General features: G+C 41.3%; 9 protein-coding genes across 11 annotated transcripts in view; 3 read left to right on the top strand and 6 right to left on the bottom strand.

Annotated features, from left to right (window-relative positions):
* LOC103355874 (diacylglycerol kinase zeta-like) overlaps positions 1–18,585 on the bottom strand; it is a 95,784-nt gene extending 77,199 nt beyond the window's left edge. The window contains exon 1 of the mRNA XM_008279813.1: positions 17,437–18,585. Coding sequence (XP_008278035.1) covers positions 17,437–17,765 — 329 coding nt within the window. The 5' untranslated portion in view covers positions 17,766–18,585. The remainder of the gene's footprint in view (positions 1–17,436) is intronic.
* Positions 18,586–40,007: 21,422 nt separating this feature from the next.
* On the top strand, positions 40,008–53,807 carry cryaa (crystallin, alpha A). Of its 2 annotated transcripts, XM_008279790.1 has the most exons (4): positions 40,008–40,040; positions 51,378–51,763; positions 52,004–52,126; positions 53,014–53,807. In XM_008279790.1, exons 2-4 carry the CDS (start codon positions 51,566–51,568, stop codon positions 53,221–53,223), a joined length of 531 nt encoding a protein of 176 aa, XP_008278012.1. In that variant the 5' UTR covers positions 40,008–40,040; positions 51,378–51,565; the 3' UTR covers positions 53,224–53,807. The 2 variants fall into 2 exon arrangements, with proteins under 2 accessions (XP_008278012.1, XP_008278010.1); XM_008279788.1 differs by lacking the exon at positions 40,008–40,040 and having other exon boundaries at positions 51,238–51,763.
* Positions 53,808–54,068: 261 nt separating this feature from the next.
* hsf2bp (heat shock transcription factor 2 binding protein) lies at positions 54,069–60,571 on the bottom strand. The gene is made up of 9 exons (XM_008279812.1): positions 60,551–60,571; positions 59,506–59,641; positions 58,340–58,443; positions 57,986–58,135; positions 57,729–57,873; positions 56,878–56,995; positions 56,368–56,471; positions 54,938–55,137; positions 54,069–54,356 (listed from the first exon to the last, which is right to left on the bottom strand). The coding sequence occupies exons 1-9, from the start codon at positions 60,569–60,571 to the stop codon at positions 54,327–54,329; spliced, it is 1,008 nt and encodes a 335-aa protein (XP_008278034.1). The 3' UTR covers positions 54,069–54,326.
* A 679-nt stretch (positions 60,572–61,250) lies between these two features.
* On the top strand, positions 61,251–69,940 carry LOC103355857 (ankyrin repeat domain-containing protein 10-like). 2 transcript variants are annotated; one of them, XM_008279786.1, is made up of 7 exons: positions 61,251–61,547; positions 62,803–62,955; positions 63,667–63,758; positions 64,432–64,522; positions 67,564–67,708; positions 68,223–68,300; positions 68,383–69,940. In XM_008279786.1, the coding sequence occupies exons 1-7, from the start codon at positions 61,362–61,364 to the stop codon at positions 68,778–68,780; spliced, it is 1,143 nt and encodes a 380-aa protein (XP_008278008.1). In that variant the 5' UTR covers positions 61,251–61,361; the 3' UTR covers positions 68,781–69,940. The 2 variants fall into 2 exon arrangements, with proteins under 2 accessions (XP_008278008.1, XP_008278009.1); XM_008279787.1 differs by lacking the exon at positions 64,432–64,522 and having other exon boundaries at positions 61,254–61,547; positions 67,476–67,708.
* A 445-nt stretch (positions 69,941–70,385) lies between these two features.
* On the bottom strand, positions 70,386–76,380 carry ccdc14 (coiled-coil domain containing 14). The gene is made up of 11 exons (XM_008279785.1): positions 76,232–76,380; positions 75,438–75,481; positions 75,238–75,313; positions 74,944–75,016; positions 74,627–74,728; positions 73,821–74,345; positions 73,545–73,686; positions 73,379–73,464; positions 72,351–72,494; positions 71,638–71,740; positions 70,386–71,029 (listed from the first exon to the last, which is right to left on the bottom strand). The coding sequence occupies exons 1-11, from the start codon at positions 76,253–76,255 to the stop codon at positions 70,615–70,617; spliced, it is 1,734 nt and encodes a 577-aa protein (XP_008278007.1). The 5' UTR covers positions 76,256–76,380; the 3' UTR covers positions 70,386–70,614.
* Positions 76,381–77,996: 1,616 nt separating this feature from the next.
* Positions 77,997–86,261, bottom strand: ddx4 (DEAD (Asp-Glu-Ala-Asp) box polypeptide 4). The gene is made up of 22 exons (XM_008279811.1): positions 86,244–86,261; positions 86,098–86,131; positions 85,922–85,969; positions 85,788–85,844; positions 85,496–85,516; positions 85,345–85,407; positions 84,786–84,830; positions 84,663–84,695; positions 84,515–84,574; positions 83,888–83,923; positions 83,783–83,818; positions 83,637–83,681; positions 83,392–83,534; positions 80,790–80,942; positions 80,558–80,712; positions 80,307–80,436; positions 80,037–80,203; positions 79,789–79,934; positions 79,420–79,519; positions 79,073–79,343; positions 78,167–78,274; positions 77,997–78,083 (listed from the first exon to the last, which is right to left on the bottom strand). The coding sequence occupies exons 1-22, from the start codon at positions 86,259–86,261 to the stop codon at positions 77,997–77,999; spliced, it is 1,956 nt and encodes a 651-aa protein (XP_008278033.1).
* Positions 86,262–90,155: 3,894 nt separating this feature from the next.
* Positions 90,156–104,908, top strand: LOC103355855 (ubiquitin-protein ligase E3A). Its single transcript, XM_008279784.1, has 11 exons — positions 90,156–90,450; positions 91,129–91,173; positions 91,965–92,269; positions 92,378–93,630; positions 93,723–93,867; positions 95,933–96,138; positions 96,269–96,433; positions 99,175–99,330; positions 99,420–99,493; positions 99,621–99,764; positions 100,232–104,908. Exons 1-11 carry the CDS (start codon positions 90,374–90,376, stop codon positions 100,350–100,352), a joined length of 2,691 nt encoding a protein of 896 aa, XP_008278006.1. The 5' UTR covers positions 90,156–90,373; the 3' UTR covers positions 100,353–104,908.
* Positions 104,909–106,580: 1,672 nt separating this feature from the next.
* Positions 106,581–110,639, bottom strand: LOC103355870 (cyclic nucleotide-gated channel cone photoreceptor subunit alpha-like). The gene is made up of 7 exons (XM_008279810.1): positions 110,566–110,639; positions 109,927–109,983; positions 108,842–109,012; positions 108,533–108,535; positions 108,228–108,329; positions 108,030–108,136; positions 106,581–107,938 (listed from the first exon to the last, which is right to left on the bottom strand). Exons 1-7 carry the CDS (start codon positions 110,637–110,639, stop codon positions 106,581–106,583), a joined length of 1,872 nt encoding a protein of 623 aa, XP_008278032.1.
* Positions 110,640–121,560: 10,921 nt separating this feature from the next.
* On the bottom strand, positions 121,561–131,432 carry atp1b1b (ATPase Na+/K+ transporting subunit beta 1b). The gene is made up of 6 exons (XM_008279783.1): positions 131,185–131,432; positions 127,962–128,090; positions 125,030–125,185; positions 124,428–124,612; positions 123,338–123,421; positions 121,561–123,238 (listed from the first exon to the last, which is right to left on the bottom strand). Exons 1-6 carry the CDS (start codon positions 131,273–131,275, stop codon positions 122,978–122,980), a joined length of 906 nt encoding a protein of 301 aa, XP_008278005.1. The 5' UTR covers positions 131,276–131,432; the 3' UTR covers positions 121,561–122,977.
* Between the last annotated feature and the right edge of the window lie 11,491 nt (positions 131,433–142,923).

The following is a 142,923-nucleotide window of genomic DNA, read 5'->3' as shown; positions in this document are numbered from 1 at the left end:
TTGTTGCAATTCTGTCTTGACACATTATTTAATGGGTGTAACACTAACTACATGCAGCAGCTGTGTGTGGGCTGTGACGGCTGCGCTGGCGGAGTTTGCTACTGAAGCTACTGTATTTCTAATTTCCTGCAGTATATTGGTAACACATCTGTCATATAAGCAGCACAGCTCAACACATCCAGGGAAACGTAGGAGATAGATTCAACCACAAATGCAGCGCAAAGTCTGAGCAACAACCACATCAAATTAAAGCTTCATCAGCAGGCAGGCAGGCAGAGCAGCTGTACACTGACAGAGATCTGCCATTTAACATGAGCAATGAGCAATAAATGTTAGAAAATTTCCCTCTCACCATCTCTCCTTTCTGTAGTATCTGCAGAGTGTTTCCAATAACCGACAGCATACGGTGACAGTGTAACCTTCTGTGCAGGAATGGAAAAAATAGCCCAGACAAACTCTCCCCACAGCGACCCTTAAGGAGCTCTGTATGTCTTTATTCATTGTTGAGAATAAAGCTCAACCCAATGGGTCACAGTGGGACGTTTTATCTTAACTGCTGTTAATGATCTGGATTTATATAGCACCTTTCAACCTCAGTGGTGGTACAAAGCACTTTACAATGTTTTTTATTTACACACACACTGACCACAAAGTGTCCATCTTCCACTGGGAGCAACATGGTGGTCAGAGTCTGTGGTATGTTGAGGCTGAGCCATGGTCGCCCTTATTATCACTGTAGTCAGAGAATGGCCTGGCTTTGGCCTTGACTCAGTTTAAACACTAACTATTGGTTGTTTTCCACTACAGGAACATGCAGGTCAATTTTAAGGTGGTCTGTACCTATTTATCAATTCAGACTGCAAGAAACGCCTCTGTAGAACCTGTTGTAGTATCTACTCCAGTGTAGGTACGAGCAACCCTAAAAAAAAACTGCTGCGTGGGTCTTGAAGCTGACACCGAACCACAACTATGGATGCGGTTGGCTCAGTGGACTGCTCAGCCTCAACAGCTGGCTCCCATCAGAATGTAACACCAACAGTGTTTATTGACAACTCTGATCTCTTCTGGCACCGTGGACATTTGTTGGGCATAGATGGTCTCCACCTGAACAAAGCTGGTGTGCAGGTGTTTTCAGACAACATTTACAGCATCCACTCCCCCTAATTGCACATCTACTGGGCCAGTGCCAATCGGTCCCACAGTGATCCACATTCCCGCCGTGCTAGTCCCTGTCTCAGTGGTTCAGATTGGTTCAAACCACCAACATAAATCATTAACTTCTAGAGGCTGAAGACTTGGTTTAAGGTTTTAAAGTTATGGCAAGGCATGTAGTAGGTCTCCAGGAAACAGAACGTGAACCAATAGAAACACAACAGTGTGTGTGTTAGTGTGTGTGTTTGTGTGTTACATACGACAGGAAGTTCTCCCATGTATCCAGATAAGGATCGTAATATATGCTTCCCTCTGGACCGTCCAGCGGTGAAGAACAGCTTTTATGGAGTGCACACCCAGAGGAGGCCACATCTGTTGCAGCTGCCCCAACATCAGAGCTCTGACCTTCTGAGGCCAGCTGAGCCAGACTGGGGCTGGTCATGGAAGTCTGGATTGGTTTATTTAAAGTGCCGTGAATCTGATTGGAGCTCCGTTGATTATATTGACCATAAACTCCATAAGCTGTTTCGCTGCTCCGGAACACAGAATCTGCTGGAAGGAGGTGTGAGGAGTTTCTTCTCAGACAGCGAGGAGGACGGAGTAAGGGTCGGGCTTTAATGGTCTCTGTAAGGACTCCCTGGGTTAAGTGCATCTGAGCCGAAGGTCTGAAGTCTTTAGTTTCTCCAGTGCTGTTCTCCACCTCTTCATCACTTCCTTCGTCTTCATCTGACTCAGAACAGGAGCACTGGGAGGCGTCCAGTTCCTCCTTTGCCTCTTCTTTGTCTTTCCCCCCTCTGCCCATCTGGACTACACTCGCCAGTAACATAGATGACCCGAGTAAATGAGATTCAATAGATTTTACTTTAGAAGGACGTCGATATCGCACTGCCAGCCCACGATGTGTGCAGGAGACGGTGCAGGAGGCGCGACGGGCATGGGGGCCATAATGATGAAATACCCTTCGCCCCTTGGTGATGGCTCCATCTGCCTGAGCTGCTCTTCCAGATGCTGCTTCACTGGGGTTTGCTAGTCCTTGCTCTATAATGGACTGTCGTCTCTGTCCACTGGCCACCAGCAAACCAATACTGGGGCGCCTGCGCTGGTCAGTACTAACCGGAGGTAAGCCAATGGAGGAGCGCCTGGATTGTACTAATGTTACGGAGGGCAGACCGACACTAGAGCGCCTCCTGGCTTTACTGGCCTGAACAGCAGGACCAGGCGGACGCGCTGCAGCGGCGAGCTTCTGTCTTTTTTGGCGTCGACCGAAATGACGCTGGAAGAAGTAATCCATCATGTCCTGGAGTGCAGGGAAATATCAGCGGTAGTAAAATGATATGTGGAATCTGATGAGGTGTACTCGGGAACATAGCAGTGCTGTTTCCTGGTCTTCTCTGACAGCAAGGTTAGCTGTCAGATATCACATGATTTCTCATGTCCATGCAACAGCAGATGGTTTCCCTCCACCAAAGGCCAGAATAAGACGATGCTAGTGCTGGACACCCACTAGTCCACATCATCTCTTTGTGTCCGATCTTCCTTTAGAAATGCTGAAGAGGCAAATAGGCCATTTATGTTAATTAAATCTGTGAAGGTATTTATTCACTGAAATAGTTCCTTGATCTCCAAAATAAATGCATATTTTTTTGTGAAAAGAAATTGCATAGATACATTGCTGCCATGTTTATTTAAATTAGTGGTTTCCTGATGCAGTGCTGCTTTGTTCAAAGTCACTCAAACCAACACCCAACAACCATTTCCCACAATCGTCACAGTAGGAGTAAATTATTCATCTGCTCTTCTTTCTCTCACGGTGATTCGAAACACTTGTGTGGCATCACGAGTGCACGACCAATGCATTATTGTGTATTGGTTGATGGGAATGCATTGTGTTTCTCATAGCGTAGAAAAGTACAAAAGTATCGCTGCGGGCCCCAAGGTATTTGGAGAGGCAAATTTAGCTGAGTTTGAAAGTATCCGATTATGCTGATCTAAAGGTAAACTGAGAAAACATTCAGTCAGATGACACCATGAAAACAAATCTGAAGTCCACAGACCACAGAGGTCCGTGGGATGAACTGTGTCTCTCACACTTCCATGGACTGCAGGGTTTTACTGCTCATAAAGAGATGTCAGAGGAACATCTGGCATGTCAAATCTAGTACAATTGTGCAGTAGTTTCGCATGAAACTCAACTATTGTGATCTTTGACACATGCATTTGTGTCTTTGGGTGTTGCAAAATGTCTGAACAACGCTTGAACTTGAGCGTTTGCTTTGAGGAATCAGAGAGAGTCTAAAAAAAGAAGCTATCAGTGAAAGATGCAGTGATATGCAGTCAATTCGTTGTAAATCCTCTGAACCTCAAAAAACCCAGGCAGGTTTGAAAGACATGCTATCTTTTTTTTTTTTTAAATCACTAAAACTACACTATTTATTAGAGACAGAAAGTTATAGATACATGAAGGAAAACAGAAGGAATATTCAGACTTTTAATGCTTCAACAGTAACTTCATAATTAATCATTTAAGACGTGGAGTTCCATGTGGGAAATGAATCAAATGTAAGATTAAAATCCTGGTCATCCATCAAATCGCTTTATCCTACGTGATTGATTTAAAAATTAGCCAAAAATAAACCGCTTGCAGCAACCACATTCTGTGAAAGACAATCTTCTGCGAAATTAGGAAACCATTAGCTGCTACCAAACAGTCACGTGACACAAATTCAGAAACGTATCGAGGTACAGCTGCTTAAGGTTCACGCCTGAAAATGATAAAAATAATAAATGAAGGCAGAAGTCACTGCAGGACTGGTAGATTAGACTGAATTAGCTTCAGCTTGATGGACATAATCAACTGCAAATGAGTTTTTATTAGTGAGAATGACTCATCCTGTTTATGCACATCACACATTAGGCCACAAGACTGAAACCACAAAATGTTAAGCTGTGAAATAATTAACTCGTTCTAACCCTTTATCACCATCAGGTGTCAAAGAGCTGTTTCGTTTAATGCTGCAGACAAAGTTTACACTAAAGATGACACCCAGCGCTTTAGAGAAATTGCACAGAAATGAGCCCCTGGGCTTCTGATTGCACTGCTCATCAGCCAGTTGAAAGACAATTAGTTGAAATCTATGAAAACGGAGCCCCGTGGTTACGATGAGCGAGGGGGAGGAATGAACAGATGAGGGTCCGTGTTTGTGTCTAGTTTCTGGTTTGTAGGGCTGCATTTACAAGAAACAGAATGAGTCAGGGCCACACAACACCGCCGCACAACACACAAAACTAACCGTCCTCGCGCAACACATGAGACTGTGACAACGGCAGCAGCACCGAAACGTGACGTGTGGTGTGAGCAGTCTCGTTTCTGACAAACTGACTACAGCAACTGCTTTCGGTGTTTGTTCACTAGCAGTATAATAGATAAGAAGCAGTGTTTGCAACATGTCTATGATTTCATTTGGACTAGTAGTATTATCTCACTTGTCAAAATGTTAATCATGCATTTCTTACTCATGGAAATGCCTACTGTAGATATCTGTGGGTTAATTACAACTACTCAACGTTTACCATTAACTTCTATTCAAAGTCAGCCACAGATGTCTTCAAAATGTTACCTATTGATAAGAGCAGTTCTTACAGGTGGAAATGTCGAACATAACAGAAATGCAGCTGTGATGTTGGAAATGAACAATGTAAAAAAAATTAAATTAAAAATACAAAATGTGAGATAAGTCATCACCCACTTTAAACAGACTCACCTCATTGAACACAAGTGCAATAACAAAATGAGTGAAACAGATTATCTGAGTGCAATGAAGGGATTGTAGCTTAAAGAATGTGAATTTACATTTTTAATTAAATGGCGGTACTTTGTAGAAATCTGTTTTCACTTTGACATGAAAGATCATGTCAAAAAAAAGAAGCCAAATTAGATTGATCAATGTTGAAATACAAAAAAAGGGAAAAACATTCAAGTAATAATTTTTAGAAGCACTGTGTACGTTGTATCACGTCAAAATCATTGTATACGTCTCTTAAATTATCCCTTCAACGTGTCAGAATAGCATTTTAACACGTATAAACGAAACCGTTCTGCTCCATTCTTTAAGTGTTAAAAGAGCTTGAGTGAGTTTACAAGAGCACAGCTGAAGTAACATACTAGATGCTAACTGTAAAGGTCAAGTGTGAGCAGCAGAAACCAGCAGTTTGACAGGAAATCCCACTCAGACAATCATTAACCCACCGAAACCTCTGCCGCTCACTTAATCCCACCATCAACGCCCACTGACAAGCGCTCTGCCTCGTAATGCTCACAAAGGCCAAAGGTCATCACAGCCATGAAACCACACAGCCATTATTATTATTATTATTATTAATATACAGTTGACATCTGAAGCTGCGGCCACATCGCAGTTTGATTTTCGATTCAGTTTTAAACACAGGCTTAAAACAACAATAACAGCTTCTGTCTCTGTGCTTCGCTAATAAATGCGGTTAAACTGTTGTGCCTCACTTGAGGCCACAACATTTTCCAACGCACCAGACAAGCTTTCGGTAAGATAAGATCAACAAATGAGAATAAACTTGTGCTTTCACGAGCTCAACATCTGGGTTTTATCCATTTTTTTTTTTACAGTCAATATACACTGATTTACATGCAGTCACGATGATGTGTCTCTGCCTGATTAAAAATTCAGATTAGAGTGTGTAAGTGGGTTTCTCGTGGTCACAGTAATCAAGTCCAGTATGTGGTTGTGATGCATCTTAAACCGCGTGGTAGCAGCCAAACAGAAGAAGAAATCTATGCCGGCACATTAGCAATTTAGTTACAACATCAGCTGTTTAGCTAAGAAGCAAACCGCAATCAAATAAATGCTATTAATACCACACGTTGAGAAAATAAATTACAATTAGGTCTGCACAATATTGGAAGAAGCTGGTGATGCAATGTTTAGTTTTTCTGCAATATATATTAAACAATTTTTTAAAAAAACAAAACAGGAATTTTCACCAAATGGCTTTAACTACTTTATTTTGAAAGACTTGATAATTGTAGAACGATTGGGTTGATGTAGGGAAGAAAATTTGAAAAAAGCTGATTTTACAGACACTTTTTTTGGCATTTTCACACTCCAATAATCTGTGAACTGTTTTCACTTCCCTGTCGTGCGGCATTCATGCGAATGTACAAATCTGCATCGGAATAAAAATAATCTGCCGCTGAATTCAAAGCAAAATATAAATAAAAGTGTACCCAGAGTGCCTCACTTCCTCAACATCTGCTCATCCACAGAAACTACAATTTACAGATGTTCCCTAAACGCCTCCAGTAGAAAATAGTAAAGCAGCTGCGCACAGAGAAGCTTCTAGTCTCCACTCAGTTACTGCAGTGAGACCAAATGAATATTACTTTGAAAATAGTCACACAAGATGTCAGAGACGTCCAAGCTGGAGTGACTTTCCCCACATGTTTTCTATGAGCGGAGCATTTTAAACATCATCATGGTGATTTAATTGTGGGAAGCCAAACTCCTAATATGATTAATATTCCATAAACTGTGCATAACTACAAACAAATCTTGGTTTTCAGTGTTTCTCTCCTGATTCGTGTGCACATGTGGAACCTGCATGTCAACTAACAACATGGATTAGAAACAAAGCTAAAGAAAAAAATGTTTAGAATGAAAAATGAGTTGGTTTTTTGCACCGAGAAGCAAAAAAAAGCTGTCGAGTGATGCGTTACGGTGAATTTCCTACTACTGTGCACACCCCAATGTTGATGCTGAAACAACATATCGTGCAGCTCCAGGTAAAACTGCTGAAACTGTTCACCCACTTGATTTCTGCACCGTGAAATGCCCCACTCACTACGTATCTGGGCCACATCTCTTTAAGAACCAACGTCCATATGACAAATGATCTGACCTGCACGCTGCATTATCGTCCGATGTTCCTGGACTGTTCACAGTTTGTTTACGTGTCGTTGTGTTTGGAGCAACGGCTGAGAGCTGAACAGATGATTTCTTTTGCTCTAAACAACCTTTTTATGACTGTGTGTGTGTTTGTGTGTGTTGCTGTTATGTAACAGATGCCTTCTACGATGATAATCCCAGACTATAATGGGGGGAAAGTGAGGGAGAGATGAGAGTACTCAGTAATAAAACATCCTCCATCTGATTGTGTATTTGCACAGATTAATGCTCTGAAGTGAGACAGACAAGCGCAGGGATGTTTCATTTTGCATATGCAGATAAGGAAACAAGAAATAAGAGGCTTTCTGTCAGAGAGAAGGGCTCCTTTAAAGCCACGGCAGCATGAAGAAGACTGATTTGAACCGACTGAAGGTTTCTCAGGACTCCACTGGTTTGTGCTTTGATTCAAGCTTCTTGATGAATGCAGCACATGTCAGATTAGAGCCGGTCTTATATAGAGTTTAAACTTGACAAAATGAACTCAGAGGCTCAAACTTGCAATAACAGGAGGATGAGATATGCGACAGTGTTCTTATTGACATCAAGTGGGTTCAGGTGAAACACAGATTTATGGTTTTATGTTGTATATGTGACGATATCAATACAATCCATTTTCAAAATGCATGTTAAAAAAAAGGAAAGAAATCCATTAAAGCTGTTTTAAACTTGTTTTTTTTTTTATATCTGTTGTAATGTTTTTGAATGTAGCTTTTTAAAACTACAGAAAACGTAATTTTTTAAATTTAATCTATATTAGTATTTGGAAATAGACTTCTAGATAAATAAATTTATTGTACAAAACAAACTACATGCATCAATAGATTGTTCAGTAATATGATTAATTTAAGTTAGGTTCATTTAAATTTATTGTTATAGCTGTACATCAAGAAATGTAAAACACAACTTTAGAATTTAATTTTTTTCATTCTTTGCAAATATATATTCAAAAATATAGATTTATGAACACTGTAAAAAAAAAACATCTATTATTCATTTTGTACATCTTTTGCATTTCTGTAGGCCAACATTATCTATTCAGATAGTTTGCATGGATTTACTGTAATATTTGCAAATGCAAAAATATTCCTAAATATATCTACTTTACATGCTGGTAAATGCAAATAAAAATACATGTATTTGTACAGCAAGTTGTTATCTATTGACTCATTTTTATTTAATGAATTTATTACATTAAGATATTTTATGATTTGTGAAAATTTTAAACTAATAATCTATGAATATACTTATGTAGAGCAATGTGTGCACTTTCTACAGCGATATAATATTTATTTTCAATTTTTAAAATGTTATAATATATAAAATAATTTAAATAATTTACCAAAACTACTGTATTTTGGGGGGAACTTATTATAATTCATTACCTAATTTGTGAATAAACATACTTTTAAGTGTATTTATTGTGCAACACTTACACAATACAAACATTATCAGAGCTTTCTATGAATACTTGGAAAGTTGGCAAGCGATTTTGTTCCACATATGATGGACAACTTGTAAACAGTAAATGTGGAATTAAAACCTCGACTTCTCTGTCATAATGTGTGCCGTCTGTCCACGCAGCACCATCACGATCTGTTTTCATTGTTCCAGCTAACATGAAGCACCGGGAGGGATTCCTACTTGTCAACTTCACCATTTGCGTCATTATAAACAAGTAGCAGTGGAATCTGGGACACTGAGACCTTCAAAAGACGCCAGTGCTGTCGTCCAAATGTAGAAATCAAGGCAACGTTTCTCAGCTGGACTTGGAAGAGAAGCTGGAACGTGTCAGCCTGATGCTCCTCCATCAGTCTGAAGGATACATGTCACGGAGCAGCTCTAATGTCCCGTTGAGAGCTCGACAAGAGAGGACACCAGGATGTTGAATCCAAAGAGTTTGTCCCCTTGAGAGTGTGCTCAGCAGATTTCATGCTATTCTATCTGGCTATATAAGGAAATACTGTATGTTCCATGTTGACACTGTGGCGCTGCAAAGCAGATTGAGGCCGTCCTGTGCAGAGCAAGTCCGCGCTCACATTTCAGCTCTTTCAACCGTCTTAAACGTGTCGACTAAATAATATGTGGCGATACAAGTGAGCTGAAAGTGATCGGAGGTGTGACAGAGCCGGGTCTGGGTGCCCTTCAAGGAAAGAATAAAGAGGTTTTGTGAGTGCGTGTGTGTGTGAGGTTTTCCAGAGCTCTGTGCTGTTGGGTTAAATATTTACATGAAAAATAGTGGAGCGCTATGCAAACACACACACACACACACATAAAGAGTGCTCTACAGCAATGTGGTTGTTCTCTACTGGAGTGAGACAAAGCCTGATACAGTGTCGTCTGACATGCTTTCATGTACGGCAGACATGAGTTATGTCACAAAATATCCCTCAGGTCTACTGCAGGTCATTTATTCTACGTTCCGCTGATATCTGACTGAACCTGCGTCTTCTACGTCCACTCCAAGAGCCTCCCGTGGTCCTAAACCGTCTAAAACAGGCTCACCGTGAATGATTAACACATGACGATTTATTATTACTTCAAAAACTTCCCCCAGAGCCTATTTTTACTTGTGTGTGAAGTCTACTCGACGCTCCAGCGAGTTCAGGGAAAGAAACAATTATGAGAATGTGCAGCGGGAAACACAACTAGGAAGCAATCCGCAAAGAAAGAACACTTTGTGAGTGAACAACAATGACAGGAAGAAACAGGTCGTATTATTTAAAGTAATACTTGACACTTTTTTGTCCTGATACGGCTGCTCGATGCGTCATTTCAGCATCAGCGCTGCAGGAGGTGCGATATGGGGAAAAGTAACTCAAACACAACAAGCTGCAACGTTTTTTGCTCTATGATACAAAAACGAATCTTCTCATTTTCACTGATCTCTTCGTTGGGAAAAAGAAACTCACCCGTGGGGTTGCACAGTTAACGGAATATCAATCACGACTTACAGCTGATTTTTGGGACTGTGAGAACAGCATTTCATTCTTTTGTGTATGCAAATACACAAGACATGACAATAAATACGTCTTGAATCTTCTCACAATTAAAGGATCACGATCAACTGTGAAGTTTAAAATGCTCTGCTCGTAGAACTCAGAAACTAAAATAACCTGGAAATCTGACATTTAAATGTATTATTTCTCTCTTTTCGAGGTGATTTTTGGAGCTGCAGTAACTGAGTGGAGACTGGAGGCTTCTCTGTGCACAGCTTGCATGGCTAACCTCTGTTAGCTGGCATGTGAGGCATTTAGGGGACGATTTTTTAAAAATTCAGTATTGATTTATTTTCAGATTGGCCACCTGATCTCTGGACTTGACCATGAAAACTAATAAGAAAAAAAATCCTGAGCTGTAGGAATGCAGTATTTCGTGATCTGTGATCACTTCTTTTCCAATTCAAGTCTATGGGAGCCAGGGCTTTTTGGAGCCAGCAGCTGGCGGACGCAGGTTTTTGACACTTCTGGGTTGGCTTCATTTTTCAGGGCCGGTTGCTACGTCCATCTTTTATACAGTCTATGGTAAATTACAGCTTCCATCAATAAGCAGATATTCAGCAACTTGGGTATAAATCTGTACATATTTTGAGTTCCAGTGAAGAAGAACCTTATTTTAAGTCCTCATCTGATGCAGATTTGTACATAAACAGAAATGTAGTACGATGCGGAAGTGAAAGCAGCACTGTGTTTATTTATATGTGCACTAAAATGATTGTGACTGTGAATAATTGTGATAGAAATCTAGAAGGCCGATGGCTGTATTCTGCGGTATTCTCTATTTTACGCAGTGTGTGGCTGTGACCATGTGATTTATAGTTTCATGGTCTAATCGAGACTGGCAGCTCATTTGGCATCAACTGTCTCGCAGTAACCCCATTAATCAAGATGCTCATTTTAATTTTACACGCTAACAAGTTTTCATCCAACGAGACGTACCCTCACAAAACTGTACCCAAGGCTCACAAAATGTCACGATGCTGCCAAACACACCACCTAAAGCCACACTTTGCGGCACAAAGACAGCTGCGCACAGGAAATCTCCGCGTTCTGACAAAATACAAAGATGACTTCTAGATTTTAAAAAATATAGACATCATGCACTGAGCAAAAACAGCAAAACATTTAGAGAAATTGGGTCGTTTTCCTCCTGACAACAAGTCACATGTTTAAATATCTTTTTCAGGAAATACGGTGAATAAATACGAGAAGATGTCACCAGTAACTTTAAACACGATATCCCTTCTAAAGCCTAACCAAACTTTGAACCTCCTGCTTCAAACATCTGTTCTTTCTCACATCTATTGCTACGACCTCTCTGAGAACAACATGCCGTCTGGACTGGAAAAACAACATTTCATTCATCCAGCAATGATGTTTCCTCCAAATGGCGAAAAAAATCTGTAGTATTCACAGTATAGAAGTGAACACCCCACAATAAAAAAGAAATACAACAAAAGTCAGGACAACTGAGATTCAAATCTTGTTCACCACATAGTATGTCCGCCTTTATTTTTATTTATTGACCAACTCCTCCTCAGCTTGAAAGCTCCAGGACAAATTTCTGGAGAGAAGGTATGTCATTCTTCTGCTGAATTCGGGTCAGGTGACATGCTTCGCCAGGTCACACAGTAGGTTTCACTTTCTCCTCCTGTAAAAACTCTGGTGTGATTTTGGCAGTGTGCTCTGGATGGTTCTCATGTTGGAATATTCCTGTTCTGCCAAGTGTCTGCAGACCCTGACTCATCTTGTCAGCCAGTATTAAAGTACATCCTCAGGCATTCAGGTCAACTATAAAAGCCATCTCTCCAACACCTGTTGCTCTCATGCAGCCTAATTTCATCACACTCCGAGCTTCACTGTCAGGACGATGCATCCACTGTGGTGGTCCATTTACACCAAAGCATGCTGGACCTCATCTGAGCTCAAAAACGATCTCCTGGTCTCATCTGATAAGCAATGTGCTCCCAGCATTCATCAGGGTTCTGCTCATGTTCTCAAGTGTAATCTTTCAGTTTTGAACGAAACAGCAAGCAAAGCAGTTTTTCTTGGATGCTGTCCACAGAGATTGCACAATGTCCTTCACTCCGTCTGAGCTGCCACAGAAACATTGATTTCCATTGATAACACTTGTGTCAAGTCGAAAGCGTTTGACTGTTTGTCAGAGCTGGACGGTGTCATTTTAACAGCACGACCACTGCAGCTCTAATTAGCGGAACCATGACTCATTCTGCACCTTCTGATTATGGCTACATCTGTGTTTCAGCAGTTTTTGTAGTTGGCCATAGATCTTCCTGTATTCTTTCCATCTTTGTGAAGTTTCACAATCTGATTTCTCATTTCCTCTGGCTATTCTTTTCCACGTGGAGCCATGATGCAAACATGCAGATAGACAGAGCACATAGGTCCAAACCTGAGAAAGTCGTGTTCATGCAGTTAAGGCTGATTGAAGAACAACTGTGTGCTCAGTTTGGTGACAATGATCATTTACTGTGGGTGCACTGAGCTCCTAAATAGGGCCTGTATCTTTAATACACTGTAGTCTTTCTAAAATATTAGTTTTTCATTGTTCATAAGAGGAAATTCTCTTCGGAGCTGACTCACGTTTGACATTTAAGTGATGTTGCACAGGGGTGTGTTCATTTGTTTATTGCAAAAAAACAAAAAAGTAGGTGGTTAGTTTTCAGATCTCTCCTCCTTGAAGGCCTTGGGGGAACCTAAACCTTCAACAGCCAAGTTTCAAAACTTGAGCTGGGAGGAAATCTGGGGATTTTTAATCAGACAGTGTATATTTAACTTAGTGGGATGTTGTTGGGGTTTGAGGAGCCGGTGATGTCAGATTATGTATGAATACTGCAAGACATTCCAGGGCAGAGCATGTTTACAGTGACTAACTGCTTTCTCTGGAACCTCCATCTGTGACATTTCTTCAGTATGATTCTGGTCGTCTGATTTCGACATCACGTGTGGTGTGTTTCCAGCAGGCCTGTGCTGGGTACATCTTTGATGCTCTCACTGCCACCCCCTCTCTGTGTTGCCAGTCTAAACGGGGACATGTTTTTACTCTAAACAGCGGCTTTTATGTGGGCCAAATGACTGAAATTAAACCCACACACATTTCCACAAACACACATGTACCAGCACCTGAGTAATCTTGTTCAGCATAATCCCTAGCACCCCTGTCTACAGTCATTTTCAACCGCAGAGACAGTGAACGGATGTATGAGGAGAGTGCCTTCTGAAAACAAACCGTACAACAGGATGACGAGCATAATGAGACGATGACGAACTGCAGCGCAACGAGAGAAATTCCTTCTACTGAACATTAACATTTCAGTCATCAGTGTTTACTTCTGGCTCCATCTCTTTAATCAGTCACTCATCAATAATAAAAGACCTCAGTAAGCAGCCACTTGCTTCTCTGGGAAACTGTCCAAAAAAGAAAATTACGCACACAAGCGACCTAAATTAAACATTTTTGGTTAAATTCCTGAGAAAAACTGCTGCTAGATTTTCTAGGATGTTCACCCCCTGCCGGTTGTTTTAACAGCAAGTTTTACAGCTGCTGGAATCAATGCTATTAAAAGACTGAAACAAAACAGTAAAAGAAGAAAAAAAAAACTGAGCTAAACGAAGATCAAACGTGAGGGGAGCTGCAACATCAGATGATCTGTGTGTTATTATTACATCAACTAATTTGACTATGCACACTTGATCCTTTGTTACTATGGAGGAAGTGACTGAAGCCACCTCATGAATACAGACGAAAAATGTGTGTTGTTAGTTTGCAACAATATGTCAAACAGCAACTTGTTTTTGGCTCTAATACACACATCATTTTTAAAAATGTCAGTTGTAGTTGTTAAAATACATCTTTGTCAGAGCGATAGGCTTCCAGTCTTAGTTCTGTACTGGCTAACGCACCAAAAAGTCACGGAACTTTTATATGAATGTATAATATTAACAACAATAATGACAATCAATTATCATATTATTACTAGCATCATTTTTATTGTAAAATACGTCTACTACTACCACAACGATTACTCTGATGACAACTACAGCTAAAAATAAAAATAAAAAATAACATCAATCGTACTATCACTAATATAATATTAATGATAAAAATGTAAAAATACTAATACGATCATGACGACTATGAGTTATATGATAAACTAATAATAAAACTAAAATAATAACAATATATTAAAGCAGCAGTTTGAGGGGTTTTTTTTGCTAAAACTAAAAAAAAAAAAAGGAAAAAAAAAAAAGCGGTTATTAATTTTGCTCACACTCAGCCCTGAATGAAGATTTTAAATTACCCCAAAAACTACTGGATGATTCCACACGCTAACATACATTTGTTTGAACAACTTAATTAAGAAAAAAAAAGTTGAGACAAAATGTGAGTGAGGGGACAACTAATCTGCAGCAGAGATGTCGCTTCATTTTGGCAAACAGCTTTGCATTTTGATAGAGAAAAAGTGACTTTTTTTTGCTAAGGAATCGCTCAAAGGCCTTTTGATGCCACACAGAAGCGGACAAAGTTGTTTGCAAGGACGGGTGTTTTTTTTTGTTGGCCACAGTTATTTGGATTCATATTTTTCCTTATTTGTCATGCAAGTTCCTTCATACCAGCTGATGATCCTCCTGTTAATGTTTGAGTTGACTACGAAGAAGCAGCACTGCATCAGACCCCCAGCAACACTACAGTGACTGGTCACAATCCAGCACAACTACATAAAACATCAACTTAGTTCTCATACGGTGTGAAATCAATGCTGAAGCAGTGATTCTACGAACGCTAAGTACTAACATCATTCGAAAAACAAAAGAGTAAATTAGGAGCCAACCTGTAACAAGGAGGAGAAAACTATCCATCCATGCTTCCACTCCTGTGTGTCATCTATCTATGTGCCGAGCTCAGCCTGAACCCTGGTGAACAGTGACGGCTCATAGAGAGCACAGAGGGGATCGGGACGCCGTCAGTGTGGAGGGAGGAAGAGAGAGAGAGAGAGAGCGAGTGGGTGTGGCCCAGAGCCTGAGAGAGGACTAAAATAACCGAGTGCACTTCCTTGACAAGCTGAGTGCAAATCTGTCTGATAAATGTTCACACACACAAACACACACAAACAGCCTCTGAGAGAAAGAGGAAACAGAAAAGGCTGAAGACAGATCGTGCAGTTATGACATTACAACGCGGGTTAAGTTACATCCCCTTTCGACGGCGAAAGATTAAACTATCCAAACTCGGAACACACTGAGCCCGTACAGGCCCATTATTACGGCACACAGGCTTTTTTTTTATTCTTATGCAATTTGCTTTTATCGGCTGCAACTATTTATTGAATAGTCTGCTCATTATCTTCATGATTTATCAGAGTCAACCAAAATGCATTGCTGGTTCAGATCTGTACTGCCCCTGCTCCTACCGTGCACTTTAACTTTTCATATAAATAGTTTGTATGTTACCTTACAAAAATACGTCTAAATATAAAAAGTCTACATCCAGGCCTTCAGGGCATCAACACTGAGAATCAGCGCCAACACAAATGTGTTGCAGGTTGAAATATGAACTGTCTCTAAAGCGTTTTTAAAATCCCTTATTACATCACATGCAGAGCTGCAAAAATGACTTCTCCTGGATACTACGGACATGAGAACAAAATATCACTTAAATGCAAAGTAATTCAAAATTGGATCACGTACTTCACATTTCCCTCTTCCAACCAATCAAAAACAAATACGTCAGAACAATACACTGAAAATACGGGTCCCAAAATAGAAACAGTGCAACAAAAGGTAGTACACCTGTGATCTCTGACAGACAAGCCAGAAGACCTGGGATTGTTTTTCATTCAAACCGAGTACACCTGTAATTTCCAACTGCATGGACGTGGTATCTGCACGTCTACATCACGGCTCAGCATGAAAGAACAACTGTGAGAGGAAGACAAAAGACCTAATTGTGAGACTTGAAAGATGAAATATGATTCAGAAAGCAGGTGTAGAGCGAATCATAGTACCACTAATCAGAGCTGCAGTGGTGCTACAATCTAGTCCTGAAAAACACAAGGGCAGCTGCTTTAGATGCAGCACAAGGGTTGTCAGTGGAAATCAGAGTTTGTGGAAGAGCTCAGAAAGAGTAAAGGACAGCACATATCGTCAACTTCTACGGAAGGCATCAAAGAAAAAAATCCTTGCTGATGGAGTGGAGCATGTTGGAGGTGAACTGACCAGGACGACCACAGTGAATGCATGATCCTGACAGTGAAGCACAAAGGTGGAAGTGTGATCATATGGAAATGCATGAGTGCAAATAGGAGATGACATTTATAGACGGCGGCGTGAACGTCTGTGGATATATAATCCTGGCTGACAAGATGACTCAGAGTCTGCAGAAGCTTAACAGAAGAGGAATCTTCCAGCATGATAAAAATCCGAAGCACACTGGTAACATTACACAAGAGTTTCTAAAGAAACTCTTTTTTTGAAAAAAAAAAAAAACACGACGGTGACATTTCGATTAACTCATGATCTTCTAGTGGTTTTTGAAACACTATCATTGTTTTAAACTGATCTCTTTAAAAGCTGTGAATCAGGACCTCCAGGACACTGCAGAGTTTGCGAAGTGAAACAACTCATCCTCTCGGCGCAGCGGTCAAAGTGGGAAACTGCCAACAGTGGGGTCATCGGTCATATCAAAACTCTAGCTAACAATGACACACTGCTGCAAGGACGTGCGTTTGTGACCCACACCATGATCCGTCACGTCCCACCCGCAAATACTGACAGCTCATTGGAGCCCAGCTGGAGGCATGACTGTCATCGTTATTGCTGTCGGCATGACAACTGCAGACCCCGTTGCCGTGGGAATCGTGTCCCCTATCCACATGATGACGAGTGACCCACTGGCAAGGTTACGCACACAAACACACATTTATACACAAACAATCATCAACTGAGTCACAGAGACAGCAGGAGACGACACTGCAGGATAAAAACTATTCTTTACCAAACATGTAAACTCAAGCTTCAATAGCACAGCATGGTCTGATGATGTCTGCAGTTGAATTTCAGATTTTCTAAAATTGTGCAAGGACCCTAGTGTGTTCAGTGTGTGTGTGTGTGTGTGTGTGTGTAGATAACACTTGGATGCTGTTCCAGCAGCTGTGAGCTGCCTCAGTGTGACAACACATCTGTTCATGTTCTCATATTTATTCAGGACAGAGGGAAGCGGCTCCACCTGCTGGTGAGCTGGAGATGTTACACCAGAACACAGTTTACTTTTGTCTCCACTCAGTCAGTCTTACCTCCTGAACAGCCTGAGTCCAGTGAAAGTCCTGGAGCAGCCGGTCAGCATCTCCTCTTCCTCCACACAGACAGGCGGTGAGGAGGAGGACGGAGCCAGAGAGGAGGAGGAAGGCATGGAGGAGTTAGACGAAGAGGACGCAGAGCTGAATTCTCCATTGCCTCCTTTCACATTTAGCAACCTTTCTTCTTCTTCTTCTTCTTCGTCTTCTTTGTCCGTCTCCATTCTTTTTTCTCCACCAGCACAGGCCTCCAGTCCGGCCTCATGTGCCTGATCAGTGTCTGCTCCCGGATCCATAGGAGACAATTTGTTCAGTTCTTGTGGTCTCATGCTCTGTCACATGTTGTCAGAATGAACTTCAACCCTCCAGAAATTCTGGGTGCTCCATTAAAAAAAAAAAAATAATGCAATATCACAAAAAAGTCAAGCCAATGTCCTTAATTACTTCCTACAAAACCAGCAAATGCAGTCCTCCTTCGTAGCTGTCTGACTCCTGCTGCTTCACTGCACTCAAATCATAAACAGGGAATCATGACCTGAAACCATGAAACAAAGCCTCAGTGTGTACACTGTATGCAAAGCAAAGGGCCACACCAAGGCACACAATCACAACACTGAGGGAAATTTAAAGAAGAAGCTGAGATACTAACGAGTCTGACAGCGTAATTATACTTTGAGGTCAATGTTCCAAACAGCTCGCATGCACGACACTCAAAACATGGTACAGAACAGACAGACTAAATGGATTCTGCAGGCACAGCAACAACAAATGTTTAAGGTGAGAAAGTTACAGTCTCCCAAATATGGTTGTAGTAAACGACACTCAGACTGTCATTCACTCACTAATGTTACTACAGAGAATCACTACTACACCTAAACCGCTCAAGGACTCCAAACATGGCTACCCTGCAAAAGCTACAAAGTCAATAATCCACATGCCAAAGGTCTTTTACGAGACGTACAAGGTGTGTGTGTGTGTGTGTACAGAGAGAGATTAGTGCTGAGTCCTGAGGGAGAGATAATCCTTCCCAGCATTCCTCTCCATGTCTCCACTCAGGGTTGTATCAGTGCAGCAGGATTCCTGTGGCTGTCACTCAGTTTTTTTTGTTTGCTCTTCAGCGTTACAGCCCTCTTTCCTCTTCCTCCCTCTCCTTTCCTTTTTTTCTTCTTCCTCTTGTCACTTCTTCTTAACTTTTCACTGTGTCCTCTTCCTCTTCCTTCTCCTCCTCCCTCTCCTTCCACTTCTTCTTCTTTAGTTTCTTGCTGACTTTAATTACACTCCATGTGAGGTGGTCACTGACACACACAGCAACTGAGTCACACACTGCTCCACACACACACTTTCGTAACTACACACTGATCCTCTACTACAACTACCCGCCCGGCTAAAACCAGGAAGTGGATAATGACAACAATCAGGGCCTCGCTGGTAGCTGCCCTGTCACGTGCCTGACTGAAAGTCTCTGCTGAGGAAAGAAAACAACAAGATTTGGTTGAAGAAACAAGCAAAAAAAATCACTGTCATCATGCTCAATAAGCAGCTTTTCCCCCACTCTGGCTTCTTTAAGTTGCTTTGTTGACATTACAGTATTAAAATGCATAACTCCAACCTTAAATATCCCATATGGTGTAAAATCAATTTTTACTATTGATGTCGTAAAAACTTACTAGTGTCAAATAAAAGCTGTGAGAACATGATGACTGCCATTCTGCCAGCCCTGCTACAAGCACGTAGCTACTCAGTTTTACAAGCCAAGTGTAATTTTATTCAGTTTCTACTTAAAAATTGAGGATTAAATACCCGTCTACCTAAATTTTGCATAATCCTGAACCGTCTTCTTCAAGGTGAGCCATCCCAATCCACAGCCGGCTTATTTACTTCCTAGAGCTGCTTCTGTTCTTTCTAAAACATCTCAGCCACAAGCAAAGCTCACCCAACATTCTGCAAGAGTGAACACAAGAGGATTCGTTCATACGATGGATTACTTATAGTTTTGATGGCAAAAGCTTGTTGCATGACTATTGCAGCTGTGGATGTAACGATGATGCTCAGTTCTGGTCTTACGCACTCGTTCACATCTATTTCAGCCGTCGACTACTTTGCTCCACAAGTCAGCAAAGAGGGAGTCCATTTATTAAAAACCAGGGGAGTACAGATGTGGTCAAATGAACCATCTTAGCAGTAATTTGAGCTGAAAGTTGAAAGATACATTCTCAGAACATGTGATTGTCTTTAATTTGGTGAAAGGGGCGACTGAAGACGCTTATAAACAGTAAAAATGTTGATTAAATGTGTTGTTGTTGCTTATCTTCTTGTGTCAAACACAGAACAGACAAAAAAAAAAACATCCTCACTAATCTGACCACATGACTAAAATAATTGTTAATCCATTTTCTATCTGCTACACTACTGTGGAATGATTACTGAGGTTTAGATTACTTTACTATTAGTGTAGTTGTTATAGTTATTAATATAACAAAGCCGTTTCCCTCATTTCTGTGGTTTAGATTAGTTATTAGTAACACACACACACACTCTCAACACTTGCTGCCAATGTTAAGAATTCTGTCCTTCTCTATGTACCTACTGTAAATGACCACATGATGGAGCTGCGTGATAACAGACAAGCAGACGTTCACTCACAGCTCTTCAGTTCCTGCTGATTAGTTTTCGGTTGTAAATTGCAAGGTGTAAAAAATTCAGATCACACTGAAAAAAATCTTCATCTTTAAAATAACTAACAACTATATATACTTTAAAGACTGCAGCATCAATCCAGAGCGGCAGATGGTGGCTGACATCTGTGGAACATCTGCTACAAGCTTTAATTCTAGTGAAACACACAGGTACAAACGTATTATCTAATTAGCTATAGAGTAGGAATACTCTAGGTTAAATCCATATGGCTTTTGTTTTTTTAATCATTATCTAATAACTTTTTTTAAATTATGAATTATTGTGCACACTGTACAATAGACATATAAGTAATAAAGTGGCACAGTTCCATGGTGATATCAACATTTTAACTAGTTTTATTTCTTAATTCGAGTCAGTAATGTCCATGTCATCAACAGCAAGACGCATCAAACTTTGCAGTTTTTATTCAAATCAATATTCTAAACAGAAGGGTTTGTTCATATGTCAGTCACATCCTGATTTTTTGGGGCAATTTTATTCGTAAAAATATGTCAATTTTATTTTATTTTTTTTCCTGACTGTCAACAGAATTTTAGAGTTTATGCTGTGAAACAAGATAATAACCCATTTGTATATTTACATGTAACATCTGAGAAAATTTGCAATAAAAAAAAAAGAACTGTCCTAATGGAAGTCATCAACGTTTCATGATGACATCTGTTAAATTTTTGACCTTGATCACCTCGAGTGTTTTGCCTGAACGTGAATTTTTAATTATTGATGTGTGACGTCCACTACAGTGTAGATTTGACACGCAAAATAATAGATTTGTTTGTTTGTTTGAAATCTGGTCATCATTAAATACAAATCAACCCTGAAGTCAGGCCTCACTGTGAACTGTAAGTTGCCCTCCATCCTTGTTATCCACAAAAGCCCAGTCTAAGAGTTCACTGACCTGATGTTACTACAAACAGGATGACACAATCTCTCAGCACCTTCTCAGGCCAACACACACCAGCGTTTGTCATCTGACACTAGTGTGTGTGTGTTAAGGTTTGATGAGGTTTAGGCAGAGAGCACGGTTTGAGTTAAGATTACGTTGTCAGGATTACTGCTGTCAGGGCGATGCTTCTGTATACTGGATCTGGGCCTCTAAATGAATCAGGTATTTGGAATCTTCTAAAGTGCGAAGCTGTCGGCTACAAAATGTGAAGAAATCAACAAGTGTTCTGTGTTAATGCTAGGTGTGCTATTTTTGCAGTGGATGAGCAAAACCTTGCCAACTCATACGTATGTGGAGGAACACTGCAGTGTATTTGCATGAGTTTTCAAATCAGTCCTGTGACTATTTGCATACAAATGGTTTTGTCTGAAGACTTCCGGTGAGATTTACAGAAACAGATGCGGTGAAACTCAAGAGGTGACCTTCTGATGATCTAAAAGGACTCGACTGTAAACCCGTCCTGTTAGATCTCAGTGCTGCGTTTGATAGACGTGATCACAACATTTTATGACAGTGACTGGAACATTAGATTGGGATTATCACACTCAATGTTTGTGCCGTCCATCGTATGCGTTTTCATATTTTCGGCATTTCTGTTTCCTTTAAAGCCTGTCCTGGTCTTCTTTATGCTTAGACCAGCCACAGATATTTCACTTTTATAAATTAAACAGATATTTTACGGAAAACAAAAAAACAAAAGGTCTCCTCAAACGTGATCAATGGCACGATCACAAATTCTAACTAAACACAGACTGCTTCCTCAAACACCTATGTCAGGAATTATAAAACAACATCTTTATCGGGATCATGATGTCAGCATTACTTAACCCTGTGCTGACTGTTATATAAAAATATCTGTTTTATGCAGCATCAAATATCTATATATATGGTGCACGCAGAGCAGAAAAGAAAGCGATTGTTGTTATGGTGCAATGTGATTATACAGACAGAGCATTGTATTTGTATGCATATGCACGACCACATACACACACAGCTATGCATCCATGATTTTAGTGGACATTTTATTGGCTTTAATTCATCACCTGGACTTGAACTCCACCTTATCCATCGTTACCTGTTGTCTAACTTTACCTCTAAACATATAACATCTGATAACCTCATTACATTCCTTGTTTTTGTCCATACTGTGACTGTGGACACACGGAGGTCCCCACAGCGTCACATATACCTGCACCGTGCACATAAACACACATGCGCGTGCGCACACATACACACACGCACACCTGCTCATCTCCTTTCTGTTTCACTGTTCCCTCTCATCCATCGCCCACTCAGTATTTCCATGACAAATAAAATGCCACTCGACGGCACGACACACAATTCAGTGAGATCCTTTTAACTTCCCAACACCCACAGCCGACCTATTTTCTCTGTTTCTCTCCAACGAAGGACTCTGATTACAAATTCGAACATTAATCCTAAACCTGACCCCGAAGCAAACAATTTTCCTAATGAGGCACAGATAAAGGTCCACAGCAGCTTCCCTTTAATAGTCCTACAGGGACATTTACACGTGATAACAGCAGAAATGTGTGATATTAACAACACAAGCGCTGTGGTCACTCACAACCCATTTTATCCACTTATAGGTGAATAAAGAAATAAATCCGTATAAACCAGTGAAAGACATGAGGACTGGGCTATTCTCATTAAAATCATCTAATCCAAATTTCATATGAACAAGCGATTGTGACAGTAGTACCTGTTACAGCAGCACTTGAAGGCAGCAGCAGCAGCAATACTAAGCAGAACTGCAGTATAATCTAAATATTGCCGTTCTACACAGCTTGCACATGGAGCTTTACGAACTGCTGTCAGCAAACACAGAAATCCATTTCCGTGCTTTTACTGCCTTGCTGGTATTAAGGACTGGATGGCTTCTATTTCCTTGCAACCAAACACAAACAGGACTAAAGTTCTGGACATTGATCATGTCTTCAACACTCCCCACGTTGGACCAACAAGACAAAGCAACCAGCGAGAAACTTGACAGTTGTTTTAATCAATATCTCAACTTTAATTACCACAATAATATATTAGTTCAATCCTGCTTTCTACATATTAAAAATGTTGCTGAAATAAAACCAAATTCTCCCCAAAAACACAGTCGAACTCATCATCCTCACTCCTGCCTCGAACACTGCGACTCATCATTCGCTTCGCTAAGCGATGCAGCAATCGCCCTCATTCATTACACACATTACAAACCTTTCTCTGCATCTCAGAATGTTAAACAGCTGTGATCAGAGAATCAGCCGCTGTTACATGTTCCAGAGTCGAGGCTTGAAACAAAGGAGGGCCGAGCTTTTACTGTTTTAGCCTCATTGCTCTGGAACAAGCTCCTCTTACTGTAAATGTTTAAATATCCACCGGCACAAACAGGCATTCGTATAATACTATAGAATGTGTTTTCTTTAGTTTTTTCAAAGTTTTGTTACTATTCTTTCTTTGTGAATCATCTTGTTGTTGTTGGTATACATAATTCTAAAGCTAGTGGAGCAATCCATTATCTATACACCGCTTAATCCTCACTAGGGTCGCGGGGGCCTGGAGTCTATCCCAGCTGACTCAGGGTGAAGGCTGGGGACACCCTGGACAGGTCACCAGTCTATCACAGGGCTACACTTAGAGACAGACAACCAAGCACACTCACATTCACACCTACGGACAATTTAGAATCACCAATCAACCTCAACATGTTTTTGGACTGTGTGGGAGGAAGCCGGAGAACCCGGAGAGAACCCACGCTGCACGGGGGAGAACATGGAGACTCCACGCAGAAAGATTCCGGTGCCCCCACCTGCCAGACTTTTCCATCCATGTAATTAAATTTTCAGTTCAACAGCTCACAGTCAGCCTCCTTAAACGTAGTTACTTTAAGGGTTATGATTTAATACTGGAGATGGAGCAGGTTGTTTAGTTAAAACACAGTGAACCTCAAACGGCTCCAGAGAGTCAGACTAGCACCTTCATGTCTGGGTGAAAATTGTGCAGCCCTTTGGACACGACCACGGTGTAAATTTAGCCATTTGTCATTTTAATGCTTGACCACACTCCAAACTGTCCTTGCTTATAGCTGTATTGTCACACCACGTTAACGTAACCCCGATCCTGCAGACTAAATGTTGGCTGTGATGTGCATGCAAAAGACAAAGCGAGCGGCTGATGAATCACCAGCACAGATCTGTACCATCTGTCTGCCGACTGTGTCAGCTCCATCTGTGGAGGGCTCATGTCCCCGTGTTGCTGCCAACTACATCCGTGAGTCAGGGGGAGCTTTTACAATGTAGCTGCGATATGATGTTATTCCAAATGAAATTATTACTGACACGTAACAGAGCTGCAGAAATCAATCCTGTCAATCAGCCATCATTGAGTCTGGTCCATCCTGCTGTTGGACCTAAACTTTGATTTTAACAGCAGCAGAAATAACTTTGATCATTCCATCGTACATTGTTGTTCTATTACTGGTTGATTTATTTTTGTAAAATGGCAAAGAAGCGAGATAAGACAACATAGTTTGGTTTTAAGTGATTGTCTCTGCTGTCCACTGTGTGGGACAACAGAGATCAGAGGCATTGATTAACCTACTTACTGTATCTGACCCCCCGAACTAACAGCTAATGAACTAGTCGTTCTGTCCCAGTTGACTGGAGCGGCCGTACGATGGCAGGAACAGCTATGCTTTTAATCATAATGCTGTTTATGAAAGTGACATATCTACGTAGCAGGCAGCTGTTGGTTACCGTTTATCTCCAGTGTTAGCAGAAACAGCATTTGTTGTTGTCAAAGCTGTGACAGTATAACGAAGCAATGCAGGCTTTTCTAATCAACTTACAGCCCGTACAGCCATGGAATGAAAGCAATCTGCTTCCTGGATAATACAGATAAAAAGTAGAACGCTTTAAACCATGCGTTTCATATTAGGGTGTCTACATAACAGTGGCATTCTCACTAAATCTATCCTGACACATGAATGCTATGACTCCACAACAATGTGAAATCATTCTTTACTGGCCTAATCCAGCCCAGAGGAGTTCAGTGGAGGATGCACCAGTGGTTTCGCAGTCTGTTGCCTCTGCAGAGTCAAGACTGACCAGTTTTCACTCGCCACCGTTTCCTGCTCAAAGCAGGTCATCTGTGTACAGCACAAGTCTGTTGTGTTGCTCTCAGACTGGTAGAGCTACAACAGCATGCAAATGTTTGGAACATTTCTGTTCCTGTGAGTATTTGAGGAAAAAGAAGGTGAACTGATCTCCAAAAGGCAAAAAGATGAAACATTCTTTTCAACAGTTTGGGCAGGATGAGTGTTTTGTTTCTGTTTCGTATGATTTCAGAGTGGAAAAAGGAAGAGAGCACTGTGAAAAGCGTCCAGAGAGATTTGAGCTCTCAGATAACTTCTACCAAGGTCTCGGTCCTAATTAGTTTGTCAGTGCAATGGATTGTTCCCAATCAGTTTTGGACAAGCCAGGCGATGCAAACTTCAAAGCTTCGAACTCCTTAATCCTTGTCCTAACAATCAGTATCCATGAGCTCCTCAGACCAGCTGCCTGGCACTTTAAAAATTAAAGTAATTGTCGCCCACAAAACAGGAAAAGACTATTCGAAGATAGCGAAGCATTTCCTCACAGTCAATGTAATTAGGAAATGGCACTGTGGAGGTCAAGTTGAGTTATAGAAAACTTTCCAAGAAAACTGCTCATAGGATCGCCACAAAGGCAAGTCGAATCCCCAGTTTAACTGCAAAAGAGCTTCAGGAAGATTTATTAGACTCTGGAGTTGTGGCCACTGTTGTGATGTGCAGAGACACCTGCATAAATATGACAATTTAATATCATGAAAAGAAAACGTCTACTGCATCCTCTACTGCACAGCAGCGCAAGAATCTTAGAGAACAAGAGGCTTTTTGCAGGAAGAATGAATAAAAATCTGTCAATACAGAGTGTCCTAACTTTTGCTTCCAGTCCTTCTTGTGTTTTCTGGCTTTGAAATTGCAAAAGATGGGGGAATTTTTCTTTTTTTTCTTATGTAAAATCATAGACTGTATAAAAGATGGACGTAGCAACCGGCCCTGAAAAATGAAGCCAACCCGGAAGAGTCAAAAACCTGCAATATCACTACGTCCGCCAGCTGCTGGCTCCAAAAAGCCCTGACTCCCATAGACTTGAATTTGAAAACAAGTGATCACAGATCATGAAATACTGCATTCCTACAGCTCAGGATTTTTTTATTATTAGTTTTCATGGTCAAGTCCAGAGATCAGGTGGCCAATCTGAAAATAAATCAATACTGAATTTTTTTTTAAATCGTCAAAATTTTGCGGGGCAAGGGGCGTGGCTGGCTTGATTGACAGTCGACAGCGACGATACAGACGAAGCGAGCAGAAGGCGGTAAATGTGGGCGGGCAGAGAGGGCCCGCCTCTCAATCCGTCTGACCAATCGTTGCTCCTATGGCTCCGCCCCCCTCCGACGATTTCTGCGTCACTGGCTCCAAAAATCCAAAATGTCAACCAGGAAGTAGCAAAACCCTGGCTTCATGTTCTCAGTGCAGAAACCAACGGGTGACGTCACCGTAGCTACATCCATCTTTTATACAGTCTATGTTTAAAATATTGAAGTAGTGTGTCCTCTTAACTTTGTCAACTCTTAACCCACTTGGCAACTCACATCAAGGGGTTATCAATGGAAATCAGAGCATCTGTGGCTGCTCAGACAGTGTCCATAGAGATTTGGAGCACATTGGAAGTAAGATGATTTGTTCAGCTCAGACGGGGTCGAGCATGTTTGGTGTGAACTACCACGGTGAATGCATTGACAGGGTAAAACGGTGTGATGATATGGGGCTGCACCAGAGAAAAGGTGTTGGACAGATGACATTCATATTCAGATAAGGACTGAATGTGATCAAATGTGTTTAATAGTAGAGAAGGAGGAATGATTCATACACCTTCTAAGAGCAATACGACAGCAGCAGCAGCACCATCTGTGTGAGCTATGAGAACATGACCTGCACCACACAGACACCCGTTTCAAAGAGTCACAACATGCTGGAACTGGAAATAACTCACAACTGAAAGTAGCATTTGTATTTCTCATATTTTTTCCCCACGTGGTTTATATCAATGTGGATGAATCACAGAAACACCGCTCGGTACATGCAGTGCAGTTCAGCAGCACCTCTCGAAATCTGCATCATCAAAAAATGCAGAGAGAATCTATCACTCAGCGGTTGCATTACGCTGACTTAATGCTACTGAGTGTAATCTCGTGTACGTGATACATTCAGGGAGCAGAGGATTTGCAGTGGACACGTCTTTCAATTTCCTGAACATTGTCTCCACTGTGAACACGTTTCCACAGGCAACATCTGTACCATAAATACGGCCTAATTTACAAGTAGACATCATGCTTCAGTCATTGTCATAAACCTAATGCATTCAGCTGATATGAATTAGGGCGACATCAAACCAGTATTGTATGATAAACATCCAAGACTCTCAAGTGATCTGGATGTCCAGCGTAGATGTATGTCAGTAATTTCCATTATGTTGTCTCAACACTTCAAGACTGTCCCTTTTGTCTGTGTAACATGGTGTGTGTCACACTGAATAACATTTCCACTCATTCATCTGATTACTATTCATAGAGGACTATGCAGCTCGGATGGGCAATACTAATCTTTCAAAGGGTTAACGACAGCTACCATTCATAGAAAGGGCCACAGATGTCTTAGTGTATGTCACCCAGCTGGACGGCTCTCACATGTCTTTTGGTTTATTTCTTCCAGTGAGTGGCTCCACAGACAAGAACAAAATGGTAAAGTCTTGGTTTGCACAAGCTGTAGCCATCTTCATCATCATGCTGGTAGAGCTGCATTCGGACTGACATCTACACAAAGATGACAAACAGAGTGGAGATTTCTTGTCCATCCTTTTTGCTGTTTATCTTTGCCATCTGTGCTCGCTTCCATCTGGTGTCCTGTTGGGTTACATTACGCAACTTTTTGGCTTGAGACAAGACGTCGCATTGTGCTTCTCCTCCCACTTCCTCAGCTGGACAAGCCAAGCATCGATATGTGTCACTCAGGATCCTCAATAGATCATCATAAGCTGAACCTCTGTATGCTGAAACATCCGCTGGTAAATACAGACAATAAAGAAGATTAAAGGCTGCTTCAAGAGGCTAAAACAATCATTACAACCCACGGTGTAGGACTGTAGGTCAAAAAACAAGGTCAGAAACATGGCTGAATCATTTGCATAAAGAGGTTTATTAGCTGTGGACCATGACTGTTACCAGGGTTAAGGTTAATTCGTGGTTTCTGCAAGCAGAGTTTGAAATGTGTAGGCGGTGCTATTTGTGCTACAATAAGTACACAAATGGTTGCGTTGCCACCACATCATGAAAGATTTTATAGGATACAACAGCTGGTTACAGATTGGGCGCTAGTAGCATGTAGGTGATTATTCTAGAGGTGTTAGGCGGCAGACAGGGTTTCTGGAGATTTTAGAACTTCTCAATGTGTGTGGGCGCCATCAACGGAAAAACCAAAGCACCTCCGAAGTCAAGGCAACTCTCAATGATGAATTTCAAAGATGTGGATGACAGAGAATTTCGTCGCACAGCCTCTCCTCAAAAAAAAAAAACATTTATGTGAAGCACCATTTGTCTTTTTGGCGACTCTCACAAACTGGACTTGATGCTGTCCAAGTTTAGGAGCGGCTGCGAGGGTATGCATGACGTAAATATTGTCATCTGTCCAAGTCTACCAAAGACTGCACAAACAAATTAGTCCTCGTGCTCGGCAGCAGTGTGCACGTACAAAATGTAAAGATTCAGCCAGCAGGAACAAGCAGAATTTCACAAACTAGAATAATAGAGTTACAGCAACAACAACTACACATCCATGGTGTTCCACAAGAGAGTATAATCAAGCCTTCAGACTGTAGGTCAAAACAAAAACCTACTTGAATCCTTTAAACAATGGGCTCAAAAACACAATGCCTGTGTCGGCGGTGTGAAAATACTCCAGCAAGTCCAGTTCGACTAATCGATCCACATTCACTAACTGGCACAGAACCTTTGAGTAAGAAAAAGACTGTATCTCGTTCATATTACGAGACAATCTACCAAGAATGTGGTTTTGTTTGTGCTGTGAAAAAGCAGATCCAGACTCATCTTGGATGCTGCATATTTTTTTTCTCCTCTGCACACACTGTGCTAACCCTCACTGATATAAAAGACCTGACTGTATTTTTTCATACAGCGCTGTTGTGTGTGCGAACACAGCCTAAGGTTTTTAGATAGATGACATTTCAGGCAAATAATGGTGCTGGAGAGCAGCTCCTGCCCTCACCAAAATTAAAAGAGTTCATCTTTCAGGAGAGTGAGTGTCCTAATTAAAATCAGATGATGAGACTTTTCTTTTTTTCCTTGTGTACAGAAAAAAAACATTTTGTCCTGAAGGTAGCACAAGATGCTCACAAGACACAAAACCAGTGTCACAAGCAAGTGCATGAGTTGCGCTTGGAGGAGATCAGCAGCGTCTGTTCAGAGCTGTGTTTGTCTGGTCCGTTTCATTTTCATTATAGATGCTTCATACAGTAAACACATTGAATTATGGAGAACAAACACCATTTATTCTAATTAGTATAATTACAACCAGGAAGACAGTGTTTAATGTATGATTTTTATCGGATTCTGTCATCCACAACATGAACGAAGTCTTTCCCCTCCTGTTAATTCAATGTCTTTCCAGCTGTCTGAAGCCAGCAGGTCTGTTTTTCATCAGCAGGCTCTATTGTCAGAAACTGCCACAGCCAATGTCTGCTTACAAATACCAGATGCAGAAGCAACCTTGATTATGTTTCGTGCAAACAGCACGTGTATTCTCGTCACATAAAACTGGTCGGTCGTATTCCGCACAGCTTCACAGCCTGTGCAGTAAAAATAAATAAATAAAAGCACAGGAGACTTAGAGTGGATGAGATCTAATGCCAGGATCAGACCACAGGATATTTGAGGCTTCGCGCACTGTAAAAAAAAAAAACAAAAAACTTAACTTTACAGAAAATAACTCAAATTTGACAGTAGTTTTTATCTATATTTTTTAATTTTATGGACAAATCTGTGTAAATTAACAGCCTAACAGTTATTTTAAATATTATGACAATAATGCTAAACTTCCTAGAGTCCTTTTACATCGTGTCCATGTCCCAGTGGCTTTAGCAGCAGTAGCTTCCGTGCAGGCAGAATTTATATTACCAATATAATAAACCATACCCTGCCATAATCCTGCACCCATTAAGCAACATGTTCAAATGTAACATGCATGTGTGACAGTGGATTTGGCTTAGGCGCTTGTTGATACCGACCAGTTTAAAATTGCCTCGATCGGCCTGATCCCAGTGCAGGGACTAGTATACAGAGTTCCCAAATTTCTGCTGTATTTCTCTGCTTCTGAGATAGAAATTAATGTAACATGACAATAATTTCCTGTAACTAAATATGCAGCTTTTTCCCTAAAGATTTATGCTAAATTTCTTGGTAAGTGTTCTTAGCTTTATATTTATGTATACTTTTACATTCAAACTTGAGTATAAGGATGCATTGTTTTAACACTTGTACAATTTAGGCCAAATCTATAAAATACAGCTGTTTCATTACAGAACTTTAAGGTCTATCAGTTTAATAATGGTGTTAACACTGGCTCTACATTAAAGTGAAAAAGACGTGTGCAGATGTTGTCTGCGGTCTCTAAAATCTTTCAGTTTAGCTCCTGATGTCCCATCTTTCACATCTTTTGGACCACTTAAAGGCTGATGTTGTTTGTCTCACATTTTAATACAAATATTGTCGCTATAATCAGATTTTTTACTAAAACCAAAGAGCACAGCAGGTTGGTAGATATAAAACTTCAAAAACACCAAAAAAAAAAAAAAAAGGTTACATAAAAAGCGTGTTGTTTACAGGCTTTGTAAAATGTAACTGCATTACACTGAGACAGCTAATGCACTTTGGGATTACGCAACATAGACATTTGGGGGTTTTATTTTGGAGAAAATCATAACGAGGGATGCTCCGAACCAACGCATTCCACTCAGTGGCAACAACATTAAAAGATAATTACGACTTAACTCTCCTGCTTGATCTTACTGGACCTGCAGCTACACTGACGATGGATGAGATCTGCTTCACGTGGAAGTCTGCAGTTAATTACACAAAATGTCACAGTGCTCCTTTTACAGCCAATCGAGCTTCACTTCCTCTGTTCGACAAAGGGTGTTGGGTTCCTGCTCTTTCTTTCCAAACCTTCCTGATGAATATATATCACTACACAAGATGAACCACGCGCACAGTTTTGCCGTGCCACAGATACAGCTGAACCTTATATAACTCGTCTGAGTCAGGAGGACTGACAGCCGTGCCAGCCGGCCCCTCCCCCACCCACCGCGCGCGCGCACACACACACACACACACACATCTGGATTACTGACTATTCTAAATTATGTTGAGATTATGCCTGGTGCTGCCAGTGACATAAGAAGCCAGCTGATGAATAGCTTCCCTGCGTCTCCGACCTCCAGCACACTGATGGGAGACTCTCATCCTCGTCTAAAACATCACACCTGAAATCAGACACCAGAGGCGACATCTGAAAGTACGAACGAAGCATCCGAAGCTGCGGCAGGAGAAAATCCGTGCACGTTATGTAATGTGATATTCCGCCAGGCGTTCATTAAATCGTCATGATTTGGTTTGGTAGCAGAGCACAGACACACTTTCCAGGTATTAAATGTGGGTCCTTATTGATCGTGCAGCAGAATCTGGCTGCAGAAGTTACTGAGCAAGGAAGTGCTCCGACCTCACGATTTTGTTTTTCAACTTTCTGTCAGCACCGAAAGTGAGAAGTAGCTGGGTTTTTTTTGGCAGAACTGTTTTTGCAGAATCGCATCTTGTTCCCATACAGATGATTCAGCCACATAGAGGCAGGTAGTTCTGACCAACCACAGAGTGTTAGCAGTGATTTTGTAGCAGTGAAGTGATTATGTATAATTGTCACTGAAAAGTATAGAGCAGGGGTCTCGAACTCCGGTCCTCGAGGGCCGCAATCCTGCAAGTTTTAGATGTTTCCTTCTTCCAACACACCTGATTCAAATGATCAGCTCATCATCAAGCTCTGCAGAAGCCTGATAACGATCCTGATCATTTGAATCAGGTGTGTTGGAAGAGGGGAAACATCTAAAACTTGCAGGATTGCAGCCCTCGAGGACCGGAGTTCGAGACCCCTGGTATAGAGTAAGAAAGAAAAAGTCTGTCTAAATATTTCATTACCACATCACAGCAAAAACCTAAAACAAACCTGAATTTGAACAATTAAGAAAACATTTTGACAGCAGAGGATGTGAAGAGGAAAACAGCAGCACCACAGAGTGTTCTTAGGTTTTCAAATCCAGCAACCAGAACTGGAGGAGCTGTTCATTAAGATCACGGTCACATCTCTCCAGGTCTCACTGCTGCTTAGAAAAGGTTAACTCCTCGCAGAGATAAGTGCAGCAGTACTTTAATGCACATGCTATCCGCCCACTTTCACTCTTTCTGCAGAAACTCAGTTGATAATTACATCCTGATCTGCACACTGTGAAGGGGAGTTACCAATGCGAGTTCTGCATTTGCACATTGAGATGTTTGCCACACTGGTAAGTTACCTCAACAAGCTCTGATGTTGTAAAAGGTTCAATAAATCACATGTCTGTTAGATTCAGATGTATTCTCTCCCTGAGTAGCTTTAAACCATCTTCTGCAGATGGTTTTTGTTGGTGTCTGTGGGATTCCATCACAGAATAATTCCATATTTTGCTTTGTGCATCTGTCTTATCCACAAGCTGTGGACAGTCAGCCTCGGCACTCGCATGTGCAGCCATGTCTCGGGGCTATAAAAGTTCCCGGAGAGAAAATAGTGGTTGGCACGCCCACTGTGCCTGCACTGAGTAGAAGCAGAAATACACACTGTTTGACATTAATCATCACAAGAGCTGCTGTTACCAAAACACTGCTTATGAAACAGGACAGTATTACAATACCTTTCTAGTATAATGCCGTGGATCATTAGTCCTGAACAGAACAAAGATACTTTTATAAACGAGTCGTCGTCGTGACAATCTTGTGAGCTTCTTCAACAATTAAATATAAAAGCATAACTGAAGCAACGTCCCTATAAAAGCAATCACTGGCTAATTCTATAAACTCTCCTGTCGACGCTGGGTTCAACGGGTTAATGTTGGGGGGAGATTCCTATCCGACCAAGTTTTGCGTTCCCTTGCAGTAAGCACATTTTTGCCGTTTTCTTACACACTGCATCACGTTGTTCTCGAGGATTTCCCCGTTCTTTGCTGCATTCGTTTCACCCTCTACCTGTACAAGTCTTCTGGCGCCTGCTGCCGAGAAGCATCCCCACATCATGATGCTGCCACCTCCATGCTTCACTACGGGGTCGATGGGTTTGTGATAATGTTTGGTGTTTTATTTTTAAGACATTGAACAGAACCACCTAAAGGTCACAGAGGGGAATTCCTATCTGGCCAAGCTTTTCATTTCCCCGATCCATTCGCTGTACTGTGTTTAACACTAACTACACGTAGGGGTTGTTTCTGAACAGTGGTTGTGCTGAATGTTGTATTGAAGTATTCTCAACTCGTGTGGTGGAACACATCTGTCATATCTGATAGAAGCACAGTGGGTTCATGTCCCATGTGGCTTAACAATGCTTTCCTGCCTGTTAATAGGAGCAGCACAGTGACATTTCAATAGCACCAACAACGGCAAATGCAGGTGTAGCCTGAAAAGTAACCACAGCCAGGCAGAGCAGCTGCATGTGGTGCCTGCTCTGTCGCTTGAATAGAAGAATGAGCATTGAATGCATCACGCTTCTCCCAAAACACAAATAAAACCCCTACGACTAGGAAAAAAGAGACGATTTCAGAAACTGAAAATTGAAGATTTCCTCCAAAGATATAATGAAAAAGGTGAGTTGAAAATTCTTGCAGTGTATGTTCTGCTTTCTCATCAAAAATTACAAAATGTTGTTTCAAAAATATACATGTTCGGTGTAAATATTCTCCGTTGCAAGCCTTTGCAAAGGACATAATCCCTACATGATGGACTGCTGTGTCTGAAAATAAAACGGTATGTGGTTTTGTGCAGTTATCTTTTTTTGGACATGCACTCAGCATATTGCATCGTGTTTGCATTTAATATGTTGAAATAAATCGGTCGTGTTTCCTTCTTTTTGTTGCAGTATTTTGCACTTGGCTTCGTTCCGTGCTGTATTGTGTTTACTGAGCCCACACGACTGACACGGCCTCTATTTCATGTTCCAGCTTTTTCCTGGCCTGCGACCGTGTCTGCCTCTGTTTCTCCAACATTAAGTTGATTCTCACTGTCCCTACTTCACCTGTCACCCGCCGAGCTGGGGAAGATTGATTAAAGCTGCTCGCGAGGAGGGAGCGTTGCAGCTGCATCTGCGTGTGGGTGTACGTGGGCGTCTGCATGTGAACAAAGACAGAAATCGGTAGTGCTGACAGTAAATGGTTTTTTTTGTCGGTAAGGTGGAAAGAGTGAAAGAATTCAATAGTGTAACCTACTGAAATGAGAGCAACTGAGTTGGCCAGAAAGTCATTAGCCGTTGATTTATTGATTTATTTGATTAGTTAACCAGAACTGATTGCAGTTTACAACAGAGGTGAGTGCACCCCTGTGCAATCACTCTGACAGATACTACAATTTGATTTGCAAAACGTATTTTTAAAGTCCTGCTTTGGGTCAATATTCACTGTTTGATAGATTTAAAACATGATGAAGTCTTACCACGAGACACTATCCAAAGGGAGGACTGTCACACAAGTAAGACCACATTTTAAACCCTGACGTAGACATTTCACACAATGTGTTTACTAAATTGCAGTCTTTGTAATTTGCTAATTAAACAGTTTGAAATCACAGTCTCAATTTAAAATAGATGAACTGCCCTAATAAGAACTATATTAACACTAACTAAAAGGGAATCATATCATTATACCTTAGTCTCCATAACTTTTAAAGTGCAATAATATAAACTACAGTGCGCAAAGTCTTCACCCCTCTTTTCAACATTCAATCATACTCAATATATTTTTTCATTTTCTTACGAGAATTTAACAAAATAAGACTCTTTCGTGTCAAGTGGAAACACATTTCCACATGTCAATTAGTTAAAAATATAAACTGTAAAATTACGTATCCACCACCTTCACATCAGTGTCTACTAGATGCACCTTTGGCCACAGTTACTGCATTGATCCTGTGGGATCCTGTTGGTCTCGATTAGCCGGCAATTTTACCCAATTCTTCTTCGCAAAACTGCTCGAGCTCTGCCAGTTTACACGGGGATGTGAGTAAACAGCCCTTTTCAAGTCCTGCCACAAATCTCAATTGGATTAAGTTCTGGGCAGTGACTCAGCCCCTCCAGAACATTCACCTTGTTGTCTTGAACCATTTCTGTGTAGCTCTGGCTGGATGCCTTGGGTCACTGTGTCGCTGGGAAACAAATTGTCTCCCAAGGCGCAGCTTTCTTACATTAACTTGTCCTTCAGGACTTCCCTATTCTTTGCTACATTCAATTAACCCTTTTACCGTTACAAGGCCTGTTTCTGAGCAGCATGATGTTGCCACCACCATGCTTCACAGTGGAGATAATGAGACAATGTGCTGTGTTTGGTGATTTATTTCTGTCTTTATTCTATTTTTGTATGTTTTGCCTTGGTTTTTATGATGATTCATTTTTATCTAGCTGCTGTAATGTGTGAGTTTCCCCGTTAAGAGATCAATAAAGTTTATATTTATCTTTATCTCTGTATCATTGACTTTAGGAAACTCTTGTTTGTTGTTTTCATGGTCAAAGGACACTAAACCAGGAATCAGTGGGCGACTGGAGAAAGACGACATCCCTGCATTAACCTCCACCTTCTCCATTTTCTGTTTAGCAATATTAACAACACTCTACACTATGAAAAAATAAATAAATTATTTTAAAAAATGTGAAAACCTGTCAGCAAGGGTGACAGAAATATAGCACATGTAAAAAATAAAATAAAGATAAAATAAAAAATCTGGCACTTTTGTTGTAACAAAAATAAGTTCAAAAATGGTACATTACATAACTGTAAAAATAAATAAATAAATAAACAAAAACACAAATGTACCACAAACACAAAATGTTACATAACAATTCCAAGGTAATTGTTTTATTTTTTTAATGTAAAAATATCTAAAATAGTAACTACCTTTAAATGATCACCAAAATGGGGGGATAGTGAGCTAAATAAAAAACAAAAATACCACAAATATAATTTTATGATTAATTTAACATAATGATAACCATCTACTACAGGAATGTTTGTAAAGTTAGCATAAAATACCTGTAAAGAAAATTATGCAAGAAATAGATTTGTAAAAAAAAAAAAAAAAAAAGGAAAGAATTTTGTAAAGATGCTTTTTTACAGGTTTAGAATATTTTTGTGATTCATTGAAAAGTTAAAATGCCATATAGAGAACAAGTGGGCATAACTCTTCAATCAGTTTTTTTTTTTTTACCACATTAGAACAGTGGAATACGGGACAGCATCACTTGGCGTCCAACACTCAGATATTAGAAAGTAATTCCACAATAAAAGTGAACCACATGAGCTGAAAACAACAAGGACAACTTCACCAACTCCCAGCGTTTGACGTTTCTGCACTGATGTGCTCAGACGTTTCCTCTGGGTGTCAGTGATGATGGCTGCGGTCAGAGGAGCAACACACTAATGAATATTCAACCAAAGGGGCCGCTGAAGCAACGGTGTTAAGTTACTCCCTAAATAATTAAGTCTGCGTATTCAACGTTATCTGTGTATTCATCTGCGTGGGCTTGTGAGAACAATAAATGATCCAGGTACAGAGGGGAGCTGTGGGAGGGCAGCTGCTGAGGAAGAGGTCTGTTCATGAGCAGGAACTACAATCAGATTAGAGACACGCCAACAGTTTCTACGGCAACAGACCGGCCGATATTTCATTCAGTGAGAAACCAACTGCCCCACTGTTCGTATTGACAATGCAGTGGGTTGTAACGTACAAGTGTCCTGAGGCGAAATCTATTTTAGAATACATCCTTCATGCCACACAAACTGACTTCCCTTCCCAGAAGCAGAATGAACTGTTCAGGTTAGACGGAACTATCTGGCAGGAATCCACCGGCGAGGCACGAGAGCACTTCAGGTTCTCGTTCACTATGGAAATGTCTACGTTACCTGCTGCTAATGAAGGGGAATCCCTGAGCGGAAGCAAACTGACATAACAGCCAGAATCCTTTCAGACACCATCATCGGTGACTTGGCAACGGTTCATTAACGATAGACGCTATATACACACAATCACAGTTTATGTGACGCCAACCCTGAACACAGAAAGGAAACTAATCAGTCAAGTGGCTGCTGTTTGTTTAAGGAGAAATCAGTACGCTCTAAAGTATGTCTCTATACTGTCATAATTTAACAGAACTTTAAAAAAATGTCATATCAGCTTATTTTTTTCTAGTTTACTTAATGTAAATAAATGGTTTCTGCTATTTTTTTGTTAACTGATGTGTCCTTATAACTTCAGGTATTGTGACATAAAGTAATGAGTTCAATAAATGACTGTAAGCTGCAAGTTCTCAACCCATTAAATTAAGTTTATAAGGAAAAAAGGTTCCCAGGATGCATTGTTTAAAGGTTAAAACTCTGACTTTAAGATGTTTAATTAAATTAGGGTTCCCAAACTTAGTTTAACTAAGGGTTAAATGAAGTCTGTCTTTAACCACTGTCTGTGTGAGTAGTTGATTCAACGTAATATTTTAAGTTTATTGAACTTGCTTTGTGAAATTCAGTCAGTTTAACTCAGCTACTTTTGTATTTTCACAGTTTGGGTTTACAGATGTGTGGCCCTACAACGAATCCTGCTGGTCAAATGCTGTGTGTAATCTGAGTAACAATAAGGACAGACTGTAATGGTGTACCTATTGACTACATGGACGTGTATGTATTTTCAACAAAAACTGAGCAACTGTGGAGGCAGATTCGTGTCAAATCCAAGGACAAAGACGTCACAGAGCAAATCATATCACCACATCAGTGAGATGGGCTGATCAGGCCGACACATGGACCAAATCAAAGTTGGACAATAAACTGAGAAGCTATCGCAAATACAAGCGATACCTCATTTCAGACCTTTGAGCTCCATTTTAGAGAACAGCTATTTTGGTAAATATGCTTTCTGAAGATGTGAGTCCAGGACAAATACAGTAGCTTTAGTCAGTGTATAACCTAGCTTAGCACAAACACTGTCAGCAAAGAGAAGCTGTAGATCAATAATACGTATATATACATAAAAAAAACACCTCCTCCAACACCTCCACAACTGTCTGAATTCCATGTCAGATCTGGAGCCTGGAAGATCTGTCTTGACCTTCTGAAACGGCATGAAATCCTCCCACTAGCCTTGGAGCTTACATCATGGCAGTCAGTGGATCCTTCATGCACCATTCAGGTACCACGACTTGATATAAGCGTAAAAGTCTGGCTTTGTGACAACACAAGCGGTTGTTCATGAATTTGTTTTTGGATGCTTAGACAAGAAGCTGAATGAGCACCAACCGTAGATTCAATATGCATCCCCACTGGTTTGTGGACTTCTGTTGAGAAGCCTTGAGTTTAGAACTTGGCTGTTGCCACCTTGGTCTTTTGAAACAAGACATAACAAGCAAGCAGTGGATCTGACTGAGAACTTGAGGATACTACGCACAGGGATACGGTAACAACCTTTCAGTGACAAGGTAGCTCTAAAATACAGTCTGCTTTAAAGAATATTTTACTCCATAATTAGCAAAATGAACATCATGCTGCATTGAAGGAGACTTTAAACTAGCATTTGAGGCCATAAACCCAATAAAAATATGTTTACTGAGGTAACAAGTCAAGTAAGAATTAGTCATTTTCTCATCAACTTCAATACAATCCCACTACCTAGGAGTCGCCCCCTGCTGGCTGGTAGACAGAATGCAGGTTTAAGGCCCTTTGGCTGGGCTTCACTTTCCACATCCGTCTTCTAAATCCATCTTTTACAGACTACAGCATCAATGCAGACCACATCAGGTATCTGTGAACATCTACTCAGGTGGTTTAAGTTTAATTAAACCATGTTTACTGACATTTTTCGAGCCAGTTTGTAAACCAGGCTATTAAACTGGTCTCATTTAATCAAAGCCAACACTACTGCACATCCACTGGCCTCTTTGTAACAATAGGCCAATGAAAGCAAACACAATTTTTGATAGAAATGTAATTTTCTTTAGAGTTTCAGCCTCTCTTGTTGTCAACAAACCAATCTGTTGGCCACCACAACAACGGGCCTCAGATTCCTGACGATGAAAAGCTTTTCAGTTGCTCAACAGCATTTATACCGAGTGCACTGAGGACAACGCAATTTATTCATTATCCATTTGAAACTAATTAGAGTTGTGCAATCAGTGAAACTGTAAAACGGGGTGTGTGCCAGTCTGAAGTCTGTAATGTTGTGCACATGTTCTTGCTGAATATTTCATAAATACCAGTTTCTGTGGGTTTTGTGCATATTTGTTCTACATCTGGTCCCAGAAGACAATGAACGCACCACGAAAGAACCAAAACCAAGCCAGAAACTGTTTCTGAGCATCGACGGCAGCGTCAGTCTCCCTCACAGAGAACCACCTGTTATTCCGTCACTGATGGGTCACATGAGGAAACTCACATTTCATATGTGAGACTGGTATTTGAGCTCAGATCATTTTGTTTCACAAACAGGCTGCAACAGTGATTTCTTGATTGTGCGGACTCTTTAGGATGCGCTACAGGTTCGTTTGAATAATCTTCTTTAGTCAACTCCAACACAGCAGGACAGTGTGACCTTAACCTTTGCAGCACGTGTTCTTCCATCACATCTGTCCCTCTGTAAACAAGGGCAGGTAGGAACCAAAACCTCTCCCAGCAAAGCGGGTTGTAAATGTGGGCTGTAAAAGCTACTTTAATGTTAACTGTCTAAATAGACACAGAAAATATTACTCTGCTGCAACTGACAATGGAATAAGTAATGATATGATAAACGCAACTGTGCAAAGCTGAAAAATAATTCTGCACAACTTAATGAGAAGCATAGACAAATATTTTTAAAAACACTAATGTTTCCATAAAATTATAGTTGCCTGTATGTTTCTGTATTTCTACAGTGTTCCAATTATAATTTAATTGATTTATTCATTGATTACTGTAAAATATGAGGTTTACTGTTTAATACTGTAGACTTTCCAATAACATACAGTATTTATATTGTGTAGCCACATTAATCAACATAAATTGCACCTGTCAGTTCCTGTAAATTACATTTTCTTCTTTTAGAATCCATAAACTGTGACTTGCAAACATATACCATAAATAAATATGTGTCCTTAATCTGTAGGGTCCAGAATTGAGAATTGTGTTTAACATTGCCAATTGTACATAGCACTAAAACACCTAAAATAATTAATGTTAATAAGTTCCTTTTTTTTTTTTGATCTGGAACATTTATTCAAAAACAGCATGAGTATAAAGTTAACAATAACATTCGTAGCTGTCAAGTCACAAGTGCTTTGTGAACTGTGAATTCACACTGTCAGTTTGTACAGTTGCCTGCAATGGTCACTGTTGTTTCTGGCTCCAAAAAAGCATCAGATGTGACAGTTTTTGATGATATTGTCACACAACCTGTGAAGAATTTGGCTTAATTTTTACATTACTTTGTTCCAGTGCAAAACAAAAACCCCTCATGTTGACATCAAACTTTTGCTTCTTGTAGTCAGGAGGTCTCATATTAATGTGAAAAGGCCCCTTTAAAGCTTATCTCCTCTCATATGACCCAGAGGGACATCAACAGCAGCTTCAGTGTTTCAGGTAAAACAGGTTGACAGGAAGTGGGCCGCATTCCACTTTTCTTTTGCTGATCTCATTTGTATGCAGCGCTTTCCTACCTGTAGGACACCTGCTTCCTTAAGGTCAGCTGGAGAAACTCTGCCTCCATCTGGGACACTGACAGCTGACCTTCCTTCTCCTCCTAAAATAAAGACAATAACGCACATATGAAGAAAGTTGACTGAGCAGATGCTGGCTACAACTCCCGGAGGTGACATACTGTAGCTGTTATTCTAAGACTGGGAGTTTCACACACCTGACAGCCGCCGGGTTCCAGCGCGCTCTTGGCGCTCTGCTCTTCGGCGAACACATCCTCCTCCTCGGCCACGTCCTCCAGCGCAGGCCGCTCCGCTGCCGGAGGAGCTTTCATCATCCCTGCGGTGTCTCTGTCCCCCCTCTGTTTCTCTGCTCAACGCTGCTGGAATATAGAAATCAGTCGAGCCTCTGCGTCCCTGGAAGAAGTTGCAGCTTTATTTAAACGCAGCTCCCGTCTGTGCCATGATCCGCGTTGAAGAGCCGGCGAACGCGCGGAGTTGGATCGGCCTGTCGGGACGGCGGCGACGGAGATCAGAGAGGTGCAGAGTGTGTGTCCATGAGATCTGAACGCGGTAATGAAAAGTTGTGGGCGGAAGGTGTTGCAATCAGCTGTGAGCTCCCTCCTCCTGCTGCTGCTGCTGCTCTTAACGCAGCTACATACCAAATTACTAAATTCCCATCCTATTGGACTGAAGGTCGCCGTCCTGCGCGCTGACCCCGCCCCCCTCCGAGGAAACAACACAAACTGACGGCGTCGCTCTCCAATAAGCCGCCATGCACACTCGGGATTAGCCTGGCTTTGTGGTTGACACCTCGTTTACTATCATGGACAATAAGTTCATGTGTTGGATGAAGGCTGCTGTTAATCCTTCCTCCAAATGCAAAAGAGCTGCAGAGCATAGGACTGCAATATATCTACATATCTATATATAGCTGTGCACAACTTGGCATTCACAGTTTCTCTTCACTTATTTAAACCTGAGAGCTTTATTTATGACTTTTCTATTTGAATCTCAGAGTCACATCTCTTCTTTTTGCAGATGCCACCGGTGCATGTCACTACCTTTGCGTCTTCTCAATTAATTTTAAACTAATCGATGTAAAGTGAAGCCACATCCAGCAGCTGCACGGCTTATTTCGTGCCTCAGATGTTTTCAGAAACACAATTTGGTGAGCTATTTCCATCTGAGCTGTCATGCTGGTGCGAAATCCAAAAATGAGTGAAGCGTCCATCCAATCAGGTGCAGGTGTAGTTTGTAATGGTTTCCTGTTGGAACACACCTGTCACTCATCTACCTGGTTCAACCCCATCAGTGTCCAATGCTGGGAGCCCCTCACATCCAAAAACATCCCTACGATGAGGCTGTGGTACTCAAAAATGTAGACTTGCTGGGTTGGTTTGAGCTGCTGCCCTGAGCAAAGGAGTTCAAGCATCTTGTTAACAAGTGACAGAAAAACGGAGCGTGAGATGGATGCATTGTACCAGACTGTCAAAGTGAAGAGGGTCAGAAGACAGAGCTCTTGATTTACCTGCTGATCTGTGTTCGACCGCTCAACTAATCAGTCAAAGTGCAAGAAAAACAGATGGTGCAGATGCTATTGAAAATTAGTATTTAAAGTATAAATACAGTATAAGAATAAAAGCATGCAGGATATGTGCACAGTTGAGTCATAGCAGCCAACAGTCCAGCTTGTGAGCTACTGACCTTGACCAAGGTGTTGTGATGCCTGATGGCCAAAACCCACTGGAGGGACACACATCTCATCTGGCCTGGAAACACCTTGGAACCTCCTAGAAGGAAATAACATTACTATAAAGAGGGAATGTGTGCTATGACATGCGCACCCTGATGCCACAACAACTCAAACCCAAAAAACGAATAGATGGATGGAAATCTTTCACAACTCCGTAGCCTAAAAGCAATTCTCACTGCTGGTTAACGGGCCTATCAAAAATAATAGGAGTTACATAAGTAAAAAATTTGTTGTGGGCTCAAATGCAGATAAGAGTGGGTAGCATTCAAACCCTGTTTTATTGCAAGATTTGCAAAGGAGGAAGAGAGAGAGAGAGCGCTGGGAGCCAGGGGCTGGGACGAGGGATCCAGTGAGCGGTGCAGGGATGTGGGAGTTCAGAGTACTGGATGGCGTGTTGCAGAGGGACGGCTGAGCTGAATAAGCTTGGCAGGTGGTGGGAGGACTTGAGCAGAGCTGAATATGCTCCCTCGTGGATGCAGACAGCTGCAGACGCCATGGACGTGTAGTTGTTGGTAATATGCTACTTTTCTGGTCCACGTGAGGAGGGTTTTGCTTCGTATATGCTCAGTGGGTCGTATCTACACATGCACACTAGTGCATGTGTAGATACTGGAGGTTTTGATTGGACTATGCCCAGGGGTCTGCACAGAGACTTGGGTAGATGACAAAATTTCCCATGGGGTAGTCTTGGGAAGAATAAGATAGGTTTACTGGGATGCTGAGGCCTGGGGACAGCAAGGTCAGCAGTCAGGCGAAACGCGTGGAGCAACAGGTTACTGAATGTGAGTTAACCACAGCTTTAGCACCACCTGGCAGAACGAACGATCTGACGACAAGCAACCTGCTGCTTCTGGGATTTACTACTGCAGGGGAGCTCGATGAGGCGCAAGTCTATCAGCAGAGTGTCAGCCAGGAAACCAGCAGGAAACCTCACCGAGAGACAAGCAGGGAGAAGAAACACAAGAAACAGTGGGGATGAGGGGAAATGCACGGCCAGAATATGAGTAGATTCATAAATAATAACCTGTAAAAAGCTCTGATGATGGACCCCTGCAACAAATCAGTTCATTAAAGAAACATGCAGTATTGCTGCCGTACAGTAAAACTGCAGCATTAACCTCTTGAAAATATTCGCACAGTGTCTCTGCATGAACAGCGTCTGCAAGTCTCAACATGCGCTTCAGATCACACATTCACAGCTGAAAGCCTGCATGCATGCTGGAGGTGACAGGCTTTATCTTAAAAGAGCAGCTCAAGGCTGAGTTGCATTGTGATTTCTGTTGGAATCCAGTAGTTTGTTTTGCTTGATTGTCTGACAACTTTTTTTTTTAATTGACTCTGCAGATTAATGCCAGAATAGTTCATGTGTAACATCATAGTTGAGTCGGTTAAACTGTTTTCATTATTAACATTTTAACTGGACTTAACATATCTAACCAACTGACTTCCAGATAGTGTTGCTAAATATAATCTGGGTCCCTGTGAGTCGACACCATGGAGGAAACAGAGTCATTGATTATCTGACAGAACGACATGTGGCAAAGCTGCTTCCTACTTGACTGCAAAGGCAAAATTCAGCAACTCCATGCAGTATTGTAAATGGAGATTTAACCAATATTTGTCTTCTAGCATTTAATTTAGTATAAAAGATGAGCAATCTCTATGTGAGCAGCTTTGAATTATACAAAACACAACGAAAAAAGAATGTATTATGTATATCTGTGTAGTCATTGCATTGCTTGTATTGCTGCAGGACGTTTCAACCATTAAATTCACACAGATAGTGTTGAAGTGATCTTGTAGCAACTCATAGAATTCTTATTGTTGGTTAAAAGTGTAAAGGTAATATTAAAGTGCATCTGTTTTCATATTTAGATAAAGAATGTGTTTGTGCATGTTTTTATTAAAGTATGTATGATTTGGGCTTAGTTGTGGATTTAGTTTAAGCTCCTGAACAGATTGTTAAAGACTGTAGGGATGAAACCTACTTTGAGGAACTCTGGAAACACAAACACACACAAAAAGCTTATTTTACTGTATGTGAGATCTCGTGTGTGTAAATGTGTGACCGAAGCTTGCAGAGCTGCTTGTTGACATCTGGGCATCTAATCAACTGGTTGCTGTAAAGTTGTGGTTTTCTCCATGTTCAGGCCAGTAAAACTGTCACAACAGAGCAGGGACATGCTGACGTCCTGGATGTGGCGTCGACCCGCTCTGGAACGGGATCAGAGGCGACCGTTGAGCAGCTCGGAAACAGGCACGGGGTCAGAGGTGGCGTCGACTTGCTCAGAATCAGAATTAGTTGAGACGACATCGACCCACTCGAAAACAGGACAGGATGTGAGGCAGTCAATCAACCGGTTGCTGTAAAGTTGTGGTTGTCTCCATGTTTGGGCCAGTCAAACTTTTACAACAGAGCAAATGCTGACGTCCTGGATGTGGCATTGACCAGTTCAGGAACGGGATCAGAGGCAGCGTTGACCAGCTCGGGAACAGAAACAGGATCAGAGGCGGTGTCAACTAGCTCAGGAACAGGATCAGAGGCGGCATCGACCAACTCAGAAACAGGAACGAGATCAGAGGTGGCGTCGACTTGCTCGGGATCAGAATCAGTTGAGACGACATTGACACGCTTGAAATCAGGAACAGGATCAGTGGCGGCATCGACAGGCAGGTGATGTGTTCAAACGGATTTATTGAACAAGGAATTAAACTGAACCCAAACTGAGGTGTGGAAACTAAACTGAGGGGGAAAAACAGAACAGGGTAAACCAGACTGAATTCAAAATGAGAACAAAGCTACAAGAAATGGGGAAAACTCTAAACTATAAACTGAGAGAAAACCTAAAAAAAAACCCAAAAAAGAAATAACTAAAACAAATAAATAACAAAGCTAAAACAACAACAGGAGGGGATCAGAGGAGTCAGTGACCAGCTCGGGAACAGGAACAGGATCAGAGGCAGCGTTGACCAGCTCGGGAACAGGAACAGGATCAGTGGCGGTGTCAACCAGCTCAGGGACAGGATCAGAGGCGGCATCGACCAGCTTGGGAACAGGGATGAGAGGCAGCATCTACCTGCTCGGGAACAGGATCAGTGGTGGTGTCGCCCAGCTCAGAAACAGGAACGAGATCAGAGGCGACATTGACCAGTTCGGGGACAGGAACAGGATCAGTGGCGGCGTTGACTTGCTCAGGATCAGAATCAGTTGAGACGACGTCAACCCGCTCGAAAACAGGAACGGGATCAGTGGCAGGGTCGACAGGCAGGCGATGTGTTCAAAATGATTTATTCAACAAGGAATTAAACTGAATCAATAAATAACTAAGCTAAATCAACAAAACTAGGATGGGATCAGAGGCAGCGTCGACCCGCTCGGGAACAGGATCAGAGGCGTCGTCAACTAGCTCAGAAACAGGAACAGGATCAGTGGCAGCGTCGACCAGGTCAGGAACAGGAACGGGATCAGAGACGGTGTCGACCAGCTCGGGGACAGGAACAGAATCAGAGACGGTGTCGACCAGCTTGGGGACAGGAACAGGATCAGTGGCGGCATTGATCTGCTCAGGATCAGAATCAGTTGAGACGACGTCAACCTGCTCAAAAACAGGAACGCGATGTGAGGCAGCATCGACCAGTTCGGGAATGGGATCTGGGGCGGCGTTGACCAGTTAAGTAACAGGATCAGGGGTGGCATCGACCAGCTCGGGAACAGGGATGAGAGGCAGCGTCGACCAACTTGGGAACAGGATCAATGGCGGCGTCGACCGGCAGGTGATGTGTTTAAAGGATTTATTAAACAAGGAATTAAACTGAACCCAAACTGAGAGAAAATCTAAAAAACCCAAAGAAGAAACAACTAAACCGACGACGCTAAATCAACAAAAAGGGACGGGATCAGAGGCGTCGTTGACCAGTTCAGGGACAGGAACAAGATCAGTGGCAGGGTCAACAGGCAGGTGATGTGTTTAAAAGGATTTTATTAAACAAGGAACTAAACTGAACCCGAACTGAGGAGTGGAAACTAAACTGAGGGGGGAAAACAGAACGGGGTAAACCAGACTGAATTCACAAAGAGACCAAAGCTACATGAAATGGAATGAATAATTACGCTAAATCAACGAAAATGGGGATACTCACAAGACAAACTAAACTGAAGGGGACAAAACTGATGGGCCAGACAGGCTCAGGGAATCTGGGATCTGGTGAGGACTGGTGACAGGCTGGAGCGGAGCTGGTGGCAGGTCCAGGCTGGTTGGCAGGATTGGGACAGCAAGTGTGTCGAAGTTGCAGGGGGGGTTCAGGTGGTGGGAGCTTGGGGACTGGCAGGAAAACAGGATTTCAGAGTTTATGGTCTGGCGGTGTACGGAGGAAGGAGCTGAGTTTGTAAAGGAGCTGAAGGTGATTGTAGACAAGTGAGCTGATTGCCACAACTGTCTCCAATACCTGTAATCAAGCACACAGGACCAGAGTGACAGGAGCTGAGTGAGAGGGAGATGAGTGAGAGGGGCATGAAGCAGGGATCCTGACAATATACTCACATTTAAAAGCCTCAGTATGCTGCTTTTTCTAGACCTGCCCGTGTGGCGACTATTCTCAGGCACAAGTCCCTTTCTGAACTCTATGTCACCATGGGGGGTCACAGTTTGTGGTCTTTTGCTGGTATGATTAAGAAAGCAGACAAATTATTATTTTTCTTTAAATGACACACAAGCGTTGCAGGAGAATCAGAGGTGTTGCTTTTCACACTAATGATGAACATGTTCCACTAACTTATACTTTTTTGTTGCCATTTTGAACGAATGACCTTTATTTGAGCAGAAAACGTTTCTATATCTGTTACATGTGTTTTTCTATGGACCAAACACTAGTTAATCTAAATCCTTATGGAAAAACTGTAGGAGCCTTTGCTGTATGTACAGTATATTGTTAAACCACTAATGAAGCACAGCGCTATTCAAATCAAGACCGAGTTCAGCCATCCATTTATCCACCACCACATTTGGCCAATTTGTTTTTAGAAATCTCACTGTGTCTTTCAACTGCACTAGTTTTTGTCTCTTCACAGTTTTCTGAATTCATTAGCGCCTGAGCTCCATTATCAGAAATCTGTGGCGTGAACTGCATCAAGTCCTGCTGTGGCAGCCGAGAACACTGATTAAATGATCGTCACTACAAAAAAAAAAACTTTATATAAGCGTTTGTCCTTGAAGCACTGAGGCCTGCAGTTCTGAATGAGGCAGTTATCCAAGATGAGCACATTTACAGCGTGTTACACCTGAAAAAACAACACAGTTGCAATGATCAGTGTACATGTGGTTATCATGAGTGTTTACACGTCCTAATATGGGCAAACATAGGAGGCTCATTGTTCAGTTTAACTGCTTCAAACTTAACACATGAAATATTCAAGTAATTTGAAAGAAAAAGAAAAAAAAATATCATTTTATTCCAACTTGTGTGACAGAATCCAGTTTATGTTCTCCATTACCTTGCCCTAGGTCTTCATTCAGGGCTGCAAGGTGGATCGGTGGTTAGCACTGTTGCCTCGCAGCAAGAAGGTCGCCAGTTCACGTCCTGGTGAGGACAGCCGTGTGGAGTTTGCATGTTCTCCCCATGCAGCGTGGGTTCTCAGGCTTCCTCCCACAAGTCCAAACACATGCTGAGGTTAATCAGTGATTCTAAATTGTCCGTAGGTGTGAATGTGAGTGTGCTTGGTTGTCTGTCTCTAAGTGTGGCCCTGTGACAGACTGGCGACCTGTCCAGGGTGTCCCGTCCCTTCACCCTAAGGATTAAGCGGTGGATAGATAATGGATGGATGGAGGTCTTCGTTCGACTTCAGGAGGCAGGTTTCTCAGGTGTTGTGTTGTCAGTCCAGCAGGGGGCAGCACAGCTCAGCCTGTAGCTCACATCACTGTTGGTGGAGTTGCTAACACACTGACAGTCAGGTGATTTATTCTGAATTTCCAACTGATATCAGTGTAGAAGAAAGGAAAAAAATGAGTTCTGATCTTTAAAGGTTAGCTTTCCATCTTTATGCCACAGTGCTGTCACTTCCTAATCTCATCTTTAGAAGGAATTTATTTAAAATTGGAACAAATGCTTCCTTGGACTCAGTAAAGAACTGATTGGGAGGTTGAATGTCAAAGGTCACCGAGACGTCACAAAACCTGTTTTTGGCCATAAATGTAGAATTCATTTGCTTGTTATGGCAAAATTCACACAAATGACAAACAGGATAAACTGATGAAGTGATGACACTTTATCTCCAAAAGGTCAAAGGTCACATCTGGACCAATTTGACTGATGGAGACATATGACCAATCAACTTACAGAAAGAAACCATTTTGGCTGCTGTAATTCTTCTTTCTTGTCCACACAAGCAGAGAGGCTGAGCATTCTGAGTTAAACAAATCAGTTTTTGGTGTTTTCCAGTAGATGGTCTTTCTTTCCTTTTGTTAGCTAAAATGTTTTTGCTATTGTAAATGAGTATGATATATCATTTCTCTGACCTCAGTGTGAACAAGAGGAGTGATTACAGCAACCAAAACCTGTGTCGGTGTACAGGAACAGGCAACAGATACACTGAGGGAGTCACAAGATGATTTCCAGAAATCAAATAAAATGTTCAAACTATTAGAAATGGCATATTCTAGTCATAATGCTGACGAAAGATAATTATTTTATTCAAACGATGTATAAAATCCTACATTATTTTGGGGGTCAGAGGCTGGAAACTTTGTTAATTCCATTTCTATCACAATTACTTCTCTTGGTTCCCCACTCACACCTTAAAACCAAAGATCAGGTTTTTTCAGCTTCCTCTTTTACTTTTATTCTACCTCTTTTTTAATCAGCCAGTGTGCTTTACCTTAACTTCATGTATGTTTACACTCAAGTTGTCTTCTATATGCACCACTGCATGACACCTTTGAGTCCTCTCTCTCCTTGTGCCTCGCTGCAGGTATTTCTGGTTCAGTGATGTTTATGAAGTAGCTCTACAGCAGATCTTCTTGCTGTTTGATGTTTTAACTACATTTGAACATTTCTGTCCAAAGACTGCCTGCTTCCATTTTCCTTTCCTCAATGCTCGTCCTTATGAACAGAAAAAAAATGGGGAAAAAAAAATCAATGAACATGAGCGTGTCCACTCCGCTACGTTGCCAGGTTGTCGGTCAAAACAGCTTTTCAGAGCTGTGGCAACACAGAGCACACAGGCATTGTCTGTCCCATTGATAAAAACTCAGAATGCTGACTCTGCTGAACTGCAGCCAGCCTAACGGCATCTACGTCCGGTCTGCAGCAGCTAGTAGCCCCGAACCCCGACAACCTGCCCAAACTGCCCCTGAAGCGTCCCGACCCCGGCTGCCCGGCCCAGTTGCTCTTGGCCTGTGGGTGCATGGAGCGGCTAAGCCTCTGTGCTGGCCGGCCAAAGCCCTGTAGGATTAGATTAATTCAGGCGGCGGGAAGCCACTGGTGGTGAAACAACAGGCATGGGAAGTGACCTTTAGATTTACATTAGAATTCACTCTTAGATACAAATAAGACTTACTGTATCAGTGTACTGTATACATCTGTGTAAAGGCTTCTTTAGAGATACACTACATGAGACATGACATTTATTTAGACAAGATGAAAAAGTGCACTCGTGGAACAGTAGGTTGAAAATAAACTGCCATTTTGGATTTGGACATCATGGCCTCCTCCGGCCTTTAAAGAGGAGCTTGCCAGTTAGAATCCAAAGGCCAGAATTGCTCCACATGAGCTGGTCAGCAGTGGCCCTGAAGATGTAGCTCCAGCATTGGACCCAAACTTCCAGATATGAGCTGGACCAACATGGCTGACACTGGGCAGGTCCTCGCAAGGCCCAGAGACAATATGAGTTCACTAGGGAGTTGATATAAATTGAATGCAGTTTCAAGATTACATAAATAAGTGAAATAAATATTAGTCTTACAGTTTCAGGTGCTGCTTTTCCTTTGACTTGAGCAGTTTATATTTGTAGAATGTTAGTGAAATGTTTGCACCCAGACCATACATTCTCATCTCTGTTAGTTGTTGTTGCTCCACTGACTCTGGGCAGCATTGTTTCTAAATCTGCCCTCCGTCCAACCACACAGGCAGAACAATACAGCAGCATTATGTCACTGACGGACTGACAGAGTCGATATGTGTGTTTCTGTTTGATGCATTATCACTCAGGTAAAAGCCGTCTGTGTCTTTAGTTGGCTTCCTGACCTCATTGTCTCCATCATGCCCTCCTCTCCGCCCGCCACGGTTTGTTTTGGCAGCTCCGAGTGTCTGCTGTGTGAGTGGCACTGGGTCGCACCAGGGTCTGGACCTAGCGGTGCCCCCCCATCCTCAGGCCTGATTCTGCTGACGGGGCCCAACCCACCATGAGATAATGCCATTCCAGAGGGATCGTGGCTAAAGCCTCTCTTTCTGGCTCTCAGGCATATAAAGAGGAGGCAGCTGCAGAGTGGAGGACAAAGCACCCTGGAACCATTCTTCACTAACTGCTTCTGATCATCACTCTGTTCTCGATTCTCAACTCCGCTCCTTCACCTGCTGGACTCTGAGCTGAGCGTCTGCCAACCTGAGCCAAACCAAGCCAAACCAGACCAACCTGTCTCCAGTCATTATGGATATTGCCATCCAGCACCCCTGGTTCAGACGTGCCCTGGGCTCGGTCTACCCTGCCCGACTCTTTGACCAGTTTTTCGGAGAGGGCATGTTTGACTACGACCTCTTCCCCTACACCACCTCCACCATCAGCCCCTATTACAGACAGTCGCTGTTCCGCAACTTTTTGGATTCTTCCAACTCCGGCATCTCTGAGGTAACAGGATCACATCACGACTCTGACACCATTTTCACTGTGGACAAACATGTATTCAGAGAAGGACTGTTATTTAACACTTAGATATTTGTGTCCTGATTTTCTCCAGCTTGAGTTTAGTTACACTGAAACATAACTGTAGTCCACACAGTTCAAAGTCATGAAACTAAACTCGTGACTTGAGAAGCTGAAGCTCTGCTATGATACCGTGGACCCTCTCTGTGTTTGTGTGTTCTTCAGGTGAGGTCTGACAGGGATAAGTTCACAGTCTACCTGGACGTCAAGCACTTCTCACCTGATGAGCTCAGTGTGAAGGTCACCGATGACTATGTGGAGATCCAGGGCAAGCATGGAGAGAGACAGGTAGAGCGCCTCTTCTACTGCACGTGCACACACCACTTTAATCACAACTGGTAGGACTGCGAGGAAGTCTAGACCTCTACATGCACACAAGTGACACACCTAAAGATATGCAGCAGTGGGACAGCAAAAACACTAAAGAAAAACACTGCATCGTACTGAATATGAATGTAACGAAAACTGGATTTAATATACTTGACATGATGCAGGGGCTGGGTCAGGTGATGCATGTGTTTTTTACAGAGCAGCAACAGTATGCTCAGCTTTGACATCCCATTTGTTCCAACTGTAATACACCTCTGCTCACTTTGAACCATTTATCCTGTATTGTGAGTGGAGAAGAGGAACCCAAGCTGCTGGATTTAGGCAATTAGAACAATGCAAACTGTATTATGTGGGAATTTAAGCTGCCTGTGATGCTGATAATCACACAATATCTTCATCTGTCCCTACTGGGCTCAGTGTATTTCAAATTTCTACCAATTGCCAACACAACAGAACGGAGACAAACAGCAAAGTCAGTCCAGGGTTCATTTTACTCTACAGAACTAGACAAGAAAATCAAAGTTCTACCAGTTAATGAATAGTTCATGGGTGATAACCTTATGACACATCATGAAGACAGCTCCTACTCTTCTAACACGCTTTCCATTATATGTCCCAAAACAATGTAGAATAACTCTGGATTCTGTCGCCAATTCATCTCTTAGTCTAAGGGCTCCTTGTTAGCAAGATGACCCAGTTTTATCAGAACCTCTCTCTGGTGTAGGTCCTGATTGCATTTCCAAATGATCCACTTTTATCCAAGGTCACTGTTTGTCTGTTTTTCTGAAGTCCAAGTGTAAGATGTAGAGTTTGTCCATCCCTCTACTCACCCTGATGTTTTTCAGGACGACCACGGTTACATCTCTCGTGAGTTTCATCGCCGCTACCGCCTCCCCTCCAGCGTTGACCAGTCAGCGATCACCTGCACCCTGACAGCTGATGGCATGCTGACCCTGAATGGGCCAAAGGTCACAGGGGGGAGCGAGTCCGGACGCATCGAGCGCAGCATCCCCGTCACCCGTGACGACAAGCCCAACGCTGCTGCGTCCTCCTAGAGGCTAAGTGACGGTGGGGGTGACCAGGGTATTGATGTGGCTCGGGCCCCCCCCCAACAACTTGCATCGACCGGGATGGACGACCACAGAATTCTTCTTCTCCCTTTCCCTTAGAGGATATCTGTGTCCTCCTCGCTTCACTTTCTGTAGTTTCTTCTTAGCACTCATACAGTATTATTAGTATCATTGTTTGAGTATAACAAAAATCAGCCCATGAGGGTGGTTAAGTGAGGGGCGGCGGGAGTTTTTAAGGAGAAACGTCATCTAAGGACGAGACATTCACACGACCTGACACTTCATTCTGCTGATTGTCGTTGATTTGTTTCAGAGCGAGCCCTCTGACAGTACAGATAGTTGGGGTTAAGCTTGGAGGTAAATGTCTCACATGTCTTGTCCCAGATAATCCATCAGTAAAGTTCTCTGAGGCCCTGGCTGCTTTCATTCTTGTGCTGACTCTGAACCCTCTCCTCTTTTGTCTTACATATATCCTGTACTGTAGTCTAGGCCTTGTTCAATGGATACCTGCTCATGACTGAGAAGTCCATACTAAAGAAACATATAATAAAGCTGTACAATTAACCAAAGGCAACTGCTGTGTGCATTTATTCTTTACTCTTCATCAACTTTCAGCTTTATCAACAGATGAGCAAGTGCTTCAGACTTTGCAAATGTGTCACCGCTCAGACACTATGAGGGACATTACATAAAGTCAAACAATGTCAAAGAAAAAGCCTTTGTTTACTTTTTGGCCAAAAAAAAAACTATGATGATGGATTTCAGACGTATCAGAGAACTGTCATGGGACGTTTCTACGAAAACACAAAGACTGCTGTGCTGAGACGGAGTGCAAACATCCAATTTAATGTGTGTAAACAAACCTGTATGTAAGACGGTAGCAAAACACGATACTATGAACAAATCAGAATTTAAACAGTGAACAATGCTGGTAAAAAAGGTTACAAAAGTTTAGACATAGAAAACTTGGAAACTTTCCTCTCTCCCTTTTCTTCTCACTGCACATGGAGCACAAACACAGAACGGTCCAGCATTACATGAGGAGAGTTTAACATGAGGAGGACTGGACTGATGATGAAGGATCTGCGTCAGACACTGTTCTGTTTACTTCCCCGGCCCTGAAAACACACAGCCTTCACTTTAATGCTCCCACACACACACACAAGAATAGCTCACTAAACAGCCAAAAATGTTTTTGATGAGTGATGCATAAGAATGCATTTTTAAAAGAATCGATAAAATGACACATTTCACCAGAGCCAGAATCTGCATAAACAGAGAGCATTGACAGATTTTCAACTTTTCGATGGTCCTTGAACTGGACATGTGTGACGTTGGGCTGCTCTCGCATGAGTAGGACTCTTATATGCGAGCAAGCAAGTACATCATATGCACCGGTGAAAGGTTTATGCTGGTTGTAGGAGAGCCTCAAAGACAATTCCCTTTTTTGTAGCATGCAGCCAACAAGGTATTTTATTTTATTTGTCTATATTTTACTCTAGTATAATGTTAATTGACATGTTGTGCATGCTATTGTTTTATGTTAAGCTAACATGGTCGATATTTCTCGTTAATGTGTGTTTAGTTTTCATGGATGATCTGGAGAGAAGTCTTCGAATAACTCAGTCGCAGGAAAACCACTTGTGTCCGCCTGTGCTTCCAGGGAATTACACTTATCTTATCATGTTGACTGAGGTACCTGCTGTAAGGCCTTCAGGTCATCCATCGTCTGCTGGGCAGCCAGTCTGAGGCTGGGCTGCGCACTGGAGGTGAGCCAGATGACACGAGCGTGAAGGTCTGGATCCAGCAGAGAGGAGCTCAACATCAGCAGCACGTCGTCCTCCAACATCACCGACTGCAGGAGACGCAGGGAGTGGAGACACACCTCCCAGTGTCCATCTGTCACACAAACAGAGAACACAGCTGGATTATTTAGCAGTATGATCTGTATGAAACTTATTGTCCCCAAAGAAGACTGTTGTATTTGGTTTTGGTCTTTGCAGGATCATTTTCACACAGCCTCATTCACAGTTCTCCACTAGGTCTTTCTCACTGCAGAAATTTTGACTTGTCATAGCAGGAAATGTGTTAGTAATCTCATTAACAGTGGTTCTGTTCTATTCAAGTGTCCCAGCAAGTCATGTCAGTATGAAAGTAAGCCAGCACGCGCAACAGCAAGAAATGAAACTGAATTCAGACATCATTTATTGAATTGTTTAAAACGGTCATTTTGCTGCTGGTACATGTCAAAATGCACTCTGGAAAAGGGCTGCGTGTCTTACAATATCACCTTCATGTTACATTAACTGTTTTTTTTTTTGAGAACAGAGCAAGATGTGGCTGCTTTTTTTAGACTACCAAGCTGAATTTACTTAAATTAAAAATAATTCATCACTTAAATGTCAGACAGAGTTAGTCATAGATCAAAAATATGTTGCTTTAAAACTTTTTAGAGCTTGGTCTTAACAGGAAACACTATAATTTAGCATTTTAGAATCATTTATAGATCCATCCATCCATTATCTATACACCGCTTAATCCTCACTAGGGTCATGGGGGGCTGGAGTCTATCCCAGCCGACTTAGGGCGAAGGCAGGGGACACCCTGGACAGGTAACCAGTCTATCACAGGGCTACACTTAGAGACAGACAACCAAGCACACTCACATTCACACCTACGGACAATTTAGAATCACCAATTAACCTCAACATGTTTTTGGACTGTGTGAGAGGAAGCCGGAGAACCCGGAGAGAACTCACGCTGCACGGGGAGAACATGCAAACTCCACGCAGAAAGATTCCGGTGCCCCCACCGGGACGCGGACCGGCAATCATTTATAGATGTCAGAATTTTGTATTTTTTTTTATTGATGACTATCTTAAGGGCAAACATATAAATTCCATGTTTCTACTGTGTTGTGTTGCACATGGCTACTGTAAAACAGACAAACAAAAACAACAACAAGCATATACTAGGTCAATAAAACTTTAAGACAAAGAAAAAAAAACATCTTATAAAGACAAAAAACATTGAACAACAATAAACCATTAATAAAGACAATAATAATAGAATAAAACATCCAAGAAGCATTATACAATTGTAAGATATAAAAAAATAAAGTGTCCTTACCATCCAGCAGGGTCCAGATGAGAGGCATCAGTCCCTGGTTCCCACTGATGTACTTCAGTCCTTTGACATTGATACTCACATTGTAAAGAGCCATCAGCATCAGCCTGCAGCAAAACAGCACCAGAGTGAGTTTAACCAGAGTACTATTGTGTACTGCAGAGGTACAGCACTGACACCTGCTGCCCACAGCTACACACTAACATGCCTGGATGCATCTCTAAAATCCTTCTCTTGTGCTTTTAAAAGGTCAAGAAGTACTGAATGTGTGCACAGATGGAGGCTGGTCAGCACTATAAAGTCCAATAATGTTCATGCAGATCATGTCCAGGTTAGTATAAAGCTTTTGATCAGAACACTCAGGTATTCAACAGTATACTATAGTAAGGATACATATTTCATGTTGAGGCTGTGAAAGAAGTTGTGTATTTAAGGCCTTCTGTGGTAGAAAATATAAGCAGAAGTCAAACTAGCAGAGCTTTCTGTGATGTATTCTATCAGAGCTCCACATACACTTTGAGTTTGGGGAAGACTCCAGGCTTCATCAGCTCCAGAAGTTTCATCAGAGTGTCCAGTAAGACGTGTGCTGAGCTGGACAGCAAGTCCCGCCCACAAGCCACTGCTGCTATGTCTGATTGGTGGGAAATAAAGTGAAGTCAGGTGATTGAGGGACATCTGGTCTGGAGACAATGAAACTTCACAAATGTCTGGGATGAACCAGACCTGTGCAGAATCGATCTTCACAGTAAAATGCACGTCGGTTAGATTTCAGTCTGACTTGGTCTCGACTTGCTCTGATGTCATGATGATGTATTTATACACAGCTGCTAATTGATCTGATGCTGATGTACATGAGAACTCTATGTGAAATGGAGGCTGAACCATGAACACACATCACCAATCACCTGCACATTCTTTCAATCGGCTGCTATGTCATAATCAGAAACTGTGTTGAAACTGATGAGTCTAACAACATTTTAATAAATGCACGAACTGTTTCTGTCTGTCTTGCCTGCCTGCCTCCTGCTGATACCTCTTGATTTAATCCGCTTTACAGGCGAGGCCCATTTCATCTCAAACGAGCCTATTTTCAGTTTATGCTGCATTTAGCCACCGAGACATTTGATAGAATGACAATGCCACGATTGTTCTACATCAAATGCTACTCTGCACCCATTTTAAATGCCTCTGTGCTGTGTGACGTTGGCACAGTGACTTGTGAGCTGCATACATATTAACTGGTGTCCAGAAATGAGATTCACACCTGAGTCATGAGTTGCTGTGACTCCAGGCAACAATATGTTGTATAAAACTTACTAATGTACAGGAGGCGACCAATAGAAAAGGTGTGCAAATATACTCACTAGTAATGGTCCCAGCCAGCGCCAACACAAACTGGTGCTCATGGGAGTTGTGGTCCTCAGTTTGAGTCTTCATCTCTTCATCCAGAGAGCTAACAAAGCTCTCTAGAGTCTGAGCAGCTACAGTCAGGAAGGACTGCAGCTTCCCCTGCACCATCAGCACACACAGCACAACTCCAGCAGTCAGCTGGGTCACAGATCACATTTGTGACAGTTAAGTGCGATACTCTGTAATGATTTTACTTGTGGAGTCGACTCACATCAGCCAGCCACAGCGTGACCGTGTCCTCTCTGGCAGAGCAGCTCCACAGCAGACTGCAGGCTGCAGATCCCAGACCGGAGCAGAAGTCGGCCTGCTGCTGCAGCTCAGTTCCACTCTGCCACAGCTGCTCACGCAACAACAGCTTGTCCTAAATGAGTCCACACACAAATGGTATTGCACAGTAAGATGGCCGTATAAAATAAAACAATGGGAGAGGTAACGCCAGACAGACAGTCTTCATCCACTAAGTGCAGTATTTTGGTACCATATGCTATCTGTATCTCTATAGAAGCAGAGTGATCTCTTTTTTCAGTACTTCCAGTCAGACACTGTGCTGCTGCTCCTCTCTCACCTCCCTCTCTCTCTGACATTCAGTCTGTACTGCATCCAGCCGGGACTGAAGGTGAAGACACTCCTGTCGCAGCTGCTCTTGTTCCTGCACAAGATGCTCCTTCACTTCACACAAACATTCACACGGAGGTTTGTGGGTCAACCAGGTCAAGTCATATATATATACACTGAAAATTAACTGGAACTTTACTCACTATAGACTCCAACTACCAGCTGTGTTCTGCATACACATTTAACAACATGCTAACACTAGCATGCTGTGAGACAATTATATAACCTATGGAACATTATTTATTTTCTGTATTACTAAACACAACCTAGCAACAAAAAAATGCAAACTTTAAAAAGCTTAAACAGAATAACCTTAGCACAAAACTTCCATCAGCTCTTCCATAACACCTTATAACAGTCGTTTTCAGAAGGCATGGCATTATGAAAACAATTTAAATCAACAGTGCAGTAACCACTAGCAAACTGTAAGAATGAAAGCTTAAAAACACTAGTGTTAGATTAACAGGCCCCAAAGTACAAACCCAGTGGAACACCTGTGATCACTGATTGGAAAGTTAGAAAACCTGTGAAACAACATTAAATGCAGCTGTGATTTCCAAACATCCTGGTAGCATGGACATAGATACTGTGATGGAATTTCTGCATTTTACTGGGTTTACAATGTTTTACTGCTGACACTGGGTATGTTATTCTTATTGCATATTTCACATCCACTCTGGTTTGTGCACAGCAGGCCCAGTATGACCTTGGTGCCTTATCTTGTCTTTCTCACGGATGTTAACCAGAGGGCTCATATCACAGCAGGATGAGAGGAAGATAAGCTCACACAAACAATTCTTGTTGGTCCAACGGTTAGACAAAACTGAGAGGTGGCACTATATGTAGAAATACCTTGTCAAAGGAGGTAACTGTATCATGAAATATTAACGTGCAGGTGATGTTTGATGCCACATACAACCAACTAGACGAATATTTTACTTTGTTTTACATATGAAATATGTGACACTGTATGAAATGTCTATCAATATAAACTCTAGTTATTCTTGTCTTACAATCAGCAGACAATGCACATAAAGCGAGCACAACATCTACTTTTATATATCAGTTTCTGTACAAAGTAGATGTAAAAGTAGGTGAAGTGTACTGGGAACATACTTGTCTGACTTGTTCGGGCTTTTTGCAGCATTTGAATCAGTTCCCCGTTCAGAACTCGAGGCAGGAACTCTCTGAGCTGCATGACTTCTGTGGTTAACTTCTCTAAATCTCTTTTCCGCACTCTGACAAAACTATCCTGAGGGAAGAAAAAAAAGGTAAACAACCTCAATGACAAACAAAACTTTAAAAGGTAGGAGCTGTGTGACCAAGTGAGATACTAAACACATTTATGAACAGGAAACAACCTGATAGAATACAAAATCTAATGTTTACATCAGATTACAAATTTCAAGAAAAGGGAGATTTCATTGCCAGATCTAAATCAGCTATGTATAGACTGCAGAGGCTAACATGTCTACAAACACAATGTCTGATTTGTGAAACTTATTAAATTTGTGAACATACAAAATAAAGATAATATATCTAAATGTTTTAGGTCTGGACCTGGTCTAATGGGGTCCACACACAAAAAACAGTCAAAACCAGACAATATTGTGTTGAATTGAACTGGGGACAATACAATAGAAAGCCTGAGTGCTTGAATTTGTCCTTGATACCAGTCTGAACAGATGTGCAGGATGCTAGTTTCTGTCAGTGACTGTTTACCTGTTTTACGTTTGATCCATGATTCACAACCAGTGACTTCTTGCCTAATAATGCTGCCATCTTACAGTCGGTGTGTTGAGGGTCTTATTCGGCTTCTGTTGATGACTCTTAGGAGACTGTTGGGTTGTCTGTAGAACAAATAAACTGTAACATCCGTCTGTTCAGCACAGGATTGTGATAATGTAACAGCCACACATCTGCCACCAAAGTTAGCATGATAGCAAAGTTAGCTTAAACTTGTTTCAGTGTTAAACGTGTTTGTACAGCTAAACAGCTTTGAGTTGTTCAGTGAAAAATATATAATTACTAATATTTTTTACTTTGTAAAAGTAAAACTTTTGAAAAGTGCCATATAAGTACTGTGTATTATTATTATTATTATTTTAAAAGAGAATTACTTACATATTGTTCCTCACATGTGATCATGTAACTGCTATACCTGAGCAACCAAAGCTAACATGATAGCACGGTTAGCTAAAACACGTTTCACTGTTAAATATTTATACAGGTAAGGAGCTTCGAATAATACCTAAATTACTTATATTTTTTAAAAAGAGAATTACACACATATTCTTCCTTAATATTCTCCCTTATTTGAATTTTCTCCATGGGATAAATAAAGTTATTTGAATTAAATTTGATAATGTGACAGCCATAAATTAGCCACCAAAGCTAGCATGACAGCGCAGTTAGCTAAAACACGTTTCAGTGTTAAATGCTTATACAGCTAAAGAGTTTCGCATTGTTCAGTTAAACATTAGATAATTATTAAATTACTGATATTAAGTAAAGTGAATTACACACACATTTTTTCCCCTTTCTTCCTTCACTGTGATAATGTGACAGCCATAAATTAGCCACCAAAGCTGGCGGAACAGTTAGCTAAAACATGTTTCATTGTTAAATGCTTATACAGCTAAAGAGCTTCGTTGTTCAGTTAAACACAGATAATTACTAAATTACTAATATCAAATAAAGAGAATTACGCACAAATTATCGTGCTTACTTGTGAGTATAATTTCTAGCTCTCCCTCCGACCTGTAGGTGGCACGGCGGCGGAATGTTCCTGACCGGTTTTTAGCCGAAACCGTGTAAACTAACGGAGCGCCGCGGTAGTTGGACTCCAGTCCGGGTTTTGTGATGCCCCCCAGACGTGCAGAGAAGCTTATCTCCTCTTCCTTTGTGTTTGAACCTCCTCAGTCTGCTCTGGGACCGGGAACACAGGAGAGAAGCACCTCTGCCTGCCGCTCATGTCTGTGGAAGTAGAACCAGACTTCTCCGGCGATGAGGTGTTCATCCGCCGGTTCCCCGTCCACCGAGCCTGTCGGGACGGGGACGTCGGGGCGCTGCTGTCACTGTCAAACCAGGCTCATCTGACGGCTGAGGACTCCTGCTACGGATGGACCCCCATCCACTGGGCTGCTCACTATGGACAGGTAGGGATTAGGATAGCAGCTAGATTAAGGGATTTAGGCTAAAGGTTTTCCTCACAAAGAGCAAAACTCACTGAGGGAGGATATTCGTCATGGCAAACTTTACCCCCACTTAGTAGTCATTTTAGCATACTGCTGTCAACTTTGCAACTTGGTCTCGTAATAATTTTACTGTAAAGTCGCAGCTAGCACGTAGAAACGTTATTTAATAGAAACATTCAGTGTTATAAGTGCTGCCCTAATACAGTCATGTCTGCTTGTTGCTCTAATAAAGGTCTCATGGGAGAAAAAAAAAAAGTAAAATAACGGCTTTGAGCGTTTTAATTGGTTCCAGTGTAGCCAATCACCGCTCAGGCGCCAAACATTCGCCAGGAAACCCGGAAGTGTTCATGTCTTTTATGATTCGGTACCTGACGCCATCCTCTGTTTTGATTTGTCAGTTTGTATTGTGCCATCCCACCTGTAACGCCAGCAAAAGGAACAAGGAAGAGACAAAAAATAAATGGAATCATAATATAATAAAATAAATGAAAATCAAGATAAATTTAAAAAATAAAAAAAGGAAATATGGGTTCATCCATATGTACACAAGAGGTCAGTGAATATTTTCAGCTGCTTATATGGAGTCTTCTCTTTCATTCATTTGAAAGTGCTGGGATAACTATCCACAATGTTTCTTCTCCATTTGGATTAAAAATGTTGCCAGCAGCATCAGGTTGTTCAGTATCAAGTCACACCTAACGTCCCTCCAACATTTCCTCCTGTGAGAGGAGCAAGTCGTAGGATTTTGGTTGACAGCCAGTCCTGCAGAATCTCCCTAGAAGCATACAAAATTAGACACCCGAGCTTCAGAGCTGTCATTTAAAAGTGATGTTTACCGAAAATGACATGTTGCGCAGCTCCATCTTCTGTTCATTTTGTTCGAGCCTGCTGCTGTTATTTTATCTCTATAAAATGAGCAGAACAGTATCTTTGAGTGATTTATATTGTATGCACAGATTTGTCAGTCCTGCTCCTGATGTGGCATATTCCACATTGCATTTTAGGAGCTGAGATGTCCTTCAAAATGATCCTATCAACTAAACCTGTTGCTCCTGCACCTCTCAACCCCATAGTGGCTCACGTGTTACAGGATAATTGGAGATGTTTTCCAAACAAAGAGGCTCTTTCAGTTTTACACTTGCCCCTGACATGCGATGGTTTACCTGCATCTCTGTTACCTGCAGCTGTTTTGTGACTATCAGTTCTGTGCTCACAGCTGGAGTGCGTGGTGCAGCTGGTGCAGATGGGATGTGAGGTGAACACGGTGACCAGCCGCTTCAACCAGACACCGACACACACTGCAGCGTTCGGAGGACATCCTCACTGCGTGGTTTGGCTGACTCAGGCTGGAGCTGACGTCAACAAGCAGGTCAGTCTGTGCAGCCACAGGTCGGATGTGTGCTATTTAAAGTCTGTTGTATATGAATTTATTAATTTGAATCTCTCCTTTGTGTGCACTACAGTGGAAAGCTATTCATATAATTAATCCAAAGCCCCAGGGATGTATTTCTAGCTTCATTCAGTTCATGCAGATAAACCTTATTTGCAGATAACATTTCAGAAAGTTAGTAATACAAAAAAAAATCTGTTAATGTAAGTAGTCAACTGGGGAAGTTTCATGGTGATGCAATTCTTGTGCTAAAAAGCGTATCTGATATATCAACACAAGTCTGCTCAATGAAAATAGGACTGGTTTTATTCATGTAGATAATAGATGCTTCCTCTGGAAATAGATTTGTTAGTTAGTGAACCTGAATAGATGAATATTCCATCTCTCCTTGCAGGGTTTCATTCTATCTAAAGATGTTTTTTTGGAAGAGACACAACACCACAGTAGTCCTATTGTTGCTTTTCCCAGCATCGTTCTCTAAGTGTTTACAGTTATTTTCATCAAACCTAATTAAAGTTTCAATGTAATCCTGCAGCTACGCGTAAATACACACATCCTTATATCCACTTCCAGCCTCAGACTGCTCAGTAACTTGCTTGTATACTATTGTACGCTATTTAATTTAAATATGCAATGCAGTAGCCTTCATTATCATCTGGATCTCCACAGACTTTTCCATTTTGTTTTCAGGACTTTGTAGGTGAGGCTCCCATTCACAAGGCAGCTCGCTCAGGTAGTTTGGAGTGTGTCCAGGTTCTGTTGATAGCAGGAGCGAAACCTCAGTAAGTATCCTGCCGTCCGTCCTGTGTGCAGCAACACGACAGCTCTGTTACACTGAGTGTGAACCACAGCAGCAGCTCAAGTCTGTTGGTGCCACTAAAACCAAATCATTTCTGACCATCCAGAGTTGGATCAGAACTCTACAGGTGACTTTAAAGATATTCTGAATCATTAAGAGCCTGGATTTGAACCAGCAGCCTTATATTTTGTTTTTTTACTTTGCTGTCGTACTTCCTGGCTTTGCAGATGTTTTGCTGCTGCTGTGGTTTGGATGTATTTTCCGTCTGCTCTTGTCACATCAGCTGTTTGGGAGAAAACAGGCCACGACGGTTTACTTTCGACTCTGGTACAGTCATTTGTTGGTGGTTTCATTATGAGTAATGTCGTTTCACTGCAGTGTAGCGGAGAAATTCACCACTAACATTTCCCACACAGTGTCTTACTGTCTTTTGTCACTTGTTTGTGTCATTTCTGGCATAAAGAAGCTTATTGGTCAAATAAAAATTGACCAATTTGTGAATGGCTTTGAATAATTTTCCTATAAGTGTAAATGGACCTTTATTTAAGATATTAACTCTCGCTTCTCAAAAGAGTCTTAAACACAGCAACCTGCCCTGAGATTAAATGGAATTATTAATTGACCTGACAACATAACAACAAGTTTATCTCCCACAGACACTACAGGATTTGCAGAGGTGTAGAAATACTCCAGATATTTCAGCGTCCGTTCTCTTCCGAACCAGCTGATGTGAAGAGGATTCTTACAGTTGAGGCATATTCCACACAGAGTTTATTGTAGCTTGACTGTGATGTTATTTGTGTGTGTGTTGTGTTTTCTTCAACAGCTGCACAGGTAAAATGTAATATGATAGAGATAGGCAGTGAAAATGTGGACATGATGACACAAGCGGAAAAGCTCATGTGTTTCTATTTAAATAGAAAGAGTTCTTAATTTTGTAGAACTATATTACACCACAAGCTTATTGTAGGTCTTTGGTTTCTCTTGAAAACAGATTCTGCGGTCTATCTTTATGTATTTAGGCAGAGCTCCTTTATGCCTGTTGTGTCCAAATTAAATATTGATGCATCAGAGATAATCCTTTAATTGATATTCCTCAAAATAAGGAAATAAAATGCGTGCACAGGGGGCACTGTTGCATACATGTTAGCTGTACAAGTGTTTGTTATTCAGTCTTTAAATTGGGTGAAAGAAATACCAAGTATCTCATAGTATTCTAGTACCTGAATTTAAACCCTAAAACTCGCCAAAGAGTTTGAAATACGTGTTATCTTTGCAAATTCGTTGTAGTGAAACCATTTGTGACAAGACATTGTAGAAACAGAACTGTTAGACTTTTAACTTAACCATATGTCACGTGTGTTTCCATCTGTTAATTTAACCAAAACTAAGCTTAAAATAAAACATTTTTGGAAATATTTTCTTAAAAAGTTTTTAAATCTTGATGAACAATCAAGTCAACGTTTCTTTTTTTCTGTAACTGTGTCATGCTGCCCAAAATACATTTGAGTTTTCTCTCCTTGTAGTCAAGGTTATATCCACAGAGGTGCAGGACTTTATATCGCATTTAAAAAAAAAAAAAAAAAAATGAGCCAACAGTGACGAGAAATATAACAGGGGAAAAAAGTCACAAAACCGCTTGAGGTCCAGAGGGCTAGAAAAGAACTGAAACATCTGTTAATTATCAGATACTTGACCTTAACCGCAGTTTCTTTAAAGACAAAACAACATCTAAAGTGTCCAAAGAAATATGTTACATCAATCCCCACTTTAAACCAGTAATGACGTATAAATAAGCGTTTGCTAACATAACCTTATCAGCTGATAATGTGTCCATGTCAGGATTTTTGTGCTGCTCCAAAGCAGCCAAATAATCACTGACTCCTCAGATTTTCTGCAATTCTAATGTCTCATTTTTATTGAATCTAACTTCAAGAGAAATCAAAGCAGTTGTGGTTGATTTGGACATGAAATCTGTCATTAAATATGCATCATGAGCTTTTCAGCAACATAAAAGATGATGTGTAGAAATGTAGTTTTTGTTTTTTTTAACTAACACTGTGTGATTGATCCTTACATACAGTATGTTACATTCTGAAGTCAATATTTAGGTTTGCTTTTGTCTTCTAATAATGTAAAGTAAGGATAACCATGAGCTTCATTTTTCAAACTGTGCTGGCAGAGACAAACACCCTGCACGTTCTGATGTTTTGCAGCCATTGAATTTGAACATGATTTTCTCGAGTAATCCCAGAAAGAGGGAGCAATCCAAATAGGCACTGCAGAATCTGCCACACGTGCATCTGCGAGCATCTTACACTTGTGGCAATGAGTGCTCACTATCGCTTCCTACAGTTTCTGCAGCTGGCAAACTGGCGAGGTATTTCCTGCAGTGATTGGTTACAATGCTAAGAAAGCACTGATGATTATGATAGTCATGTCTAGGCCTGCATGTTTAGCTTACAACTGTTTTCAGACACTGTGCCAACAAACTGAGCTTCATGCCGACACCTCAGGAGTTACCGTAGAAATCACAGTCAGTCTCAGTTTAGGGAATATTGTGCTGTAGCTGAGGGATAGGAGCAAAATAGACATGAAATATGTCAAGTTTAAAGCATGTCAGGAGGTAGATGAAATGAAATGCTTCTTTTAGGACTATTCCAGCAAGACTGTATTAAAAATACAGGCCCCAACCAAACACACTGTGATCACTGAAACAAAATTGAGCACAATTTCCAATCAGCCGACTGGTTGTAAAATGAACACCAGAACTTTCTCAGTGTGTTCTGAGCAGATAGAATCCAGCATGTTGTGTGAACCTGACAAAGTGAGGTGGGAGTGTGATGATGTGCCGCTAACGGTCCATTTAGAGATGGAACCATGAATACCTGTGAACATACCAAAAAAATAAATCAGCTTACTGACTTTTGTTGCATTGAGTGGGGCCTGTGTTTTTAATATCGAACTCTAAACTGTTGGTTAGATCAGAGCTAATACCCTAAGTATGATAAATGGAAAGAATAGATGATAAACTTTTAAATCATTTGAAATTTAAGCAACATTACACAGAGGTAAATATACTGTATATGTGATGTATATTATTTTAAAAATGAATATTCAAATATTGATTGGTACTTTAAATTTTTTAAAAAAATAGTTTTGTTGGTCCTTTTAATTTGTCTGATGTTGAGGAGGATAAATTATATGTGAATGTGATTGTTACAGAGCCAAGTTAGAAGACATGTTATTTGATGTAAGTGAGTTAAATGAACTTATGCAACTAATATCTCAGTTAACAGGACTGTGTGTCTTTGTACTACAAGAATAGATTGTTAGCTTTTGGCCATACAATTTTTAATTAGAACAAAGTATAAATACTTAATTTCTTGACATATTTCAGTTTTCTTTTAGTGTAGCTGCAGACATGTTCACATTCTGAGCAGTAAGGTACAGTTTATCAACCAAGCAGTGAGATTTTAGAGAAAAATGAATGTGTTGCAGGAGAAGACTGTCAAGACCACACTCAGTAGATGTTGTTATTGTTTACTCGGCTGTCTGGCGTCATTTGATGCCTCTTGTTTGGTCATGATGATCTTCCCCTGCAACATTAAAGATGTCTTATATATACCAGATTGTTAGAGATGAAATACTCTGACGTCCGACCCGAAGCAGTTTGTCTCACTTCTCTCCTGTTGTTTAGTTTAAGGAATGCCAGTGGGCAGACGGCAGCAGACCTGGCACATGCTCACGGTTTCCACGACTGTTTCTGCTTCATCTCCAACGCCCAGAAGCACCTGCAGCAGCTTGGCGGCCTCCATGTGAACGGAGCGCAGAATGGAGGCGGCGCCCCCTGTGGTCAGGGTCTGTTCAGCAGGAAGAGGCAGCTGAACGTCGCGGACGCTGGTCACATGAAGAAAGCCAGGAGAGCTGATGGTAAGAAAAGTGTCGACTCTTTGTATGTAATGTTGTTCTACTACATGCTGTGAGCCAAACTATGATATAATAAAGAGATGTTTCCCTGTTACTGGTACAATAAAAGAGCAAATTGTGCTGTACTTTCATAGAACTTTAAAGATTCAGAATTATATCACCTTAAAGTAAGAAGTCTCACAGTATTTGCTTCAAAACTACCAGTTTAGATTTAAATTACTGGGATTCAAATCTTTTATTTTATCAATCTTTCGTACATCCACCTTTGGCATCTTTCTAAAGTCCCACAGTCAGATTTTTTTAAGTTCAAATCATCTTTAGTGGGCTTCTGGGTGTGTAGTTCAAATCTAGTATCACGCTGATCAGTGCACAGCAGTACATGACATCAGAAATCTCTTCTAATCAGCACGTTCAGCTAGAAAAGTGCTTCTGTAGAACCCCGCCACCCTCATGGAAGAGACTGGTGCTAATTAAGAGCTTTAAACATAACATATGAACTGGCTGCCTTCTGCTGCAGGTGTGTTGCACATTCAGAGCAGTGCAGGTGAGGAGATGGAGAGCATGAACACTGAGTGTGCACAGGAGCTCAGCACAGGTGGGTCCCTAGTTTTTTTAGTATCTATTTTTTCATGTACTTTGGAATAGATTTCATTTCATTCTTTGTTTCTAAAAAGCAGACGACAGTGCCAAAACTGACAGACATCATCACATCCTGCCTTCTGCTGCCCCGGTTCACCCAGAGCCGCCCGACAGCCGTCTCCCGCCGTCCTCCCCTCCAGTCCTTCACCATCCGGCAGCTTCTCCTCAGCGGCCTTCAGCCGACATGTGCGGCTCGCTGCATCTGACCAGCAGCCCCACCAGCTGCGTGTCCCACCGGCCGGCGTGCTGGGGGATGATGGCAGCAGACTGTGTGGATTCGCTGCGTTACGGACACTACCACGGCTTTGGGGACACAGCGGAGGAGGTGAGTGACAGCAGTCGCCAGGACAACGGCGGCAGCAGCAGCAGCAGCAGCAGCAGCAGCATCCAAGCAGAGCACAGATGCAAGCAGGCAGACCACTACCACGGCTCATAAACACACACTGGTTTAGCCTCTGCATCCTCTTGTACCCTCTGAAACCTGTTTTCTGTCACATTTACTGCAACATAAAGTCCTGGAAACAGCACAACCATGAAGAAGGAGAGACAACTCGGAAATATCTTCTGTGCTGGATGACACAATCAGAAAAAATGAAAGTTGAATTTCTTTGTTTATTTTACAAGAATTTAAAAAAAAACCTGGAATCAGCATGTACAGTAATTTTAGAAAGTGCCCACAGGTGTTACCAAAACTAAGGGACTCGACATAGTATAGATATTTACTTATTTACTCGTTTCTATATTTGTCTCCCAGCTACCCCACGTAAACAGTTCTACTGAATAATCTCTGAATTTTTGTAAACTGACTGTTCACAGAATTTGCTTGGTGCAAACTTTTTAATTAATTTTTTTGAACCAAGCAGGCCTGCCTTACTGTATGATCCAAATCTTCAGCAAAACTTGATATTTTCAGCGGTTGCTGTCGTTTTCTGTAGTGAAAATGGTAACACAGATGTAGTGGAAGAAGAGGGGAAAAAATCAGATTGTAATCAGTCAGAACATAATGTTGCATGTTGAATGTGATTTTTACTCTGTGTCCAGTTTATATGGAACGGTTCTGCACCTGTGTGACTGTCAGACACTTCCTACAAGGCCAGTGCTTCTAATCTCCATACACCCTGACACAGTGTTTCCTGCACTGCATTTACTTCATTGATCTTTCCGTTCGGCTGGTTTGCACTATAAAGGGCTGCCAGGTTGGCTGATGTGTTCGTGGACAGGTGTGAGTCCTGTGAATGTGGCCTGGAACAGCTGCTCTGAAACTGAAAGTCCCAGCCAGCCTTGATCTACCAAAGGGAATATGTTATCGGTTTGTGTGTTGTGTCACTTCTGTCTAATTTGAAATATTTTATTTATGTTCTAGAGCAGGTGAATGTCTTTATTGAGAGCTGTGCTGTCATTTTGTAAAGTGTACTAAGCTCCTAGGGAATCTCTCTTGTTTTGTGGCATACAGACCATGTGCTGTCTCTCTCTGTAAACACTATGTCAGCTGTGTGCCAAACTCTGCCTTACACCAACCAGGCACTGCTGCCTTCTGACAGCTACTTTTCTACTTTGGTTTTGCTTAATAAAAACCTGTTTTACATTTTTATAAAACTGTGTGGAGGCTTTGATTTGAAAGGTCTTGTTCTTAATGCAGACGATGATGTGTTTCTAACATTGCACTGACAGAAACAATATTGAAAAAAAAAATCCTTCTTTGAGTTTATTTGATTTTTCTTTTTAAAATTTACACAGAAGCTTCTGTCTGCATGTAGACTAATTTATCGTGTTTGAGGCTCTGCAGGAAAATGTTCCCCATAATTAAGACCCAGTTACACAGTTTGAGAGCTTTAGTATACAACAGCTGTAAGTACACACCAGTGTAACATGTCTTAAATGTTAAATAACTGAAAACTGTATCACCTTACAGTGGCTGGCTTACCTCTGACAAGAACAGTAGGAACACTCCCAGATAAATATACATTTATCTTGATCTCATCTGACCAAAGAATGTGCTCCTAAACATCCCACTACAGTGAAATAAGGAAATACACGTGCATATATTTGTAAACCATTTAATACCAACTGGGAACAAACCAGTCTGCTGCTAAAACCTTTATGGTCCTGTGCCTCCATCATCAACAAGATAAATACATTTAATATATGTATAAAAAGATTTTAAATCCTAAATATAACTTTAGACAACTAATCCGCAAAATGCAGCATGCAATACAGGCTGTGCATCACAACATAATTCATTAAGAACAGCAGCTCATGTAGAAGCTCCATCATCTCCTCATATCCAGCTGAATCGTCTTCTGCAGACTGGCTATGCTGGCGTCCAGAGCTGCCAGTCCGTCTCTGAACGCTGCCTCGTCTCTGGTGTCAAAGGTCGACCCTGACTTCATGCTCCAGTCAGACAGGACAGATTCAGCGTCGCACTGGGACAGCTGCATTCGCTGCTTTTCCAGCCGCTGCCCGCATGACTGGACTTCTGGACTCTGCTGAGGTCTGACATCAGGATGTGATCGTGTGTTTTCTTCTTTCTCTGCAGCCACATGGCCTAGAGACATGAGGTACTCGGTGATGCGGTCAGTGGGGGGCACTGGTGGATCTTGCTTGTGCTTAAAATGTTGTCTTGTTTCTGACAGTGAGGAGTCAACAAGAGTAGGACAATCTGATGAACTCTGACTCTGAAGGAGCCTGAAACAAAGAGAAGAGACACGAGGCTCAGTGCTTAACTTCTCACAATGACTCATTCAGAATTAATATTTTGTAGGGATGTCCTGAACTTTAAAATGATCAATATTAACCCCAATTTTGACAGAACACTTACTTAAAATACATCAGCTCTGGCTGAAGGACATTAAGCATCACAGAAGTCTCTGTCTTTGCCAACACTGAACTGCCTGTAGTCTTATTGGAACGTACAGTGCTCTGCTTGCACAATTTTGCTAAAGGCTCCACCTGGTGGCACAACGAGGTACCACAGCTAATCTACACCACACGTTCTAACAAGCATGAAGAGAATACAGGCTTCTCGACACTACATGTCAGACAGTACCGTACTGGAGCTTTACTACAAGGTTCATGACCACCTACGTAACAATGACGAACAGTTTGGATGCAGAGCGATACAGCTGTCAAGTAAATATTGAATTGATTTTAATAAATGTATTTGAAGTGTACATTATCCATGAAAATGCGATCAGATAGGGACTTGGTATCAGCAAACACAAAAAAATAAATGAGTTGGGTTGAAATGGATCAGGGGCAAAAAGTACTCAACAGATACAGATACACTGGCTCACCTGTTGAGGTTTCCTATCTCCTCTAGTCTTTGCTGGGCGAGTGACACCAGCTCACTCTTCTCACGTTCACTGTCCAGTAGCCGGCTTCTTGTGGCCTCCAAGTCTGCACTCAGTCACATATGCAAAACACTTAGATTACATCATCCATCCATCATCTATACACCGCTTAATCCTCACTAGGGTCATGGGGGGCTGGAGTCTATCCCAGCTGACTCAGGGTGAAGGCAGGAGACACCCTGGACAGGTCACCAGTCTATCACAGGGCCACACTTAGAGACAGACAACCAAGCACACTCACATTCACATCTACGGACAATTTAGAATCACCAATTAACCTCAACATGTTTTTGGACTGTGTGGGAGGAAGCCGGAGAACCCGGAGAGAACCCACGCTGCATGGGGAGAACATGCAAACTCCACGCAGAAAGATTCCAGTGCTGGGACGCGAACCGGCAACCTTCTTGCTGCGAGGCAACAGTGCTAACCAACTGCGCCACCCTAGATTACATCATGTACCATCAAAAGTTTATGATCAACACTGACTATGGCCTCAAAAATCTGCATCACTTGGACATTAGTGCATAAAGCTTTAGTCCTACAGTATATCCAACATACTAAATAGCAAACTATGGATTAAATGAAGCTTTCCAGCTGATGAGGATAATGACTTCTCAGCAAGACTTCCATGCTATGTGATGTAAGTGAGTCAGAACCTGTCTTCATGAGTGCATTCTCTGCCTCTCGGTCTCTCAGCTGGCTCTGTGTGTCCTGAAGGGCTTTCCGTAGTTCTGTGAGGTCGTCCTGGACTTCCCGCAGTCTGGACTGAGCGGTAATGAGCTCCTCCTGCAGACTCAGTACTGTGGAGAAACACAGGAGTCCACTATTGTAACAGTCCTGACATAAATGCACAGTTCAACACAATCCCATCACTTCAGAGGACATTATATCGACTTTAATTCACTTTTCCATCTTGACTATAACCAGTATTTGCCTTAACCTCTAACTTGACTTTCTGTTAGATCCTGATTGATCCTGTCTCCATGTTGGGAATAATCCCTAATCATAAGGAATGAATGAAGTTACTGCTGACGTGAGTAAATGCGCAAAACTGTCTTGCTTTGGAGACAATCTTATGGATTGTGCTGCTGTTTGATGCTGCAGGTATTTAATACACTCAAAGAAAAAACAGCTGGAAGCAACAAACTAAACTTCTGCTTCTGTTCGTCAGAACCTGGATTGCAGTAAGTATTGGTGGGTTGATTCATTCTGATCTCTTTTAGATTTCATAGTGGTAAATTTTTATTTTTATGGACATTTAAGGTTGTAAGAGATGTGAAGTTGGAGGAAAAAGTAAATGTGTTTTTGGGATTCTGGCAACAACCTGTGTCTTTGGCAATACATCACTTCACACAGCTAGAAGTACTCGTGCCAATCTGTTACTGTGACTGCAGTCAGTTCAGACTTGTGTCAGGTTAACAGTGATACAGAAATGCTACGAGGTTCAACCTGGTGAGAAAAGCCAGCAGGTTGCTCATTCAGACATGGAGCTGAGATGTTGTCAGATTACCGGAGAGGAGCTTTAGTCTGCACCATAAAATATGATAAATTACATCATGGGCACTTGCTTTTTAGTGCCTAAAAGTGAAGTGGATCACCTTAATACGACTATGTAAGTAGATCTATGTCGCTACAACATGAGGAATACAATTAAACACACATTCACACACATACATGGCTTTACCTTGTGAGTCACAGAGCACCTCCAGGTTCTGACGTCTCTCCGCTTTCTCTCTTTCCTTCAACTGCTGGTTCAGAATCCTAACACGCCTGGAACACACAACAGTGAGTCAGTGAACATCTGGAACATGAAGTAAAAGCACGGAGAGGTTAAAGGCGGTCTGAGTTACCTGCGGAGTTGAGTGTTCTGGCTGAGCAGCGACGGCAGGTCTGGTTCACTCTCCGTCTGCTGGATGTTTAAACTACCAACATTCATCTGCGGTGAGGACACCGTCTGTTCCAGATGACTGAGCAGCCTCTCTGCTACACTGCCTGCACATGGAATCAACATTTCTTCAATGGAAGGTTGAGGCTAAATGTGTGGACCATTTCTAAATCCTGCTACCATTTCAATAAAACCACAAACAAGAGAGTAAGCCGGTGTATCAAAAGACACCTCAGGTTACCTTGTCCAGCGATCAGAGCCTTGAGTTCTCTCAGCAGATACTGAACTGTCTTTGCTTTCTCTTCATCGTTGCTCTCCTGTGTTACTTTACCATCCTTTCCAGGCTCCAGCTGCAGATTTGACATCTCCACGGCGCAGGTGTTTGTGTTTGAGTCTGTGGAAGTTTTCTTCATACTGACGTCCCTCACAGGAACAAACTCCTCTTCTCCATCAGCCTCAGCTTGACTGTGTGGAGCTGCAGCCTGACGGGGAGGCAGCTGGTCTAAAGGGGAGGACGACTGGTGCACAGACAGAAGGATGGAGGCGCTGGGCTGCAGTGGAGGGGTGGAGGTCCTGGGTGGAGGGACGCTGTGGGAGAGGTGCTGAAGTGTTTGGACGAGTGCAGGAGGTGAGAGCAGCAGCTTGTGGGCTTGTTTCTTCGGTGGATGCAGCTTCACTCCAGAGTGTGCAGCTGGAGGAGTGGAGTGATGGGTTCTTGGAGATGCAGCGCCTGGTCCACGCCGGCCGGACTGGGAACTCTTCTGGGCTGGAGGTGAGCATCAAAAACATTTTTTTTTTTAGAAAAACTGTATTTAAAATTCAGGCCCTGAAGTATAAAGTAAAAACAAGAAAATTTAAAGTGAAAAAAATGTTTCTGAAGAATCTTTCCAAACGCAAAGAAACCTGAAAGTTTCATCAGGCTTCATGTGACCATATAAGTTAGTTGGCATCATTCTTCACATTTTGTAGTTGTCTGTAATCTAATGTTGTCGTAGCAGTGTCAAATAAACTCAAGCAAACCTCACACACATTCCTAAACACACCCACCTGTCTTTGGAGGTACTTTCTTAATGCTCTTCCCTCCAAATGAGGCTGATCGTCTTGATTTGGCTGCTCCAACCTTCACTGTTCTTGGAACGCTTGGCGAAGCTTAGACACACACACACATTTATTATTATCTTCATTCATCAATTAAGCATTTTGTATGTTTTTCAACAGTCCTCAGTACTTTTGCTTGACTGAAGGATTATAAAAACTGCTGTTGAGTGTTTGTTTTTTGTTTTTTTCAATCAACCCGTCAATTGATCAACTATTTGTTTTAGTAAACTATTGACTGCTTTATAAAGTTAGGAAACCCATCTGACCTGCTTTTTCAGCCTGAAGAATGCCGCCGAGCAAGGCAGCACAGCGGTCCAGACCCTTATGGAGAGTGGTGACCTAAGGACAGAACACAGCTGGGATTATTCCAAACATACTCCACCCCTAACACACAAAAACACTAACCAGTAAGCTGAATCACAGTATCTGTCAGTAAAAAGTACAGCTAGATATAATCCCCAAGCAACTTTTTCAAGACTTGAAATCAATGATTGCTGAAGCAAAGCATCCCTTTAAAATCACGTTGCTTTTGATCCTGCACAAACAGCTCAGTTCTTCACCTGGTCTTCGGAGTCTGTGGAGTACAGAGAGTAGGCTGGCTCGGGGCGGGATGCTGCTGCTGGCTTTACAGTCACTCTGACAACACAAGTTAGAGGAGAAGCGCACAACACAAGAGTTAGAGGAGTGCAAACAGGAATATAAGGTGATTTGAAAGTCAAACTGCCTCTTTATAGAGGTGGATACAAGCTGGTGGACTCACTGAGTCGCTCTGGCAGCTCCGGTCAGCCTCCCTGATGTCACCACCTGCCAGGAAGACAGATCATCATTTTTTTTATATAAATATGCGGAGAGGGCTTGTTTTGTACTTATGCACCACAACTGGGTCAAATATTCTGTACCCATATTGTTTAACACCTGTGGAATATCTGATAAAAGTGATTGATTGATTTTTTTTTATACAGCCTGATGTAAGGAACATTTTCTTCATAAGAACATGGAGAAATTAGATTTTCTGGCTGATGAGAGTATTTTCTGATTTATAGAACAGTAAAAGATGATTTTCAAAATCCTCTCTGTAACAACCTTTGACTCCAACATGTTAACAAAATGAGCTTGAATTTGAATCTGACTTTATCCAAAGTTCAGATTTCTGTTCTGGATTTTTATGCAAATTTGCACATTTTTTTATGAGATAATGCCATTAAATATAACATTTTAGAAAAACAGTAATACAAAATGTAAGGATCTGAATGAAATGAATCAGCTGTGCAGGTTTCATGGTGGTATTTATGTTCACCTTCAGAGTTTTGCGTTTCAAGTGTATTATAAACAGCTGTGAAGTGACACTACAGTGGACAACTTGTATCTCGCTTACAATGACAGATATTAAAAATAAAATCCACATGGATACGTCTTCTGTCATGTTTAGATGTATCGGAAACTCGTTTTTTAATATGTCAAGCATTTAAAAAATTAAGAGTGGTTACTCTCACTGACAAACAGCTAAATGTCTGAGCCTCGTATCAAGTCAACTCTAGCTTTAGTCAGTCTTACCTTGGGTTTTACTTTTCCTTTCATGGTTTCCGCACTAGACACAAATATTCTGTTGTTTCTCTGCCGCCGAACACAGCAAACTGTCAACTTTAGCTTCTAGCTTCAACACGTCTGTCTGAGGACTCATTTCTACGGGTGCCGGAAGAAAACAGTTTTGAAACGGACAGACAGGGTGTGACTGGCCAATCAGATTGAGCCGATCAGAACGACGTCACCAGAGTCCCGCCCACGACGGGCGGAGTATGTGGGAGTATTCAATGTGAAATTAAGAAATAAATTTTTCCTCTAAAGTGAATAAATATGGCAATAAAATAAATTGAAAAGGTACAATATATATATAAATGACTGCAATTATTAAATAACATGCAAACTCCACCTCACAAATTAACAAACAAAAATAAAAATGAAGAAAAGCTTGCTCATAGGGGATAAAGTGAATCAAGATTTGTTGGCCTTTCATTTATATTTCAAAAATATCATAAGATCTTAACTATAATTTTATCTAGTTAGGTTACTTTTCCCAAATAATACAGTAGGGTCTTAGCCCTGATATTAGTGAAGTAAAATAGTTTTAAATCATTTATATGAGTTTTATAGAATTGTATTTAATCAACTCACTCCATAAACAACTTAACTCCAGTACTTTAAATTGTAAGGGTAATTCATAAATAAATGTTGTATATAGATAATCATGACCTGACATCTATTTATTTCAATATTTTTTCATACACCAAAAACAGGCTCCCTTATACAATTTATTGGCGTGACGTTTCGAGCAAAATGCTCTTCCTCAGACTGCTAACCATTAGACTGAGGCTGCCATCTTAAGTACCCATAATGCACAGCATTCATCACGACATTCTGTGATCCAGCATCCAACCCAGTGGGCCCAGGTGTGCGTGCCTTTCCTTCTTTAGACTTTAATATTTTTTTCATAGCCATATGTACCTATGTCACTGAAATATTCATGTAATGTTGAAATAGATGCTTTTCAAGCTTGTTATGCAGCAGAACAGACATCCTTGTATTGGAGCTTTACTGCCCTGACAAATTAGTCAGTAATGTTGAGATGAAGCTTAAGGAACATTAATAATTACTTGATCTTTTGGACCTGTTTATTCCAATCAGTCTACCGATCAGTCAGTGACCTGTGCTCAAAGACTGACTGCTGCTACAAACCTTAAGCAGCACTGTTTCTTGCAATCGTGCATTTGTCTTTGTAAAGAAACTAAATAGTGCATGATGAGGAATACACTAAAATTCTTTTTTTTTTAACACTTTAATGTATCCATCACCATTCAGTCAGCAAAGACACACTTCAATGCCTAAACTGACTTAAAGTCACTGAGGTGGGACTCACTTGAACTGCCTCACATTCAATCAATTTGACAACAAATGCAAACTTTGCTTTGAACAAATATTTATTTATTGTTCACCTTTTTTCCTAGAGGAAGCAAAATATATTTGTAATATGACATGAAAGTTTGGCCTTTACGTCAGATGCATTGTAACCATTAACCATTGTAAATGCAGGTAAAGATAAAAAAAAAGAAAAGTATGTCAGTGAAAACTGACCAAATTGGCAGATTATACACATTATACAAGAGCTGGTTCCTCATTTAACACAACACTTGACATCTTAACTTTGTCCAGTATGAGAAACAATCTGGCTCTCCAAACAAAAACACTGATAAATACGAGATGAACACCTCAAAAGAAAAAGAACTTAAATCAATCCTGTGAGTGTGCTGCTCTCGTGCCGTCTCTACTCCCACTCTTCATCATCAGCTGCGGTCTGTGCTGCTGGCTGGTTCTTCACAGCATCGTCTTGGAAAGAGCCTGAATGTTGACCCTGAGGACACTGAAGGTCACACAGAGATCAGAAAAACTGTAGACGAAAAGCATACGCAACCACAAAACAGACAAACGTGTTACCTTTCTGGAGTCTGTGGAGGCAAAAGTCTTCCTGGCATTGCTGAAGCCAGTAGTCCCGTGGCTTCTGAACGCAGACTCCTCTAACCATGAGGGCACCTCCTGCTGAGCCTGTCAATCCCAACCAACACATGAAAACACTGAAGACTGACTGGCTGCTCTTTAAATTCTTCCCAGTGGTACATGTTGGCTCCCATTGGTACATTAAAAAAAAAAGTTTAACAGAATGTCCTCCAGTTTCCCTTAAATGCATCACATGCAAACTGCCATTAAAGTAAATGACAAAGTTTGCCTGTATAAAAAAAAATCTGAAATGTTCTCTTTCCCTGGCTAATAACAGGTTATCATGTCCCTTGATAATGGAGACCCTTCGCCCTCCATTGCTCTCCTGCGGCTGTGCTGCATCTCTCCCGAGGCTCACTTGTCTGCAGTCGCCTCTCATCACCCCTATCTGCACCCACAGACCTCCCCTGGTGGTGACTGACAGTTGCCCTTGAGAGATGGGCTTCGTGCTCCAACAACACAGTCTTTTTGTTTTGGTTGTGCAGCCCAAAATTTGTGACCATGTAAACTGTCTGTCACTGCATCTTACCCATTTCACATGTACCAGGATAACAAATGGAGCTCACAACAAGTGTTGTAATGAGGAGAGGCTGTGCCAGAAGGCTCTTCATCATCTATACCCACTGTGCTTGACACAGCTCAGGAATAATCACTGACATGGTGCTAAAGTCCAATCTGTAACCAGCTGCAAAGTCACAGCCTTTCAGAAACACTGTTCAATCTGCTGACTCCCTCTCAGTCTTTAAGAAAAGTCTAAAGACCCAGCTCTTCACTGAACACCAGATGAATTCTCAAATGAAGTCGTAAGTCTCAATAGGAACAGTGATGATGTTGGTGGGATCTTACCTGGGACAGAATTGCGACCAGAGAGCGAGCCAACTGACTATCAGCATCTGGGTCATAGAAAGACACTGCTCTCCCAGTGTTTCCACAGCGGCCAGTTCTCCCAATACGGTGGACATAATCGTCTATGTTGTTTGGGAGGTCAAAGTTCACCACATGCTGCACATCTGGAATATCCAGACCACGGGCAGCTACAGAGGTTGCCACTAGAATTGGACATCTGCCAGAGCGGAAGTCTGCCAGGGCCATCTCTCGCTCTCGCTGCTCACGGTCGCTGCCGGGCAACAAAAGACACGATTATCCAGATGAAAATAATGTGTTAAGTCAAGAACCCTAGAAAGAGCACTTACCCATGAATGCTGGTAGTTGGAACTTCCTCCTGGCACAAGAACGCGGCAATAAAATCGGCCTGTCTCTTGGTCTCCACAAACACCATGGTGCGTTCAGATCCTGCATCCAACATCAGTCATCAAAACTAGTAGTAATGTCACTAATCGAACCATTTCAAGTTTCTACTTTAATTGAACACAAACATGTGCTGCAAAAACAAATACTTCATATTTTCAGCATAAAAAACTCCTGATATTAGAGTGTATTGTTGAGATTATGATATTCTGGCAAATCGTGCATAATAGTGGAGTGATTTGACTTGTTTATGTTTGGATTTTCTTCTCTACATTGGCAACCTAAAAGCTTTAAAATAGTTGCCAAGAAAGTACCTGTGGTCTTGACAAGGTCAAGAAGCTGCTCCCTCTTGGAGAACCTGGTGACTTGCTTCAGTATCTGCTCCACATCACTGCAGGCTCCGCCCACGACCCCCACAGCCAAGAACAAGTAGTCACTCTTGAGAAAGTCTGCTGCCATCCTGTAAAACACATTTCCATACTCAAACAAGCCAACCAGCAGTCCAGCTCAGACACTGTTGTCAACATTAGCAGTGAAAGTTGTGGTGGATTAATGAGCAAACTTTTGGATGTCTTCAGGGTAGGTGGCACTAAACATCAGAGTCTGACGGTTCTCTTTGGACGGCATTCCTGGGGAAGTCACCAGCCGCCGCATGTCAGGCTCAAAACCCATATCCAGCATCCGGTCCGCTTCATCCAGCACCAAGTATCGCACTTTGCTCAGCCCAACCTGCAGCACATATTTCATTTAGCTGCAATGTTTAAGCCTTCAACTCAAGACTGTGCAACTTCGAAGAAAACATCAAATGACTAGAAACTTTAAATTACTTTACCTTTCCTCTTCCAATCACATCCAACAGTCGCCCTGGTGTGCCACACAACAAGTTGCATCCCCTTGAGATTTCTCTGATTTGGTATCCGGTGCTGACTCCACCATAAACCACAACTGGGCGCACACAAGTCCTGCAACAGAGGAGACCAAGGTTAAAAGCCAGGAGGACTTCACTCATTGCATGGTGAATTCACAGGGTGCATTTAACACACTGAAACCGCCCTCTGTCAAAGACAAAGTCTAAAAACATACCCATGGGCAAACTTCCTGGCCTCCAGGAAAATCTGGTTGATGAGCTCCCTAGTTGGAGCCACGATGACAACTTCAGGTTCCTGAATCTCACTGAACTGACTGGCTGCCACACCATCTACCATCAGCTGCTGCAGGATGGGGAGCAAGAATGCAGCCTGGAGGAGGAAGAGCTCATTTAAATTCTGTCCATAAGCAAATCTACAGGTCAGGTGTTGATTCTCCCTCCTCTCACCGTTTTACCAGATCCAGTCTGGGCACAGGCCATGAGATCTCTGCCAGCAGAGATGATTGAGATGCCATGTTTCTGCACAGGGGTCGGCTTGACATACCCAGATTTGCTCACGTTTTTACTCAGGGTCTCACACAAGGCTGCTTCTTCAAAAGTCTGAGGGGAAAAAAAGGTCTGAATTGTTGACAGAGCAGACTGGTCCATCACATACACAACAGATGAAACACACAGAAGCTTCAAGGAACAGTCAACATGTGTTGCCATATGCCAGTTTGAGATGAGGTACTTATGCAGCTGCCTCAACTGAGTTCACAGACCCGGTTTTAGACATTTTAATAAACTGACAGCTTCTTAGGTGAGTTATAATACTTTCAAAAACAACAGGGCATTGGTAAGTTTACATCGCTCACCATCCACCAGTCAATGTGTTCAGTCAAACCGGAATATGAGGGAAGAATTCCGACTTAAGTTGTGTTCTGTTGTGGAAGGTTAACAGCACTTTGAGTGTTGTGATCTCAGGGTTTTTTTTTGGCATTTCTGCCTGACTCCTTGTCAGCTGACTGGTATCTCACTGTTAACAGAAACCACAACTGAGCAGTCTGATGCTATATAATGCTTTGTCTGCATTGTAACTACATAAATCATTGGTGCATATGTGAACTAACAGTTACAGTATTTTTCCAAGTGCCCACAGGTGTTACCAATACAAGGAAATCGTGATATTTGAAGAATATCATAATTGCAAGCTTAGATTTTGCTAATTTCCTGAACAAAACTCCATATCACACAATTACTTCAGAGTGTTTTAAAGTTGAAAGTCAAACAATTCTGTTATTACAGTTTCTGGATAAATGGTGTAATTTTGGCAATTTTACTTTGAAGATAGCATTCTTTAATTTGGTTATTTTGTTTTAAGATTCTGGTGTGAACACAAAAATGTCTTCAAATGCAGTGGCTAACTGCTGATTAGTAGGGGTGTAACGGTACACAAAAATCACAGTTTGGTACGGTACCTCGGTGCGGAAGTCATGGTTCGATAAAGTACGGTTCAGTTCTCAGTTAAGGGGACAAACGAAAAAATAAAAAAAACCTGCTCATAATTAAGCCCAAACATTTGTTTACTTTATTAAACCAAAAAGCTGTTAGCAGCTCAGTCAATCAAATTAAATGTACAATGTATACAAATGTAACAGAAATACTGCTGCATCGTTCTCAATATTAAATGAACAAGATAAAATAAATAAAAGTACAAGTGCAGCATTAACAATTTCAGCGTATTGGTCAGCTGTAAATGTAACTGAACTTCTTTTCCAGTATAAAACAGGAAGACACTGCTGCAAACAACCAAGTTTAGCGATAAATAGAAAAAATAAATATTTTTCAAATAAATGAGTATTATGCAGCCAAATTTGAGCTTGTGTGCTGTTCATAAATGGGACGAGTTTGTAAAACATGGCTAACTAGAAGAGAACTGAGAGCGTAAACCTCCGCCAAGTAGCTCATTTCCACCCATGTTGGGATTTCCAGCAAGTTCTGCATTCATGTGATCTACACTATTACATTCATGGATAATCAAAACATAGCTGTAGCATTTGAATTAACATTGATATCATTAATAAGAAGCTGATGGAGTGATGAACGGTCGTTCTGTACTCTCTAATATTTTGTACACTTACGTTATTTCTGCAGTTACTTACTGGCTTTAAGCTGTTAGCTAACGCTATGCTAGGTTGCCATAACTACAGCCATGTTAATGCTAACATAAACAGACAGGGAGGTTAGCACAACTTTAGCAATGCAACGTATATGAAAAGCATGACCGACGCAACGAGGCATGCGTCACTCGTCATGAAACAAGGCAAAAAGAGTTAAAGTGAAACAGGAGACATGTAGAGTCATTGTTAACGTCACAATGTCATTATGAACTTATCTGTCAGTAGCTCCGCTCAGCCCACTCCTGTGATGCTGCCTGGCTGTAGCGTATTCATGATAATACTGAGAAGACAGCAGTGAGGACTGAGGACTGAATGGAGTCAGAGCTCCAGCACAGTAACAATCTGTGCAACGTTTGTTATTTTTTTCTCACAGCGGGCAGTTATGCTTGGATGCTGCCTTTTCAAATGAGTGTGTAAGTTTGACGCGTTGCCAGATGCGTAGAGGGCCGCTTCATAGTGTGGACATACGGCTTTCGTCTTGTTTTTCTCCTTTTTCGTACTTCATCAGGAAACCGCTAACGGGTGACTTTAATGACACTGGAGCGTCTTCGAGCTCTGGCTTTTTATTATTATTGTTAACATTAGCCATCCAATTTGCTAGGCATACAGACTGGGCTTATAAGGAAGCTCCGACAGGAGAATAAACAATCCGTCACATCCTGTGGAAACTCCTACTTGTTTTTTAGCTCCGCAATACTGCAACACTTGCAACTGAAACAATTATGTACATTGGCCATTCTTAATAGTCTTCAAATTTTCGTACCACAGTACACCTCTGTACCGAACCGAAAGGGCCTGTACCAAACGGTTCGGTACAAATACGTGTATTGTTACACCCCTACTGATTACTAAATAATTTTTTAACCAACTGATTATTTTATACTTCATACCATGATAGCTTGTGGTGGGTTTGTGCCACTGACGTCCACCAAGATGTCGTCATACTTGTCGAAGTTGATGCCCGACTCATAGTGGGAAAAAATGGAATCTTCATCTTCAGGGAGGGTTGGGGGTACATATGTGATCCTGGGTCCTGCAATTCACAGTAGAAATTGTGCATGTGGTGCACGACTGGAAGAAGCTTGATCATTCTCCAAGAATGCTGAATATATTTACATTTAAGACTTTCACTTACTGTCACCATCACCGCCATCCTTCTTTTCTGTATCTTTATCTCCCCCTGCATTACATAAAGATGTCATTTACACCAGTGAAATGTTTTAAATACACACTAAACAGCTCAAATGTTTTCATTTATCATCAAAAAAAGATAAATATAACCTCTTGGAAAGATCTCTTCATCTCTCCCACGATAACCTGTAAGGACACAACTGGCATTAACTAACAGAAAATTATTCTTCACAGTGTTTATTGTTGCTTACTTACCTCCTCCAAAGCCTCCTCTGCCACCCTGGTCACCACCTTCAATGCATGATCAGTTATTAGTTATCTGCTCTTCCCATTTCAAAATAAAACTGCATTACTTCGATAACAAAACATTTTTATGAATTTAGAAATAAGTTCAGAAACTACATGAACCCTCTGAACCCCAAAACATAGTGTGGGTTTAAAAGGCATGCTTGTTTGTTTGTCCCCCCCCCCAAAATGACACTAAGAAACTGTTTAAAAAAAAAACAAAAAAAAAAACAACTTCCGTGAATTTCCATTCTACCAAAAGACTTAGTTTAAAGATAGAGTAAATGTACATGCTAAATTTAAGATTGTTTTAAATTTTTGTAAAATGAATAATCAAGAAATTCAAGTTTCATTGTTTCTTTTTTTTAAATGATTCATGGCATTGCAATTGTGTCACACTGCAAAAAATGACATCGAAGAACTCTTTCTACTTCTAGCATGCTTGTACCATTTCCATAGAGGTGCAGGACTTTATATTGCAGTGACACATTTGTCCAAAGTCAATCAAATTGTGAAAGGAGCAAAAACACCCAGAAACTTCTTGGGGTTCAGAGGGTGATGGCAAATCCATTCTAAGAGGACTGAATCAAGTAATACCTTGTCTAAAACCGCCTCCTCTGCCACCTCTTTCCCCACCGCGGCCTCTTCCTCTAAACCCTGTTCAAAACACATGACACTGACTTATAAAGATTCACACGCAGAAAATGAAAATGTGTTAGACAACCAGACAAAAAACAAACCCTACCATTTTCCCTCACTCCATTGTTGCTGTTGTCACCTGTAAAATCAAGGTATATCACACAAAATCAGATTAAATGCATTTAGGTCAGCTGCACTCAGAATAGACCCCAACATATGCAAACATTACCATCAAATTCACTTCGATCCTCTCCGCCAAATCCTCGGGCACGCCCTGATGGAACATACATGCTGTTACGACACCATTTCATGAACACGTCTCAAAGTATTCAGTTCTCCTAAAAATCTAAAAACTGACTCCCAAGCGATTCTACAAAACAGTATTTGCTTCACAGTTGTCCCAGCAAGCCTTCACATCTTGTGTAATGCAATGCCTATTGTAATGTTTGTGGTTTGAAAAGTTTCGGCTAGTATTTTAGGTTTTCCTTTTGTGAATCTGATCACACATTGAAATCTTCTGAAACATCAAAGTTGACTACAGCTGATTTCCTCCATGAAGAAAACTAAAAACTTTGTGAGCCTGTTCTAGCCTCCAGTGGTGATATATTTAAGAGGCTTTCAAGAAAGTTATTCTTCAAGTCTAAAACTTTGACAGGGAAATTTAAACATTGCCACATAAAACATTTATGAAAGTATTTAAACATTTTGTTCAGGTAACCCACAATCACGCTAAGTCAGCTCAATACATTTACAGTATGTGAGTGTATTAGGTACAGTTCATGTCTTACCTCTGCCTCCTCTTCCTCTGAAACCACCTCTTTCTCCTCCTGTATTATTCCAGCTGTCCCCACCTATCAAGCAGAAATCAGAGGTTCAGTGGCACCAAGGATGAACAACATTCTCATTGACACCAGTTAATTTAACACTGCTAATGCTTACCATTGGCATTCTCATCACCACCTACAAATCAAAAGTCAGAGTACCAAAATTAGATTCCTCCACAATTCTCATGGTGTTCAACTTTTCTCTCTACACTACACCACATTTAACAACTCATACCTACTGGCTTTAAGTGACTAGAAACAACACGGCGTGCAAAATCAGTTCAGTAAACTTTACAGCCAATTGTTAAGCGGACTACATGACTAAAGTGATATATCACAATTCTTAACATTACCTATATATTTAGTCAATCATATTTCTTGAGAACCAGCAGAAGCAGAATAAGCACCTGAGGTAAATGAGTTTCTAAATCCTCCTCCTCTGCCTCTACCTCTTCCACCACCGCCTGGAGGGAAATAAAAAAAAAAGTAATTTAAGTGTAATCTTCGGCTAATATAGTAATAGCTCCTTTTCTACACTTACCTCTTCTATTTTCACCACGGTCAGCATTCCAGGTGCCTCCTTCTGTGACTAAACACACAATATTAATTTCACACAGTACATACATTTAACTTAAGAAGTTATTCTAAATATTGTTGCTTCCATGCTTAATTCTCATTTACAAAAGAAGGTTTCAGTAATATAACTAAAGAACATACCTCCAATTGAGATGCTGCTGGTTGGTGTAGTTTCCTGTAAGCAGGAGTGAATTTAAATCCAGTGCTGACTATCAAGGTTTATGGCAGGAACCACAAAGCTGGACTTAAATGACATTTAGGGGTTTGAGAGTGAACTAACTTACCGCTTCGTCCCACTCATCCATGTTTAAGATCACCTGAAAAAATAAATGACAACATTAAGCACTGTAAACCTTTTTTTTTTTTTTTTAATAGAATATTACTGTAGATGCTGTACAAAAAAATGCAACCAAGTGTGCTGATGTGACCAACTGAGAAATTTCGTAGAAAAGTTAAGTCGACTATATTACGTACCATTCAAGTTAACTACATGAAAGCCTCTTGCAGTGGCTTCTCGTTAAAGCCAAATCCTCTAAACTATCGCGAGATTTAGCCAAAATGGTTAGATTAACAGAAACTAACAACGAAGGAGATGCTCAAACTAACATTTGTCAAAATTTAAGACACTTAATTATGATCAAAGCAACAAAAACATTAAACTCGGTGATACGGGCGGCGGTTGTTCGTTGCTGCTAACACAGTCGGTGAAAAATGCGTCGACTTGTCGTTGCTATCTTTCGTCCGCATTATTTAGCTTGCGTTACTTTCGGCTAATCCCGTCGACGACGAAAGGGCAGGGCGGGACGGCTAATGTCTCCTCGACTTGACCGCAAACCACAAGAGATACCACCAAGAGCACAACAAAAGCCGATACGCTTTGAAGAATATCTGGCATTAAGTTACTATAATGTAATATGTAAAACGTTATTACTTAAGGCCATGTCGAGTCCGACCCCGGTTCGCTCAAAAAGCAGGCCTAGCTAAAGTTAGCTAACTCGCCGTTAGCGGCAAAACAGATTAAAATACATATTTTAACAAAATAACCGTCCTGCTCGTTTAAAAATGGTTTATGAGCTGATAGCAATAAAAACTAACTAGCTTTCATAAAGATAATCATACTTTATCACGGCTTTCTCCGGTAGAAATCGGTGTTCGTCACGCTGGTGGCGCCGCTCTCTCTGTCGTTGCGTCTCCGTCAGCGGGTCGCGTGCACGCCATGCAGCCCGCCGAGGTTGCCATATCCGCTGCTTTCCCGCTCAGCTGAACTACTTTGAAAATAAACAGAATAGATGATATGTATAATAATAAACTGTCATCGCCGGTTGGGTGGGAATTTTTTGCAACCATGATTTAATTTTTTGTAAATGCAATTTCATTTTGTAAAGTAATAAACCTTTTCGGGGACATTGATGGTGATCAGTAGGGGGAATGTTGCATGACCAACATGGAACTACTTTCTTTTTTATTTCGCCTTTTCTTTTTTCTTTTTTTCTTTCTTTTAGATAATTTACAATTATGTTTTGTCCTCATGTGTCTTCCTTATTCCTTCAAAATTTCCCAGCATGTTAAATTTCCATATGTCGTGAATTTTATTTTATTTTTTTAAAGTTGCTCATTATCAACTGATATCAATTTGTGTTTATTACACTTAAAATTATCTGCTACATAAACATCCATCAATCCATCTATCCATTACCTATACACCGCTTTATCCTTGTTATTTAGAAGTATGTGTCATATACAGCCTAGTGTTGTGTCTGCAGTGCTCTCTGCTGGACAAACCATATATATATATATATATATATGACTTCAAATATACTTCTTGTACTACAAATTAGATTTTCAATTTTGCAGATATAGATGTTCAGATGTGGTGAGGCAATGTCAGCTTAGTCACATTAAGTAATTAATAATTGATAAACACGTGTGTTTTTTGTCTTGACATGTGGCTGAAGCAGTGTTTCCTGTCTGAGCACCTCTGAGGGTTTGAAGCGGCACGTGGAATTAGAGCTTATATGGAGAGGCTGAGACACAAACCCACCAAAAAGTGAAAATGGGTCCTTACGATGTGATTAATTACTATAATCTGTCTTTGTCTGGAGCTACATACACTGGATTTAAACACTTGATAGCATGGTGTCGGGAGCAGGACAGACAGACACTAACAGCTTGTTATCAGAGCTGATGGATGGTAACAGGTTGGTAGACACACAGATCAACAGGCCTGTCAGGATTCTTTCGACGCTTTTACTGTGATAGACGGTGGCAGAAATAAGGTTGGAGGAATCTGTTGTGATGTAAGAACAATAGTGTAAAGCTAGACAAAATGCAAAGACACAAGAAGTTGATGTTTTATTCCAAAAAAAACCTGAATGTTGCCTATCACAGACATGACTCCATGTGTTCATTTCGCCTCAAAGTCCAGTTTAATAAAAGCAAGGTGGGTATAAATAGCAAAAGTAAGTGTGTGTGTGGTAATTTGGTTAAATTAGGAATATGCATCATTGAAGCTCAATAAGAAATGAAATCCAGCAGCCTAAGAGCCCTGGTCCAGTCATTGATTAAAGGCTTTCATGGACAGTTTTTCTTGTTTCAATCACATCCCCAATCTTGCTGTGACATATGATATAGAAACTGAACATTTAATAGTATTTTTAATACTATTAAATTACAATATAATGGATTTTTTTTCCCTCAGTGCTTGGTTACTTACAGTATTCAAAAAAAGTAAATATCCCCTGTGCAATAATATTACTTAAGTTCTATTTGCATTAAAGTAATTTTTTTTGTATAACAGTAGGTATTTGCTCTTGTGTCTAATTAGAAGCTAACAGTTTAGATTTACTGTATTAAAAATACAGCCCCATCCGTGGAATGTAACAGGAGTGAATACACCATTCATAACCAAGGTTCAGTTTTTTTATTTCTTAAATACTTCAAACATCCATCTTAATTTTTGATGACAGACTCAATCCTCCTCTGCATGGTGGATACAAACGTCTGTTTGTTCTGCAGATTGTTTTTTCTGTTTTCTTTAAAATATCCCATTGTTTTTTTTTTTTTTTTTTTTTCTTTAACTCAAGTCAGGTGGCATCTTGGCACAGATCATAGTTGTAACAATTTGTGTGATTTTGGCAGTTTGCTGTAGATCGTTCTCATGTTGGTATATTTCTCTACTGCAAAGCTTCTGCAGACTTGGAGTCATCTTGTCAGTCATTATTGTGATATGTCCACAAACCCTAACCCTATAAATGTCATCTTCTCAACACCTTTTGCTCTCACGGAACCCCATATTATCACACTACCACCCCTGTCCTTCATTATCAGGACGATGCATTCACTGTGGTAGTCCTGGCCAGATTTATGCCAAATATGCTGGATTCCATCTGAGCTGAGCAAATGTATCTCGGTTACATCTGACCAAAGAATGCGCTGCAAATATTCATATTTCTTCATCAGAGTTTTATCTTGTAGTCAAAGAGAAAGCTGCTATGTCGTCTATATAGCATGTAAACTGTATTTCACACTGTCACATGAACTGTGTCAAGCCTGAAGCACTTACCCATCTGGTCAGAGCTAAACTATGCAAACAGTGCAGCGATCATGGCGTCATTTGAGGACAACGGCCACTAATTAGTGATTAGTGTTAAAATGATTAGTGGTATTATGGCTCATTCTAAACCTCCAGATTACTGCTGCAACTGTGTTTCCACTGATTTTTTATTTTTTTTGTTGATCTTCCTGCATCCTTTTCCATCTACACTCAGATTTTTCAGTTTCTCTGGTAATTCTTTTCCACGTGGAGCCATGATGCAGACATGCAGGTCCTAAACTAAGACAGTTGTGATTTTCACAGCTCATTTTATACCCATGTCCTTGCAGTTAGGCGGATTGGAGACCACTGGTGTATTCAGGTGTGTGTCAGTGATCACAGGTATTCATTACCTAATTTGCCATCTGTATTTTTAATATAATCTTGCAAAAGTATTTGTTTTTTTAATTCATAATGAGATCAAATACTCCACTGTTCAGCTTAAAAATAATGCACTTTTTAAGTTGTGATTAAATTTTGAATCCTGCTGCACAGAAGTGTACTGACTCCTCTGTTAAACCTCCATAACATCGTGCTGAGTCCAGTTCCTTGCAGCATTATGATCCATTCCAGCAGGTCTTGAAGCTAGGACGCAGTGCATTGTGGGACGTGGGCTGATGGTGAAGTCAAGATGGCTGCGAACCTCAGGCAGAGGAAAGAGCCTGCAGTAGGAAGGCCGTGAATGAAGTTTTCAATAGAAAATCCTTCGTCGCTTCCCGATCACACTGAAACCATCGTGCTGTTGGAGTTGCGATCAGCCCGTGGAGGACTTAAAACATTCACAAACAGCAACAGAATAACAAACAACTGAGGATAAAGTCTCGTATGAATTCCGACGAGAAGGAGGACTGTGAGTGTGCGCCACCACAGGCCGAGACTAGCCCCGCCAGAGGACCTGATAGGTGGGGACGCCGGCAGGAAAGAGTCGGGGATGCCGGGGATGCTAGGAGGAGCAGTAAAACAGATAGCTAGCTAGCTGTTGCTGTTAGCTGCCTGGATTCTGATGCGCTGCTGTTTTAATTAGTGTATGCCGGCAAAGTTCTTAGCAAGCACCGGTTGATTAGAAAACGTAAATGTTTAGTTTGGAAACAACAGTTGTGCATGAATAATAATTGAAATAAGGCCAGCAGGCTAGCTAGTATTTGCTACATTAGCTTGCTAAGTCGGCGTCAGACTGTGCAGGTCCCTGACATTTCTCTGGCTTCACTGGCCTTATTGTCCTTCTACGACTGAAGTGCAGCGTTTTGTGTGAAGCTTTTTTCTTATAAACACTAACAGAACACGCTAATTTGACGTGGCTGCACATTTAGCATAAAGCTGCGACCTAAATCACTGTAAGGGTAACCTGGCTGCTTGTAGCTACAAGACACCGACTCTGGTGTTGCTCTTCAGCTAGCATGCCATTTTCTCATCTGTCCTAAAGAACATGCAGTTTCTAAATGAGAGCATGTTCCGATATTGCCACAGACTCCTAAATGCAACCATCACGGAGCCACTACAGTATTCAATGAAGTTGTGTCAATGCAGAACATCGTGACCTCTGCTGTGCCTCTTATCCTTATTGTTTGTCGTTCAATTAGAGAATACGAGGAGCCTGAAATAGAAAACCCAGAAGCAAGCCGAATGTAAGTCCAACTCATTTTCTAATACAACATATATGTACATGTTTGCACACAAAGCTGGCCCTCTGCACCAGCAGCTTAGATCACTCTTGTTTAGTCTGTTCTCACTTCTTTTCCTGCCATGGTATCCCTGCTGATAGTGGTTGTCATACTATGATATTATGATCTTGTTACCTTAGGGTCATTTGATTGTTTTTAGAAAGCACAGTTTCATTCATTAGTATTTTAAAACACTGATATGTGTTTGAATGTTTAGAAAAAAGAAGTGCTGTGAGTGCATCTTGAATGCAAATTTTAGTTGAGCTATTATTCATGCAATCAAGAATGAACTTTGGAGCGAGCCTTATCTTTTTTTTTTTTTATGTTCATTATCAGCTTATAAACGGATACTGGCTGACGACATAATGTCTGATTTATCGAACTGTCAAAAATTTATTGATATTGACTTCTAGTGTCGGCTATTCCACACCCAGCACCCGTCATCGCATACTGATGTTTCTGTAATTAACAGTTTCAGACTTCATAATAAGGTCTATGTCTACAACAAAGATGGATTTTTGTTTTGCTAAAAGCTTGTTTACGAAGTGTCAGACAATGCAAGGTGTGGATCCTTCATAACAACCAAATCCTAGCAGTCTAACAGATCAAACCTGCATTTAATAAATGTTGTGAATGTAGTTTATGTTACAGTACAATGTACAGCTGTCTTGTGTTGTTTAATGTGACAAACTCTCAATAACGCCCAACCATCACAGTCATTCTCATCTCTTGTTGTGCTTTACCTCTGAACGCAGGAAGCGAGCCGCTGCCAAACATCTAATAGAGCGCTATTACCACCAGTTAACGGAGGGCTGTGGGAATGAGTCTTGCTCCAACTCATGGTGTGCCTCGTCAGTCGGCTTCAACCGCATGGATAACAATGCAGCGGCGGTCAAAGCCCTGGAGCTCTACAAGGTCAACGCCAAGCTGTGCGACCCACACCCCTCGAAGAAAGGCACTGCTTCTGCCTACCTGGAGAGCAGCGCTCACAGCAACTCAGCCTGCAGCAACAGAAAGATGAACCACAAAGATGTCCACTCTGTACGAGACAATTTCAAAGGTGAGCTGGTGCCAGACGTTTAATATTTGCATATTGTTGGTGAATGAAACAGAGCTGAATATGCTTTATATTCTGTTTTAACCATGCAATGTTTGGTTTTGTGTGTAGATGTAAATTACCTAACAGAGGAGAAGGTGTATGAGATCTTGGACATGTGTGGCGAGAAGGAGGATTACTCCCCCCTGATCCGGGTAATAGGTCGGGTTTTCTCCAGTGCTGAGGGTCTGGTGCAGAGCTTCCGGAGGTCCAAACCTCATACCAAGGAGGAGCTAAAGTCTCTCCAAGGTAAGGATGAGGACAAAGATGAGGATGAGAAGGAGGCAGCCGCCTGCTCTGCTACAGCTATGGAGGAGGACTCCCCCACCTCATCTTCGTCATCTCGGCTCGGAGAGGGCTCCTCAGGGGAAAACGATGTCCAAAAGCTCGCCCCTGATGAGGTGTCAGTGGACATTGAAGCTGTGCGGCGCGTCTACGAGCGCCTCCTGTCCAATGAGAAGATAGAAGCCGCCTTCTTGAATGCACTGGTCTACCTCTCACCTAACGTAGAGTGTGACCTGACGTACCACAATGTGTATTCACGAGACCCAAACTACCTGAACCTGTTTGTTATAGTGATGGAAAACAGCAACCTTCACAGCCCAGAGTACCTGGAGATCGCTCTCCCGCAGTTCTGTAAGGCCATGAGCAAACTCCCGCTGGCAGCTCAGGCCAAACTTGCCCGCTTGTGGTCGCATTACAGCGCCGAGCAGATCCGGCGCATGGTGGAGACCTTCCAGCAGCTCATTACCTACAAGGTGATCAGCAACGAGTTCAACAGCCGCAACCTGGTCAACGATGATGACGCGGTGGTGGCGGCCACCAAGTGCTTGAAGATCGTCTACTATGCAAACGTGCTGGGGGGCGACCTCGACATGGAGCATAACGAGGAAGAGGATGAGGAGCCCATTCCGGAGTCCAGCGAGCTCACCCTGCAGGAGCTGCTGGGTGAGGAGCGACGGAACAAGAAGGGCCCTCGGGTGGACCCGCTGGAGACGGAGCTGGGAATCCGCACCAACGATTGCCGGCGGCCACTTATTCCCTTCGAGGAGTTTGTAAACGAGCCTCTGAACGAGGTGTTGGAAATGGACAAGGACTACACTTTCTTCAAGGTGGAAACTGAAAACAAGTTCTCCTTCATGACCTGCCCCTTCATCCTGAACGCCGTCACCAAGAACCTGGGTCTGTACTACGACAACCGCATCCGCATGTACAGCGAACGGCGCATCACTGTGCTCTACAGCCTGGTGCAGGGTCAGCAGCTCAACCCTTACCTGAGGCTCAAAGTGCGCAGAGACCACATCATTGATGATGCTCTGGTCAGGGTACGTGTGGACAAGTACACTACATACAGTTTAATAGCTGTGGTTTAATTTGGAACACATTGCACTGATCTATTTCTGTTGTGTCTCTGTAGCTGGAAATGATAGCAATGGAGAATCCTGCAGACTTGAAGAAGCAGCTGTATGTGGAGTTTGAAGGCGAGCAAGGTGTTGATGAAGGAGGTGTTTCCAAAGAGTTCTTTCAGCTGGTGGTGGAGGAGATCTTCAACCCAGATATTGGTAAGAAAGCACAACTTGCATTTATGTTGCTAAACGGGGTGTAAAGAGGAACCACGTTTAATGATTTAAAGGCGCCGTTAGCAGACGCTGTGGTTTTAGAAGTCTGTTTTGAAACTGTCAAGAAGACTGTTGTTGCACATGCATAGTTTGTGGGCTTGTAAAACTCAGTTTTTATACTCATGATAATGTTTTACTAACCAGCTTCATTGCTGAGATACGGAGCTGTGAGGAGATAGCGTTCAACAGATTGTGTGGTATTACAGAGCTGGTTTAATTAAGTGATTCTAACACTTCACTGATGAGAGAACACGAATTACACCTGAAGTGTTCTGTCCCAATTATTCCACTGCTGTCTAAAACTGTGAGTATGCACAAGTGATTATTGTTACGAAGTCAAAGTTGAACAGAAAGAAATGCTCTCAAAATGTCATTAACATTTACAATAGGCAGTAAGTGTAATAATGTTCACCTTGAACGTGTACTTTTATTTTCGGTTTGTGTGGGCCTGATCATATTTGCAAGTTGGACAGTGACAGCTTCAGCACTGCAGCATTTTCACAACAACACTTCATCCTTATTTGTAATTTAATTAAATGTGTTCTATATTTCTAGGTAATTGTTTTGCACTTGGTTTTCATTTAACTTTATTTAGTAGTATACAGTCCAGATGAGGGCACAAAATGTGGCGAATGAGAGAGAGAATATCCAACAAAGGTCACCAGCAGATACTGCGTCACTATGACGCCCCACAAAGTTTCATCCTCATAGCAGATTGGAAAAGTTTAACCCATTCTATTCCACAAAAATGGAATTTCCTTTAAGTTGTTCCAGATTGTTTGAAGTTATTGTGGTATTCTGATGCTCCCACAATGGAATTACTGCAGATGTTCTTTCTGCGGTGCCAGAATAGCGTAAATGCAGCCTATATCCAGACAAAAAGAAGCAGCTGTCAAGCTTTACATGGAGGGCTGACTGGAACATTAAATATAGGCGGCGCAACAACTACTGTGAAAACATAATTCAAGCAAAAAAAATATCCAAAACACTAAAAACATTTCACGGTAATCCTTTTCCCCAGAGAAAGTGATAGTAGAAGAAGCACAGGTGTTTCTAATAACATTAGCAGTAGCTCTGTTCTGTTCCAGCGTCCCAGCAGGCAGCGACAGTGAGCCAGCACTCGCAATATCAGGACGCTGAAATTGAATTCAGCCACCGTTCATTCGATTATTTACACCTGTGTTTGTCAGTTTCAATATACGATGCCTCGAAAGGTCACGGAGGGGACTCTGTTACCTCGCGATTGGTTTTACCTCTTCCGATCTATGAGAGCGATCGGTGTGTTGGTCCCTTCCAGTTACACCACACTGCCAGTGTAGGGAAACACACCGCAGAAATGACAAAAACGACAGACGATGTGACACCTTATGTGAGGCATTACTCATTTTTAAAGGCCAGTCTCTGACAGGATCCAGCAGCCGGCAGTGAGCACAGCTGCAGCTGCTCGGCATGGCTGTGATGGTGAAGCTGGATATGGTTATTGTTCAGTTTTCGGCCGCTGCTGTGGTTCAGCTCATGAATAGGGCTATAAATATGCACAGCCGTACTACTTATAGTACAGGAACCTGCTGTTTTTCAGCTTAATATTTGACAATTTAACTTCATCTGATAACAGTTGTTTGTTTTAGTTGTGACCTGAAAGACATGACTCAGACACTAACAGAAGCTACAGTATTATCAGTGCTGTTAAATCCAAACTATATGAATGTTACTGCGTTGATCAGTTGTTTGTGCATATTTGATCACTGCTCTGCGACATTTAAAGGAAAGCCCTTCTCACTGGAGTTACAGTTACGTTACCTGCTGACGTTTTGCATTCGCTCTGCGTTTAAAGTTACCTGGAGGCAAACTAGTTGGACTACTGCAGGTCACAGAGTCTGGTGGCCACAGAATATATGTTCTCAAGACTTAAGAAATGTGCACATTTTTACTTAAACACGTTGAAACTGACATTTAGGTTGATTGTTCTGCGACTGCTCATTCATGCCATCTGTGTTTCCTCCTGCAGGCATGTTCACATATGACGAGCGCACCAAACTGTTTTGGTTCAACCCGTCATCGTTTGAAAATGAGGGCCAGTACACTCTGATTGGCATCGTCCTTGGTTTGGCCATCTATAACAACTGTATCCTGGACGTCCACTTTCCTATGGTGGTCTACAGGAAGTTGATGGGCAAGAAAGGAACGTTCAGGGACTTAGCTGATGCCAACCCGGTAAGCTTTACCTGTTCTCTGTCTGGATAGTTGATAGTTTAACTTTCAACACTGCCAGGTTTGGTTTTGTGAAAGGCTCAATGAGCAGCGCTAAGTTTAATATCTGTCTGTGCTGAACTGTGTTGCGAAGGTTCTGTACCAGAGTCTGAAGGAGCTGCTGGAGTACGAGGGCAGCGTGGAGGACGACATGATGATCACTTTCCAGATTTCTCAGACAGACCTGTTTGGGAACCCACTCATGTACGATTTAAGGGAAAATGGGGACAAGATTCCAGTCACAAATGAAAACAGAAAGGTGAGTTGAACAGAAAACTGCTGGCGTCATTGCAAAAGTCTGTATTTTCTAGGAAAACCTTGACATGTACTGAATCTATAACTGGCAGCAGCATTTAACACACCGGCTGCAATCAGTGACGTATTTTTATCATTATTTATTATCGTTGCTCAACAAAACATCTGAAAACGGAACACTCTGAGCCTCTGACGTGGCAGAAGAAGTAATCAGATCTTGCACTTCATTAACACAGTGTAATAAGTGTAATATAATGTATTATTACAGTTATTTACGCATTTATATGTTCATAAGGTTAATGTTGCAGCTGGTAAAGAGGAAGCTGATGTTAATATTTACAGCTGGGTAGTTTGTGAATTTCCCCCTTTATGGGGATCAATAAACTTTCATCATAATTAATAATATCTCACTGAGGGTTTTTGCAACAGCAACAGACGACATCATAAGTTATTTGTTGATTTTTGTATTATTGCTCTGAATATGCAACTAGTAGCTAAAGCTATCAAATAAATGCAGAGTTAAAAGAGCAATATTTGCCTTTTTAGTGGAGTAGAAGTAGGCAAGTCAAAATTTCCATGGATTTGTACTTGAGTAAATGTACTTAGTTACTTTACACCACTGCTGTCTGTATAAACCACCAAACATGCCTCGGCTCTTGAATGACACTGATGATGACTAAGTCATAGTAGCAGCATTTATTACATGTTAGGCGCTGTTATGTCTGTTTTATAGGAAGTTAAAAAACTACATTTTGGCAGGTTAACTTCTATTTTTTCACTCTACATTTTATTCCTGTAGCTAATAGTGGGAACCAACAGCGTTCCACCATATTGCATAGACAACAACAAACATAAAGCCGTCAGTGTTGAGCAGTGTTTAATTAATCAGTCAGTAATAACAATAATCCATATAACTAGTCAAAGGACTTGAGTTATCAGACACTTTCCCGCCCCCAAAGTCTCAAAAGTCAACTTGCGGAACTACATTTGTGCATACAAAGCAGAATTACTTCCTCGTGGCAAGGGTTTGGCGCTCGTGGACACTCTTCTGTGCTTGTATCACGTGTAAGCTCGTGTTTTTTTTATTTTTTTATGTGCACCGGTTTTGTGTGGACACCATAGTGTTGGTCGGCTGAACTCAGGATTGCTTTTGATGTGAAACTAAAGCCGACCAGCCACATTGCTGTGGTGGTAGCAAGGGGATTTTGACGAGAAGTCAGAAGCTCAACCACTAAATTGGTGAACTGAAGAAGCAGCGCTTGAAGTGATCCGTAAAAACCCTGTTTGCAAGATGTTCTGCACGTAGCTGGCTCAGTGTGTAGCTGTGGGCTTTTACTGTCATACTTCTGATATTTAAGTGGAGGTAAAAAGTGTGTTGGGTATTTAAAGGAGTTCCTCATTATGAAGTTAGCACATAGAGTGACACATATTAATAATGAGGAATCAGCTACGTTCTGTATCTGAGCTGGAACCAAACTAGTTTGCATTGCATGTTCTATTCAAGATTCTATTTTAGTTTAATATTTACAAATTCATATTTATATTTAGTTATATCAAAAAAAAGCATAAATGAGGTACAAAAAATTGTGCATCCTCCTCATTAAACCACATATACTCTGTGGCGCATTCATTCCATTGTTTTAGTAGATTTAACACCAATTGGATGTTTTGTTTTTTTTTTCTTAATAATTGCGATTAATGTAGAACAGTAACTCGTGGTTTCCTCCTGCTGAGTAAAGTCACGAATGCTGTAGATGTTCAGGGGAAATTTCCACACATCCACAAAAAAACAGATTTTTAATGTTGGGTTTTGTTCAAATTTGAAGACATATCATACCCTGAACAGTTCATACATTAGCATTATTCAGACAAGCTGTGAAAGTAGCTACGTGGTTTGAGACACGAGTGACCTCACATTTGTGAAAGACAGGAAGATTATGCATTACTTTCCAGCATTGCATCTCACCAACTAGGTGGCAACGTAGCGTGAAGTCGGCACTCGACAGACTCGATCCACCACCATCTGCTGAGCTGCAGCATTTACATGGAGAGCTGCTCTGATGCTAACCTTTCAATCTGCTGTGACTGACAGACGATAGCCTCGCGAACATAGCAAACAGATGTCATCTAAGCATGAAAGACACGAGGGTTACTGGGGACAGGGTTCTGTTAGAGCTGTGCAGAAAAGGGAGAGTCATGAAGATGTTGTTTATTAGCTTTTTGACTAGTTAACAGCTTATCACGACTCTTCACCTCCGTACTCTGATGCTATGTGATTTTGACAACCGGTGGAGTTGGAGCGCGCTCTGCTGGACAAACCATACGACGACACCATTGTTCTTGTATTCTTTTCGTATAAGCTTTCATATCAGACAGTGTATATGCAAATACTGATGTATCTGTGACAGACCTGCATCAGCTGATAAATCAGTTGCACTGCAGTGATGACAAAGTAAATGTTTCATAGTTTTATCATATGTCATTTTCCTTCCTCGTTCTATCTGCTTGTTATTATTCCTGACAGATGAGCTCCAGTTACTGTCTGGAATAATGTTCATAATGAGAAAAAAAACCTTTATATCAGCATTGTTTTGGCACAGAAGCAATGTTTCAGTGATGTAGAAAATCCAGACAACACGATCGATCTCGGATAAGTGGACACGTGTTTTACTATAACGGTTAAAGTGCACATTCATGCAAGATTATGCGATCAAATAGTAACCGTTCTTGGTGTTTGTTTCACAGGAATTCGTCGCACAGTACTCGGAGTACATGCTGAACAAAAGTGTGGAGAAACAGTTCAAAGCCTTCAGGAGAGGCTTCCACATGGTCACCAACGAGTCGCCGCTCAAATACCTGTTCAGACCTGAGGAAATCGAGCTCCTCATCTGTGGAAGCAGGGTGAGGTTAATTTTGTTAACCAGATGTTTGAATATGATGGGAAAAATTTGCTTAATTTTCATTCTTTTTTCTTTCATCTTTGTCTGCAGAACCTAGATTTCCTAGCACTTGAAGAAACAACAGAATATGATGGCGGTTATAACAGAGATTCTCGAATCATCAAGTAAGAAAATGTGTCCGTATGTGCAGGACTCTGCTGCTGTATGATGAGAATTACTAATAATTCTGCTGCAGCTGTTCGTTCAAAGTGTGAGCAGGACACACATTGTGACTGTCGGGTTTGTTTTCAGGGAGTTTTGGGAGACATTGCACTCATTCGGTGAGGAGCAGAAGCGCCTCTTCCTGCAGTTCACCACCGGCACTGACAGAGCACCCGTGGGTGGGCTGGGCAAGCTGAAGATGATCATTGCTAAGAACGGCCCTGACACAGACAGGTGAGCTCCCTTCATTCATAATCCTACCTGTCAGGTAGCATTAAAGCACAAGTTTGTAGGAGAAACTTTGAAGATTGATTGCAGGCTTCAGGGCGTGTTCAGACATGTGATTGCGTTTAACTTCATAAAAGGAGGCGTACAGGAGAGTGTGATGATGCTACAGGGTTGTTAGGTTCTTGTAAAAGTAAAGTTAAAAAGCTGTAGACCATATATACGTAAAAGCTTGTTTTCAGGGAGGATCTGCAAAGTCAGTGAATCACTTTATTCTCAACTATTAATGTGTTTGATTGCCGTAATTTTAAAGAAGCAATCCCAGGTTTCTTTCCTCCTCTGTGATGTTAAACTAAACAACTTTGTGATCGCCCTGTGTACATTTACCAATTCAGAAGAGGTCAAATCTTTGTCCAAGGCTTCCCGTTAGATGCTGTGAGCGTGACCGTCCGTGTGCTGTTGTTGTGTCTCGGCAGGTTACCGACGTCTCACACTTGCTTTAATGTGCTGCTGCTGCCTGAGTACAGCAGCAAGGAGAAGCTGAGGGAGAGACTGCTGAAAGCCATCACCTATGCCAAAGGGTTTGGCATGCTCTGAGCCCCTGTTCCAAAACAGACTCCTTCTCAGAAAGCCCATCAAACCCTGCCCTGCCCTTCCTGTATCAGACACAATCTAAAAGGTGACAAAAGACAGACCAGAGTATGTTTTGAGGAAAAGCAAGTCAATAATGAAAGAGGACAAATGGTTCTAATAGAGCGCTCTAGTAGTTCTGCTACTGTGCCTGCATCATCCCACATCAGTCAGTGTAAGCACAGAGACCTCCTGAAGTACCCACTCCCACATCCACATTATGTGAATGTGCTGCAGCCTCCCCTTCTTTTTTTTTTTCTATGTACAGAGAGGATCATTTTCCTTATTATTTATTTTAAGGTTAAAATGGGTTATTTTTCATGCCTGCCTGTTGTGATAGCTTCCCTACTTGGGGAAGGGGGAGGGTTAATATTAAATAATGTAAATTTGGGATGACACCATAACAAGTCAATATAAACCCTGTTTATTGAACAAAAACATGTCAAAGTAACCCTCGACTCTTGTCCACAGACAGAGAATCTAGTTTTAGAGTAGTCTTTACTGCAAAATATTGTATTCCCCACTGAAGAAAGAGATTTCGCTGACCATTCCACTCACTACCATTGCTTATTGTTTCCACCAAATCCATTTTGATCAAGGTAAGCATTTGGAAAATTACTGTCATTTGGTCCAAATAGGCACATTATCAAATAGCTGTTTCGTTTGCTTTTGGACCTTTTTCCTTTGTGGGGGGACACCGCAGGTTAGACTAAAATCTTGTCAGAGCTGTGTAAGTGCACTTAGACATTTTCAGAATGTTTGTTTTTCGGCCACAGGTTGCCATGATTGTTTGAAGCATTTTATTTCCTTGTCTTCCTGTGTTGACGATGCTAAATAAAAACAGTATTTATATATCAGTGCAGTTGGAACTACAATACGGTATTGTACTACAATAATGCTACGGAGGATGTACACATGTAGACTTGACGACGTTCTCAGATAAAGACATAGAGTTCTTCTTGTGCCAACCTACAGTCAGTTGATAGGTGAAAAACCCTGATGAGCACTTTGTGTTGTCTTTTTCTGGCTTAGTCTCACACTGCACAGTTAAGTTTATCCGGAACCTTCACATGTGAACCTTCACAGTGTGCACTGACAGATCTTTGCTACTTTGTGGTCTTCGGTTCATCGGACCTACGTCACTGGCTGTGGTTACACCTGTCATTTAACAACACAACAACCTGACAGGTGGTACAACTCGCAACAGCGTGTTAGGGCACAATCCCAACGCACAAAGCTGCAATCCAGGGTCAGACAATCCTGAAGCTCAGACAAGTTGCTTCCTTTGCTGTTAGACCCACAGTGCAAAATGCTAGCAGTGTAAAGAAAGTGAGAAATTAATCGAACTCATTTGAAAACCCTTTTCATCAACAGACAGGCCTTGTTAACTGTGTCCCCCTGCTTTGTTCTAAGCTAGGACCAACCTACGGACCTCCATACTGAACGCACAGATGACACTCGTGTCGTCTTCTGTGACTCCTGTGTGGACTCATCACTGTGATCAGATTTAGGTTTGGATCTGTCACATTCAGTAAAAGTGAAAACAGGTGTAACCACTGTCGATAAAAAAAAAAAAGGCAAAAAAAAAAGAAGTGCTAAGTAGTGCTTTCTGTTTAACAAGAATTTGACTGTGAAATCATCCCCCTACAGAGCAGGCAGATCTTTTGTATTTTGTTTTTAGTTCTCTGATCAGTGGAATAGGCTGCACTTGTAAAGGACTTGAGGAATGTCTGCATGATGTTCTTGCACACAGACTCGGTTCACTGGTTTAAGTGACTCTTTTTTTTTTTTTTTTAAACAACCTGGGTCTTGTTTTGTAGTTTTGGCCACAGTTCTTTTTATTTCTTTTTAATGCAGCAATTTCATAGTTTGACACATTTAATAGAGCGCAACAGGACAAGCAACGCAAGTTACCAGACACCCAGACGGGGTTTAAACCCTTCTGCAGTTTACCCAGATTATCTGAGCCACTTACTTGAAAGTAAAAGCAAAAATCTGCACGCTGGAAATATTGGACAAGTTGTTACGGTGCAAGTACAATGAAGAGTATAAAAGAGAGGTGAGTACCTTTGGCAATGTCAATAACTGTCAAATGATTCAAAATTGTATTACCTTACAGTAACTGTAGTTCAACAGTTGGGTGTTTGCTCTTATGTGGAATGAAGAAGAAACCGTTTAGATCTTCTGTGTTCAAAATACAGGCTCCAGAGTAGAAACTCAACAAGAGTCTGTGCAACTTTAACTAAGACTTAAATCTTTTATTGTTTCAGCCCTTTGTTGCACTACCTTTTAAAGTTTGTTCTTCTTTGGAAACTCTTGTGTGATTTTTGCAGTGCGTTTTAGATTGTTCCTCCTCTGCCAAGCTCCTGCAGACTGGAAGTCATCTTGTCAGCCAGTATTTTTGTACATTCATGGTGCCATTTATGAATGTCATCTACCTTTTGCACTCATGCAGCTCCATATTATCACACTCCCACCTCCGTGCTTCACTGTCAGGACCATGCATTCGCTGTGGTCGTCCTCAGCTGGACAAATTATTCTTATCCAGTAATTATCAAACTTCTTTCTTGTCTTTTAACGAAGTCTGATTTCTCAGACGTTATCCATTGAGGTTGACATTATGCAATGTCCTTCACACTGTCATAGAGTTTCCATTGGGCCCAGTGTGAGCTAGATTGTGCAAGTAGCGCACTGTTGTTGCCGCCATCCTTTCAGGAGGACGACCACTGCAGTCCTGATTAGCGGTACAATGGCTCGCTTTGTACCTGATGTGATAGTTGGTCACTGATTTTCATGTGTAACTTTTACATATTTGTCAAGTCTCTCAAACCTATTTCTCTGTTCCTGTGGCACTTCTTTTCTATGTGGAGCCATGATGCAGACAGTCAAAAGGTGCAAAACTGAGAAAGTTCTGGAGGCCATTTTACAACCATGTTCATGCAATTTGGCAAATTGGAAATGACAGGTGTTCTCAGTGTTGTAATTACAGGTGTGTTCACTGTTGTTGCATTGACATTCTACTGTGGAGCCTGTAGTTTCGGTATGTTCTTTGTAGCATTTGTTCTTGGCTGTTCATAAGAGGAAATACTCAACTGTTTAACTTAGAAATAATTATTGAAAGCTGATTCAATGTTTAATCATTTAAAGTGATATTGCACACTTGCTTCTGAACTCACTTCTGTTTTGTACTTGACTTGCTGCTCACACTGACAAAAGTCAAGGAGGACTTGCTGGTCATTGCGATGGATGAAACGATGACCATCAAGTCGGATTTCAAGGGTCAACTTTTGTACTGAATGGAAGCATCTTGAGGAAAACTATATATATAACCAAAAAAAAAGCTTATACGTAGCTATTAAAATTTGCCAACTTACTGGTCCTTAAACTCTTTCACTTCAAGTATGTGGTTAAGATCATTTGGGTAAATTGCAGACAAAAATCCTCACACCGATGTAAATCTGTTAGTTTCCCTCATCTTTAGACTCGGTATGAATTGCTGTAGCATTTATGTCAACTACATCTCTGAGCTCCTAAATGAAGCCGGCTCAGGTATCGTCACGTGGCGTACACATGCTACTTCAGTCTTTGTTTAAAGACAGCATCAAGTGTGAGCGTTCTGCTTGACCTTAGTCCAGCTGGTTTTCTTCAAGAGAAAGCGTGAACACAGACCGATCATGAAGGACGTTCACATCTGATGCCTCTTTGGTCTCGTGATAATACCTGAGCCGGCGACAAGTCTGCTGATGTCTGTTCACGGCAGATGTGTATGTTTTTAATGTGCACTTAAGAGGCGGTTGTTGGTAGGAGGTTGAATCTGTGGCTTCTCACTCAGACCTTTGAGGTTCCTGCTGCACTAGCGATGTATCTGCAAGAGGACTGTCTGATTGGTTGAAATGCTGCTGAAGGGGCCCGCAACATGCCACTAAACCACGGTGCTCAGATCACCGCAGTACACAACAACCCTGAGCCAGTCTTTCTGTTCAGTTCTCTTATATTTTTTTTCTCATCTTCATGGTTTCAGCCAGACCTGGGCCAAATGATGTTGGAGTACCTTTCACTTGTTTTTTTTAAGCCTTCATTGGAGTCACTTTGGACAGTACAAGGAGTGCCTAAAAATGTGGACAAACAATGGACTGTGTTGGAGAGTCACAACAGAATATTTGTGCGATTAAGAAGCTGGCGGGAATTGTTACTCTGCAGTAAACCTGTGGAGGTTTAAAACTAAAGGTTAAGAATTACTTGCAACGGTTATTGAGCCCAGGTCTGGTTCCAGCTGTTCAACATTACTTGTACCTCTGTTTTGTAATGCTGAAGATGCTGCTCGCCTGGACATGTGAAAGGGCTCTTAGAGCCTAGTGAAGGTAAAAGGTGAAGGGTCAACCTGATCTTGGAAAGGGAAGCAGTTTTCATCAATTGGTTTGATGCAACAGTTAAATTCTACAAGATACAAACTGATGAAAGGCTAAAAGTATTCAGTGTTGTGAAAACATGCTAAATAAAGATGACTGCTTTTTTCCAACTTGTATTGCCTTATAATCCTGATTTGAGTCCACAGGTCCTATGAACCTTGTCCATGTGTTCCTGTTTGTTGATCCCCTGTCAGCAGAGGTTGTCCACACAGAAATACCATCCCACACCACTGATTCATCTAAAGCCACCGTACAACGTGGAGGACGAGTACAACAATCCCAGCAGAGTAGCAGGACTTTCATTTAACTGATCACTTTCTGCCGGTTAAATCTTCATTCATATGTCCGTAATTCAAACTCATTAACTTTATATTTCTTGAATTTGAGATCAAATAACAAAGTGAGAAAAGCTGTTTTTTATTGCTGTAACATGAAATCTGTCTTATGTGAAGTTCAGCAAACTGTCCAAAGTGAATATAACTCATTTAGCTTGGTTTTAAACATCAGCAGTCTGATAATCATCCAACCTGAAAGCAGAGCAATGCTTAATGGTCCCATACTCAGTCACTGTACACTCAAACAACACTGATGTAAAAGCATTCATGCCACTTTTATTATGAACATATTTTACATTTGAGGAATTTTACACGTCATGTCAGCAGAGCCGTGTAGCTACCGAAAGGTTTCTTGTAGATTCATTTCAGTTCATGAAAAACATCAAACATTCCTTGTGCTTTTTAAACCAGGTTATAAATGTGACAAATGATAAGGAAAATACATATTGTGTGATTCAAGTACATACATTTGTTAAAGTCGGGTGGGTGAGTTGGTGAAACTGCATTTTACACAAGATCTAGGCAAAGCACCACCGTTATGACAGTGGTATCATCCATCCATCCGTTATCTATACATCGCTTAATCCTCACGAGGGTCGCAGGGGGCTGGAGCCTATCCCAGCCGACAGTGGTATCAGGTCCTAGTAATTCATATGATTGAGAATCGACTGAAATGACTGAATCACAGGTGCAGATATGACAAAGTTTAAATCTTAGTCTAAAACCAAATTCAGATCAGTTCTGATGCCCTCTGTTATTCAGTGCAAATATGTTTTCAATGAAAGAAAAGCAAAACTTCGTATTACTCAAACAGCTGTGATGGAACAAAATATTGATAACATTAGAGGAGCTGAGAAAGAACCAACCTACATGTTGAACTGCAAACCATAAATAAATGGCTGAGAGTAAACAAGTTATACTGAAAATGACCAAAACTAAATGCATGGTATTTGGCAGTAGGAAGGTTCCTGGTGACAACACTGCCTTCAGTTTGTGTATCGATCAGCTCAACAGGTGACTATGATTAAATTAGAAAATGAAATGTTCACCATGTGTCACCTCCAATGTTCTTGACTGCCAGTACAGAACAGCTAAGAAAACTAAATTACACAGAACAAAGAAGCCAGATTAGTTGATTGAGTAGAATTTTCTGATTTCTAAATGTGCTCATCATTGCTAAATCCTTTGGAATAATATTTCAAACTTCCTTTGTTAGAAACTACTGCTGTTTTATATTTATAACAAAGATCATCTGCTGGGGAGAAAAGAAACAATGGTTAACTTTCAAGGCAACCTTATTATTTTATTTTATTTTATTTTATTATTTTAAGTAATGAATGGAGACACTGTCCAGCTGCCGGTCCTATGCCGTTTGATGAATGCAAAAGGTCCTCAAGTCTCTGGAAAGAAGGAGCATCACTAAGCCTGGCGGTAGTAGTGTCTTCCAAGCTTTAATCAAAGTCTACGGTGATGCCTCTGGCCTGGTTTGATATATTCGTGAGTCGCTGCTTGAGTTTGCGCTGGGAGGACTCGTAGTGGCTTGTTAGCTTTCGGAATTTGGCTGCCATGACCTCCAAATTGGCCTCAATCTGGTTGACTTTGTTTTCCATGTCTTTGGCGTCAGTGGCAGAGACCAGCGACTCGTCTATGAGGTTATCTTTCATCAGGATGGCCCTTCCTTTCTCCTCCAGAGCATATTTAGCATCAGGGTACTCTATGAGCGCCTCCATCAGATCGTCTTTGGACAGGGCGAACAGATCAGAGTAGCCCACGCTTCGGATATTTGCTGTTCTTCGGTTACCTGCCTTGCTACCTTTGATCCCAAGGATACTGATTTCTCCAAAATATGCCCCATCACTGAGGACCACAAACTGGGTAACCCCATCATCCGCTACCACAGCCAGCTTTCCTTCTTTGATGATATACATTTCCCTGCCAATGTCCCCCTTCTTACAGATGTAGTCACCAGGACTGAAAACTTGAGGCTGGAGTTTCAGGACCAACTCAATAAGCAAACCTGCTTCACAGTCTTGAAAGATGCGCACTTTTCTTAGGGTCTCCAGATGTACGTTAATGGCGATCTCAGCCTTCAGCTTGTCTGGGAGATTCTTCAGCACTAGCTTCTCGTCGCAGGTTTTCTCCTCAGTCCAAAGGTAGTCAAACCACTTCACCACTCTTGCCTCCAGATCTTTGGTGACCTTACGAAACTGCATGTACTGCTTGATCGAGTCAATCTTAGCCTGGAACTCCACACGTGCAGCATTCATGTTGGAAATCATGGCACCAACGTTTCCTACAATCGTAGCAAAGATCAGAACCCCGGTGAGGAAGTCAACTACCACAAAAAAATATTCAATGTCTCGGACTGGGGGTGGCGTCTCTCCAATAGTAGTCAACGTAAGAGTGGACCAGTAAAAGCAGTAGATGTACTGTCTGGCCAGGCGAGAATACTCAACATGATTGATGTCTGGATACACCCAGGTGTCTGAGCCAAAACCAAGAACCTTGGAGATGGCAAAGTAGAGGCAACCATTCCAGTGAATAATGATGATGATGTAAAGAACAAGATTACCAATTCGAAAAATGTTTGGAAAATTGGTTCGAGTTTCAGTCCGGTCAAAGAACTCAAAGAGTCGAGCCAGCCTCAAGAGACGGTTGAACCTCCACTCTGGGTTGTTGATTCCAATTTGGAAGAATATAATGTCAGTGGGAAGAATTGATAAGACGTCCATTTTGAACTGGAGAGTCTTCATGTACCTTTCTTTTAGGACCTTTTCATCCCTTACAAGCAGCCCTTGTTCCAGAAAACCTGTTGGCACATTAACATACGGTTAGCTTTGTCAAATCTTAAACATTTTCTGTAATGACAAACCTGATAAACAGAAACGGCCATTGCTGACCTGTCCTGGCTCTCACAAAGGTGTCAAGGTAGTAGAGGACATCTGAAGTGTAGTCCAAAACCAACCACAGCGTTATGTTTGTATACTGCAGTTCATTGAAACACGACCTGCATAGAATGAAAACCGTGTTAAAACCTCTAACACGTCAAAGAAAGAAAAAAGAGAGGAAACAGAAAATGAAATCACAATGAATCAGACCTGGCCACCAGGAGCATCAGGTTGTAGAACACCGGGATCGATATAGTGCACAGCCAGTAGTAGTACATGTCCGTGGCGGGGTCCATGATCCACACCTCCTTCCTGAGTGAGGAGAAGTGTTTGTTTTATACAACGAATGTAAATGATTTGCGAAATAAGGGTTGGTTGCATCAATACTGAGATTTGAGTGTTATATTGGTATACATATTGAGAAATGTCAATCTATATCCAGTCCTACTTAGCTGGAAACTCCTATTTATATACAAGTTTCAGTTTTTTGGCTCTTTGGCTACTTGCACTCTTACGGGCTGTATTAAAGACAGACATAGTGGCCATGATGTCACCTATTGTCTTAATGGCCACCATTTTCAACTTTGGCATTTAGCCATTGAAGTCTTTTGAATCTGGATATGTAAGCAAAAGATCTGACTGAAGAACCTGAGGACACTATGCATGCCAATACGCAAAGTGGCAAAATAACTCTACAAAATTAAACACTGTATTCTAAATTGATGTGGAGATTTCCAAAGAGATCAAAGGTGTGAGGGATAAAATTATGACATGTACAATATTACAGTTTATTGCAGCCCAGAAATATGCTATATTGTACTTACGGTTCTTCTTTTTTGTCGTCTTTCTTGCCATCCTTTTTGTCATCTTTCTTATCGTCTTTCTTATCGTCTTTCTTGTCGTCTTTCTTTTCATCTTTCTTGTCGTCCTTCTTTTCGTCTTTCTTTTCGTCTTTCTTTTCATCTTTCTTATCATCCTTCTTTTCATCTTTTTTGCTGTAAATATTCAGAAACAGAGTTAAATAAATTAAATCTTCTTGTTATGCAGTAGCACCTTTTTTTCCATCAATATAAAGTCATGTGCATCTATTGAAACAGCACAACCATGACTACAAGTAGCGTGAAATGTCTTCTAGCAAAGCTACATTGCCACAAATCATAAAAAAGAAAGAAAAAACTCACATTGAATTTCTTTCATTATTTATTTTATAAATCAGCAAACATGGACTTCAGATGTTCAGGTGCCCACATTAAAAATACTGGAGAAAAATGGTGGTTGTAGATACTCTGCACATCATTTTAGCAGATGCTTCACCGTGCTGAATGTATCTAATACATTCATTTTAATGGGCAAGTATTTTTAGTTTTTTTATTTTATTCTTTCTCATTTGTTCCTCTGCTGACATATAATGACTTTAAGCTTAGATTTGCTTAATTTTACCGGAAGAACTGTCACATAATTAGTCCAAGGAATGCCTGAGACTGTTCAAATTTCATCAGAAGAGAACTGCAGCAATTTAACGTTCCACTTTAATGCAGTTGGAACATTTGCAAGAGAGTGATTTAAAATGAATCGTGTAAATCAAAGCAGCAATGCAGAGCTCAGGAAGTGCTGCTGCTCTACAGTGCAGCTAATGAATGTCTTTTAATTCTCTAATGAATGTCCACATTCTTCAAACTCCACTCCCAACATTTGTAATGCAGCTTTTCTGTCATGAATCTAAATGCTTGATTCTAATCAGAGGTACATTTCATAGCAGGACAAGAAAGGCCTATTCATGGAAATGAGTTAGCTCTAATCTTCAATCATCATACATGAATCTACCGGAGTATCTGGTTCACTCTCTGTTTGTCAATCTAGTTAAGTAGCGTGAAGGAGGATGTAAGGGATGATCCATGTATCATCTTACCCATCATTGTTGTTGCAGTTGTTCATGTTCAGTGGAGCCAAGGCCCCCCGACCAGCACTGGAAGAGAAACAGATACCTGCATGAATTCATGGCTGAGAGTTTTTCTGTGATTTTTAAATAAGCAGTGAAACAGTATCCAGCTGTCACAGGACAATATGTGTCACACATAGACTAAGAGCATTGCATTGTCTGGGCATCATGTGTCAACTTACAGAAAGAAAATGTTAACCCGAAAAAAAAAGAGGCAGAAACAAAATAATGTCCACACCAGTGATTTTGTACAACAGGCTTGCCAGGCTTAGAAAAATACATTTGCACTTTATTTACAATTATCCCTCTTTTGCTAATGGGAAAATGACATGAGAGCAAGCAGCCTATAATTATATCTCCTTCAGCGTCATTCAGGATAATATTCTTTTCCAGCTTTAGTGTGAAGTCTTAATCTGCTCTGAAAAGATGACACTGAAGTCAGATTGTCAGTCTTATTTACTAATTATTTCATCAGATTGTGTGTCAGTGGGATCCCAGAGTGCTAATCCTTTCAGCATGCTCCATAAACAAGCTTTCGGTAATTTGTTTTTTTGTTCCTTTACCCTTTACACCCGGCAGTAGTAAGACGTGGGTGCAGGTAGAACTCACCTGCTCGCCATGCTGCCGTCTGTCCTCTGGCTGGACTCTGCAGGGACGACACTGCTCCTCCCAAAGCGCGTCATGTCTGACAGAAGATCAGAATAACATGCTGGGTATGAATGGATGGATATCACATCTGTATAGATCATGCAGGATTTGTTTAAACAAAAATACATTTCATTGGGAAAGATCTACCAAATATCGATTCCACCATTATGCACACTTTGAACACTTCAACACATTCAGTTTAAAAGAGTGTGCATGTTACATTGAAGTGCCAAGTCTCAGCTTTGATTTGAGTAAGTTTACATGAATAGAAAAAGGGCTAAATTGGAAGATATTAGCGCTTTAACACATAGTGCCAAAAGTTCAAAAGTAACTGGACACACTTAAATGTTTCTTGTGCATCTTTGGTGCATGCACAAAAAACAACTTCGGTCACTGTGCAAATGAAAAAAAAAAACATTTAAAAAAGGCCAAAAAGATAACTGATAAATCCTAAAAAGCAGAGGCACAGGGAATGTCAAAAAATAAGTGGAAATTCATTTGCATGGTGGAGAGAAACTCCTTCATGTCTGCACAGCAAGTCAGTGATGCTCTCCAGGAAAAGCGACCTTCTGGTGACCTGTAGGCCAAACTGTAGTTCAGCAAAACCAAACTGGAAGAGCCGTGGAACAACGTTCTATGCACTGATGGCACATAAAAATGAACCTAAATCCGAATGATGTAAAGAAAAAAATGTGAAGATAAAACCAAAAGCACCAGCTCATCTCTCAAGTGTGCTTGTGTTCCGGTTACAGTTTGGACATGTATGGCTTCCAGTGGCTCTGGTGCTCTGGTGCTTACTGATGAGTTTACTGCTCATGGAAGCAGCAGGATGGAGTAGTATACTTTAGGCACACATTCATCAAAATCATTCAAGCATCAGAACAATCCTGAACGTAACGCCAAAGGAAGCCAAACTGCTTGAGTCAGTCAGCAGATGAGCTGCTCAATGAGCTGCTGTCCCCTTACTGAAGAGCAGACTAAAGTCTTAGAGACTCTACAACAAGCAAGAAGGTGGCTGCAGTGAAGGCTTTGGAGAGCATCGTCATGAAGATATAACATGTCTGTGGATGTCCAGGTGACTACAGAGAATTTCCCACAATATAATAGTATTAATATATCAGTACATTGATGTAAACCTGCTCAAGATAAAGCTGAGACTTGGTACTTTAATGCAGTATTCATTCTTTTATTTCGAATCAAATGTGCTAAAGCAGCAAGCCTAAAGACTGGAAAATGTGAAACTGAATGACTTGGACTGTTGGACTGATGCTCTTGTCCAGCAGTTGTTTCTGTGTTGACTTACATGCATACAGGACACAACAGAAGTGAGTTCACTCCTGTGCAACATCACTTTAGAACTGAGTCTGTCAACAACAACGAAAAGCTGGAAACACAAAGTATTAAAAAAAATAAGACTGAGGCTTGTATTTTTTATTATATTATATATTGAACTCTTATGTTTTTGTTTTACATCAGAACAAACAGCCTTCAGTTTGATATTTAAATTTTATTCCACTGGTGTGTGTTCACTTCTGTTGTATTCCATGTTTGATTTGATTTGAATTGAATAATTTTTGTGTCATACAGTATATTTGATTCAGTATTAGTTCTGCTGAACTTACACACAGCATTTAGGAAGCATTTCTCTAACTGACGGACAGAAGAGCAGCTTCTGTTTAGTCTCATTAGCTCAGCATGCTTCTTCTTTAGCACTGTTAACTCAAATCCCTCTCTCCCAGATTACACCTGCTAAAATTAGATTTTCACCCAGACGTGACTTGCGAAGCTCAAGTAGTTTCTCTCTAGAAATCACACTGTGACACTAACAACAACAATCTCCATCTACTGTGTGGTTTACCTGAATGTGAGCGATGATGATGATGACGAGCAGCTCAGACAGTAAAGAAAAGTCCAGATGAGCTCTGAAGAAATCCCATATTACTCCTCGTTTGTCATCCCTCCTTCACATCAAACATGACATCAGAGCTGAGGACTCCTGTTCAGATGTATAGATCCTACCATGAATGAGGTAGCATCTGTCTTCTAACACAAGTCACTGGAGAAAATAACTCTCATGCTTCACCGTGGACGAGGTCTCTCCCTGCTGTGGATCAGGTGGACTGTGCACCAGCTCGCAGCAAAGGTGAAGGGAGGGGGAGGAGGAGGAGGAACAGAGAATCATTATCTCTGCCTTTAAAGTCAAGAGGGAGAGATGTTGTCATTCTTCAGACTGTTTTTTTTTTTAGTTGCTCTTTCCTGGAGGAGTTGTTCTACTAATTCTCTGTAAAACACCACAAAGATGTGCAATGACACACTTGACCAGGTTGTAGGTTTTTTTTGAGTTCCTTGGAAACTCCTCTGTGATCACACTCCCACCTCTGTGCTTCACTGACAGGATTGTACCTTCACTGTGGTGGTTCTGACCAGGTTCCCACCAAACACACTGGACTCCATCTGAGCAGAACAAACTGATCTTGACCAAAGAATGTGGAAGAGGGAGGAGAGAATCAAGAAAGTGAACCAGCTGAGAGATAGCCAGAGTAATGGGGGGGCAGCAATACAGTATATTAAATCCTAAAACAGCTTTGTTGCATCATTCATGTTTCTCTGTGATTTCTGAGCATACACACTAGCCTTCCTACTACTGTTTGCAGTTGACAGCGAGTTGTAATAATCCCATGTGTAAATCTAGTGTTGACAGAAAAGTATGTGTTTAATAAAGTACAATACCTGACGGGATCAGAGTTTCTGTGTGTTACTGGTGGATGTGTCATGCAGATTAATAAACACAGGCTGTAGGTTTTCAGTTAGAGTGGCTTTGTAGATGTCACTGACTGTATTACTGACAACAATATCAGATTTGTGATGCAAGTTTCCTCCAAAGACAAAAAAAATGAACAATTTCCTATGATCTGATGATCTCAGATGAAGAATAATTTCCTTGCCGTATCATGTCCCCGCACTGATATAACCCCGCTACCCATCCCTGGGAGGATAAAAAGGACTGACTGGACTTGGAGCGCCTCTTTATTTATATCCCTTCCAGTCTGAGTAAATCCTCTTAGTGTGTGCACAGCTAAAGTAAAACATCAGACTCCACCTGCAGCTCAGAGATGAACGGGACAATCCTCCTGCAGCTAATCTCAGCTCTGCCTCCTCTGCTTTCTTCAGCTGTGAGTTCAGGGAATCGGCGCCGCTGTGAAACTGAAAGCAGCTGATCGGTTCGAGGTGCAAACACATCGTGACAGGCCACACAGCCACACATCTCAGGAGGGCTCCTCAGCCAAAGAACACAAAAAAGCTAAACACAGCTATCCAACTAACCTGAGCAGCACCAAGTCAGAGTTTAGATTAATAGAAAGATCTTTCAATTGTCTTGTTAAAATTTCATCAAATAAGTTTAGAGAATACATCTGGACACAAAACATCTTAATGCCAAAACTGTATTTTATGATCTAGAAAGCTAACTTGGAATGTATTATTTACAACAGACAATGCTGATAAATCCAGTGTTTGCTCTTGTGAATCTTATGAACACCTGACATCAGCTGGAACGTTTTCAGGATTGTACATAGGAGCTGTGTCTGTCATGGCTCCACATGGAAAAGAATTGCTGGAAAAATTGAAAAATCTGGTTGTGAGACTTCACAAAGATGGAAAATCCATCCATCCATCCATTATCTATACACCGCTTAATCCTCACTAGGGTCGCTGGAGCCTATCCCAGCTGACTTAGGCAGGGGACACCCTGTACAGGTCACCAGTCTCCATCACAGGGCTACACTTAGAGACAGACAACCAAGCACACTCACATTCACACCTACAGACAATTTAGAATCACCAATTAACCTCAACATGTTTTTGGACCATGTGGGAGGAAGCCGGAGAACCCGGAGAGAACCCACGCTGCACAGGGGGAGAACATGCAAACTCCACGCAGAAAGATTCCGGTGCCCCCACCGGGACGCGAACCGGCAACCTTCTTGCTGCGAGGCAACAGTGCTACCAACTGTGCCACCTTGTAGCCCAAGATGGAAAATGATGCAACTTAAAAATCAGTAGAAACACAGTTTGGGCAGTATAAGGTATAAAATGAGTCATAGTACCACTAATCAGAGCTGCAGCGGTAGACCTCCTGAGATGACGCCACCAACAGTGAGATATTTGCACAATTAAGTTCTAAAAAACAGACAGGCAAGTGCTTTAGACTTGGCAAGAAGGTTATCAATGGAAATCTGATTTTCTTTGAAGCTCAGACAGTGTGAAGGACATTCCGTCGAGCTCTGTGGATGGTGTCTGAGAAAAAAAAAACTTTGCTGCAAAATTAATCTTCTTAAGAACATGGCACATTCTTTGGCCAGATGGGAACCAGTGATACATTTGTTCAACAGATAATGCTCAGTGTAAACCTGATCAGAATGACCACAGTGAATGCATAGTCCTGAGAGTGAAGCAGGGAGGTGGAGGTGTGAAAATATAAGGCTACTGTAGTGAGTTTTCAATTTTACATAAAAGCAAACACCCTACTATTCACCATAAGAGTAATGCAATTAATATAAGGTGATACAGTTTTCAAACATTTGACATTTAAGGAATATTTCCTGACTGTTGTGTTCTGTAGGACCCTGAGAACAGTATGTGTACACAGTGTGTGTTTGATTAACAACTTCAGCCACACTGCAGAGTCCGATTAACTGCCGTTAATGAGATTAGAGTTAATCTGTTGGTGCCTCTTGGGGAGCAAACAGAGAAAGAAGTGACGAATCACAATGTGTTTGACTCTTGTTGATGGGGCTGCTGTGGAGCAAAACGTGTTAGAACTCAGTCAGGAAATAGGTCTTCAGTGTATATTAGATCTTCCAAACGCTCTCAAACCAGGGTTCTCCGACTGACTTTGCTGTTTGTGGCGCTCTCATCTCAAGCTGCTGATGTTCACTCGTGTCCCGATTCCTCACTGATAGTTTTGGGGTTTAGAGGATGGAATTGGATTTCTTTCGAAAAGGTTAACTCAGGAGTCACATAATAAAGAGTTACACATGGAAAAAAAAGTGGATTTAATGTCAAGTTACTCATTAGATCACACTGGAATGGACAGAGGTGAATTCATTTAGTCGCACAGGTGATGAAAGCTGCTGGGTTGGAATCTGACAGTCTCCAGGCTGCAACACTCATTTGGTGACAGTGTAGGTCATCCTTAGATAATCCCTGGTCCCATGTGAATTTATAATTGCTAAGCAGCTCTGGATTCGGTTTGTTGTCTCCGAGGCCACTGAATCACTTCACGGTTGCTCATATCATCAGAAAGCACCAGAACAGGAAACACAACGACACCGGATCCCTCGTATGGTGATCTAAACCATGAAGGGAGCATCGGAGCAGGCTGGATGGGGGAACTGATGTTCCTACAGAACCAATGAAGATATCATAGCTTCAGCCATTCCAACAGAAATGAAATATTCAGCATGACATGAAACAAAAGAAACCATTCAGAGTCTGCTGTGGTGTAAATCCAGGGCGAGGCCCGGCGGCTGCAGGTTGGGTCTCAGTAGATCAAACCGTGATGCCGCTGTGGCTGTCAGCTCCCAGTGGTGCTGATGTGTTAACAAGCTGCTGATGTGACTCAACAATTAAATTCATTACAGCCTCAGTGGCAGCAGTGACACATGCTGGGTCAATGAATCCACAAGCTACTGGGAGCTCAGCATCAGCTTGTCGAGTGAAAAAAAAATCCAGCAGTCCTCAAACGGCTGGGACTGACGTTAGACAAGATGTCATTTATTAGTGCAATCAGAATGCTCAGGCTGCAAACAGTGTTTTGTATATTTTGTTTATAGCTTTTTAAGTCAGTTTAAAGGCTGGTCATAAGTGATTTTAATACATTCATTCAAAATAAAAATTCAGGCAACAAAACAGTGAATTTTAAGCTTTCTCTTTCTTTTCTGATTTTAAACCACTTTGATAGCTCAGTTAAACCATTCAGACATGACTCACATGACATAATAGAGTTTGTTTAGTTTTTTCATTGGTTTAAATTCTCTTCTAGCTGAACAAGTGGATCCTTTCCTTGTCAACACAGTGGCAGGTTTGTACCATTTCATACAGCTGATGCTCTGCTGCCCTCTTGTGTTCACCAATAATAAAAGATATACTTACTGTTCAGCCCCAAACTATTCACATCCAAACCAAATTTTGATTTATGGTGAATTTTTGCTTGAATTTCTGGCCACAAATGACAGAAGACACGAAGACATTGTGCTAGAGATGTTAGTGATACATTTTTAACTATTTCTGTTTTACATTTTAGCTAAAAAAATAACATAAAAAATGCCTTGTCCGGAAGATTTTGCTCATTTAGGTTCAGGGTTATTTATTGTTTAAGACCCCACAGCTAAGTTCTGTAAAATATTTTTGGCTGAATTTTCAAAATGCCATATGTTTTCAGTCATTCAGCTGTTTTAAAGGTTCAGTATCTCGAAGAAATATAACTTCAACAACCATGAAATTTGATGAAAACACAGACAAAATCATTTCCAGCACAACCAAATCATGGAACTGCTCCAGCAGAGGCCACATTTTTAGGTATTGGCCCTTGAAAATGAAAAAAAAAAACACATTTTGGACTCTGGAAGTTATATTTCTGGAGATACTGGATCATAAATATGGCTTCTAGCTAAGGTTGGTTTTTATTCTAAATTTAAAAAAAAGAGAATTTCCCATTTGTAAAGAAAATATTCACAATTCTGACAAAACGTTTTAGTTTTTGGCACCAGTGTGCACATTTATGACGACAGCGCAGCAGCATGTTTCCTGAGCTCTTGCTGCAGCTGGTGATGTGCAGGTTGTCAGAGCGTGACAGGACAAACACAGCATCCCTAATTCATCCCCGTCAGCCAACCACACAGCATCCGCGTGTCACATGACAGAGTGCAATCAGGAAAGATGACCTTGCCACGGCTGACAGCGTGTGAATGGGATCTCATCACTTTAAGCGGCGGCCCTCTCAGTGCAGCACATGTGGAGGTGAATTAGTTAAAATGACCAAACCCTTCACAGGTTTATTTTCATTTGACTCTGATTTGAGTGTGTTCCATGATTTGTGGTTGCTTCGGTGCTTTTCATTAGTGTGTCAGTGTCTCTGATCCCCGCAGACTCCTGCTGCATTTGTGCCGGGCCTGGCTGGTTGCCATGGCGATTGTTTGTTGGAGAAATCCAGATTTATATTCTCCATCTGCCAGCAAATCTCATTATTATGGAGAGCTACCAAACAAAGACAAAACTTAAATCCTCATTTGTAGGCCGAAAATATAACTGACTTCATTCCTGTCACATTTTTACTGACTGTGGGTTCATTTTCACTGCAATATAAAGAAGATGTTTCTTCCTACAACATATTAACAACTCTCTCCTCTTTATATTGTTTTAGATTTTCTTGTTTAAATATCTTATTTTCAGCTTGCAGGTCAGCTGAGAAGGACCTACATTTTTCCCTGAGTCTCCAGTGGCTTCATGATTTTTATTTTTTTTTTAAAGAATTTGTTGCAAAAAGTTATTTTTTAAAAACCAGTTGTAGAGTAAAATGTTTTTGATTAACCCTCCTATTACCTCCAAATTTACTGACATCTTTAATCCTTAGGTTCAATTTGAGCCCAGCAATTTAAGCCTCCAGAAAATTGTCATAATTAAAATCGTTTATGTGTGAATAGCCCTTTAAATAAAACTGAAAAAATGTCAATCACTTATTAAGAGATGTTAAACTTTGAATGGAGTGAAATTGATCTTAAAGATAACAGGAGGGTTAACAGAAATATTGCAATTTAGGCCTATTTGTGGCTATTTTTTTTCGAAAGGCACCACAGATTATGAATGATGCATTCAAGGAGTGTTGCAAATCCAGTGTGTCTCTGTTTTTACAGGTTTCGGCTCTGATTAATGGTGTCATTTGAATGATTTTTAAGAAAGATAACATGCCTTTTAGAGTGTTAAAATCCAAACACACGACAAGGCTTCTGCCTCATTCAGGCTGCACAGCTGCTGATTATTACCTGCTAAACTCTTTACAGACGCTCAGATCACAGGATGCTGATTATCTCCAAGGAGAAAGAACAAATACGCATCATTTCATGTTCACTGTAAGGAGCAGATGTCTGTGAAGGTATTTAACACAGACACACAAACACAACAGGAGAACAATGTAAGAACGTGTAAGCTGCCAACTGAAGGATTTCAGCATGAAAGAGACACAAAGACAACAAAGGCCACCTTTGACCCGTCTTGACTTTTCGCTGACTTTCCAGCGAATGTGTTTCCGTTTGAGTTGAACAGCTCTGAAATCAATCAGCAGCGTGTTCCAGTGGTCTTTGTGGAGACCGAGGAATCGCTAATGAGCTGCTTCCTGAAATAGTACAAAGGCGGCGAGTTCCCAGGAGGGCAGAGGTGGCTGTGGAGGGATGGAGTTGTTCTTCATGCTTGTTGTGACGTCATGTCGCTGCTTCTTCACCGTAAGGCTCTGCTTCCACAACGTGCTCATCTTTACAGCTCCTCTGCAAAACCATCCATATTTCCAATCACTCTTTTTGTTCAGTATAATGATTGGAGACTTTTATATCTACATGTAAGTCTTTTATCATTTGCTCCCATTAAAATATGATGGTACCCAAATTTAAAACCACCCGCCTCCTATCTGAATATATACCATCATGTTAGAGGAACCAGAGATCCATCTGGGCTCCCTGCAGGAACATACCCGGCTCATCTCATTCCTCTATTTTGAGCCTCATCGTCTCCTCAGTCCTCCTGCCTGTGACCTGGAAATCAATACAACGCAGCATCTTGAAGGATGCCTCACTTCCTAAAATGCAGCGACGACGCACAGCTGGATCTGTCGCTGTTTGCTTCTAGACGTCTTTTCAGGAAAACATGGAACATACAAACCATGTCGGGAGCAGAACTGGTAAATAATGTATATACTATACCTCACTCAATCATAATACATGTGCATTATGACTCTTTTATACGATGAAAAATAAATGACATCCAGACATTCTTGTCACATTATGCCACAATGTAAACTGAATTCTACATTACATTTGTTGCTTTTCAGTTCTAAATCCTCAGATTTAAACCATGTGTGAGAGCCAAACTGCTGTTATTTGATTTCATTCGTGGATTATATTGACCGCACCTGTTTTTGTCTGTAATAGTTCCTCATAGTTGTTCCATCTCACCAATCCTTTAGTAAAATCCAGATTCTACTCTAGGTTAGGATTACATCTGATGCATTGTCACGATATTGCATTACAAGACAGCAATGCAGTGAAATTCCAAAATGTTGTAAGTCAAGGTGTGTCTTTGGAATTTTGTTGTTGTGCACCGCAAAGAAATGAAGATAAAGCTTCTAATCGGATCACTTGTTTCCTGTGTTATGGCTGTGGAAGTTTATCTTTATGTGTTTAAAGCTGATTCATTCATTCATTTGTTTGACCTGAGAGTCTCTGCTCCATGTGTAGCTTCATGTCCTCTCAGGTGTGTGCAATGTTCCTTCTTCTTTGTTCCTGGGAATTTTCTCAGAAGTCAATCCCCTACTTTCACCGCTGTTACAGCTTGGCTCAAAAACTGTAACAAAAACCGAGAGATCACAACTATGTGGTGGCTAAAAGGTGTTCTAACAACCAAACAAAACCCCCAAACCATGCTGCAGGTGTCCCTGAAGACAGGCAGCTCCTGCCAGAAAGAGCACCTGTTACAGAACCTGTCTGCGAGCGACCCAGAGAAACAGAATGAGGGAATGATGGCGGCCTTATAAGCCACTGGGCCCAGGTGTGGCGCAATCAACCGTCAACCCTCTACTCAGCTGCTGCAACAGGAAAAACACCTGGTGGAGGGCCGTCACACCGCCTTTTCACCGTAAAACAACCTGTTCAGGCTTTTACTTGCACATGCTTTCAGTTTTTTAGTGCCACAAATATTGTGAAATCAAACTGCTGTTGTCTTTATCTGGGTGTTTGTAACTGACTTTTCCTCTACAGTAGCTGAAGTCTGTATTTTATAGACTACAACAGTCTATAAAATTTATTTGTGTGAAGACGAGATGCGAGATGTCGGTTCATGATACTGAACACACGAGTTGAAAGAGTCTGGTTCATGCAGCAGCTTCTTAATAAACCTGGCGGCCTCCGTTGGCCCCTGTGGCTCCTGGTGACTGAATACCTGCTCTGCTGCTGCCTGAAACAACATCCCTGTGTTAGCGGCTGCACAGCGGCTTCCTCCTGTAATTACAGAGACGTGTGTCTGCAACCGATCCCTCTGCCTCCTCCTGCCTCGGAGCTGAATGACTGAACAGTAACAGAAATCGTCCAGTCACTCCGCTCCTCCCACCGAGCCGACAACAGCTCTTTCATTCATCAAACAAGAGGCGGGCGACGGATCAAAGTTGGTCACACAGACAGAAGGACTAAGTCAGGACACAGATATTCATGCTTAAAAGTGCTGCACACATGACTAGATGGACTCGGGTACTTTTGAAATTCAACTGTGGAGTTTCACAAAGTTACATCTTTTTGTGTGTAGCTTTAAAGGTACACGATGACTGAGCAGATTGATGTCAGGTGGTTGGTTGTTCACACATCCAGGAGTGTTTCAGAATTTATCTACTCTTATGTCTTCCTTGTGCCAGTCAAATGAATGCAGCTTCATGGTGTTTTTTATGTGTGTGACAGCGTTTCTCCTCATTTACTGTCAGTTTCACTTTATAGTTCTTTAAATGTGTGTGCTCCCAAGTTGCAGCTGTGAACTACATTTAAAAAAAAAGTTGAGGGGAAGTTTACAGTCAACTGGGTTCAAGTTAAAGTGTTGAGAATGCAAATAAACTTCACGCTTCAATTCAGACATACATGAAGACTGTAAATATTTGAGCATAAAAACATGATCATAGAAAGAAAGACCAAGAAAACACACGAGAAAGGTCCATTATGATTTTATTCGTTTCTATCTCTGATTAAATGACAAAGGTGGGTGAACTGATGAGAAGTTGCCTGATGTTAAACTTCAAGTTGAGGGTTTTACAACATTAGATCCTATGGAATATTAAAGCCAACATCATTCTAAAGCCACGGAGCTCTGCAATAACTTTTTTTTTTACATTTTTTTTTTTTTCTTAAAATGCATGAACAGCAGTTTGTTTTGGAATCAAACTGCCGGTTACCTGTTCTTTCTACACCTAACTACATTCATGGCCAGAACACAAATCAAGAGTTAACCATTGAAAGGTTGCAAGGCAAGACACTGACTTTAGCACTTAACATGAGGACACCCTAAAAACACGTACTGCATTGCTTCTGATAAAGACTCTCTTCAACTCGTCACTTTGGTATTGCATTTATACATTACAATATTCTGCAAAGAAACAAAATGTACAGCTCCATAAATATAAAATTCTTCCACCATGTTCATATGGTTAAAACATTCAGAGAGTTACACCACAGTGCTGTATTAAATCCAGCAAAAAAAAAAAAAAAAAATCTTAAAAACTTGAGTTAGCACCATCGCCCTTCCTTACAGCAGGCTCAAGTGTCTAACGGGCTGGACACACAAGTCTACATTCAAGGCAAAATCAAAAGAAAAAGGCATTAAACCAAGTAATAAAACCCCTTCACACATTTAAGTGATTTAACAAAAAAGGACAAAAACGAAAAAAAAAAGAGTCTGATCAGATGTAAAAGACAAATAAAAGAGGAAAGACGTTTCCTGGAGTGCAGCCTTTTTCCTTACACAGATCAGAAGAGTTTTTAATCATTAAGTAAATGGAAGCGTGCGCTCGAGTCTGAAAACGCACACACACACACACACACACTCGCGTAGAACTGCTGAAGCTTACGACAAAATGAGGAACAGCGTGGTTCGGAAGGACCAGAATTTTTGCGACTACTGCACACTCCAAAACTATCTACTGAAACCACACAAAGGCAGCGATATGCAGAGGGGACGAACACGGCTCGCTACACGTCGGAGATGGAAGCACACTTTATAGTCATCGATGAACAATGTCCCATGGCTTGTGGAAAAGTCTCATTTACAGCAGAATAAATATTTCTTCTTCTTTTTTTTTAATTGGGCCTATAGCTACTTTTCCTCTAAATTACACTCTAAGGCTAGACAGAAGTGTAGAAGCTAGTGATGAAAGCAGACAGATTACACATCGGTCCCCTAACAGGTTTTTTTTTTTTTCTTTCATTAATTCGTTCAAGACTAGTTGTGATTGACTTAACCGCTACAGCCCTGCCCCCCCTCGCTATCATCTCCTACAACAGATTGGTATTTAGGGGGCAGAGGAGGGGGAAGAGGCGGTCCGGGAAGGTTGCTACGGTCCTGATGTCCGTCATAAACTGCTCACCTGGAGCTTGATGTCAAAGCGTCCCTGGTAGCGGTCCTTTTCGCTGTAGTCGATGTTCTCTCCGTACACTTTGCACTCGATGCGCAGTTCAGTGTTCTGGGTCAGGTTGGTGAACTGCAGCGCCACCAGCGGCTGCAGGTACTGAGGGTGCAGCAGCTTGCCGTAGTACGGGTAGTACTGCAGGGGGAAGCCGCCGCCGATGCCGTAGTACTTGATCTCCCCGATTTTACCGGCGTCCTCCTCTTTCTGGAAGAAACGAAGGTGACACGTGATGAATTCAGGCAGACTTGTGGATGAAAATTCCTTCTGAGAAACGGGTTTTAAAGTGAAAAATAAAGCGTGTACCTTGTTGGTGCAGTAGATAGGGATCACATTGGGCTGCACTTTGGGTTGAGCCTCTTCAGGAATACTTTCATTAGAGGTGGGAGGCTGAATAAAGAAGACCAGTTAGGAGACAGACTTCATTAGAACTCCACTGAGACTACTTCAGCAGGACTCGCTTATCGATCTGGTTCATTAACAGTGCTCAGAGAAAAAAAACAAATTAGGAACAAAAATTCTCTATTAAATGTTCCTCTCTTTAGGTTAAAAACTGAACTTTTGTTTTGACAGGACTTTCTCTCTGCGGCATGAATCATTTTACATAAGAGAACAGAGCACTTCTACTTCTGCCAACACCAACATTAGGTTAGAGGAGAGTAAAAATAAACCAAGACAGAGTTGCTTTAAGTCGTCAGAACACTAAATCTGCAGCTCGGAGACAGTTCAGACGATGCTCTGACCACTTGGTTAATCATTAAGCCAAGTTTGTATAATTTAGCTAACTCTGTGTGAGGGCTGCTGATGTACAACAACATCCGACGTATGCAATTAACTTTTACTGGATTTATCACAGATCGCTTGTGTTTTTCCTCCTGGACTCGTCAGATTTGTGAAAACAAGCATCATCCGATTCTAGTGAACCACACACGTAGCAATAACAAATAAATAAACGTCTCCCGTGAGTGGGAGGAGAAGTGATGATGTTGGAGCTTGAATAATTTAACCCTGTCGCTTGTTTAATATTGGGTTTCTGTAGCCATCCTAAGCACACAGCAGCCTCGCTAACATCTTCAGGGAACGCTGACAGACAGGTCTGTGACAGATGAAGGTCAGGACGGGGGAAGATGAGCGAGCGCTGCTGTAGCTTCTCCACTGGCTGTGATTGGCGTTTAACGTGTGATATATCAAGTGGCTTTGGGCTGTTTGTCGCATGACCTGTGACCAGCAAATCTGCTGAGATTTGATCACAATGCAGGCAGATGTCTATGATCACATATCATGATCCAGATCATAAGTAAATATCAGGTGGGAAAGTGTTTCAGCGAGCCTCGTGTTTAACATCATCACAGATTACAAAAAAACTGCCAAAACAGACTTAATCCTTTAAAGTTACCCTTGGACGGAAGTTGACAATCCTGTTGAGCTTGACAATCAGGCAGGGTTTGCCTTCCTTGAAGCCAAAGTCGGGGTCTTCAATGCCGGAGCAGGGGCCCAGCAGGGTACGGGAGAAACGACAGGCCTTCCTGATGCCCACCTCGCTCTCCAAGTCGCCCCGGTTCTTGTACTCTGTAGGTTCCTCTGGAACAGCATTGGAAGGGTTAATTCAGATTGTGAAATGTGTCTACTAAAACCCTGAAGACCGTTTTTTTTTTTAGTCCACTGAGTTTCCTTCACTTGAGAACATGACATCCTGTTTATTATCAAGCTTGAATTAGACCCCAGGCAAGGTGTCAGCATGCAGTGATATGAAGGTTTGCCAGAGCAGATGAATCTTTAACCTCTTAGACCCAGTTTGCCAAGAATACCAAACTGTCAGGCTGCGTTCTGGGGAAGTGGTATAAATGATGCAGAGACATGTAGAAATTCTTTGTGTGTCTGTGGATTTTGTTTCCCGCTGTGACATGATAGGTTTTCACTGAACACTTGAAACATGATTCTCTCTTGTTCCATTTCTGGAAGCAGAAAGAGCAGATGGCATGTTGGAGAGCAACCTACCTCCGCAATCCTCGTACTTCATCTGGTCCCTCTGCTTCTCGTCGTCATACTTGTTGAGGAAATCCCTCAAAGCTCTGGTGTAAGGCAGGTAGGTCTCCATGTCGGTGAGGCTGAAGAACACCTCAGCTTTTTCAGATCTCGGGGTGTGCGAAAGGCCTGCGAGAACAATACGTCAATGACTCTACATTCTTCATGATTTCTGTCCAACACACAACAAACTCTTGTTCCATGTGCGCATCCTGGTACCAGAGAATAAAAACAACCCTCCCGTCTTCAATCAAATTTTAAACGACAACTTAACATTTGAGTTTCAATGTCATGGTTCAGTGTGACACCTTCTGGAAAAACCAAATATGTGGAAACTTCTGCACATTCAGACAATTTGATCAAGATCAGTATCATGTCTGTGCATCCGGGGAGCAGATAGTATTTCCTCATGCTTCCAGTCTCTTTGCTAAAAAGGGCTGAACAGGCTGAATATAGTCTGAAAATGTCTCGGACTCGGATGAAACTGATCTCATGACTCTGGGTATGAAAGCTGATGATTCGTCTTCAGAAATATCAGACTGGAACACGGTGCTTTTAGGAGCACATTTTAACTGCTGGTATGTGTTGTTCTAACCTAATCTATTAGCTGCATGTTGCATGTGTATCAACTAGGGATTGGCAGATTATAGGATCCAATATTTCGTATTTTTCTGATGTTTTTATTAAGTGAGCGTCGGTAGTTCTGTATTAATCCTCTCAAACTACAGTCCTTGAACTAATCATGTTTGACTTTTGGTTCTGTCGACCAAATCTAAGCTTAAAATCAGCATCGTTCATCAAGAACCACTTTATTCTACACGCCTCATTGAAAAATTTGCCCCCAAAACAACCCTGATAAACAAAATATTCAAAGACGTCATCACTGTTTATACTTATGAGGGACAAGGATGCAAACAAAGGGAATGCAAGTTTGAAGTACTTATATTTTGTAAAGTCATCAGTTTGTTCCATTGTTTGCAACATCTGTGGTCACTTGGGAAAATGCTGAACATGCTGACTCTGGGTTTTGAAGTTTTTTGTAAAATAAATGTGTTATGCTACACAAAACACATTTCTGAGTTCTCTGTACTTCTAGTCACGGTTATCCTGTTTCCATAAAGGGGCACACAAGCTAGTTACACATGTGTGAAACATAAACAGAGGCATTAAAATGGAGTTTTGTTTGAAAGTTTGTGTAGATTTTCACACCAGTATTTTCATTTCCACTCTGAGTGCATGCCGCTCGATTACTTGCGTCCACTCCAATCAGCTGAAAGGACGCCAGGTCACTGACAGTAGATCTTCATGTGACATGACTGTGTTTGGATGACCTCAAATGAACACAAACAGATACGCCTCCTATTCAAGTAGGCTGTCAAACAGTCACTCCGTTGACTGAACTCCACGTAGACTCAGTGTGGCCTGGTAAACCCCAGCTGGCCCTCCCTGCCATGGAAACCAGGCTGTGGTGTGTACACAGGGGAGGCTGCGCCGGGGCAGTGATAATACGAAGACTTCATTTCCAAAACAACATGCAGCCATGTTACCTGAGGCTATGTGAGCACGTGCACTGTGAGGCTCAACAGCTCTGCTACTGCACTATCAATAGGTTTGGAGAAGCTTCACTGGCTTTCTAAGCCTCGTCAAAGAATCAATGACACTGCATTGTGAGCATATCTTGGTTTCTGATGGCCTCAACTTGTAGTTTTTCAGTGTGATAAGCAATCTGATTATAAATCAGTATCTTTACAACATCTAACCTGCAGGTAAATTACCATTACTCAAGTAAGATAAGTGCATTGTGCATGATATCTGAGATTTGAAGAGTACGCTTGACCTCAGATACAGTAGCTGAGAAAACTACCTCAACAAGGGTCCATTTAGTGGCTGATCTGGAGCTTCTGATCACGTGACCTTCACTGGTCTTGTGGTGGACATGTGTCATCACATTTATGTGCTGAATTCAGCATGAAAGAAACCTCACCGTGCAACTGCACATCACAAACTTCTGCTCAAGGAAGAAAATGAGTCAAGAATCAACTTGAATGCACAATCCAAAAGTTCTGAATAAAAAGACTGTAAAAATATAAGTACATGCAGTTGGCTTCAGGATCAAATTTATGTAGCTGAGCTGCCAAAATAAATTGACCAGAATGCTTTACATATGCATTAATCTGAGACTGATGAAAAACAGTCTTGTCACATCCGCAAGGTCAGTGAGGCTCTGATCCACTGAGTAAGCACCGCGAGCATATGGAATTACAAAAACTCAGGAACTCATCACGCAGACCCATTCAGGCAGGTTTAGCTTCCATCTATGTACAGAAAATGTTGTCACAAGATCCTCTTATAAGCATAACATGACCCCACTTGGTACTTTAATCTGTCCCTGGGTGATGAAACGATAGACTTCATGAGAAGAAGTAAGAAAAATATCCATTAGAATGTTCAGCTGTTTCACTTGATTAGATGTAATGAAAAGCAGATCACTCAAAGGCAACGTTTGGTTGCCAGAACAAACCCCAGGTGTGCTCCCCCCAAGGCTCATCACTGCATGACATCACTTCTTTATTCCTATTTATTATATGTCCATTTCTTTCTTCGTGTAGTAAACACTAACATCATTACCTGTGTATCCTGATGAACAGGTTAAAGTGATTAAATTCAAAGTAAATCTTTTTTGTAGTCTTTGTTAATACTATGTTGATAAAAAATTATTATGAATTATCAGCATCAACTGAATTGATTGTGGACTGTAATTGATTTTTAGGCTGCATCTCCCAGCCACACTTAATTCATTTGGCTGTCACTAAACAGTGTGTTAATTAGGTTTCTTTCTGAGAGTCTCCGAGGCAGATCTGCACAGTGCTGCGCGATCTGACAGGAAGTGGGTATCGGTTCTTACCAGGAGGTGCAACTCTGTCTTGCCAGGTGGGCTTGTAGTCACTCAGGGTGAGCAGCAAGGCCTGGATGGTGCCGATGAAGATCCCTGCCAGGCATCCGTAGAAAATCACGTAGAACAGCAGAATTTTGACTGTGAAGGAGAAAAAGTAAAGAATGTGTCAACACTCTCCAGAGAGCTTAAAGGTTAAACTACAGCGAGTAGGTCACATCACAGTGGTTTATAGTTGGTGCAAAAATCGTGTCGTCAACACAATTATCTGGACACTTTCGAATGACACCACAGGAAACCATTGTTTTGAGCACACTACAAGTTTCGTAATAGAACCAGACAGGATTATATAACTGTATATATTTCCACTAAACAGAAAAAGCCACAATGTTATCCTCTAACGTTCGCTACATTCTGTCTCTACAGTGTGTTGTCACTGTTAGAAGCTGTCAAACTGGAAAAAACCCAAGACGAAGGTGTTCGCTGTGAACAGGTCAACAGGTTTACAAGAGCCACACTATGATTGAGCAACACTACAATAACTGATAACAGTTGCACAACTGTGGACTGACACGGTGTGTAAAAAAAAAAGAAAAAAAAAAGAGGCATTCACCACCTTGTTCTACGGTCCATTGGTGCAAAACATTTCAGTGTGGTAAGGGTTTCTTGTTGCAGTCTGTGTGTAACTAAGGTGTGACAGGTGATTATTTTAGGTTAAACAAACTGCTTATTTGTCTGTTAACATCCAGACACACTCGTTATCTTAATGAATTGTGAGTGAGAGGAGCACTGATGAGCGAGGTTGCCAAGATCCTCGGCTGACAAGAGAGTAAATATAAATTAAGCGTTACATGTGTCACTGTGTGTGTCAGTGTGGTGAAGAAAACGGTGCTGTTGAAAGAAGCCTCACATGACTTATCAGCTTGTGTTTGCCACAAGGCATGCAGGAGGCAGCCGAGGAGCGGCAGAAGGCTTTATGGCTTCATGAGACTATAAAGTTGCACACATTAATTAACTCTATTAGGCTCGTTGGTCATTGAGGGACAGCTATAATTGGTTTACGCTAAACACCACACATCAGGGGAAACACATCGTCCCGAGAGGGAAGCCTGCTGGCAGCAGCTACATGCTGAGGAGAATAAAAGGTCACAAGAAGGCAGCAGAACCCCTACCAGGCTGCAACCCAAACACAAGGAGACCATAAAATAGGATCCAGTGTTTGCACGGGGACTGCATCCTCCCAGAAACTGTGCAACTTGACAGAGCTTGAACAAGCACGCAGAGACAAAAGTGCAGCGTGCAGGCTCATACATCATCCAGACTCAACGCTGCAGGTGCTGCCAACTGTGTCTCTGGGGAATACTAACTTCAGAGGGGATAAAGAGTTTTGAAATCAATAATTTGGTGCTTTAAATTCAATTGGTCTGCAGAGATTTGGCAAAAAAGTCAAACGGAGCTGCTGCTTGGGACAAGACGACAAATGACTGTTGAGAAGGTAAGAGACAAGATAAAAGTCTTTATTTTCCCCATAGCTGGGAAATTTGCAGGGATACAAGAGGGAAATAACAAAAACATAAAGTACTGTTGGTATTGTACAGATTCCTCCATATGTAAAAGAAATTTTCTTGAAAATGTGTTAGTTGAATGACACTGGAAACATGACTTTCACTACTTTGATTTGCCATGCTTGCTTTTTCAATCTTCTATCCTACTTTAAAACTTTTCCTCTCGTCCGTGTTTTACAGCTATGCAGCAAAACGCCTAATCAAATCCATGTATGTGAAAACCTACTTGGTAATAAAACCAAATCTGATTCTAATGCCTAAATGTGTTTTCCATTAAAGTGAGAAACGCCCCTTTACCTTCAACACAATGTCGTCTTTTATGGTCATCTTTACAACCCAGCATTCATGATAACATGATCCTGGTGGCAGGAACTGTCTTTCCAGATTTACAGGAATTCAGCTGTGCAGCATGTGCATGCAAGGTGGTAGGGAGTCACAGCACTGCTGGCTCATCACTAATCAGTTTTTAGCATGACAAATTCCATTAGCTGTACTGGGAAGCAATAAAAGAAAGCTCAGTGGAAGTTAACCTTGCAGCTAGCAAACTATAGGTTCACTCTTCATATCTTCAGGCTATACATCAGTCCTGCATTTTGCTGCATGAGGCAATGTCACAAGGTCACATCAGCCTGCCCTCACTAATACATGACACATTACTTGAGCTTGTTAGATGCAAGGACATATGATAAACGCTCCTCTGGGAACCATAAACCTGACATTCCTGAGATATCTACAGCACCTCGTGTCACACACAAACGCAGCACGAAGACGATTTGCATTCCACTCATGGATATTATGCAGAAATGCGTAACAACACAGCTGATTTCATGTGGTGGCTCAAACTCTTTGGTTCAGGTTAGGGATGTCCTTTCATCTCAACCTTCAGCACAGCACTGCGCATGGCACACTTCCCAGATGCATCAGCACTTTTAGATGACCTCAGAAGGACAAACAGGAGCTCCAGCTGGGGCTGATGTGCAGCAGCAGCTCAGGAGCTCCTGCAGGAGCAGAGCAGGCATCCTGCTCCTGAAACAGGACTTTGAGCACAGGTGCTGCTGTCTAGACTGGACCGAGGAGCTGTGACATTGAGAGGAGGCACAAGGACATGCGCAGTGCCGCTGCCAGGGAAACAGGAGAAGGAAGGTCGAACAAGTTAATCAGTTGTATTGTTCGTTAGATTACACTGACATCTGATCAGAGGAACCCGACACGGATCGATAGTCCCTTCTCTCCATATCCGAGCAGGCCCGATCACCTTGACTCACCTTGGACTATGATGCATTTTTAACCCCTTGCCTGCCCGTTTCCGAAAAAAAAAAAAAAACTGCTGAAAGACAACTTGACGTTTCCCCGACAACAAACTGCCTCTGTGGACCTCCAATCATCAGCGGCTCTCCTCCGCACCGCAGCGCCTCCTGAATGAGCAAACATCACCTGCTCGGTTAAATGACAAAATCTACATTCATTCATCACGCGTGTTTCTGAGGAGAGACACTGAGAGGAGCTGACACTTGTTTTGTTTTTCTCGTTCTCTTTAAACGTCTTATTATTTTTACGTGACGCAGTTTTGCTCCTGCAGCAAAGTCAAATCAAACAGGTGGGAGGAAACACGAGGCGACCGGCAACAACCCGTGAACACGCGTTTCCTCCGAAGCTTCAACCGTACTCACACCAACTGCCGCCGGTCCGGCCGAGCAACTCGCCCTTGTCCGAGTCCCACACAAACTTCTTCCAGCCGCCGTCATCTTTATTCGAAGGCATGTTGATTTATTCCCCCGCAAACAGTTTCTGCTTCTTCTTTTTTTTTTTTTTTTGTAATATTTTTTTTTTTCTTCTTAAACTGTCACCCGAGTCCCGACCCGCTGAAGAGGCACCCGGCTCGCTCCGCTGTCGCGCTCCCCAATATAAACCGTTGCTCCTCGACTCCGCCCGAAACTCTCAACAAGTTACCTTGGAGGAGGGCGGAGCGGCGGCGGCCAATCAGAGGGCGGAGGAGCCGTGCGTCGCTCTGACGTCAGAAAGACGGACGGAGAGCCTCAGAGGCAGACATGAAGCAGCATACATATTTTGGCTGAGCTTTGCAGATAAGTCTGTGTAGGTAGAGTCAGTCATTACCAGGAAGGATAAACCGGGGGAAGACGCCCCCCTTAACACCAATGTCTGCCTCTTTTTAATGTATATGTATACTCTGACAGGAAGACTGTTGACACAAACACATCTAGGCCAGTGGTCAATATAGTTGGTCTTTTTTTTTAACAAGAATTTACAAAAAGACTCAGATTTCTACAAAGTAGTCAACTGATTAAAAAAAAAAAAAAGTGCATGAGCATTCACCCCCTTCAAGTCAGTATTTAGTCGATGCACCTTTGCACAGTTAAAGCACTGAGCCCGTGTGGGTAGGTCTCAGTCAACATCTTGACACTACAGTTGTTGTAGAGAAGCATTATGATGCTGCCACCACCATGCTTCATGATGGAGATGATGCAGCATCAATCAACATAGCGCCTGATCTTTTTTGATCTGGCACCACATGAATGGACATCACATTTTGGGTTATCTTACCACAGTAGTTAATTCTGCTTAACTGGGGCTTTATGGTCTCATGTGTGGACACTTACACTACCATCTATGATGATATTTAGATTTTATACTTATCAGGTTCCAATAAGCTCAAATAGCAAACAGAAATAATAATTTAAAAAAAAAAGCATATCAAACAAGAGTTTAGGTCATGGGAGGTTAATCAAGATTTTCACTTTGAGAGCATTATTTCTTCACTGAAAACCCCAACCTCTCTCTCAAGTCGTCTTTTTTGAATGCACATGTGCTCCTCTTCTGCTCAAAACCGCCTGCACTCATGTATTCTGCAGCTGCACACATTTCCTGTGCCTCACACTGCTACTTTGCACTCGTGAAACTTGTTTCCTCAGATTCATGCTCTCTGATCTTTGTTAAAAGTCTCCAACCAATAGAATGCCAGCTTTGACGCTGACCAATGAAATCGTCACTGCGTTCTAATGTTTTAGCAAGCTGAGATTTGGAGACAAGAATAACAGAGACACATGTATTATTTTCTTGTTTGTTTCCCAGAAACAGTGTTTGAATCATGAAGCGTAATTAACCCCTGAAAGCCAAGCCAGTTATCATGTTTGCATTCCCCTGCTACAAATACGTCTTTACCAATTAAAGTTGAGCAAAGTGATAACACCATTAAAACAAAACATTTAGTTGAGGTCTTTGGGCGATTTGTGCTGCTAGATCTGCACTGTAGCTTTCCATAAGAGGTGCTGTAAAAAACCTAAGTGACCTAATTTTCTCCTCTTGCGACGCAATGCGACTCGACAGAAGCCAGTGTGCCATGGGGCTACTGTTAAATCTAGCTATTATAGTAAAACTGTAAATTATGATTTATGTATTGACTCCAAAATTCCAACAACAAACCAGATGTTCGTATTTTAGGTCCTGGAGGATGGGAGTGGGTCAACCTGGTTATACAGTAAAGGATGCCGATAGAAGTAATGCACCTGCAAGGAGGCTGTGATGATTTCATTGGTCAACATGTCGTTCTATTGGCTGTCATTTTGACCCGTACAATTTTGTTGCTTATGCACAAATCACTTTATTTTTTACATTTTGATGCTACTTTTATTTTACCTGCAACACAGATGTTAGACCACCCATACAGAAATAAGTTTAGATAATTAGTATAAATTAATTTAGAACTGATGAGCCTTTGAAAAATCACAATTAGAGAGGCTGGTTTAAATCAATTTAATTTGCTTTATTGACATGAAGATTAAAGTAAACAAGATGATATATATATACATAAAGAACACATTTAAACTTGTACACAGACTGAATTTAGCTAATTTACATTTTCAGATTTCTTCTGATCTTTCAAATTACAGCATTGAGAAGGATGTGGGTGAGATTATATGTCTACTTGCCTCAATGCCACTATAACTTGAGATGTTTAAATGCTTCTCTATCACATAATATCATCTGATTGCTCAAATTCATTATAAAGCATGAAAATAAGTCCTGCAACCGATGGTGCGGCTCCCAAAGAGCTCTGATCTCAACATTATGGAGTTGGTCAGGAATACATGAAGAGAAAGCAGACACTGAAACATTAAATCCACAGAAGAACTCCAACCAACCTGCCAAGTACCTTGAAAATCTCTGTGCAAATGCGCTGAGTTGCTGTTTTAAAGCCAAAGGGTGTTCCCAGCTGTTTTGAAGCATCCTTCTTCACTTTTTTACATTGGTTAACAGCCTTTTGTGTGATGATTTGATTTGACAGAGCAGAGGAAAACAACCATAAACCAAAGTGTTTTTTTTTTTAAATATAGGCTTTTGAGTCTAGTAGGTGTCCATGCGTAGCTAAAGACTTGTAATTCTGTATGACTGTTCAGGTTAAGTCACTGCATGCCAACAATTACAAGGCACACACAGAATGCCAGATTACAGTGTAGCAACCTGCAATTCTGAATGATGTTGGTTCCTCTAAAACAGTCATTATAGCACAAACAATACAGTCATTTCTTCCCTTCACTAACAAAATGGAGTTAATTCAGCTGGAGCTTGTGTGGCTCATATCTGTTCCCAGTTTAACTCGGTGGGTGTCCTGAGTGGTTGTGTGCAGTGAACCCCTCCTCGCATCCACCCCCCTCACACCACAGGGATAATAAGCTCTAGTTACACAGCATTGCCAAGTATACACATAGTTGAAACTTGTATATATATCCTGCCTTCTACCTCCTATATCCTCTCTGTAAAGCCGGCCTCAAGGGCAATTCTGCTGCCGGTGCCAGGGGTCAGTCAAGGGACCAAAGTCAAGGGAGGATTTTGAAAATAAGTGTTTAATTTTTGAAATTTTCTTTTTTTAAAAAAAAAAAACAAGCCATAAAGCTGTGGGCCCATACAAGGAGTCAAATGAACTTAACTTAGGCTGATGACAAAGTAACTGACCAGATGAATAATAAACAAAAGGGAACACATATATATACTAGCTGATCAAGCTAAAAAAGATATTTAATCCCAAACTCAAATCTGAAAAAATGCACATAATTTCAAAATAAAAAAAAGTCCAATCCCCAGCTGAAACACAAAAATGTGCAAGCTACAGATAAAACCCATGTACTTCCAAAGAATATTAAATGAGCTGTATATATGGAAATAAAGAATTATCTGTCACCGTTTATATATTTTGTTTGTGTATGTGTAGGTGCGGACCATATGATGAGCCAATTTTCTATCTGAGCTCAAATGCACTGTATTTCTTAATAGACACAGCTTTTTCTGTGTTCTTTGACCTTGCATCCACACTGAAACACAGTTTTAGTCAGCAAGTTTAGCTCCTTTCTGGGTAATGATATGTAGGGACTCCATTTGTAATGTTGACATGTTAACAGGGGAAACTGTGTTTTTGGCTCGTGATGACAGTGTGTCCCGTTATGTCCTCTGTGGCACTTTTGAGGCAATTTTTTTCAACAGTAGACATGGCCAAAATAGTACTGGTGCTAGCCTTGCTCGCAGGACCTTTTACATGTTTACACAACAACAAACAGTGACTATAAAAAGTTTTCAACACTCCTGGAAGTTTTCTCCTTTGATTGCTTTTCTTTACTTGATAAATTTCAATATGATTTATCTTTTTTGACAAGAATTTACAAAAAGACTCTTTTGTGTCAAAGTTAAAACAGAGCATCCCCTCATTATGATGCTGCCACCACCATGCTTCATGGTGGGGTTGCTGTGTTTGTGATGGTGTGCAGCCTTTGGTTTCTGCCAAACATAGAGCCAAGTTTGACCAAAAAGCTAACTTTTAGTCTGATCAGACCAAATAACCTTCTTCCTGTTGGCTTTAGAGTCCCCCATGTGTCTTCTGATGAACTCTAGTAGAGATATACTAATAGTTTTTTTTTTTTAGCAGTAGTTTTCTCTTTACCACGCTCCCAAAAGCATTGACTGCTGATGAAGTAAAAGTTGTTGTATGCGTAGTCTCTCCCTTCTAAGCCACTTGAGCTTGTAGTTCCTTCAGAGTCATAGGTGTAGAAGCTTAGGGTTCAAGGTATATCAGCACCTGTTGGGTTGGCTCTATTTTTAATGTGGAAAGACTTTATCTCTTTATAATAGGAAACGTGAAATTTGAAAACGATTTCAAGTTTGACTATCAAGAAATCACATGCACCACCATCGCCCTGCATCTGCCTTGTACTCATTTACACTCCCACAAATAATGTTGATAACACTCATATTTGTCCTTCAACTTTGCAGTCTTGTCTGGCTGAGTGAGCTATGTGTGTGTTCTTTCTTTCATGCATGTGTAAGATCACTCAGCACTGTGCTGTCATCTGGGTTTCTTGAGCCATGTTTGAATGTAAACATGTGTGTGTAGGCGTGATTGGCCGGTGATTGTACACATGGTGGTTTTGACCTTTAAATATCACCACAAGGACAAGATGAGTCAAATCTCTAGTGCTGTCCAACTCTATGTAGCGTCTCATGAAGGAAGGACACACATGACCTGTTTTGCACGTCTTGACAATAATTTAACTTCCGAACTGTAAATATAATCCTGACATTTAACCTTACTTTGGATTCAGACATTAATTATGACAAAATTCCACGCACATGTCCCATGTAATAATATTAAAATGATAAAGTGGTGGCATTTGACATCCAAAAGGTCAAGCGTCAAGTCCGGACAATCTGTCAACTGCAACTTTACAGATTGTTGAAGGCATACAAGTGCAGGTCCAAAGGGCTTTACAGGTCAACAGGTGCAATGACAGGTTGATGAGGATCCTGACCTGACTGAACCACAAAAACATCGAGCTTTGAGTCACAGGAAGTCACCACTTACCACAAACCATTTAGCACCTTGGAGCCTTGAGTATGATTCTGCATTATTCAAAAAAAGAAGAGCTGTTTTGGGAACTGGGTGGGCCATAGATTGGTGAGTACACTCCTGTGTGGTGTCACATGCAAAGTGATCCAAAATTATGTTCTTTCCAATAATTGCATTACTTCTTAGTTGAACAGTGGAGCATCTCCTTGTATGAGTAATAAAAACTAAATACTTTTGAGAGACTGTATTACGATACAGGCCCCAAAGTAGACAACAAAAGTGAGTAAAGCTGTGATCGCTGACACAAAATTGGAAAAACATTGTGATTTCCAATGAGCATAACTGCCTGTGACGAAAGCTGTGGCTAACAAAGTGATGTCAAGGACAGTGTGCTACTTGCATTATTGTACTCTGACCAACTGAACTTCAGACTTGGGACTGGAGTCATCAATAGAAATGAAAAACAAAACATTGTTAAAGAACAATTCAAGAAGCCTGATGAATGTTGAGAGAGTGTTTTTGGTCAGATGAGACCAAGATAATTTAATTTGGCTCAGATGGGTTCCAACATGTTTGGCGTGAACCTAGACAGGACTACCACAGTGAATGCATAGTGCCAGCAGTGAAGCACGGAGGGGGGAGTGGGATGTTTTGGGGCTACATGAGTGCAAAAGGTCACCTGGCCCACTATGTCAACCTAATGAAACACTTTTTCCTGTAAGGTTATAACAAATGAGGATGAATCTACCTCTGACAAGCTCCCAGCAAATACACCATTTCCTCTTGTTTGCTAAGAAGTAATTAGCTGTTTTAAAACTGTTTTTAAAGATTCATGTCTGAACTAGTAGGCTCAAGGCCGAGTGCCACAGACAGAGTATGGACGTTTTAGCCTTTCAGTGGGATTCGTCAACAATAAGAACAATATGGATTATTGCCACACAACCTTTAGCCATATTTACATTTCTCTGTGTGGATACTGATTATTAGAATATCCAACTGCTAAACAACTGCGGTGAACGTTTCAATATAAATCATGTGGCACTATGTTTCCTTTAAAATATATTTCATAGGTGAAAAAGTATTCTTACTTTTTTTTTTCTCAGGTGCACTTAGTTGGTAATTCTGTTGCATTTGCATATTTGAGAATTGAATTTGAATCTGCTCAGAGAAGCAGGTAGGTGGAGTTCATGATGACTACGGTAAAACAAATTGTATTATGACCTACTAATATTTATTTTTTATGACAGTTTCAGCTTTCCTGCAGGCCTAGTGGTACTGGTGACCTGCACCAACGTGATGGGACAAGCTCTAATAATTGCTGAGAACTAAGATGTTGCTGTTTACCTGTCCTAATCCAAAATTGGTCATAATTTGCCCAACGAAAATGCTCATTTCCTGTTTACATGACAGAGCTCAGGTGAAGGCTGGAATCACAGAAGCAGGGTTTATGGTGCAGCCAGGGGGATAAAGCCTGACATTTTTTTTCAAGTAATACAGCCTAGTGTCTAACGGCGACCACGCCTAGACAACTGCTGCCTTTTGTCAGCTTGTGTACACAGTAAACATGTGTAGTGGTGTGTGGGGAAGGGTGGACTCAAGGTGAAAGCGAATCCTCCTGGTTAAGGCCTGCACAGATCCCATTTTCGGTTTCTGGAGTCTCGCAACTTTTAGCAGTATGCATGATGGCTGTAGGTGCATCTGTTCACTCATAACGTCCAGTCTGAGGTGGACTCCAACCAGTCTCACCTGTGTGACAGAATACTGCTGAGTATGACCAACTTTAAAGGACCATCTTATGTTTTTTACCACCTACAGTTTATGTGGCAAATCCCCAAAACATTATGGGAAATATGCTTGTCCGCGGTAAAACAGAGATCCTGTTTCAGTTAAACTAATTTGCCCTTTCTCTAATATTCCCTATCTTTTCATCTGCTCTTTGCTGGAGGGGTTGTGTTGCGTTCTCTTTAAAATAAAGCAGATGTGTTCCATTAGATTCAAGTCAGACAACATACTTGGCCAGGTCATAGCTTTGACTGTTTTTTTTCCCTGATTTTGGTGGTGTGCCTTGAGACTGGAAGTCATCTCAGCCAGTATTTTGGTATATCCACAGACATCCATGGCTCCATCTATAAATGCCATCTCCCCAATACCTTTTGTACTCATGCCGTTCCATATCATCACACTCCCATCTCTGTGCTTCACTGTTGGGACGATGCGTTCACTGTGACCAACACACCAAACATGTGGAACTCCAACGAAGCTGTACAAATATCTAGCCAAAGAATATGCTCCCAATATTCATCATGCTTTTACATCAATTTTAAGACTTACAGATAGATTTTTCACTTTCTTTGGCAGTTCTTTTGTTTATCTGGAGCCATGATGAAGGCATAAAAAGGCCCATAACTGAGAAAGTCCACAGGTGTATTCACTTTCGTTGCAGTGAGTTTGTGCCTTTATTTCCAATATACTTTATTAAGCTTTTGGTTTTGATTGTTCATAAGATTAAATACTCTGCTGTTCAACTCAGAAATAATGCAGTTATTGAGAGCTGATACAATGCTGAATCATTTGGCATTTCAGTGATATTGTACAGGTATTTACTCACGGCTCTTGCATACTGTAAAATAAGTTGCTTGGTTTGAAAGCTGCTTCTACTCGTCACCTGAGGTTGTCCCACTGCAGCGTCTGGTCAGGTCAAAGAGGTTAATTAGTAATTAATTAAAACAGCGCTGTGGATTCCATCACTCCATTTTCTGCTGATTTCCACTCACAGGGAGAGGAAAGAGGCGTGACTGATTACTGTCATTACCACATCGCACAACTTCAGTAGGAACTACAGTGTGGTGATACGTCAAGATGTCTCCAGTTTTTTAAATTGCTTATTTGAATAATTTCTTTATTACTGAAGGGATTTTTTGACATTTGGAGTAATAAGTTAAGCCTCAAGCCTTATGGCTGTGTGTTAAATTTACTGTTCATGCCGTAAACGTGCCTCTCAAACACAAATTCTTCATGTAGAAGTCGACTGAACAAGCCGCTTAAAACCAATGGAATGTATTTTGTGTCATGTTGTCAGTACACAGTATTGTTAACCCTGACATGAACAGTGGTGGTGGTGGTGGTGGTACATGTTTTCTTGGAAACACCATAATGTTCCAACTTCTATCAACCATTCTATATGAAGGGGATACAAAAATGTGGACACAACCACTAATTCGGGTTTTTTCTTTATTTTTACGATATACCACAGTGTAGATTGGATTGGAAGATATGAAATAAACACCAGGAATTATGAGAGTGTGCAGAAAAGTGAGTGCAAAAAGTACCACATCAGACCAAAGTCTAGATTCTCACTGGTCTGATGTTCATTCCTTCTTCGTTTTCTTCTTCTTGGTCTCCCTTTCTTTGCAGAAGTTCCCCCTTAAAGACCCGACTCACACCTAAGATCCTTATTAGACCCGGTTTCATCTCAGTTTTGTGGTTTGTTCAGCTTCACTTGACAAAACTTTGAGAGTTCTTGGAGTCTTGTGGACTGACTGACCTTGTCGTCTGAAAGTGACGATGGACTGTTGTCTCTCTTTGCTTCGCCGAGCGGTTCTTGCCACGATATGGATTCCTACAGTAGCTAAATGAGGCTGTTTACTGAATACCGACACTACTTCAGCATAACTGATGTTTTTTTAAAAAGCTCACTTATAAACTGCACCCTCAGGAGGCTGATTAACAGGACCGTGCAAAGCTGCCATCAAGGTGAACAAGTTCCTTCCTTTTACCTGGAGTTGTACACCAGAGAAAATGACCTTGTAACATTCAGCGTGACCGTGTAGTATTTTTTATAAAGTATATGACAAACTATGCTGACTCTAAACCTTATTTTGAATGTGTAATGTATTAGTTTTACTTCCTCAAGTACTCAGGGTTACCGGTTCCCAGACAGCCAATGAAGATGAAATGAAATCTGCATTGCGTGTGTCAGGTTTTCTTCCGTCTGTCTGTAGATTTGCATTCAGATTTGCAGTCAGAGAGAGCTGAAATTCAGCCTCCTGCTCCATTCTGCTCCATCCTAAAGTTCATTCGAGCACTCAGTCACTGTAACAGCCCCGTGATTTTGTTAGCGCTGAATAACTGCACTGCTTGAAGGATTGCGAAACTCTGACGTTATTGACTGCGAACAAAAGCACAATAGTACATAGTCGTGGTTTAGAATGTAGGGTGAGTACTACGGGATCATGTTTCAGGCCTTTAGACAGTCATTTCCTCCTCTATCTGTCCCCACACAGAGCTGCTGACCTTGACCATGTTGTGCACTCGGGCTCTGCTGCTGTACATGTTCTGTGCAGCTGTTTATAGGTGAAACACTCTGAGGAATGCTGTAGTATGTTGGACTGCAGGATACTTGGCATTTCAGCTGGAGTCGGGAGCTCAGGGATGGATTCACTTGCGGTGTTTTGTTTTCAGCCAACATAGACTGAACAAAGAGGGGGGTAGACACTGTTTTACACATGAAATATGAACCAGCATAGAGTAGTATGCTTTTGTATTAGATTACACTACAGCTTTTACATTTCTTTTCTAGAAATTCCCTTCCAGCATCAATCAGCTGTTCATGCATATTTTTTTTGTTTGTAAAAAAGGCACTTTTATAAATATATTCTTGAGCTGCTAATAAATCCTAACAACACATTGGAATTATTTCTGTCTTTCTTTTTTTAAGTTGTCATTTAAAACACCATCTCCAAAATTATTCATACCCTTGACAATGTTAACATTTTCTGAGAAAATGCAACATCCTTCCAAATGGTCATCGTGATTCCTACCATGTTCTAAAGCGTTCTGAAACACTATAAACTGAAAACATGCAGTAGTTCTCAAATAGCCCTGCAGTTTAATTATTCTCAGGCTTACCACAAAACTCATGCTTCTTTTTTTTCACCCACTTTATTGGTAATTATTTTCTTCTTCTGCCAACAGCAAATATTTCAAAACATCAAGTAAATATATTTCATTTTTACAAAAAGTTCAGTGATTTCCTTGAACAGGTTTTTACTGTCGTTCTTCTCATCAAACTTTACCCAAACGAGAGGAAATGCTGCATTTGTTGGGGACTTCAGCTGTGGATCCACATCTGGTGCTGTAGAGAGTATTTGGGGCAGCAGGACAGGGTATGAGGGACTAACTTAAAATAAACTACAATAAGGCAAAATATAGAGTGTGTATGTTCAGGGTAATGAAGGAACATGAGATCCAGAGCAGCAGCACGGCTGATGGCTTTTATTCGTCAATAACAGAGCCGTTAGGCAGAGAAAAAAAAGGCATTCTTAGTTTTGGTCTTTACATGGGATTGTTGACTAAATGAAATGTTGTTTTATTTCAGTTTTAATAAAAAGTTGAATGCAGAGCTATGCACAGCAAAACTGTACATACTGCATTAACTGCTCATTTTCCCTGTTATCTGACAGATTTTTTTCTGTTTTTAAAATTATAACTGTGAATAGACTTTAAACAAATCTTTTAAAAAATGGTTTATGATATTTCCTTTTTTATGTTATAGGTGAAGCTCTTATACTCAATTAAAACTGCAAATCTATCTCTAAGATTAGGGTACAGTATAGTATCTGTAAACATTAGAAATCTGTAAAAATAAATAAAAATAATCATCATTGGAAACCAAATGTGCTCGTGCTTTTTCTGAGATGGTTTTGAGACCATGATGTTCCGGTCTTGTGCAGAATCTGTCCCTGTGGCTGGTGTTCATTAACCTCCACCTCTAACCGGACAAGAGCTCCTCGATGGAGCTGAGGGAGGAAAAGTGACTCCATCCTGTAAACAAACTGGAAGAGATGAAGAAATATCACATCGTCCTGCACAGATGTTCTCACCTGCCCTCTTTTCCTCAGCACAGGGAACGAGGTGCAGGAGGTGACACACGTCAGTCTAACATGAATTTAACCATTTTTAAATTAGCGTGTAAATATGTGATGCTTCTGATTGAATGAGAAAAGCAGCATGAGGCTGGTGTTACACTTTCCGTGTGGACTAGAAAAGTGACGCACAAGGGAGCATAATCAAGGCTTGACAGGGAACTGGAGGTCATTTATTATCTGTATGTGTGAGTGTTCATTTGTATTAACCAAAAAGTCTAATTCTGTCTCCGAGAACGACACTGATATCTTTGTGTGTGCAGTGTGGGTTCACTGCGAGGGTAAAGGACGCACCTAACAGTAGTGAAACAGTAGGAAAATGTTCCTGCACCTGGTTGAAGATAAACACAGAAACTTGTCGATAGTAAAGCCGTCCTGCGCTTCTCTTTAACTTCACTGTATAGAACGTCTGAAGTCCTTCTGTGAGTCACGACCCAAGGCCACGCCATAACAGTCCAGAGGTCAATAATTGACAGAGGATCATAATGGAAAGTTTAAATGTCCTCTCTCGAAGCTGGTGGTTAATGAGTAGAGCTGTGAAAAGAACTCAAAGTTATGCTTGACCCTGGAATGTTGGAGCCTCACGACACAGAAGTGAAGAAAAGAACAAACGTGATTTACAAAATACAATC

The sequence above is a fragment of the Stegastes partitus genome, unplaced genomic scaffold (genome assembly GCF_000690725.1).
Source record: "Stegastes partitus isolate 25-593 unplaced genomic scaffold, Stegastes_partitus-1.0.2 Scaffold170, whole genome shotgun sequence".
NCBI classification, from domain to species: Eukaryota; Metazoa; Chordata; class Actinopteri; family Pomacentridae; genus Stegastes; species Stegastes partitus.
The sequence above is the reverse complement of the archived record's forward strand: the minus strand, read 5'-3'. Positions and strand labels throughout refer to the sequence as shown.

Excerpts from the sequence above, each read along its gene's own strand:
- atp1b1b (XM_008279783.1), bottom strand. The coding sequence starts at position 131,275 with ATGCCTTCGAATAAAGATGACGGCGGCTGGAAGAAGTTTGTGTGGGAC. Across the intron at positions 128,091-131,184 it reads CCGGACCGGCGGCAGTTGGT|TCAAAATTCTGCTGTTCTAC; the intron begins GTGAGTACGGTT and ends TCTCCTTCACAG. Across the intron at positions 124,613-125,029 it reads GAAGTACGAGGATTGCGGAG|AGGAACCTACAGAGTACAAG; the intron begins GTAGGTTGCTCT and ends ATGCTGTTCCAG.
- LOC103355870 (XM_008279810.1), bottom strand. The coding sequence starts at position 110,639 with ATGACGCGCTTTGGGAGGAGCAGTGTCGTCCCTGCAGAGTCCAGCCAG. Across the intron at positions 109,984-110,565 it reads GACGGCAGCATGGCGAGCAG|TGCTGGTCGGGGGGCCTTGG; the intron begins GTGAGTTCTACC and ends TTTCTCTTCCAG. Across the intron at positions 107,939-108,029 it reads CTTTGTGAGAGCCAGGACAG|GTTTTCTGGAACAAGGGCTG; the intron begins GTCAGCAATGGC and ends ATGTGCCAACAG.
- ccdc14 (XM_008279785.1), bottom strand. The coding sequence starts at position 76,255 with ATGAAAGGAAAAGTAAAACCCAAG. Across the intron at positions 74,729-74,943 it reads TCTTCAGGCTGAAAAAGCAG|CTTCGCCAAGCGTTCCAAGA; the intron begins GTCAGATGGGTT and ends TGTGTGTCTAAG. Across the intron at positions 71,741-72,350 it reads GAATGCACTCATGAAGACAG|ACTTGGAGGCCACAAGAAGC; the intron begins GTTCTGACTCAC and ends GACTGAGTGCAG.
- LOC103355857 (XM_008279786.1), top strand. The coding sequence starts at position 61,362 with ATGTCTGTGGAAGTAGAACCAGACTTCTCCGGCGATGAGGTGTTCATC. Across the intron at positions 62,956-63,666 it reads GAGCTGACGTCAACAAGCAG|GACTTTGTAGGTGAGGCTCC; the intron begins GTCAGTCTGTGC and ends TTTTGTTTTCAG. Across the intron at positions 67,709-68,222 it reads GAAAGCCAGGAGAGCTGATG|GTGTGTTGCACATTCAGAGC; the intron begins GTAAGAAAAGTG and ends CTTCTGCTGCAG.
- ddx4 (XM_008279811.1), bottom strand. Across the intron at positions 84,831-85,344 it reads CAGAGGAAGAGGAGGCAGAG|GGCGTGCCCGAGGATTTGGC; the intron begins GTAAGACATGAA and ends ATGTTCCATCAG. Across the intron at positions 84,696-84,785 it reads GGATCGAAGTGAATTTGATG|GTGACAACAGCAACAATGGA; the intron begins GTAATGTTTGCA and ends TTGATTTTACAG.
- hsf2bp (XM_008279812.1), bottom strand. The coding sequence starts at position 60,571 with ATGTTAGCTTTGGTTGCTCAG. Across the intron at positions 59,642-60,550 it reads TGTTAGCTTTGGTTGCTCAG|GATAGTTTTGTCAGAGTGCG; the intron begins GTATAGCAGTTA and ends TTCTTCCCTCAG. Across the intron at positions 56,996-57,728 it reads GCTGGCTGGGACCATTACTA|ACATAGCAGCAGTGGCTTGT; the intron begins GTGAGTATATTT and ends CCCACCAATCAG.
- LOC103355855 (XM_008279784.1), top strand. The coding sequence starts at position 90,374 with ATGAATTCCGACGAGAAGGAGGACTGTGAGTGTGCGCCACCACAGGCC. Across the intron at positions 93,631-93,722 it reads TTGATGATGCTCTGGTCAGG|CTGGAAATGATAGCAATGGA; the intron begins GTACGTGTGGAC and ends GTGTCTCTGTAG. Across the intron at positions 99,494-99,620 it reads AGAGATTCTCGAATCATCAA|GGAGTTTTGGGAGACATTGC; the intron begins GTAAGAAAATGT and ends GTTTGTTTTCAG.
- cryaa (XM_008279790.1), top strand. The coding sequence starts at position 51,566 with ATGGATATTGCCATCCAGCACCCCTGGTTCAGACGTGCCCTGGGCTCG. Across the intron at positions 51,764-52,003 it reads CCAACTCCGGCATCTCTGAG|GTGAGGTCTGACAGGGATAA; the intron begins GTAACAGGATCA and ends TGTGTTCTTCAG. Across the intron at positions 52,127-53,013 it reads GCAAGCATGGAGAGAGACAG|GACGACCACGGTTACATCTC; the intron begins GTAGAGCGCCTC and ends GATGTTTTTCAG.